The following is a 123,913-nucleotide window of genomic DNA, read 5'->3' as shown; positions in this document are numbered from 1 at the left end:
GAATTTAACTCCACTATTCGATTTCAGACTTACTCTTCTCTGTCATCTCTCTCACGTTTATTCAAGCCTCTGCACATCACCACCAATTCACTGACTCGAGCCCTCGACATGACTTCATCTTTGTCTCCCTCTTTTTGGCGACTTGCGAGTTGCGACCACCATCACCACCATCGTCTCCGTCCTCTTTTGCTTTGGCTTTGCTGGATTTTGGGTCTCCTTGTAGGCAGAGATCGAGCCAGCGTAGATCTAATCCCCAAAGTCAGCATGGTTTTGTACCAGGTGATGCTGGATTGTATTGACGCCAATAACTTGAGGTTGGTGAGCCCAATGCTGCGATTTTGCTACCAATTTTCAAAAAACCCAAATTGGTTTTGAGTTGGGTTTCCTAATGGTTTTATATGGGAATTTAATTTTGGTTTTTCTGGGTTTTTGAGAGGTTTGGGAAAATTTTGTGATATGGGTTTTGATTTGGGGTATTTTTAGGTGGGTTTTGCCATTGTTTGCATGTGTGCTTCAAAGTCAGAAAATTTTGTCGATTTATAGGTTTTGTTACTTAATCAAAAGGAGGAAGTGCCATTGTTGAGTTCTAATTTGCGGCCTATGATTGATCCAATTATGCACATTAGCAATGGTAGTGGTGGCAGGGGGTTTGGACTCCCCTCTCAGTCTAAATTTAGAAGTGGACACTTGCCCTCCAATGCCATACCGATTCGAACAATTCAAGCTGATAGGGATGGTAGTCTGTTTGCTTATGATAATGACAAAACCACTGATTCAGAAGATAGAGTTTATGGAGGCAGGTACTGGCTCAATTCGTCACCGCAAGATGATAGGGTTCCAAGTAGTGCTGCTCATAGGTATGGGAAACCGCCACAAGGGCAGACTAATTATGGTAGTGATTATACTTACTTAGACGTCAATTCCTTGACGGACGCTATTGTGCGAAGACAAAAACCAGGGCAGTATGCCCAAAACTGAAAAAAAAAAAAAAAGAAGTAATTGGACCCGTGGACCCACCCAGTTTGAAATGGGTCAGATTAGGTCTGGTTTCCAAACTCAAAATCATTCTACCTAGCCCGTGCCTAACCCTACACCCATCATTCTTATTTTCCCACACACTTTTTAATGAAATTTTCATGATAAATTTATTCATTTATAAAACGCCAGGAAGACCTAAACAAAAATAAAATAAAATAAAACAAAGGATTAAAAAAAATTATGCGTTTTTGCTCGCCCACACTAACTATAGGGTATGCTCACCACCCCTTCCAATGATTGCCACATAATCCACACGAACCCTAGTTAAGCCTAATTTTTTTTTAAATTTTTTCTGCTAATTAATAGGAAAGAAAATCCTATTTTTACTCATTTGTTCAAAGAGAATAGAAGAATGACTTGTCTTCATTTTGCGTTTTCTTAAAATATTCAAGCAAACATTATGAGTTGCTTTTTTTAAGAACCTCGATGCACTTTCTCATTATCAAATTGTTACAATCATACAGAATCAAATTTAGTTTTTGAGACCCTCCTGAAAAGTATAAGAAGATTTAAGATGGCTGTAGTTTTGCAGAATGCATTTGTTCTATCAATTTTTGCTTGAGAAGGCTCTATTAATCATTATGGCCTCAATAAATGGGAATTTGATGCCAGGATAAGAACATGAATATGTTCAGCAACAAAGTTTGTCACAACAAACTAAATTATGTTTGATTTCAAGCATTGTCTTGCAACCACAACTTGTTTTTTTTTTCTCTCTCTCTTTTTTTTTTTTGGGAGTTCTCTCTCTTTTTTATAATTTTCTTTTTTATAAAAACCTTCATAAGAACAACAAAATTGTTTTTTCTTTTGTACACCTAACCTATCTTTGTTCTCTCTGTTTTCTCACCCTAAATCCAACACTTATACCGTGACAACCCGTCCCTAATTTTACAATTTTATTAATTTTAAATGAGTGAATTGACGAAAATGCCCTAAAAGGCGCGATCGTTGGCTTTCATTGACTATCATTTCATGATGCGTACGAGGTATGATTTTATTGTATTCTTAAAGTACTCAATGTTACGAACACGTGGGTGCAAACATAATCGAATTGGGAGCTACGACGGAGAATTTACGAACTTACGAAGTACTAGGGCATTTTGGTAAATTTATTATTCTAGATAAACTACTCCCTTTGTTATTATAATGTTTTGTATTGGTTTTGAGACATGTGGGGCCCACGCCTCATTCCTTCACCTCTCTCGAGTCCCCCTCATCCTCGGGTCATTCTCCCATTTGTTAATCACTCACACATACTCTTTCTCTCTCATCTCTCCCGCACCCTCATCTCTCTCGTCCTTTTTCCTGGGAACCACCAAGACACCACCCTTACACAAACATCTCGCTACTCTAGCGAGCTCTATCACAGCTGCTAACTGGGTTGCTCTGACAAGATATACAAGTTCTCAGCCAAAAAACTCGGACTTACACTGAGGAAAAAAGAAGGGGCCTTAAGCCCAAAACCTGGCCCATGACTTAAGCCCAAATTTGTAGGCCAGATTCGGCCCAGACCTATTTCTGCGTTGGCGTCAAAATTAGCCAAGGAATATTCCTTATGTTGGCTTTTTCAAATTTTTTTTGGAAACCCTCTTAGGCTAATTTCGACACCCCGAGTCTATTTTTGGCATCCATTTAGTGAAATTTCAAAGTTTTAATGCAGTTGACTGCCAGGGCGGCTCGGTTGACTTTTTGTAAAATTTGCCGAGGCCCTAGATTCCAAATCCGCACTCTGTTTCCCCAAATTTAATTGTCTTAGTGGAGTTTTACTAATGGGTCCTAATATTACGCTTAGGTGCGATTATAATCGGTGACTCCACCTTTCTTAGTTAAAACGGCTTCGACTCGACCACATTATCTGTGAGTGTGTCTTTTCTTTATATATATATATATATTGGTTAGTTTCCATATATACAATTATTAATAAATTCTCTATGTGATTGCCATGATTAAATTAATGTTTATAAGAAATGCCTTATTGTTGGAAACTATGAAATAATCCTACGTGATACTCATGTAAGCTTACTATAAGGATGCCTTAATTATATTTATGTTCATGAATAATGTGATGTTGACTAGAGTTGTTGAGTCACTGTGGCATGACTACATTTATGGTATCTGCTCATTGTTTGCTGCACCAGTGTTAGTACTCGCCCGAACCAAGGCCAGACTTTCACCTGTATGTGCACATCACACTGTACGCTCACTTTGGATCCATTGTAGGTGTCAATCCTGTCGTACAGGTTGCAATAGGCAACTCCGATTCGTATGTGTTATGCACAGCGCCAGTCTTCACGTGATTGTAATACTAGAGCATATATTATTGTTACACCCAGTCCTATTTATGTCAGAATACCTCTGCATGAACTCGTGTATCAGTAATGTGTCGATGAGCATTCATTATGATATGTTTGCTATTATGAGATTATATGACTTACGGACGTCGTGCACTTATTTACGAAATGTTGTGTCGTATTGATTTCTTGAGATTTTGCAGGCTAAGGTAGATTTTGTCTTACTATATGTAGTATGTATATTTTGGAAACTATACTTGTTTTACGACGAGGGGTTATAAAGTTTTCAGAAAGGTTTTTATAAAACTTTATTTTTAGGCCCACTCACCCTTGTTTTTCGCCCCTTCAGGTTTTAGCAACTGTACTTCCATATCGACGAGGATTCTTGGCAAATCTTGGTATAAGCGGTTACCTTCAGTGGTACGATTTTTATCCTACCTTACTGTACTTTACTTATGCTTTGATATCACGTGTGAAATGAGTTCATTCCCGCTCACAAGAGTACTTTTGCATTTAGGCACTTTTAGGTTTAAATTTGTCCATATTTTCCACATCACTACACTTTATGGCTTCGTCACCCTCTGGGTGTCGGCTAGCACAACTCGATTCAGAGTCCAGGTGGATATTCCGGGTTAGGGTGTGTCATCTACCATATGCATCGTAGTAGTATATATATCATCCTCATTATCAAAAGTCATCTCCAACGAAAATATCACGAACATTGCTTGTAAATTCTTCTTTTTCTTCATTTTGACCCAAGACTTCAAAGGTCTCGGAATCTGAATCCTAGTGTATACAATCAACTGGTTCTTTGGCATCACTGGAATATAGAGTATGAAACTCATCATTCTAGTGTTCCAAAGATAAGCATCAAATTAGTTAATATTGAATTAAATTGACACCATATAATAATCGTAAAAAGCATATATATTGACACCCTATAATAATCCTAAAAAGCAAACAAAAGGGAGCTGTATACGTTTTTGTAGTTGGGGAAAAATAGCAAGTCCATCAATTTGTTGGCGTAAGTTTTGATAAGAAGAATGAAAAACTCAAAAGATGCGTGCACAGCTGTAGATAATATCGTTTATTCAAAAAAAAAAAAAAAGATGCATGCTGTGACAGCCCGTCCTGAATTATTTGTACCGTAGGTGTGAAATGACGATTTTGCCCTTGGTTGTTAGTTGTTGTTATGGGGTGTTGTTTTGTTGTTCTTTTGGATTGTTGACTCAACTAGGACCACACACCTACACACACATCAAACGAACCCGTGGACTTCCCTCTCTCTCTCTTCTCTCTCGGATTTTCCTTCCATTTTCGTCAAACCGTACAAATAAATTTCCCTCCAACCATTTCTGGCACGGATCGTGTTTATTGTTGGTGTTTTTGGAGTCCTTTCGAGCTTAAGAGTTGATTGGTGGTGTTGATTGGACTTGAAACCCTTGAAAACTCGAGAACTTGAGATCCTAGTTCGAGGTACTGTTCATGCATACGTAAATATGAAGGTTTCTGAGGATTCTAAGGTTATAGTGAGCTTTAGGACACTCTCATGAAGCTCGGAGAAGCATTTTGAAAGAATTTGGACGTCGGGAAGCCCAAGTTCAGTAAGTTGCAGGTTTGGCCGGAATATCAAGTTTTCTCCAGCGAGATTTCGTGAATTTCAGGCTTGAAAGTGGTTCTACTCGTTGTAAGCTTTATTTTGGTACAAATTTCATGGAATTTGGTTGAGAAATGAAGAAGATATGAAGTTTTGAAGTTTTTCCAGTTTCCGGCAATAATTTGAGTTGCAGACAGCGGCGACCGGTGAGGCTCACTGGAGAAGTAGGTGAATATTCCGTCAGAGTTAACGGAATATTCTAACGGTGTCAGGTAACGGCCATTAACTTCTGTTAGGGTTTTAACAGAATATTCCTTGGAATATTCCCTAACGGCGTTAGGGTTCCACACGTGTGCCATGCACGTGCCTACGCGTGGCCGGCGCGTGGGAGGTCGGAAAAATATTTTAAAAATATGGGGATGTTTGTGAGGTTGAGTAGATCACGTTGGTATATTCAAACACCCTATTTGAGTAATGTATGAGAAGTTATTACCTAGTTTTGGGTTATGTGCGTTAAATTGACGTTTATATAGTTGTTTCGCATATAGTTGAGACCTATCCTGAGGACGAGCGCAATCACTCGAGGCTATGGGGCTACGACCCTTCCATATACCAGTGAGTGGGTCTTTTCCTTTTATCGTATATATATGACTGATAATTCCACAAACGTTTACAAATTGAATTTCATATAATTTTTGTTAATGCTTTGGAGGACTACTGTGAACTACAAATGACTTGATCCCTATTTAGGGTACATAGGCAGTTTAACAAGACGTTAGATGCAACCAGACAGTAAATGAGATTAAATAATTGGGACAATAGCCTTGCTTGTGGAATTGAGCAGTGTAAGGGAGAGTGGTGAAAAATATGAGATTTAACCTTAGGTTTTGGTATAACAAATGTTCGTCATAAATTAGATGTGAAGAATCAAGAAATTGAGGTAAGGAAAGGTAAGTAGTGATAGTTAATTTAATTAGTGCCTATTTGGAATTGAGCAGTGTAAGGGAGAGTGGTGAAAAATATGAGATTTAACCTTAGGTTTTGGTATAACAAATGTTCGTCATAAATTAGATGTGAAGAATAAAGAAATTGAGGTAAGGAAAGGTAAGTAGTGATAGTTAATTTAATTAGTGCCTATTTGGACTTATCATTGATGATTATTCTCGAAAGTAAATCGTTCACCTCCCGCACCACACGTTCACCTTGGATCTAAGGTAGGTGCCAGCCTGTCGTACAGACCACTTTAGGTGGTTCCGACTTATAGGTGACTTGCGATACTTCGCATAGCCTTCAAGTGATCATAGCACTTAAGCGTATTTATTTACACCCAGTCTGTCATACAGACCACTTTAGGTGGTTCCGACTCGTGAGTAGGATTTGGTAGATGAGCTATTGGCTAGCATATTATTGAGTTATTGGCTAGCATAATATTAAGCTATTGGCTAGCATGTTGATGGGTTATTGGCTAGCATGTTATTGAGCTATTGACTAGCATTGATTGATGAGATACGAATAAGTCGTACAGGTCACGATAGGTGACTTCGACTTATGTGTTAGTATTGGTTGATGTGATATGTATACAGCTGTACAGGTCACCATAGGTGATTCTGACTTGCATGCTAGTATGGTTTATTAAGCACGTGATTATTTGTATTGCTACTGAGATGCTGGATAGTTATATATATCCGGGTTTACTATTAGTATACTTTTGATTTCATACTCTTATGTAGTATGATTTGTTGGAAACTATACAGGTCTTACGGCGAGGGGTTACTACCTTTGATAATGGAAAATGATTTTGGAAATCCTTGTTTCGATCATTCACTCACATTTTCTATCTATGCACCTTTCCAGGTACTAGCAGCAGAGTTTCCATATCGACGAGGACTTATAGCACTTCTCAGTACATGTGGCTTCTTTTGATGGTATAATCATTATCTTACCTTACTATACTTTACCTATGCTCTGTATCACGCGTGAAATGGGTCCAGACCCGCTCATCGCGCACTCGTGTGCTTAGGCATTTTAAGATTTTAATGTTTTCATATTTTTTACATTATCATACTTTATGGCTTCGTCACCTTCCTGGTGTCGGCCAGCATGCCTCGATTTGGGGTCCTAATGGATATTCCGGGTCCGAATAAGTCACGTGCACAGTTGTCTATTTGTATTAAAAAATAATAGTTTTAAGTTTAGTAAAATATAAGAAGAAGAAAGAATAAATATGGAAGTAATGAGTAAAAGTTGGATTATCTCTCTTATTAATTAGAGGGGAAAAAAATTAGAAAAATTAGGCTTTAAGCATTGGAAGGGTTGGTGAGCAAAACCTATAGTTAGTGTGGTGAGCAAAAATGTACCCAATATTGAAGGCATGGAGCATTTTTGCTCACCACCATAAACCTTGATGTCTGCTTACCATACACCTGATCATTTACACTTTATGAGATATCATGCTTTACTGAGAATATTTTGGAATACCATACTTTATCAATTTTCATGTTCTTTGCAGTATATATGATGGATGACTATATACTATGAAAATGTTTTAAGATATCATGTTTGAGCTACTGAGCTCCGATAAGATATATGTATTATGTTTGGAAATATTATGTTCAATGATTTTTGTGCTTATCTAGTGGTCACTGTTCTGCTTATGGGCGATAACACTTATATTGGCTTCGGCCATGCCTTGGTAGATGGCTACGGCCGGAAGATATTATTATTGGCTTCGGCCGGGTGTTTGGTATGTGCCTTCGGGCGATCTTGATACCACTATTTAGCACATTATATACGATATATGTTTTATGAGAGGTTTTATGGCATGTTAGGGTTTTCGGAAAACCTATTACATATTATGTTATGAGTTTTCATACACTTTGGGGGTTAGTACGTTGAATAATTGTTTCAATATTATTTAAATGTCAACTTGGTCCACTCATGTTTTGTTTTGCGCCCTCTCAGGACACAGGAATGAGGCATACGATTCGAGCTACGAGACATTCCCCTACCACTGATAACGTGTCATCTTCTCTGCTTTTGACACTACTTGTAATAACACTTTCTGTCACACCTCCAGTTGTATTCTGAACTAGATGTATGCTCTGAACATGTCATGCATTATCACTATCTTTTCATTTGACAGCTAAATATTATTATATTATTTTAGTTAGGCTTATATTTGAATATTACATTGTGTAGTTTGCACGAAATTTATATGCATGTTTCACATGTTCATGGCCAAAGCATTCATTAAACAGTTTGCGTCACCCTCGGGTGTCGGCCAGCACGTGGCCATCCCGCTGTCCCCTGAACATCGGGATCAGGGTGTGTCATAGACCACTCGACAAGTTCGAGAGATGAAGCTCCTATTGGAAGTTCAAAGCAAAATAAATGCCAATAGTTAGATATTGGTGAAATGTTTGTCTGCACAACTTTCCTTTTTTTTTCCTCAACATGTGTTTATCTTTGAATGTGTAGCTGCCTTGTTTGATTTTGTGTAATGCTAGGTAAACCAAATTTTTTAAACCAAATTTGCAAACTAAATGATTTGGTTGAGGAGACCAAATTTTTTAAACCAAATAATGTGTCACAAAAAAAAAAAAAAACAAGCACGTTAATTGACACTTAATTTATAATTCAATCATCTACAACCAAATCATTTAGTTTGCAAATTTAATCTACCTAGCATTACTCTTGCTTTTAAACAACAACTATATTTGACTTTACTTGGATAGCATTTAATGCTATGTTGTGGTATGTTTTGTAAAATCTCTATAAGAGAGAGTGTAGACATCCGTATTCCAGCAATAAGAGTTGTAAACTCTTCTAATATATCAAAGTATTTTGTTTTTCTTTCTCTAAGACTTGCTGCTTCTTTTTTTCTGTTGATTTAGTTTCAAAGTGAGTAAATTGTAGGTGTGATAGTTTGTAAACTCATCATCCATATATTTTAGTGTTGAGTTAAACTTTAAATACCGACAATTGGTATTGGAGCTAGAACTCTATTCTGGCAAGTGCAACAGTTATGGCGTCCAACTTGGTGCAGCTCTAGGTTCCCACATTGAAGAAAGAAAATTATGAAAGATCGTGCATCCAATTCAAAGCATTGTTTCGATCACATGAGCTATGGCAAGTTGTCAGTATTGGGTATGTTGAATCCACTATTGAGCAAGAAGCTGCCTACACTGCATATCAAAAGAACATTTTCAAGGACATACGAATAAAGTACAAGAAAACATTGTATATTCTATGTCAAGGATTAGAAGATTCAACGTTTGAGAAGGTTGTAGAAGCAACAACCAGCAAGCAAGTTTGGGACACTTTGAGCACAATTTACAAAGGAGTATATCGAGTAAAAATAGTCCAGTTTCAATTATTAAGAGCATATTTTGAGGTTGCTTATATGAAATAGGGAGAAAATTTTCGAACTACTACTCTCGACTACTTGCAATCGTGAATTAAATGAAAAGGAATGGCTAAAAGCTTGACAATGTTTGTGTTATGGAGAAAATCCCTCGATCCCTCACATCCAACTTTGAGCATGTGGTGATTGCCATTAAAGAATCCAAGGATTTGGAGACGATGAGTGTAGTGGAACTGCTAAGATCCCTCCTAGCTCACGAATAATGCATTCAGAAGAATGCAAGTACCACAATGTTAGAGCAAGCTTTGGAGTCAAAGTTGAATATTGACAAACCAAATGGAGGTCGTGGACAGTGGAACTCACGTTGTGGGAGTTCATCCAATCGTAGCCAAAGATGAGGTCAAGGAAGAGGTCAAGGCTATGCACAAAACTGAGGTTAGTCTTAGAGTAGAGATCTGCTAAAGGAAAGGCACATATCCAGTGCCACAACTGCAAGGAATATGGACATTATGCCATTAAATGTTCATATAAACATGGTGAACATGTTAACATGGTAGAGTCAAGTGGTATTTGGATTCTAGTGCAAGTAACCACATGTGTCGGAATAAGGAGTTTTTTGCCGAAATCAAAGATGAGGCCTATGCATCTATGAGTCTTAGTGACTCCTCAAAGATGCCAGTTGCAGGTGAGAAAATCAAGATCATCCAGAAGGATGGTAGAGAAGGATACATTTCCGATACCTACTACATACTAGTTATGGAAAGCAACATTCTAAGCATTGGTCAACTGCTCCAGAAATAATACATTATACATATAGAGAATATGCTTCTTACTATCAGGAATACAAGGAGAAAGCTTATTGGATGTATTTGAATGTCAAAGAACCGAATGTTACCGTTGAATTTGAACATAAAGATTAGAAGTTTCAACATCGATGTGATGGAAGATGAGTTATGAAAATGGCATCTTCGGTTTGGCCATCTTCATTTTAAGGGCCTAAAGTTGTTGTCAAGTGGAGGAATGGATCGGGGTCTACCCCAGATTGAAGCCACAAGCCAAGTATGTGAAGGTTATGTGTTTGGCAAGCAAGCACAACTCTCATTTCATATTGGTGAAGAATGGAGAGCAAAGGCACCACTGCAATTGGGGCAGATGAATATATATGGTCTGTTCGATCCCATGTCCTATGGAGGTAATAGATATTTTATTATTTTCATTGATGATTCTAATAGAAAGATGTGTGTTTATTTTCTCGAGGAGAAGTTGGTTGCCTTAAGCGTTTTCAAGGAGTTTAAGGCATTCACATAGGCTGAAAGCAACCACAAGTTTGTGGTTGTGAGATCAGATCGAGGTGGGGAATACACCTCCAATACTTTCCAAGCATACTGCAAGGAGCAAGGAATTAGGCATCAACTGACTACTGCCTATACCCCACAACAAAATGGGACAACCAAGAGAAAGAATCGAACTATCTTTGACATGACAAGGTCCATGCTTAAGGAGAACGGTTTGCCAAAAGAATTGTGGGCATATGTTGTAGCTTGTTCGATTTATTTGTTGAATCTATGTCCAACAAAGAGTGTCAAGAAGATAACACCACAAGAAGCTTGGAGTGGATACAAACTAAATGTTGCACACATAAGAGTTTTTTAGGTGTGTTGCATATGCTCAAGTTCCAGAAGCCAAAAGGAGGAGGCTCGATGATTGAGGTGATAATTGTGTGTTTGTGGGCTATAGTGAAAAGTCCAAGGCATACAAGCTCTACAAATCACTAACTGGCAAACTAGTTAGTAGAGATGTCATCTTTAGTGAGGAAGTGACATGGAAGTGGAGCAACAAAGAAGTCAGTAAGAGAAGATTGTTTCCACTGGTTTTGAAGAACTTGAAGTTGTACCACTTGTTAAGCAACAACTTACTGAATCAATCATAACAACTTCATTGCATAGAACTACAAGGAGTGGTACTCAACTCCAGTAATGTTAAAAAGTCTCACCGAGATATATATCACCATGGCTCCTAACCATGCTGATCTTGCACCACAGCTACCAGCCTTGTCGATCTTGCCCTAAAGCTCCTCATCGTGTCGACCAAGCCTATGACACTTCAAATTTCAAAACATCCAACGATGAAGTAGAACATAAGTCTTTATTAACAGCTTCTGCCAACGAAAGACTTAGCGGTTAAGAAGCTTGCAATTTATTCAGATTCTCAGCTGATCACCAACCAAGCCTCAGAAGGGCACATGATGAAACATCTAATGATGGCACAATACTTGAAGAAAGTCTGAACTTATGTGAGTTCCACAAGCAACTCGAAGTCTCAAGCAGATCGGCAAACAAGACTTCACTGGCTGAGGATTATTTCAGTTGTCCAGCAGCCCAGCTTTTCTTAGCTGAACTCATGACAACGACTTCCAAGCTCTTTAGTGCAAAAGGGTAAACTAATCCCCTGACATCCATCTAGTTAAGCTCTCCAGTACGAGAGGGTAAACTAATGGCTCTCCAGTGCGAGAGGGGGTAAACCAATCCCCCAATACCCATCTAGGTAAGGTTTCTAGTGCGAGAGGGTAAACCAATTTCCCAACACCCATTTGGGTATGCTCTCTAGTGTAAGAGGATAAATTAATTGCACTCTAGTGCGAAAGGGTAAACCAATTCTCCGACACCCGTATGGGTAAGCTCTCTAGTGCGAGTATGCCATATAGCTCAAAAGACCGAATGCTTAAAGACCAACTAGGCATCGAATGGTCAAGGGGTAGCAACAACTTTGCACTTAATAATTCGCTCATCCGATACCTCATCTTCAATAGCTTTGATCTTGGCAGCTCCATCTTTGACTACTCTATCTACGGCAGTTGAGAAATCAAACTTAAGCAGTTTCCTCATTTTTGGCAAACAGCACAGATAAGGCAGCCCAAGCCAATTCCTCGGTCCATGCCGAGCCAATCCTTGGCTTCAGTCAAGCCGAGCAACATAAATGATGGCCCCTGCCACACCACCTCCTTAGTCCATGCCAAACCAACTCCTGGCCTATGTCAGCTGATGTGCCGCACCACCTCGATGGCTGCCTCGCGACAGCCCTACCCAAGAAGAAAACAAGGAGAATTAAGTTTTTCTTACATCGGTGCGGCGTGGAAAAGATAAAAAAAATCAACGGAAGACGGTTCTTTGCATGTGCAAGCAAAGAAGAGTGCTAAGGGAGGGAGAACAAATATCCTCTAGTTTTCTCTCTTTCTTGTAGGGACAAATAATTGCCCACCGAAGTTTATTTAATCTCCTACTTAAGGTAGGCTTAAATAGGCTTTGGAGGCAATTTATTTCCTTTTCCTAGAAGAATCTAATTCCAAGTCCAAATGAGAATCTGCATCAAAGCTAGAGATCTTTACAACTGCTGCCCTTTCCTGCGAGCAGCCCAACAGTTGTGGGTCATTTGTGGAGTAAAAGATAATCAAGAAAATTATGAAGGCGATACGTGTACTTGTGAGGTGAAAAAGGACAATATTACCCTCGAGGCACACTGGAACTTCTACGCGCAAGCAGCAGACAATCATGGCACAATCAAGGTCAAAAGTGATCAAAATAAGTTATTATTCGAAACCTATTTCATCCATCGTCGTCAAATCCTTCCCACTAGGTAACCTTCCATTTTTCATTCAAAATATGATTAATTACCTAAATTAATTGATTAATTTCCTAATTAATTAATTAATTTTCTAATTGATTTCCTAATTGATTGCAAGATATTATGTTGACATAGTATCTTGTAATTACACACAAAAACCACCATTTATTCTCACTCTCTTACCAACTTCAAGTCTTGGCATCTTTAACATTCGAAAATCCCCCATCTCCTGTCCTCAATAATTCTCTCTTTACAATTGTAACTCGTGAGGAAGCCTTAGCATGAAAATTAAAGAATGTGGAACCAAGTGGCTCTAAGTGCATCCAACATTGTTTTGTGTCTAATTCTACCCAGTGGCTCTATGTGCATCCGACATTGTTTTGTGTCTAATTCTTAGTCAGCAAGACCATCTCCCTACTCCTAATGTGAAAAATATGAATGTTGTTGTTGCTCCTGTGAGATGAACTTAATTGGAGATGTAAATTTTGGATTTGATATTTTGCGTGTGTTTATATTTATGATGCTATATTTTTTATAAGTATTTCTTTAGAAATAGCGCTTCTATGAGCCAAAAACACTTCTTTGTTTTTCGGCCAAATGCAAATGAAAGCGTTTTTAGTCATTCCAAAAGCAATTTTAAACCGGCTCTGCATCTCTTTTGCATCTTGAATAGTAGATGCTCTTATGTGCTATTCCGCTATTCTCTTTTAAGTCTACGTGCTTACGTTTTTTGGTCAATGAACATGGTCCTAGGAGAAATTCCTGTTTCTTTATTGATCAATCAACATCTTCACTTGCTTAATTTGAAATGATTGTTTATGTTATTGCTTTACATTTTTGGCACCATATAAAACGTTAACCCCCAAAGACTAAAACAATTATATTTGAAAAATGGTTTCAATACATCTCTCTCTCTCTCTCTCTCTCTCTCCCTCTCTCTCTCTCCATGCCATTCTTTTCTTTAGTCATTAGATTGAACAAATCAAAGCAAAACTAAGAAACAGAATAAAGATAAAACAAAAGAAAACAAAAAATCAAAACTAGAAAAGTCACCAAGTTGATGAAAAATATTATTCACAATAACTTATTTTACTGGCAATGAGTACAAAACTTTTCTTTTGCTTGATTTGAATAGGTTTTCAAGAACCATATTTCTCTTTTTGGACCTTTTAATATGCAACAAAGAGACGTATCCAAATTTTGACAAAAAAAAAGAAAGAAAAGAAGAGACGTATCCAATTTACTTTGGTTCAAAACTAAGAACCTTCCAAATTATCCTACGTGTAAAAATGTGACTTGCCTGCCAAGGAATCAACATCTGCAGTTTCGTGGACCGATTGTGCACTACATCTTCCTCCTCCTATATAATTGGCTTCTACATTTTCACCTAAATATTCAAACACATTTCCGTGCAAAGCTTCAAATTTTGGAGCAGAAAATGGAGAAAGGACAGCTGAAAGCCTACAAAGCTCACTGCTTGATCTTACCCTATCCGAGCCAAGGCCACATTAATCCGATGCTCCAATTTGCCAAGCTTCTAGATCACAAAGAAGTGAGAGTCACACTCGTAACGACTCGCTTTCTCTACAAGACAATGCACAGCTCAGGATCAAGTTGCGCAGCTTGGGAGACCATCTCCGACGGCTTCGATGAAACTGGGAAAGGGGACACAAAAATAGACATCTATTTGGAGAGGTTCCGGCAAGTGGGGTCAAAACATTTGGGCAAGCTTCTTGAGAAGCTTTCGAATTCAGGGTCCCCCGTGGATTGTGTTGTCTATGATGCATTCATGCCTTGGCCTTTGGATGTTGCCAAGAAGCTTGGAATAGCGGGGGCAGTTTTCTTCACTCAGTCTTGTGCCGTTGACAATGTCTACTACCATGTCCACAGAGGGCTGTTGAAGCTTCCTCTTGCTGATGGTCAGTCTCAAATTTCACTTCCTGGGTTGCCAGCGCTTGGTCCTTTGGACTTGCCATCGTTTGTTTCGGATTGTGGATCTTACCCAGCTGCCTACAGAGTGCTTGTGGGTCAGTTCTCGAATGTCGACAAAGCTGATTGGGTCCTGTGCAACACGTTTTATGACTTGGAAGTACAAGTGAGTACATTGTGAAGTTCTCTCACTCATTTTTAGTCACAGTTCCATAGCTTTGATTTGATTAATTTTTAATTAGTTCAAGTATAAATCAATCTAATTGCTATTAATTTTTCTGCTTAGGTGGTGGATTGGATGGCTAAGCTTTGGCGATTGAGGACCGTTGGACCAACTATACCGTCCAACTACTTGAATAAGCGACTCAAAGATGACAAAGAATACAGTGTCAACCTCTTCAAATCAGACAATGATGCATGCATAAAATGGCTAAACGAGAGGCCAAAAGGTTCCGTAGCTTATGTATCGTTTGGCAGCCTAGCAGAACTCGAAGATGAACAAATGGAGGAGCTGGCTTGGGGCTTGAGGAGGAGCAAAAGTAGTTTCTTATGGGTGGTTAGAGAATCAGAAGCAACCAAGGTCCCAAAAGGGTTTATCGAGGAGACATCTGAGAAGGGTTTAGTGGTTTCGTGGTGCCCCCAAATGGAAGTTTTGGCTCACAAGGCGGTTGGATGCTTCGTCACACATTGCGGTTGGAACTCGACTTTGGAGGCATTGAGTTTGGGGGTTCCGATGGTGGCATTGCCACAGTGGAGTGACCAGCGTACAAATGCCAAGTACATTATGGATGTGTGGGAAGTAGGGGTTAGAGCTCCAACTGATGAGAAGGGGGTTGTAAGACAAGTGGTAGTAAAACAATGTATAAGTGAAGTAATGGAGGGGGAGAGAGGGAAGGAAATACAGAAGAACGCTGCGAAATGGAAAGAATTGGCCCGTAAAGCTGTGGATGAAGGCGGAAGCTCTGACAAAAACATTGACGAGTTTATTGCAAAACTGCAGACCCAAAGCTAGTGATGAAACCTAACCCCTGTCCCCATCTTTTCCTTGTATTTTTGTTGTTTTTGTTTCTAGAATAGTAAAGTTTATGCCTTCTCTTCTTTATGCATTTTTTTTTATCATTTTTTCTTGTATTATGAGGAGTTTGGTTTATATCCTCCTGCTTAAGTGTACATATTTTTTCGTTATTAATAAAATTATCCTCGTATTGTCGAAATTATTCTTAAAAAAAAAAGCTAGTAATGAAGTCCGACAAAATCGAATCGAATAATTATCTTGGTTTGTAGCAAAAGAATCGAATATTTGTGTTGGTCCAACTCAACCTTAGGTCTCAACTTCTGTAAGAGTTGCAATTATTTGCTTTTTTCCTTTATTTTAAAAATTTTTATTTTGTAAGAGTTAAATATATGTTTAGTCCAACTGTTAATAAATTGTGCAGATGTCAGATTTTGAGGGAAGTATCACGGATGACGTCGTGATACAGTACTATTGTACAATTTTTCCACATCTTCAAATGATATTCAAGATATGTTTGGAAATTTTACTTTAATATGATACTTTAATTTAATTAACTAATAAAATTAAAAAATAAACTTAAAAAAAAATAAATTTTAGTGAATAATGTCAGATCATATTTATACATCATTTTCAACGAAGGGAACTCCTTCAATAATTTATTATTTTAAGTTTGAAAGTCACAAGCTTAAACTAATTTATTATTTTAGTAAATAATTTATTATTTATACACCATGTCAAATATATGTCTATGTTTGTGACCCCACTTGCCGGAACCTCTCCAAATAAATGTCTATGTTTCTGTCCCCTTTCCCAGTATCATCGAAGCCATCGGAGAAGGTCTCCCAAGCTGCGCAACTCGATCCTGAGCTGTGCATTGTCTTGTAGAGAAAGCGAGTCGTCACGAGTGTGACTCTCACTTCTTTGTGATCTAGAAGCTTGGCAAATTGGAGCATCGGATTAACGTGGATTTGGCTCGAATAGGCTAAGATCAAGCAGTGAGCTTTGTAGGCTCTCAGCTGTCCTTTCTCCATTTTCTGCTCCAAAATTTGAAGCTTTGCACGGAAATGTGTTTGAATATTTAGGTGAAAATGTAGAAGCCAATTATATAGGAGGAGGAAGATGTAGTGCACAATCGGTCCACGAAATTGCAGATGTTGATTCCTTGGCAGGCAAGTCACATTTTTACACATAGGATAATTTGGAAGGTTCTTAGTTTTGAACCAAAGTATTTTGGATACGTCTCTTTTTTTTTTTTTTTTTTTGTCAAAATTTGGATACGTCTCTTTGATGCATATTAAAAGGTCCAAAAACAGAAATATGGTTCTTGAAAACCTATTCAAATCAAGAAAAAGAAAAGTTTTGTACTCGTTGCCGTAATTAAAAAATGAAATAAAATAAAATAAAATAAGTTATTGTGAATACTATTTTTCATCAACTAGGCGACTTTTCTAGTTTTGATTTTTGGTTTTCTTTTGTTTTATCTTAATTCTGTTTCTTAGTTTTGCTTTGATTTGTTCAATCTAATGACTAAAGAAAAGAATGGCATGCACAGAGTGAGAGAGAGAGAGAGAAGTGTATTGAAACCATTTTTCAAATATAATTGTTTTAGTCTTTGGGGGTTAACGTTTTATATAGTGCCAAAAACATAAACCAATAACATAAACAATAATTTCAAATTAAGCAAGCGAAGATGTTGATTGATCAATAAAGAAACAGGAATTTCTCCTAGGACCATGTTCATTGACCAAAAAACGTAAGCACGTAGACTTAAAAGAGAATAGCGGAGTAGCACGTAAGAGCACCTACTATTCAAGATGCAAAAGAGATGCATAGCCAGTTTAAAATTGCTTTTGGAATGACTAAAAACGCTTTCATTTGCATTTGGCTCGTAGAAGCGCTATTTCTAAAGAAGTACTTATAAAAAATATAGCATCATAAATATAAACACACACAAAATATCAAATCCAAAATTTACATCTCCAATTAAGTTCATCTCATAGGAGAAATAACAACATTCATATTTTTCACATCAGGAGTAGGGAGATGGTCATGCTGACTAAGAATTAGACACAAAACAATGTCGGATGCACATAGAGCCACTTGGTAGAATTAGACACAAAACAATGTTGGATGCACTTAAAGCCACTTGGTTCCACGTTCTTTAATTTTCATGCTACGGCTTCCTCACGAGTTACAATTGTAAGGAGAGAATTATTGAGGACAGGAGATGGGGAATTTTTTAATGTTAAAGATGCCAAGACTTGAAGTTGGTAAGAGAGTGAGATTATTCTTTAACAACACCAGACTACAAAAATAAAGATTAATGACAGACTTTGAACATTTGGTTCGATTCAGTCTAACGAGAATATTACCTAGAAGTTTATAACCGATCGAAAAGAATTGAGTCAAACAACCCTGTGTGCATGGTACTAATTGAAACATCGTATACAAAACCATATCATCTTAGCACCAGCAGAAACCTGTAAGAAACTAAAACAATGCAGCAGAACAGTTTATATGCACATGAAGATCAAAATGTCATCAATGTAACAACTATGGATGAAAATTTCCGCCTTATTCTTCTTGGATGAAAGTGCACTTGCAAAACAATTAACACCTTAGGTCAAGGTCAAGAGCCTCACGCGCCCACGATGACTTTTTTTTGGGGGGGGGGGGGGTGGCTTTGGCCGAAGAACCTGCGATGCCAAAGTTAGAATTTGAGGGAAAAGTGTTCAGTGAAATTTGGAGAATTTTGCAAGAGAGTTGGAATTAGGTTTTTGGAGAAATGGGGTGGTATTTATAGGGGTGGCCGGCCCCCTTTGGAGAGATGGGAACTGGCCACATATGGTGGTTTTTGTGTGTAATTGCAAGATATTATGTCAACATAATATCTTGCAATCAATTAGGAAATTAATTAGACAATTAATTAATTAATTAGGAAATTAATCAATTAATTTAGGTAATTAATCCTATTTTGAATGAAAAATTGAAGGTTACCTTGTGGGGAGGATTTGATGAGGATGGATGAAATAGGTTTTGAATAAAAACCTATTTTGATTACTTTTGACCTTAATTGTGCCATGATTGTCTACTGCTTACGTATAGAAGTTTTGGTGTGCCTCGAAGGTAATATTGTCCTTTTCCACCCCAAAAGTACACGTGTCGCCTCCATAATTTTCTTGATTATTTTTTACTCCACAAATGCCTCACAACTGCTGGGTTGCTCGTAGGAAAGGGCAGCAGCTGTAGAGATCTCTAGCTTTGATGCAAATTCTCATTTGGACTTGGAATTAGATTCTTCTAGGAAAAGGAAATAAATCGCCTCCAAAGCCTATTTAAGCTTACCTTAAATAAGGGTTTAAATCAACTTCGGAGGGCAATTATTTGTCCCTATAAGAAAGAGAGAAAACTAGAGGATATTTGTTCTCCCTCCCCTAGCACTCTTCTTTGCTTGCCCATGCAAAAAACTGTCTTTCGTTGAATTTTTTTGTTTTTTCTGCCCCGCACCGATGTAAGAAAAACTTAATTCTCCTTGTCTTCTTCTTGGGTAGTATTGTCGCGGAGCAGCCGTCGGGGTGGTGCAGCACATTGGCTGACAGAGGCCAGGAATTGGCTTAGCATAAGCCAAGGAGGTGGTCTCGCAGGGGCCATTGCATATGTTGCTTGGCTTGACTGAAGCTAAGGACTGGCTTGGCATGGGCTGAGGAATTGGCTTAGGCTGCCTTGTCTGGGTTGCTTGCCAAAAATGAGGAAGCTGCTTGAGTTTGATTTCTCAACTGTCGTAGATGGAGCAGGCAAAGATGGAGCTGCCAAGATCGAAGCTGTTGAAGCTGAGGTATCGAATGAGCGAATTATTGAGTGCAAAGTTGCTACTACCCCTTGACCATTCGCTGCATAGTTGGTCTTCAAGCATTCGATCTTTTGAGCTATGTGGCATTCTCGCACTAGAGAGCTTACCCATATGGGTGTTGGAGAATTGGTTTACCCTCTCGCACTGGAGAGCAATTAGTTTATCCTTTCGCATTGGAGAGCATACCCAAATGGGTGTCGGGGAATTGGTTTACCCTCTCGCACTGGAAAGCTTACCTAGATGGGTGTTGGGGGATTGGTTTACCCCTTTCGCACTGGAGAGCAATTAGTTTACCCTCTCGTACTAGAGAGCTTACCCAGATGGGTGTTGGGGGATTAGTTTACCCTCTTGCACTGGAGAGCATGGAAGTCATTGTGATGAGTGCAGCTGAGGAAAACTGGACTGCTGGACAACTGAAATAATCCTCGACCAGTAAGGTCTTGTTTGACGATCTGCTTGAGACTTCGAGTTGCTTGTGGAACTCACGTAAGTTCAGACTTTCTTCAAGTATTGTGCAGTCGTTAGATGTTTCATCATGTGCCTTTCTGAGGCTTGGTTGGTGATCAGTTGAATCTGAATAAATTGCAAGCTTCTTCACTGCTAAGTCTTTCGCTAGCAAAGGCTGCTAATAAAGCCTTGTGTTCTACTCCGTCGTTGGATGCTTTGAAATTTGAAGTGCCATGGGCTTGGTTGGCGCGAATAGGAGCCTTAGGGCGAGATCAACAAGGCTGGTAGCTGTGGTGCAAGATCAACATGGTTAGGAGCCATGGTGATAGATCAAGGACTGCCGGGAGCCGTGGAAGGTAGGCACAGTTAGGAGCCATGGTGACAGATCTAGGGCTACCGAGAGTCGTGGAGTAGATAGACACGGTTTTGCAAGCAGAGCTGGGGCTGGCTTGGGCTAGGTTGTGCACAACAATTGGACTACTAGGTTCATGATGCTCAGCTACTGATGATGTGTTGCTTCAGTATTGTATCGTTTAGAGTGTTGAGAACAAGGCCTGCCCCCAGTTCTTGGTAGTTGAGTGGTGTGTCTTTCTAGTACTCGTTTGCCCTCGACACGTCATTAGGCTGAGCTGCTACCTTTGTTGGAGTAGAAGCAATCTTTTTATTCGACAATCTATGTGGAATAGTCTCGTCTGCTCGACCTTGTCATTGAAAGGTGACCTGCTTATCTTGGTTATGTCTCATCGGAGTGCCTTGTCAGTAGCTTTGTTGCCCTGGACATCGCGCAATCGTTTGGTCAAGAGCCTCTCTACTTCTTCCTAAATTTGCCTTTGTTAGGGTGGCAAAGCTCTCAGCTGCCCTTGGTCTTGATTTGTTGGTTTAGGCTGCTCTTTTATATGTTCAACTCGTCTATGCCACGACTGCAATGTATATGGTACATTCCTAGCAGGCAAGTGAATTTCTCATAGGCTACCAATTGAACTTGAGTTAGATTGAGTAACTGTTTTTCTTCATCCATTATGCTGCATACTCCGATGTGAAATAGATGATGCTTCTTGCAGGTATAGCCACGAATGAACATTTCACTTGGAAGGTTGCTCATGTTGATTATTGAAGTGTGACCTAAACAGTGAATAGATACTAGTTCGTGGGCCTAACTGAGAGTGCACGCTCATTCGCATGCTAAGACGAAAGTATACGTTATGTTGGGGGCCCAGTCGAGAGTGTACACTACCGAAACGCTGGGTTTGTGGCTGGTCGAGTGGCTGCTTGTCAGGACACTGTTGGAAAGGTTCTTCGCCTGCCCTTACCTTACTTCGGGACACCTCGTTAGGGGCACTTTGCATATCGATGCATTGCAAGAACTGATTCACCAAGGTCGTTTGCTCTGTGAGGGTGCTCGTCAACTCTATAACTTGTCGAGACAAGTGTTGTTCTCTATTTGGGTTGGAAGAACTTGGATGGAATGCATCTCCTTAAGTAGCGAAAATTTAGTGGACTCAATGTGCGAGATTTAAGTGGGAAGATGTCAATTTCGCGAACAAATGAGATGAAGATGGCCCCCGGTTCAATCATCGGCCCAAAAATTGGAGCCAAGATGGTTGAATTGCTCTTGGACCAGCTTGGGTTGCTTGGGACACCATGATAGTGGGGTGCGGTAAGTGTGCATGTTGGTCCTAGGCTCAGCTCATAAACGCGTTGGTCATGGGCCTATGAGTATTGGGCTGCTTCTCATACCGTAGCTGCTTGGGCTTACGCTATTGAGGTAGTGGCTTGGGTCGGCTCGCGCTAGGCCTGACTTGGCTGCTTTGTAGTGTGGGCTACAGATTGGGTCATGTGCCAAGTAGACAAAGCTTAGGGTTGTGTTGCTAGGGCAGCAACTTGTAACCCTTCGCTACAAGCCTTGATTTGTACCAATCTACACTTATATCTGCAGTGTTTTGATCTTATAGACCTACTTGACACCAATAACCTTTTGATTTGGTGGGAGTTTTGTCAACTCCTAAGTGTCATTTTTCTCTATGGCATGGATTTCTTCCTCCACGGATGTTCTCCAACATCTTCTTCCATAGCTTCATTGAATGAGAGAGGCTTGTGGTCTACATACAAGAAGAAAAGGTTGGCCTTTTCTTTTTCTTCTTGTCTATATATCTCGGTGAGACTTTTTAACATCATTGGAGTTGAGTACCACTCCCTGTAGTTTTGTGCAATGAAGTTGTTATGATTGATTGAGCAGGTTGTTGCTTAATAGGTGGTACAACTTCAGGTTTTTCAAAACCAGTGGAAACAAACTTCTCTTACTAACTTCTTTGTTGTTCCACTTCCATGTCACTTCCTCACTAAAGATGGCATCTCTACTAACTACTCGTTTGCCAGTTAGTGAGTTGTAGAGCTTTGATGCGAAAATTATACGCACACAAATTAAACCCTCTTTTTGACAATTGTAGTATAGATATAAGTAGGGATCGTTCTTAACCGGGGATTAGGAGGGATTGCAAATCTCTTGGAAACTGACTTAAAAACGTAAAATAAAGTTTAAAACACTAAACTAAACTCAAAGAATGCGAAACTAAACGCTTAAAACACTAAAACAAACCAAAAGACTCAAACATCACCCAAAACACTCAAAACTGCCTTAAAACACTTTCTGGGCAGTTTTGAGCACTTTGGTGAATTTGGACGAATTTGTATAACAAATTGAATCAAAACACTTATAAACACAAACTAAAACACTTTCTAGCTAATTTAGACATTAAAGTAAGGGGGGATTGAGTTTTGGACGAAATTAAACTAATTGCACAGATTCTAATTAAAACAGATTGTAAGTATGAATGTGATGGATTGCTAGCTAAGGGGTTCATCTCCACACATGTTACACTTGCATATAAAACGAATCCCAATTGTTTTTCAATAAACCATGATGCTCAACACCCCAAGTTAACCGTGATGCACTAATTAACTCTCAAATTTTCCTTATGTTATTGAATTGGATGATGCATGCGACAATTCAAATCATTCTCCGATGGTTCTCAACATGAATGCATAGAAGAGATACAATGAGAGATCATTATGTTCTATGAAAATTATAAGTGTTGACGAGGCAATTGTAACTATGAATGCATGATACTCTTGCCAAGAATTCATTTAACGCGATTGTTTATAAGCAACCTCCACTACTTGTGAATATAAGTTCATAACTATTAGGTGAAACTCACTTATATTCTAGCGTCATATTTATGCATGAAAATTAAGCGTGCACTCTCAATAAACATACATAAATAAGTTATCAATCAAACAGTTAAACAAATTGAATTCACAACTTATGAAACGTAATTAAAAGTAATCAAATCATATTGTAAGCATAAACATATATTTCGAATCCCCCCCTAGCCAAGGGGGGGTTTAGTTCCTCATACGTACAAAACAAAGAGAATTGAAATTAAACATTGGAATCGAGGAAAAGAAACACCTAAACATTCCAACAACTCAAACTTGAATTGTATGAACGTTTAGGCACTCTTCTCATCCTCTTCGTTGTAGCACAAGGTCTAAGGAGAGTTTTGGTGTGTTGAATGGATTGGGGACTTATGGAAATGGATGAGGGAGGCCACGGCAATGGGATGATTTCTGGTGGTGTTTGGATTGGTAGGGAGGGCACGGCAAGGGTGGTTTGATGGTCTACATTCTGAATATGGAAGAGTGAATTGTGTATGAATGGGAATGAATGAATTGTGGCTGCAATGGATGCTTATTTATAGGTGAAAAGGAGGGAATATGACAGCTAGGAACTTGGTGGAAATCTAGAATGGTGATGGGAGATGCATGTGGCTGATTTATGCATGTGATTAAAGGGTAATGACAGCTAGGTTATGATGATGAATGCATGTGCAAAGTTGGTTGAATGATTATGGGTGCATGTGGCTGATTTATATGAAGGGAATGCATGTGAATGACAGCTAGATATGTTGATGAATGCATGTGGAATGAATGTGTGAATGATGGCAGATTGTGTATGTGAATGATTAGGGTGAATGTGCATGTGCTTTGACAGCTAGGTTGAATAAATTAAAGGGAGTGCATGTGGCTTGGCTGGAATGATTGGAATGCAATCTGAAATGGGATGTGTTGGTGTGAATTTCTGGTACAAAGGGCCTCCTTTGGTCTTCAATTTCGTCCATCTACTTGGCTTCAAGTATATGCAATCCATTTAACGCCCCAAACTACTCCAAAATGCACCAAAATGCACCCTTTTGCATACTTTGCCCTTAGAACCTGAAAACACACAAAAGAAGCATAAAGGACTAAAATAACTAAAGAAACATAACGTAAATGCACGAGAACAAGCCATTTAAGTCACATGAATATGCTCCTATCAAGCTTGTGGACTCTTCACTATAGCCCACAAACACACAATTATCACCTCGATCATCGAGCCTCCTCCTTTTGGCTTCTGGAACTTGAGCATATACAACACACCTAAAAAACTCTTAGGTGTGCAACATTCAGTTTGTATCCACTCCAAGCTTCTTGTGGTGTTATCTTCTTGACACTCTTTGTTGGACATAGATTCAACAAATAAATCGAACAAGCTACAACATACGCCCACAATTCTTTTGGCAAACCGTTCTCCTTAAGCATGGACCTTGTCATGTCAAGGATGGTTCGATTCTTTCTCTTGGCTGTCCTATTTTGTTGTAGGGTATAGGCAGTAGTCAGTTGATGCCTAATTCCTTGCTCCTTGCAGTATGCTTGGAAAGCATTGGAGGTGTATTCTCCACCTTGATCTGATCTCACAACCACAAGTTTGTGGTTGCTCTCAGCCTCTGTGAGTACCTTGAACTCCTTGAAAACCCTTAAGGCAGCCGACTTCTCCTTAAGAAAATAAACCCATGTCTTTCTATTAAAATCATCAATGAAAGTAATAAAATATCTATTACCTCCATAGGACACGGGATCTAACAGACTATATGTATTCGTCTGCACCAAATGTAGTGGTGCCTTTACTCTCTATTCTTCACCAATATGAAATGTGAGCCATGCTTGCTTGCCAAACATGTAACCTTCACATACTTGGCTTGTGGCTTCAATCTGGGGTAGACCACGAACCATTCCTCCACTTTACAACAACTTTTGGCCTTTAAAATGAAGATGGCCAAATCGAAGATGCCATTTCCATGACTCATCTTCCAACACACCGATGTTGAAACTTCTAATCTTTATGTTCAAATTCAACAGGAACATTCGGTTCTTTGACATTCAAATACATCCAATAAGCTTTCTCCTTGTATTCCTGAGAGTAAGAAGGATATTCTCTATATGTATAATGTATCATTTCTGGAGCAGTTGACCAATGCTCAGAATGTTGCTCTTCATTCCTAGTATGTAGTAGGTATCGGAAATGTATCCTTCTCTACCATCATTCCGGATGATCTTGATTTTCTCACCTTCAACTGGTATCTTTGAAGAGTCACTAAGACTCATAGATGCATAGGCCTCATCTTTGAGTTCGGCAAAAAACTCCTCATTCCTTCGCATATAGTTACTTGCACCAAAATCCAAATACCAAACATCTTGTTTGCTGTTGGAATTATGATGTGCTAGTAAGACTGTAAATTCCTCACCAGAATTTCCACTTGACTCTACCATGTTAACATGCTCACCATGTTTATATGAACATTTAATGGCATAATGTCCATATTCCTTGCAGTTGTGGCACTGGATATGTGCCTTTCCTTGAGCAGATTTCTACTCTTAAGACTAACCTCAATTTTGTGCATAGCCTTGACCTCTTCCTTGACCTCGTCTTTGGCTACGATTGGATGAACTTCCATGACGTGAGTTCCACTATCCACGACCTCCATTTGGTTTGTCAATATTCAACTTTGACTCCAAAGCTTGCTCTAACATTGTGGTGCTTGCATTCTTTTGAATGCATTGCTCGTGAGCTAGGAGAGATCCTAGCAGTTCCTATGCACTCATCGTCTCCAAATCCTTGGATTCTTCAATGGCAGTCACCACATGCTCAAAGTTGGATGTGAAGGATCGAAGGATTTTCTCCATAATACAAACATCGTCAAGCTTTTCGCCATTCATTTTCATTTGATTCATGATTGCAAGTAGTCGAGAGTAGTAGTCTGAAAAATTTCTCCCTATTTCATATGACAGCCTCAAAATATGCTCTTAATAATTGAAGTTGGACTATTTTTACTCGATCTACTCCTTTGTAAATTGTGCTCAGAGTGTCCCAAACTTGCTTGTTGGTTATTGGTTCTGCAACCTTCTCAAACGTTGAATCTTCTAATCCTTGACATAGAAAATACAATGTTTTCTTGTCTTTTATTCGTATGTCCTTGAAAGTGTTATATTGATATGCAGTGTAGGCGGCTTCTTGCTCAATAGTGGATTCAACATACCCAATACTGACAACTTGCCATAGCTCATGTGATCTAAACAATGCTTTGGTTGTAGATGATTGAATTATTAATTAAGTGTTGATAAACGTGCTTGTTTTTTTTTTTGGCAACACATTATTTGGTTTAAAAAATTTGGTCTCCTCAACCAAATCATTTAGTTTGCAAATTTTGTTTAAAAAATTTGGTCTACCTAGCATTACACAAAATCAAACAAGGCATTTGCACATTCAAAGATAAGCACATGTTGATGAAAAAAAAGGAAAGTTGTGCAGACAACCATTTCACCAATATGTAACTATTGGCATTTATTTTGCTTTGAACTTCCAACAGAAGCTTCATCTCTCGAACTTGTCGAGTGGTCTATGACACGCCCTAATCCCGATGTCCATGGGACAGCGGGATGGCCACGTGCTGGCCAACACCCGAGGGTAACGCAAACTGTTTAATGAATGCATATGCCGTGAACATGTGAAACATGCATATAAATTTCACGCAAACTACACAATGTAATATTCAAATATAAGCCTTACTAAAATAATATAATAATATTTAGCTGTCAAATAAAAAGATAGTGATAATGCATGACATGTTCAAAGCATTCATCTAATTCAGAATACAACTAGAGGTGTGACAGAAAGTGTTATTACAAGTTGTGCCAAAAGCAGAGAAGATGACACGTTATCAGTGGTAAGGGAATGCCTCGTAGCTAGAATCGTATGCCTCGTTCCTATGTCCTGAGGGGGTGCAAAACAAAACATGAGTAGACCAAGTTGACATTTAAATAATATTGAAATAGTTATTCAACGTACTAACCCCCAAAGTGTATGAAAACTCATAGCATAATATGTAATATGTTTTCCGAAAACCCTAACATGCCATAAAACCTCTCATAAAACATATATCGTGTATAATGTGCTAAATAATGGTATCAAGATCGCCCAAAGGCACATACCAAACACCCGGCCGAAGCCAATAATAATATCTTCCGGCTGTAGCCATCTACCAATGCATGGCCTAAGCCAATATAAGTGTCATTGCCAATAGGCAGAACAGTGACCACTAGATAAGCACAAAAATCAATGAACATAATATTTCCAAACATAATACATATATCTTGTTGGAGCTCAGTAGCTTAAACATGATATCTTAAAATATTTTCTTAGTATATAGTCATCCATCATATATACTGCAAAAAACATGAAAATTGATAAAGTATGGTATTCCAAAATATTCTTAGTAAAGCATGATGTCTCATAAAGTGTAAATGTAATTTACTCATAAACATTTCATAAAATGTAACCATTAAATCATGCTTTTCATGAATGCATTTCTAATAATAAAATATGCATTTTAGAAGGGGTTCACTCACAGATACTCCGTCGCCGAAGAGCCGTGCGAAATAGGAAGGACGGAAACACCGCTAATAAGCGCACCTAAGCACATAAATGGTCCAATTAATAAAACTCTACTATAATGATTGAATTTCGGAAAACGAACGTCATAAACGGATTCATGACATCGAAAAACATAAGGGGGAACCTCTGGTACCCCCATGCACCGCCACTCACTAGTAGCCCTTCACGCGTGCCCACGATTTGGCTTGGTCTGGGTTCTAACTGGGTTTGAGCTTGGGCCTGGGGTTCTGGGCCTGGCTTAGGGTCCTGGGCCTGGCCTAGGGTCCTGGGCTTGGGTTCCTTGGGCCGAAGGCCCAAGCTTGGATGGCCCAAAGGCCTGGGGTCCATTTTGGGTTTTGGGTTGAGGGTTTAATGGGTTAGGCTTTTGGGTTAATGGGTTGGGTTGGCCAAAAAGGCCTGTCCCATGGCCTAACAAGTTGGGCCGAACAAGGGTGATGGGTCGGGTGTCTGGGCACCACTTCAAACGCCTATAACTTCTTTGATATTCAACCAAATCAAGTGAAACAAAAACAAAATTGTAGTTCTCAACAAGATGAAGAGATTGATATATTGCACACTGGCCAACTCGTTGTGATTTGGCCGGAAAATGCCTCAAAAGTGGCGGTGCTTGCTAAAAAATTAGGAAAAGCTACTCCGAGCTATTTTATGCGATTAACACGTATGTACAACTTAAAACAAGCTTCGATATACTCTTAAAATACATCCCAAGAGTTTCTAGAAGTTTACCTTCGTTGAAAAATTCACAAAAACCACCGGTGCTCATCGGGGATGTGATCACCGTGACTGCCACATTTGAGGTGCCGTGTTGTTGGCTTGGGTTTCAAGGTTCAACGTCCAAGTCTTGGGGTCATTTTTGTAGTGAGAGTGAGTTCAGAGAGAGGTTAGTGAGATCACTGAGAGGGTGAGAGAGAGTTCAGGGAGAGATAGAGAGAAGAATAGAAAGTGAGAGAGAGAAACATAGATAGTCCTTGCAAAAATCAGAACAAGAAAAAAGAGGGGAGGGGGTCATGGATGGGAAAGAAAGGGGAAGACATGTGGGCCTTAGTGGCTCACAAAACGAGTTCATTAAAGATGAAATATGAAAATATCTGAAAATGTTCGACGTTTCAAATGTAAAATCTTCATTATAAATCCGATTCTGAATCTGTTTATGCCTACATGTTCGTGGTGATAAGTACATTAAAAATCATTTAATAAACTTAAAGCTACGTGTTTCAATGAGATGACCAAACAAGGTCAACTCAAGGGCAAGAAGGTAATTTCATAAATCCGTCAATAGGAAACTACACTACATTTGGGACGAGGTTTCACATTCTACCCACCTTCAAAGAATTTCGTCCCCGAAATTACAATATCAAATAAATAAGTACGGATATTGACTCCTCATCAGTTCCTTCGTTTCCCACGTCGCTTCCTTGATGGCATGGTTCCTCCATAACACATTCACTAATAGAATGACTTTGTTCCTTAGAGTTTTATCATGTCGATCAATGATCGCCACAAGTTTCTCAACATAACTTGCATCCTGACTCACCTCTAACGGTTCCGGCTGAATGACGTGAGAGAAATTCGGTACATACTTCTGAAGCATGGAAACATGAAATACATCGTGAATCTGTGACAGCTCTGGTGGTAGCTCCAATCTATGAGCAATCGCACCAATTTTCTTAGTGATTCGGTAAAGACCAACATATCGAGGACTCAACTTTCCTCGCTTACCAAAATGAACCACACCCTTCCAGGGCGACAACTTCAGGAAGACAAAATCACCCATCTTATACTCACGATCCCTAGAATGTTGATCCGCAATGCTCTTCGGTCAATCTTGTGCTGCCTTCAGGTTCCTCTTTATCAACTGGATATTAGTAGTAGTGGTATCGATAATTTATGGTCCCACTAACACTTGTTCACCGACCTCAGTCCAACACAAGGCTCCATCTTTCTAGATTTTCAAATCTCCCTTGGAACCATTCCGCACCTATTCCATTTCTCACTCTGCACTAAACTTTAGAAGCTTGCTCTCAAATGTGTTAATATTTTGTATATTTAGTAGAAAATGTCAAACCCAGTTTTATTGAAGAATGAGTGCGATTTTCATGTATGCCCGGGTAACCTATACTCTTGTAGTTTTTGGCCTATAAATCGTTGGTCAAAGATCAATAACAACTTAAAAGGTAAGAGGATACGATACATCGGAGCATAACATAATATTTCGAGAATGAAGATGACGCGTACAATCCGTCCACGAAACAGTAGATGTTGGAGGGTTGTTAGGCAAGTCATGATGTGGAGTTTGCCGGTTTAGAACCACGTAATTTCGATACGTCTCATTGTTGCATAAGCTTTGAAAGAAGAAATGGTTCTTGGAAAATTATTCAAATCTAGGAAAATGAATTTCTTACTCTTTTGGTCTTGAGGTCTTCAGGTTACCAAAAACATATAGAACCATATCAAATTAAACGATAAATACAAAAATACCTCTGCTTGAACCTGGACTTGGGTTTGGGTGTGCTGCTAGTCTCCGTTTTTCTTGATCTGAATGGGGTTGCTAGATCTCCTTTTCTTTGTGAAGATTTTTAGTTATCATATGATGGTTTTGGGCGCTAGCACTCATGAAATTTTTGGAGCCACTCGGGAATCACGTCATCTGTATGTCCATGAAACACATTAATCAAGGACCATAATGACATGGTCCTCTTACCGAACACAAAAATTTCTCCTAGCACCTGTTTCGCTTAAAGAATTGTCTTGCTAAAGAAGAATTTGATACCAAACAAGTTGTTAGTTCACGAGAACCGCAAAGTAGACATTAGTAAAGATACTAAACAGAGCGATACATTGAAACAAAAACAAACTTATTAAGGTATGTCACAAAATGTTTGTTAGCTATTTGGGATGGTTGTATTAATCATATTAAAATACTAGAAATTAGATTGTCATTCATAAGAAGAATACACGAATAGAATACAACAGTTTATGCTTCCAACCTGACAATTTACAAATTAAGACCTTCACATGTATATTTTCTAGACTCTCACTTAGATTGTTTCATTATCTCAATTTCACTCTCATAATCAGGCACCTGGAAAGAAAAAGGCATTGAATCAAATTTAACACAATCCTCATGTATATTGCCATTAAACGGTGTGTTGAAATCATTTTCCAATTTTCAAGTCATGTCATCGAAAAATTGTTCTACATATAAGTGTCTAATAAATGGGATCCTCTATATGTAAGTGTCTCTTACACTTAAAAGTAAAATATATTTTAAATGAATAGTGTTAGGCCATACTCATATACCATCTCTAACCGAAGGGGTTAAACATAGCCCTCTCAATAATTTATTAGTTTTAAGTTTATACTTTAAATGAACAGTATTAGACCATACTCATATATCATCTCCAACCGAATGGGCTAAACACAGCCCCCTCAATAATTTATTAGTTTTAAGTTTATACTTTAAATTTAGGTAAATACCCTAAAATGGGATAATTTCTTAATCTTGTGACAGAAATAGGACATTTCGAAGAACCCTAACTCAACCATCTTCTTCATCTAGGAGCTCTCTCTCTAACCTACCCATCTTCTTCATCCAATCTCTCTCTCTCTCTCTCTCTCTCTCTCTCTCTCTCTCTACATTTTGACCCATCTTCTTTGATTTTTACTTTTTCACTTGTAGGTTTTGTGAATTGGGTTTGCATTATTGTGCTTTTTGATTGATGACTTTTTGGTGTTGAAGTGATTGGTTTGGTGTTTCTTGGAGGAGACCTGAATCCTTCATTTTTGATTTTTGATTTTTTATCATTTCTCTGATTTATATGTGATTTTTCATTTCTTCTGTCTTTTTCCTCCCTCTGCTCCATTTCTCGATACAAATTTACAAGCACTAAAATACAGTTTGGCTTTTGCAACAATTAAATGAAAAAAACGTATTAAATGTTAGTTGCCTTTTGGAGAAGAGATAAATTTGAGGGAAAAGAGAAACATCAGAGCGGAAAGAAGGAAGAAGAGAAGGATATGGACAAAATTGCTTCGCATACTCATTCACTCTCTTCGTATTAAGCTCGCTTATACACTGTATGTACACGACATGCACATGTTATGCTCACAGATCTAAACTCAATCCAAAAACCCATAGCTCACAGCTTTCTTTAAATCAGAAAAATGAGGCAATCAGATAAATAACCCTAAACTTTATATAAAGAACTGAAGATTCATTAATTTGAATTTGGAAACAAATTTGATTGGGTTCAAATATTTCAAGGATTTGAAAATTGCAGTTTGAATAGGCACGAAAGACCCCAACTGAATCAAAGGCAATTGTTTCACAAACTTGTTCGTTTTTTTCGTATTTGCAGGGCCTGTATCTAAATCAAAGAAAAAAAATAGTAAACTACGTTAATACGAAGAGTATCAAAGATGTAAATATGCACCATACACATTATATGCACACCACATCCACTTAATATGTACAGTACATGCACTTGATATGTACAGAGCGGGAGAAACTTTAACGGCAACATATTGGTATAGTGGATACAATTAAAACATAATTGTTAAGTATATATGGTTAAAATGACGGTTTGAAAAGTCTTGGTACGTAAATCAACCACCACTTAACCGTGCACATGGAAAACATGATACTCGTTGTCATTATTTCATGGACACGCATGACCCTTAGCGTCCTTTAAGATTTTTCTGAATTTTGTTTTTCGCCGAGGCCAACTAGGTTGGGGTTATACTCGCTAAATTTTGGGACAAAACATGTGTGCATCATAACTTGTGAACATTCTTGCTTCTCATATTAAGATGTAATCATGCACACCACATGCACATTTCAGCAAAATTTTCACAAATTTCTGCAATTGGACACTTCAACCAGAAATTGTTCCATCCCAGTTTTTAGCACGTCAAAACTTGAAACTTATTCCACAACCCATACGCCTCAACATGAAAAACAAACCCTAATTTAACTTCTAAGTATTAATTCATCTTATAAACAACTCATTTATTCCATAAATCATTAATGAAGGAACTTGGAACTAAACACCATACCTTAATATGCCTGCCAAAGCTTTAGTCGCAGGGAAAAATGGAATTTTCGGCTAAAACAGAAAATATGGTACAAAACCCAGCTCACTCTTCTCACCTCTCCCTCACTTCCCCTTGTTCAAAATCAGTGGTATGAGGTCAACCCAAAACCCAGCTCACTCTTCTTGCCTCTCTTTGAAATCAGAAACCCAGAGCTCACAGAGCTCTGTCGACATCCTTCTCTTCCAAATGAGAACAGTGATGCAATGGGCTGATGATTTTTAGTATTTATATGTGGGTATTTTAGTAATTTCGATTTTGTGCATGGTGCACATGGCTTGTGCATGGCTGGTTTGTCCTATTGTTGTCCCAAGATTAAGAAATTGTCCCATTTTGGGCTATTTCCCTAAAATTTGTTGGTTAATTTAATTAAAGTACCGTTGAATGTTTTCAAATCTAGTTGTTGCATTTGAATCAATTATTGCAACTACGGAGCCGAGCTCCAAAAAAAGGTTGGGAGGAGCTACAATTGGCCAGTCTGATGCCCCCTTAGTCGAATAATAGTTTTTTGGGCTCCATAGAAATATAGTTTAGCCATCGGTTGGAGATGAGTTTTTGGGAAAATTAGGCTATATTTTGGCTTTTGGACCTTTAACCTTTTCTATTGGAGACGACCTAAGACGAAGCGTTTTTAGATTCTACATTTGTGGACAGCGACTTCGATATTAAATTAATGTAAATACATCGTTAAATTAAAAAAATATTTTAAACTTTCTTACGATCACGGCGGGCAACTGTACTCTTAACAGTAACTCCCTTCTCTTATTACAAGCTATTTTTGTAAGGTCAAGTTCTACGAACGAGCTCGTATTAATTTGTTATATAATTCTCTTATTAGTGCAACTCTTACATGAGGTGGGACCTATAAGGTCGAGTTAGATCAGCACAGATATTCGATTCTTTTGCTACAAACCAAGACAGTTATTCGATTCGATTTTGTAGGACTTTAGCACTAGCTTTGATTCTGCAGTTTTGCAATGAACTCGTCAATGTTTTTGTCAGAGCTTCCGCCTTCATCCACTGCTTTTCGGGCCAATTCTTTCCATTTTGCGGCGTTCTTCTGTATTTCTTCCCCTATCTCCCCCTCCATTACTTCACTTATACATTGTTCTACTACTTCTTGTCTCACAACCCCTTTCTCATCAGTTGGAGCTCTAACCCCGACTTTCCACACATCCATAATGTACTTGGCATTCGTACGCTGGTCACTCCACTGCGGCAACGCCACCATCGGAACCCCCAAACTCAATGCCTCCAAAGTCGAGTTCCAACCGCAATGTGTGACGAAGCATCCAACCGCCTCATGAGCCAAAACCTCCATTTGGGGGCACCACGAAACCACTAAACCCTTCTCAGATGTCTCCTCGATAAACCCTTTTGGGACCTTGGCCGCTTCTGATTCTCTAACCACCCACAAGAAACCACTTTTGCACCTCCTCAAGCCCCAAGCCAGCTCCTCCATTTGTTCATCTTCGAGTTTCGCTATGCTGCCAAACGATGCATAAGCAATGGAACCTTTTGGCCTCTTGTTTAGCCATTTTATGCAGGCATCATTGTCGGATTCGAAGAAGTTGACATTGTACTCTTTGTCACCTTTGAGTCTCTTATTCAAGTAGTTGGACGGTATAGTTGGTCCAACGGTCCTCAATCGCCAAAGCTTAGCCATCCAATCCACCACCTAAGCAGAAAAAATCAATAGCAATTAGTTTAATTTACCTGAACTAATTAAAAACTAATCAAATCAAAGATAAGGAACTGTGAATAAAAATGATTGAGAGAACTTCACAATGTACTCACTTGTTCTTCCAACTCATAAAATGTGTTGCACAGGACCCAATCAGCTTTGTCGACATTCGAGAACTGACCCACAAGCATTCTGTAGAAAGCTGGGTAAGATCTACAATCGTAGACAAACGATGGCAAGTCCAAAGGACCAAGCGCTGGCAACCCAGGAAGTGAAATTTGAGACTGACCATCAGCAAGAGGAAGCTTCAACAGCCCTCTGTGGACATGGTAGTAGACATTGTCAACAGCACAAGACTGTGTGAAGAAAACTGCCCCCGCTATTCCAAGCTTCTTGGCGACATCCAAGGGCCAAGGCATGAATGCATCATAGACAACACAATCCACGGGGGACCCTGAGTTCGAAAGCTTCTCAAGAAGCTCGGCCAAAGTTTTTGACCCCACTTGCCAGAACCTCCCCAAATAGATGTCTGTGTTTGTGTCCCCTTGTCCAGCATCATCGAAGCCATCGGAGATGGTCTCCCAAGCTGTGCTGCTCAATGCTGAGCTGTGCATTGTCTTGTAGAGAAAGCGAGTCGTCACGAGTGTGACTCTCACTCCTTTGTGATCTAGAAGCTTGGCAAATTGGAGCATCGGATTCATGTGGCCTTGGCTCGGATAGGGTAAGATCAAGCAGTGAGCCTTGTAGGCTCTCAGTTGTCCTTTCTCCATTTTCTGCTCTAAATTAGAAGCCTTGCTAGGAAATGTGTTTGAATATTTAGGAGAAAATGTAGAAGCCAATTATATAGGAGTATGAAGATTAAGTGCACAATCAGTCCACGAAACTGCAGATGTTGATTCCTTGTCAGGCAAGTCACATCTTTACACACAGGACAATTTGGAAGGTTCTTCGTTTTGAACCAAAGTAAGTTGGATACGTCTCTTTGATGCATATTAAAAGGTCCAAAAAGAGAGAGTTAATGCTAGAGAGACGTCTCTTTGATGTATCGTCTCTTTGATGCAATTTTTTTCTCTAAATTTAGTAATATTATCCAAAAGAGAAATATGGCTCTTGAAAACAAAAAGGGATCCTCGGATCCCTTTCCACTACATCCACCAATCGGGGTCCTTGAAATTTGATCCAACGGCTAAAAACAGAGACCCCCTTTAAGAAAGAATTTTCAGTGTGACAGGCACTAGGTAGTACACCACGAGTCGTTATATAAATGGTGGAATATGTATGTTAAAAAGTTAATAACTTAAATGCTTTTTATATTTTTAAAAAGTAAAGTAACCTCATTTTGCGTGAAAAATACAAAAAAGGAAAAAATTATGGTCACACGATTTTTGATCTACAGTCCATGTGCGTTGATCCCTAAGATCCCCAGGGAGGGATCCAATCCCTAGCATTGTACAAATTCTAACACCTAATATGAGTAACGGAATATACACCTTTTCCGTTGAAGATTTCGTTAAATTTAACAGGAATCACCGCCTGTCACTGTTAAAGTTAACAGTGGCACTGTTCGCCGTCGCTGGAGCTCGCCGGAGAATCGTTAACTAACCGGAACTCCACAGAAATTAAAATGAGCTCATTTCCTACATGGATTTACATCCCAAATTCGCTCATAACACCAAATAAGGGTTTAGGAATTACCCAGTCACAGATTAAAGATGAAAGAGGGTAGATTTGTCTCAGATTTCACCGGAGTTGCACTGGTGTGGGTGTGGGTTCGCTGGTTTCTGGAACTGATTGCAGATAACGCACAGAGGTGAAACACCTCGGTTTCACATGGGTTCGCACTAGAATTTCACCAGACATTCAGATAATTTCCTCAGGGCGTCATAACAGATGAAATCGAGTCAAATTCACTTCGATGCGACAAGACTTTCACTGGATTTCCTCTGCTGGTTTTCTGGAAATAATAACACCAATACATGCAGAGGCTTAATCCTTCAAATCTCTCTCATTTGCAGTAATTTTCCCTACTAAAATCTTAGAAGCTTACCCCCAGAACACCAGATTCCAAGTCGATTCGTAACATGCAGGGCTTGACGATGATGTAGGAACAAGTTTGTAAACTACCATCTAGGAAAATGGGTTCATCTAATTGAATCACAATTTGCATAGAACCACGAACCAAGTAAACACAAGAACAAGGAACCTTGAAAACTTACCTGCAGAATTCGGACCTGATGATGAAGCCATTGCAGCTTCTTGTGTTCAAAACCTTCTCCTCTTTTGCAAAACCAATGGCTCTTACAATCAATAGGCCTTGGACTAAATGAACCGTACCTTTGCAAGAGCAGCGGTTTGAACTATATATAGTGTTCCTTCGACTATTCCCTATCAGAATGCGTCTAGGATTCAAACTATATAAACCATAAGGAATCATGAGTCCAAATATAACTCAATACTAAATTCTAATCCCAAAAGAATTAGGCTATATTCTATTCTGTTATCCTGAAACCCACAAGGATAACCAAAACAGCTTTTAACAAGACTTTTCCATATCAATCTCAAACGCTATAACCGGTCCTATTATATGTTTCATACTCATACTTTTACAGATGATACCTGAGTTCCTCCCTGAATTCGGTGAGAACTATGAAGCTCCTTGTTCAGCTCCATTCCGTCCTCAAACTGGACATGCAGCACCACCATTCGATTTCCCAGCCCACGTATAAGCTTAATTTGAGGGTTTTATAGGTACGATTTAAACGGAGGTTTAGGATGGTATCATGGGGGTGGTCTGTGGCCTTCGTTCCAGAGAAGAGAAGGGATACAAGGTTTCAGATAATTGAGGGAGTTGAAGTAATAAGAGTGTTTGAGAGTATTGAGGGGAGGAAGACACGGGGAAGAAGGGGGAATTGGGGTGTGAGCCCCGCGGCCACACAAAAACCCACCATAAATAATAAAATAATATAAATATCTGAAATAATAATTTTGTAAAATTCATTTAGAGACGAAAATCGTAACATTTGGGAACAAATCGTTGCAGAATCGGTTTAAAATTGCTTTTGAAATGGGTAAATACACTTTCCATTTGCAATAGGCAGAAAAAACAAAAAAAGCGCTTTTAACTTATAGAAGTGCTTTCTAAAGAATCGTTTCAAATTAAGCAAGTGAAGATATTGATTGATCAATAAAGAAAAAGGAATGTCTCCTAGGACCATGTACATTGACCAAAAGACGTGACTTAAAAGAGAAATAGTTGAGTAGCATGTAAGAGCAGATGCAAAAGAGATACAGAGTCGGTTTAAAATTGTTTTTGGAATGGGACTAAAAACATTTTTCATTTGTATTTGGCAGAAAAATAAAGAAGTGTTTTTGTTTCATAGAGACGCTATTTCTAAAGAAGTATTTTATAAAAAATATAGCATCATAAATATAAACACTTCAAATCCAAAATTTACATATCCAAGTTCATCTCACTGGAGCAACAACATCATTCATATTTTTCACATCAGGAGTAGGGAGATTGTCTTGCTGAAGAAAAATTAGACACAAAACAATGTTGGATGTCCTTAGAGCCACTTACTTGGCTTTCACATTCTTTTAATTTTCGTGCCAAGGCTTCTTTACGAGTTACGCTTCTAAGGAGAGAATTATTGAGGACATGAGATGGGGAATTTTCAAATGTTAAAGATGCCGAGACTTGAAGTTATGAATTTGGTAAGAGTATGAGATTATTCTTTAACAACAGCAGACTACAAAATTAAAGATTAATGACAGACAGTTCAAACATTGGGTTTGATATAGTCTAACAAGAATATTATTTAGAAGTTTATAACCGATCCAAATGAATTGAATCAAAACCCTATGTGCATAGTACTAATTGAAACATCATATATGAAAACCATATCATCTTAGCACCAGCAGAAACCAGTAAGACTAGGAGAACAATGCAGCAGAACAGCTTGTATGCACATCAAGACCAAAGGGTCATCAACATATGTAACAATGATATCCACAACAACAACAACAAAGCCTTATCCTACTAAATGGGGTCGGCTACATGAATCCTATAACGCCATTGCGCTCGGTTTTGTGCCGTATCTTTTGTTAGATCTAAGTAGTCCAAATCTTTTCTTAGAGGCTCTTTCCAATTCTTCTCGGATGTCTCCTCCGCGACCTTTTGGGACCTTTGCTGCTGCTGATTCTCTAACCACCCACAAGAAATTACTATTGCTCCTATTCAATCCCCAAGCAAGCTTCTCCATTTGCTCAACTTCGAGTGTCGCTACAGTGCCAAACGATACAGAAGGGACATACTCTTTTAGCCTTCCGTTTAGCCATTTTATACCGGCATCATTGTCTTGTAAGAGATTCACACCATATTCTTTGTCATCTTCAAATCGCTTGTGCAAATACTTGGACGGTATAGTTGGTCCTACGGTCCTCAATCGCCGAAACTTAGCCATCCAATCCACCACCTAAGCAGAAAATGTGTTGCAGAGAGAGAGAGAGAGAGAGAGAGAGAGAGAGAGAGACCTTTTCTTCCAACTATAAATGTGTTGAAGAGGACCCAATCAAGTTTGTCAACATTGGAGAACTGTCCCACAGCCAGTTCATGGAAAGCCCGGTAAGAGGAAGCTTCGAAAGCCTTTCGTGGACATTGTAGTAGATGCTGTCAACGGCACAAGACTCAGTGAAGAAACCGCCCCCCGGCTATTCCAAAAGTTCTTGGCGACATCCAAAGGCCAAGGCATGAATGAATCATTAATAACACAATCAGCCGGAGAACCCGAGCTCAAAAGTTCCCAAGAAGCTCACTAAAAGTTATCGACCCAACTTTCCAGAACCTTTCCACATAGACATCTATGGATAGGGTAAAATCAAGCAGTAAGTTTTGTAGGCTCTCTGTCTTTTCTCCATTTCTCTCTCTGCACTAAACTTTAACTTGTTCTCGAATGTTTTAATTGTAAATTTAGGAGAAAATTTCGAAGCCACTTTTATAGAAGAATGAGTGAGATTTTCTTGTATGCCCGGGTAACCTTACTTTGGAGTTTTTGGCCGATAAATCCTTGGTCAAAGATCAATAACAAAATCTAACAGCTAAAAGGCTGGAGTATAAGATACGTTGAAGCATAATAGAATATTTCAAGAATGAAGATGGTGTACAATCCATCCACCAAACAGTAGATGTTGCAGCCTTCTTACGCAAGTCATGATGTGGAGTTTGCCAGTTTAGAACCAAGTAATTTCGATAGAATCCGTTGTAAGGATTTTGAGATCCGTGAATCGTGCCTGTTCATCGTACATCGTGCGGTCAGAAATCTTTTTAAATATTTTTATTTAAAATTAAACACAGACAGTACCTGATAAAAAATAACCATGAACGGACATAATTTACGAATCCCTAAGATTCTTACCAAAAGAATCCGGGGAGGATCCTGTTGGATTTCGATACATCTCATTATTGCATAAGCTTCGGAAAGAGAAATGGTTCTTGGAAAAAAAATAAAATAAACATCTCAAATTAAATGATAAAGAAAAAAAATAAAAATAAAAATAAAACTCTGTTTTAACCTGGACTAGGGTCTCGGTGTGCTGCTAGTCTCCATTTTACTTGATCTGAATTGGGTTGCCAGACGCCCGTTTCCTTGTGAAGATTTTTCGTTATATTGGTTTTGGGCGCTGGCACTCTATGGAATTTTTTAATCCACGCGGAAAACACTTCATCTGTACGCCCATGAAACACAATTACACAAGAACCAGAATGATGCGGTCCTCTTACAGGACACAAAAATTTCTCCTAATAGGCTAGCACCCACTTCGCCGCGCTGAAAGAATTGTCTTGCTGAAGAAGAATTAGATACCAAAGTTGTTAGTTCACGAGAACCCGCAAAGTCGATCATATGAAATTGGGATTGTCCCTGATGATGTGTGTCAAGGAGACCGATACAATTGAGATTTCAATAGGAAGACTCAATCAAACTGAAGATGAGTTGATCTCCATGTAAAGGAGTTGGTTTTTGCATTGCATGAACCACATGGATTGCCTTGTACATTGAATGATGATAAGGGTTGCAAGCAAGAAATAAATAGTTGGAGCTCCTCCTTCCATAAACAGCTGAAGTTGCTCCAATTGCGGTTTGAAGTTAAGAGTGGAGGAGATGAGGAATTTTTGAATCTTAAAAGGGTACCAAGACTCGATCGCTTAAGACTAAAGCAACACTAGGGGAATGTTCAACTTGTCTTTTGAATTTTTGATTTGTGGGTATCGTTACAACGACTATTCACAAATGTGGTTCAGTTCAGTCTAGACAGAATGTTAGCTTGAAAAACAAGAAGTTGCCTGTTGGCATACACGGTACTATCGTCTCAGCACCGGCAGAAATAAGTAAATATTCAGCAGAGCAGCTTATATGCACATCAAAAACAGACAGACCTACACCAAAACTACAGAACTTGACTTTAAATTATATCCAAAATCCAACGGTAATCAACATAAGTAACAACAAACGTATGCATCAACAAGAAGAACAAAAAAAAGCTAAAGTTTACGATAATTTAGTCTTAATACTAGCTGGAGATTAAACAATATGCTTATTATATATACTATGCATATGAAACATGAACCTGCAGCTTCAGTTCCAGCAACCTTCAAACCACCAGATTAGATATTGAACCCTCCCAGACTGCCCAGATTGCAGTTGGGTGAAAAATTACGCCGCATATAAGATATTCGGGGTTGTTGTAGAGGATGTGCTTGTCCAGTAGGATCAACGGCACCTAGGAGTGGAAAGCGGTCATAATCCCCACCAATTATTCCACCAATCCTTGGAGGTACAAGTGGGTTATGGTCCCTCCTGATATGGTTGGAATAAGGCGTCTCAATTGATCTCCACATCACTACTGCTTTCATTTGTTGCTTCCTAGTCTCCCAATTTCCAACAAACCTAAACTTCCAGTTAGTCACTGTTCCCTCACCTCCAGTTCTTTCTCCTTTGCTGCCATTACCGAACTCCTCAGCATACTTCTGCTTCCACAATTCATCATTATTAGCATGATTTTGCAGCTCCTTACAAACACAACCCACCTTGGCAACGTCGACACCAGGCAGTGGCTCCAGAATCTTCATTTTGAGCTCCGGTGGAAGGCGCATAAGGCTCGGTGGGGCGGGCAAACCCGCCATTGCGCAAAGATCAATCAGCAATGGAAATGTGATCCCATCTTTCACAATCTTCCAAAACTCTAAAACTTCTCTCTCTGGGGCTAACCCATCTCTCTCATGCACATTTTGGTTTTCCCAAATGAATTCGATCATTGGGGCAAATCTGTTTTTGTCCAAACATATCTGATGGGGTGAAGAACCGCCAAAGGCCAAAGACCCATAAACATTCACAAAATGCCCCAAATTCTGAAACTTAAACACAACCCCTTCAACCCCATTACGATCACTGCCCCGATTTCGCAAAAGCTCCGGCAAAGTATATGAAAGCGAAATCGTTGAACCCGTCCTTTGATTGGCCAACATACTCGAAAGTGAATCGAACCCAACGAAACCAGACTCTAATAGCACAGCATGTACAGAAATCAACAATAGCTTATGATGATTGCTACGATCCTCTCCCAACTCCTCCCTCAGTACCCGCTTCAAGAAAAAAGGAACCGAGTACCTTTCCAACCCTAGCCCATCAGACGGATCATCAATTTCCATACTTCGGGCACCAGAAACTACCAGGGTTTCCGAATTGGAACCTCCAGACCTCGGATCTTCACCAATCAAATCGTCCATAACACCCCCTTTGTCAATTAGGGTTTCGGAGTTACGGAAATGCGAACATTGGGGCTCAATTCGATTTGGGGATTCTGCGGAGGAGTGCAAATTTGGATGGGAAGGCAAAGCTAGGGTTTGGGAGGAGGGGTCGAGGGTGTAGAAGACAAGATCGCCGGAGGTGATGCCGAGGGAGCGGAGGGAGTCGTGAGGGGATGGCGCTTGGAGCTCGTCGCGGTGGTTGAGGGAGAGGCGGAAGGAGGAAGGAGCGGCGGAGATTAATTGGGAGACGGTTTGTTTTAGGTGGTGGAGAGAGCAGAGATCGGGGACCTCCACTCGAATGGTTTCTTTGGTTTCTATCGATCGCACTCTCAGTTTCATTCTCGTTTGGTTTTTCGTTTCTGATTTTCTGTGCCCCCAAGTCCCATTTTTCTTTTACTCTTAAAGCATAGGTATTATTTTTGGAGATAGATGGTGTGCTCTCTTATTTCCATACTTTCTTCATGTCTTTTTGTTTGTGTGGTGACGGTTAAGTTACGTCAACATTTTCTATTCTTATTACTCCTTGTTTTATTATTTCTATAAAAAAAATTAATATAAATGTTGACGTGGCTTAACCGTGATCACACATTATTTTTTGTCCATATTTTTATTGTTTCTTGAAAATTTTTATTTGAACACATGTAATCTCTTTTTACACCTATATTATTTTTTTAATTAAGGAATTAATATCTTTTTAAATCTAAATTTATTACCTAAATTACCTTCTCAAACCCAATTCAAAATATAAAGTTATCTGTATACTCATTCATTTTATAAAATAACATCTCTAATTGAATGTTTTTTTTTTTTTTTTCAAAGATGAATCATTTGCCCCTCTATAATTGCATAGGCCATCTAGGATTAGCATGTCCATGGCTATTTTTTTTTTTCTTTCTGCTACCAAACTCATCCATATATTTGGAATCCAAGACATCCTTCCATAGATTTGAATTTGCCAAAGAATGCAATGCAAGCTCCAGTCCATCACTTTGCCGGAAACAGTTGACCTTGATGCTTTGGATTTGGATGGAGGCATGTTCGGTGAGGGGTAATATTCTTGTTAAACCCTTTTCATCCATCTTTCTATTCTACTTCTAAATGAATGTATGATGCAAATAACCTTGTTTCCTCAGGGCTTATGATAATCATCACGCAAGTCAAGAGGACAACACACTACTAGGTTGTAGAAGTTAAATGCTGTTTGGAATTCTCATCTTTATTATTTGTTCTTGTTATGTTCATTTGATGAAAGTCTTAAAATATTTTAACTTTGTGTCACATATCAAACTCTTATTGCAACATACCGTTATGTCACTATAACTTTTGACGAGGTTCACATCTTTTCTTTTCCAATGATAGAGTTTACTGTTTCTGCTCATCTTTAATGATAGTGTTTGGGGCGTAGATAGCAGAGAAAAAAAAATACAATTTACTATTTAAAGTATGAAATTTAATCCAAAGAAGAAGCAAACGAACAAAACATCCATAAATCGAGTTATACCTTACTTGGAGCATTCGAAACTTCAAAAATCACCATCTATCAATAAAAAAGCTTGTTTTTCTCTATCAGAGTCAGTAAAATTTTAGCTGGAATGAAAGTAGGATAAACAAAGGATGATGCTAGGGTTAAATTATAGTGTGTGGGTTTATTGATAAGTTTGAGTTTTATTATTAATTTCCTTTTGTACTTAATATTAATTATGCAATAGGGTAAATGACACACCCCAACCCGGAATGTCCGCTAGGACTCCGAATCAAGCTGTGTTGGCCGACACCTGGAAGGTGACGAAGCCATAAAGTGTGATAATGTGTAAACTACGAATAAATTTAAACCTAGAAGTGCCTAAATACACGAGTGTGCAGTGAGTGGGTGTGGACCCATACTCACATGATATGGAGCATAAGCAGAGTACAGTAAGGTAAGATAACGATTATGCCATCATAAGAAGCCACTTGTACTGGGAAGTGCCACAAATCCTCGTCGATACGGAAACTTTACTACTAGGACCTGGAGGGGTGCAAAAATAGAAAATGTGAGTGGGCAAAAACAAAGCTTTTCAAAAACCATTCACTTATCAAAAGTAATAACCCCTCGCTATAACACCTGTATAATGTCCTAGAAAATCATACTATGTATAAGGATGAAATCAATTGTATACTATCAGTAAATCCAGAAGTATACCACGATACAACATCTCATCAGCAATATAAATAATCAGATGCCTAATGCTAGCACGTAAGTCAGAGTCACCTATAATGACCTGTACGACTCACCCATATCTCATCAATCAATGCTAGCATGTAAGTCGGAGTCACCTATAGTGACATGTACGACTCACCCATATCATTAATCAATGCTGGCACGTAAGTCGGAGTCACTTATAGTGACATGTATAACTGAACCTATAGCTTATCAAATATCCCTGCACACGAGTCGGAACCACCTCTAGTGGTCTGTACGATAGGACTGGGTGTAAATAAGTACACTCAAGTGCTACAATTCCGTGAAGATTGTGCGAATAATCGCCAGTCACCTACGAGTCGGAACCACCTAATGTGGTCTATACGACAGGCCTGCGCACCTACCTTGGATTCAAGGTGAGCGTAAGGTGCGGGAGATAAACATCACGTGAAGGACTATGCCCTAGCCACGGGCGGGAGCACTAACACTGCAGTGCACGTTTATGAGCTCTAAATGCATCTAATATGGCATGTACGACTCACAAGCAAGTTGTACAACAATGTCGGAGTTGCCTATCATTGCAACCTGTACGACAAGGTCGGAGTTACTTAAAACATAAATATAGTCATGCCATAACTCAATCATTTCAAATAAAATATAATCATAACCATGAACTTACTTGTGCGTCCTACATGAAGGAAGATTTGTGAAAAACAAGTTCATTTGAGCAACATCAACAACATGCAATTAACAATTAAAAGGCGGAATCATGTTTATATGCACTCAAAAACAAAACTTAACCCATGAACTTCAAAGCCTAGTAGATAGGTGAACCAAGACTCAACTCAAAACAAAGTGAGTTGAGAAATCAATACCTTTGTAGATTCCTCCTTGCATAAGCAAAGGCTAATCACCCAAAGAGAGGGCCTTCATTCCTTGCATCTTAGATCCATGGATTTGGATGGATGAAAAGGTTTCTCCAAGTTCCCAAAATTGAGAACCTCTAAGTCTCCACACCAAGGTAAGATTGGAAAAGAAATGAGTGACCTTGAGGAAGTAAGATTGCTAGATGTTTTCCTCAAGGGTGGCCGGCCATTTCTAGAGAGAAAGGAGAGTTTGTGTTTCTCCAATTTCCCCAAAAAAAAACCCTTAATGAATTTTGGCTATTAAGTCACACTTATACCTTAATTCATTTGAGTGGCAAACTTGTAAATAAGTCCAAAACCCACTCTTTCTCTAAATGGCCGGCCTTAGGGTATTCATTGGGCTATTTGGGCCTTTGTGAATCATTATTCATTAAGTTGTCACACAACTTAAGTCAATGGACTTGACGTTCGAACCCCATTGGGCCTTAAGGTCCAAAACTATCCCGAAGTCTTCAACGAACTTATTCGTTTGATTAATAATCATATTAATTAATCCTTGCCATAAATAATTAAACCATTTAATTATTCTTACTCATCTCCGTTGAATCTTCAATCTCTACCTTACACGGTGTACGATCCATTAGGTTCCTTTTAGCGAGGCAGTGGGCGATTCAAACTCTTTCAAATCGATTGTGAATTGAAATTTACTTTCAATTCTCCCGTTAGTGATAATACACTTTTAGGGCTTCCACAAACCATGGTTGACGCCTAGCAGCATGTCATGGTTACCCAAGCTAATCAGAAGAGGTGGAGAACCTATTCAGTTTTAGGATTACAAATGCAATACGGTCTTTCTCTAATACAATACTCTTGACCACATTGTTTGGTTTGATAGTTTATTCATGTCTACTATCCAATGTGAGTCTTGTGCTTATATGATTACCTTGAATGTGATTTGGAACACATTCCTAAATCTCATTCATACTTTGGCCAAAGATTCTTAATCATATCATAGAGTATTCTCCCTCAAACAGTTTGAAGGTTAGAGATCCCTTGTTGCGCATTCACTTGCCTCCATGGCTAAGTGGCTTAACCCCAACGATGTCGTGGACACCCTCCTGATCGAGTGACTTTGACATAATCAAAGATTAAGGACCTAACCACAAGACAACTGTGATGCCTCAGGTCAAAAGACTAATTTGCATTATCCCAACCATGAGTTCTCATATGACATGAATATGAGAACTCTTCGTTGATTGTGTTCAATGAACTCATTCTCTATTGAGCACCTACGTACTTGTCTTGATGCCACACACACCAATGACTCGAGACTAGTCACTCTCCCTGAGAGAAGACATAGCACGTACTGATCTTAACGGACTGTCAATGCCCAATTGACAATCCTATGATTAGGAACGTTTAGGATGTGTCAACGAAAGAATGGTCTCATGAATCTAACTTCTTTAGATCGCATTCTTCCAATCACATATTCCTTGGACTTATCGTTTAAGCATATAACATTTATATGAGACGGTTCAAACAATAATCTTTGCCCTTTACATTTAAACTACATTAGTTTGAAATGTCCGTAAAGTATCATCATATGATTGGTTTTAGGGCACATTTCCAACAATCTCCCACTTGCACTAGAGCCAATCAGCTTAGTCATCATTGATGATACCTCTTCTGTAATTCATTTCATAAATGGCTGAGTAGTAGGCCTAAACAATGGATATCTATATGTTATCCATAGAAGCAACCTTGAGAATAACAACGTCACCATTATACATGATTCTCAATCATGTGGTTCAGTCTCTCATTTGAGTTCGGACCTTGATGAGACCTTGATTCCCTGGCTTGAGCTATCGCCCCATTAGTGTCATACACTTTCTGGTTGGAACCGAATGGAGAGTTCATGAATGAACTTTCCCATCCAAACAACAATGTTGTAAGCTTCTATATGGCAATATATTTTGCATACATGATGGAACACATTAAAGTCATTTACTTTTAACGTTTCCACCCAAATATCTCTTTAGTCATAATAAAGAGATATCTCATTATCACTTCATTCATAATGAAGAGATATTCTATGATGGATTAGATTCATAATCTAATACATTTACGCTTCCATTACGTTACTCTAATTCTTCCTCATTCTTGAGGAATCCATCCTTAGTATTTCTTTAAATACCTAAGGATTCACTTGACAGTTGCCATGGTTCTGATCCTGGGCTTGCACTGATATCATCTTGTACCGTTCTAGGTACAACTTATATCAATATTTTCATACAATACATAAATCACCTTTCTGCGTATGCATAAAGGATTCTATTTACGCATTATTTCTTTGGGAGTCAAAGGGTACATTCCCTTTGAGAAGAACAACTTCCTAGTCTCACTAGAATTGTCATTCTAATTGAAGTTTATCATCATATGAGAAACTTCCTAGCATCTCTTGTCTATTTTAGGGATTGATATAATCCAATTATATCTTGAAATCTATCATTATAGATTTCCATCCCATGTATATAGACTATGTCTCCCATATACATTCTATCATTATAGAATGTTTAAAGTCATAACTTTAACGATGAAGAATCCCTTTCATTTTCAAAATTAATATATATCATGTATATATATTCAAATTTAGGAATATGATCAACTCCCACTAATCTTTTGTAAACCTAGTAAACAAAAGATTCATTTACATCTTTATGAGAAATCAAACAATTGATCTTTTCTCATAAGACGCTTATAGCTCCCACTAGCTTGCTAAGATCCATGATGGATGGATCTCTACAACTAACATGTCTTAGAAGTATATATCATATATATATGGGTAATTGATAATGTCCAACGAACTAAATCTTATTTATGTTCATTCTTCTCCTAATGGAGAAATTCATTATCTTACGATGCTACTTTCCTTGATATTTTTCAAGGAAATTAATCTAAAGTGTTACTTTTTCCTTGGATCAAATCTAAGGAGGTAAATACTTTAGACGTCTTACTATCTACTTACATTTCTTGAATTCTTTGAAACCTTTTGCAAAGTATTCGGACTTGTGTTTATTCAAAATAAACTATAGTCCAACCGAAAGTGATCTTCGGTGAATGTCATACTACATGAGTAGTATTATGTTGTGGACAAGTGCCACTAACATCTAAGTGAATTAACCTCAACAACTTTGTGATTCTTTCTTCTTTCCAAAAGAATAAAGATTCGAACATTTCGCCTCTATACAATTTTAACAAGAAGGTATTGGATCCGGATCTAACGATCCAAAGCATCCATCTATGACCAACTCGTAACTTATGTTTTAGAGGTATCACAACTCAGTTGGGATTAGTCACTACCTTGCAACCTTTTGGGTTTTAAGCATCGTTATATTCTTAAACAGTTAACACTACCACATCATCTCTACTACAAAGACAATTAATTAGATTACCATAATCTAATCATTCATTAATAAAGAACAATGTTTTGTCAAACAAAACATTCATCCATCTCTACAACTGTGACGGAATTATGTTCCTTTAAAATTGGGACGTAAAGACAATCTTTGGTTTTTCCAATTTCTTTGGTAGTTCATATGAGGAAGTAAGTACAATCCGCTTTCACAGAGATCTATATTCGATTCACGTTTGGAATGTGAAGTACTTTCTCTTCTCTCATTAATCTTCTACTTCTTATTAGCACACTTTTACAACAATTGTAAAATATAGTTACTAATACAGAATCATGCATTCAAGTAGAAGAACCAACTGTTATGAACTTTTCAAGAACATTTTACAACACCTTCAAAAGGTGTGTTCTTGACACTTGCAAGACATTTCTTGCAAATACCCCTTCCAATGTCCATCCTTTCATAAAGAAAGTTTGTTCCCTTGGAGTTATTTTACCTTCTTCATTTGACTTCCCTTTTGATTACAATAGTCATGGTCCCTAAACTCCCACTATCTCTCTTGAAACTTATTTCAAATGTGTTATACACATCAAACGATTTGGAGAGCGTGCGGTTATTGTTCACTATATAGTTTACAATAAACTTAGTGAACCATTAGGATAGGGACACAAAGGTGAAGTCCTTGCCTAGTTTCCGTCTCGTTAAGTGGTTTAACACTTCAACACTCAATGATTCAAAATCATCATAAGTCCATATAAATGGACTATTTTTGTCAACCAACCATTATGTTCTAAACATAATAACAAACTTTCAAGAGTTGTTCAAGGCAACTATCATTTCTTCATACAACAATTTGTAAGTGAAGAATCATGGCACTTAAAGTGTCCATGCCCTTGTGCTTACTTCTCAAGTTCCTTGTTTATGTAACAAAGAAACAAGCACTAAAGTTTGTGTTGATTAAGGGTTGTTCAAAGCAACTCTTATTTCTTCATACAATAATTTGTATTTGAAGAATTATGACATTAAAAGTGTTGTCCTTCTCATGTTAGACTTATCTAACATATTCTTCCAATGATACATTATCAATAGGAAGATTGTGAGGATGAGACTACTTAGTTACATCTACAAGCCATTAAAGACAATCTATGGGATTGTAGAACTAAGTCCGGAAATTAAAGCATTCGGCTTTTCTTTGTCAAGTTTTGGATAGCGTTTGCAAATATATTGGTAAACAAATACATAACGAATATAAATTGATTGATTTTAAGCCATTTGATTCGGGTCTTTAAATCAAATAGCACCACCCACTATTTTTGGCAAATTCCATGTCCCTCATCGGAATTCGAGAGTTTTGTTGAACTCTTAGCAGGGTATGGGAGACTCACCATTACCAAGCCCACCTTAGAATTATATCATTTTGGTTAGCAAAAATAATGATGAGAGAATAACACTTTAGTCATTTACAACTCTTGTAATTACCCATCTAGTTTGGTCTCTAGAGAATGAATGCCTCAGAATTATATCATGTTGGCACCATTGCACTTAGTTAAGTTATTCCCACCATGCTTAGTTTATGTAGAGGTTCAAGCACAACCTCAGAATTATATCATGTTGGTCATACTCGTTGTCTACACTCACCTCATCATATGTTTATGGACTCCTCCTGGATGTAAGCACATACTTTGTACTTCCCCATTATAGGGTGAAGCTTGTGCATGAGTCACAAACGATTGGAGCCCAACACGGTGGAAGGCCTACGAAGAGATATTCAAAGCATCTCTCGCTTATCAACTTAATAATGGTTTGTTGAGGGTTTTAGGTCTCATCACATATAAACATACATTTTAATCCAATTAAAACATTTTGGTCCTATTTACAACTATTGGTCCATTTGATTGATTTAGTTGTATATAATACTCCCACTAAGCTTTTAAAACGGTTTTTAAAGTAAGAGTATATGATACTACTAACATAAGGTTTGCATTCATTGATGGACTATATAGTTGCCTTAGGGCCTTAGGATGACTATGAACCTTTGATTCGATTCAACATGAGCCTAGTGTTGAATCTCGGTCTAGGGATGGTGATTGATTTTAGTTACGCGTTTAATCACATTAAGGCGTGTTGTCTTATTGGGCGTTGGACCTAGGCCTGGCAATTTCTGACACGACCCGATAACCCGACACGACACGACACGAAATTAACAGGTGTTTGGGTCGACACGATAACGAATCGGGTCTTATCGGGTAACCCGATAAGCACCTGTTAAGATAACGGGTCGGGTCGGGTATACACGTGGATAAACACGATACACGATAAGCAAAATATTATTTTTATAATTTTATAACCCTAAAAAAAATATTGTAATAATTATATACATTAATTTTACAATTTTATACCCCTAAAAATTATAATAAATATATATATATATATATATATATATTAAATTAACTATAAAATTTATAATAATTATAATAATTATATATACTATAATAATTATACCCCCAAAATATTAAGTCTATCTATACTAATTATATTATATATATATATATATATATATTAAATTTTATAAAAATTATAATGCATATGAATTAATAATTTAATATGCATGATCATGCATTTGCCAACTTGCCGTCCTTTTTGGAAAAAAAAATGGAGGGAAAATGAAAATGTTAAGAAAAGTTGAAAATAAAACAAAAAAGTGAGGGAATTAGGGAAAGATGTTGGAGGGAAAAGTGAAAATGATAAGAAAAAGTTGAAAAAGAAACAAAAATGAGAGGGAAAAATGAAAATTAATAGAAGTGGTGAGAAATTTTTTTTTTTTTTAAGTTATTAACTTTTTATCACACACATGACTGTCATGACATATCTCACTATTTTTATAATGAACACGTGACACGTGATGTATGTACTATTCCGTGTACCAGTCAATTATAATTTATACGTACAAAATAAATAGATTTAAATCTACTTAATAAATATATACACACACACACACACACACACACACGGAACTTGATTGATGGCATACGAATTCTCCAAAACTAATTTCAACGATCCAAACCGTCAAAATTGTTTGTATATGCTTGGAGATCATATCAGCAAAAAATCACAAAAAAAAAAACATTCAGAGATCAAGTAACGGGACAAAGCTTTTCAACGGTTATAAACGAAAAATCACGATTTAACGGTTATTTTAACTCCGATTTTGATAATTTTTTATAACTATACTTCTTGACCCTATATGAATACAATGAATGAATTCGATCTTCAATTTAAAATATTTACACAAGTGGATACCACAAAATCTTATGTTATACTTAATAAAAGTATAAATAAACTCTAAGTGTTAGTCAATCTATCGTTTTACGAATTCTCCAAAACTAATTTCAACGATCCAAACCGTCAAAATTGTTTGTATATGCTTGGAGATCACATCAGCAAAAAATCACAAAAAAAAAAACATTCAAAGATCAAGTAACGGGACAAAGCTTTTCAACGGTTATAAACGAAAAATCAAGATTTAACGGTTATTTTAACTCCGATTTTGATGATTTTTTATAACTACACTCATTGACCCTATATGAATACAATGAATGAATTCGATCTTCAATTTAAAATATTTACACAAGTGGATACCACAAAATCTTATGTTATACTTAATAAAAGTATAAATAAACTCTAAGTGTTAGTCAATCTATCATTTTACGAATTCTCCAAAACTAATTTCAACGATCAAAACCGTCAAAATTGTTTGTATATGCTTGGAGATCACATCAGCAAAAAATCACAAAAAAAAAACATTCAGAGATCAAGTAACGGGACAAAGCTTTTCGACGGTTATAAACGAAAAATCAAGATTTAATGGTTATTTTAACTCCGATTTTGATGATTTTTTATAACTACACTCCTTGACCCTATATGAATACAATGAATGAATTCGATCTTCAATTTAAAATATTTACACAAGTGGATACCACAAATCTTATGTTATACTTAATAAAAGTATAAATAAACTCTAAGTGTTAGTCAATCTATCGTTTTACGAATTCTCCAAAACTAATTTCAACGATCCAAACCGTCAAAATTGTTTGTATATGCTTGGAGATCACATCAGCAAAAAAGCACAAAAAAAAAACATTCAAAGATCAAGTAACGGGACAAAGCTTTTCAACGGTTATAAACGAAAAATCAAGATTTAACGGTTATTTTAACTCCGATTTTGATGATTTTTTATAACTACACTCCTTGACCCTATATGAATACAATGAATGAATTCGATCTTCAATTTAAAATATTTACACAAGTGGATACCACAAATCTTATGTTATACTTAATAAAAGTATAAATAAACTCTAAGTGTTAGTCAATCTATCGTTTTACGAATTCTCCAAAACTAATTTCAACGATCCAAACCGTCAAAATTGTTTGTATATGCTTGGAGATCACATCAGCAAAAAATCACAAAAAAAAAAACATTCAAAGATCAAGTAATGGGACAAAGCTTTTCAACGGTTATAAACGAAAAATCACGATTTAACGGTTATTTGAACTCCGATTTTGATGATTTTTTATAACTACACTCCTTGACCCTATATGAATACAATGAATGAATTCGATCTTCAATTTAAAATATTTACACAAGTGGATACCACAAATCTTATGTTATACTTAATAAAAGTATAAATAAACTCTAAGTGTTAGTCAATCTATCGTTTTACGAATTCTCCAAAACTAATTTCAACGATCGAAACCGTCAAAATTGTTTGTATATGCTTGGAGATCACATCAGCAAAAAATCACAAAAAAAAAAACATTCAAAGATCAAGTAACGGGACAAAGCTTTTCAACGGTTATAAACGAAAAATCACGATTTAACGGTTATTTGAACTCCGATTTTGATGATTTTTTATAACTACACTCCTTGACCCTATATGAATATAATGAATGAATTCGATCTTCAATTTAAAATATTTACACAAGTGGATACCACAAAATCTTATGTTATACTTAATAAAAGTATAAATAAACTCTAAGTGTTAGTCAATCAATCATTTTACGAATTCTCCAAAACTAATTTCCACGATCAAAACCGTCAAAATTGTTTGTATATGCTTGGAGATCACATCAGTAAAAAATCACAAAAAAAAAACATTCAGAGATCAAGTAACAGGACAAAGCTTTTCGACGGTTATAAACGAAAAATCAAGATTTAATGGTTATTTTAACTCCGATTTTGATGATTTTTTTTAACTACACTCCTTGACCCTATATGAATACAATGAATGAATTCGATCTTCAATTTAAAATATTTATACTAGTGGAATTTATATACTTAATAAAAGTATGAATCAACTATCATATTAATAATTATATACATTAATTTAATAATTTTATGCGGAAGAGAGTTCTGACGTGGAAAATCTTACTGAAAACATCTTCAACATAACTCTTGAAGGCAATAGATCAAGCCAAAGTTCCAATATAATTTCATGATGTTCGATGTAAATTGAAGATTTTGTAAATGGAGGTGTAAACTTTTAAGAAAGACTTACAATCTTAAAAACAAAAACTCTTTATCCTTGCACATTTAATATTTGTAATAGATTAGTAGTGTATGTATTAATTTTTTTATTAGGCTTTCATTTTCAAGTGTAGATATAGTACTTGAACGAGAAATGTTTTAATGTTTTCAAGTAATATTTATGTCGCAATGTGTGGTATGTGCAAATTGTAAAAAAATATATATTTTTCTTAACGGGTCATAACGGGTCATAACGGGTGGGTAAAGTGACACGACCTGTTAAGGACCCGTTAAGATAACGGGTGTGACACGACACGACCCATTAAGATAACAGGTGTTACACGAAAACGACACGAACACGACAGACACGACCCGTTTGCCAGGCCTAGTTGGACCCAACTACTCCAATTTCATGCATATCGAATAAAACAAGAAAGGAGTACTTCAAAGTAAATAAGAGCTTATGCTCTTTTACAACAATTGATCAAATCAAATTACTTTAAAGTAAAGAAGAGCTTATGCTCTTTTACAACAATTGATCATATCAAATTACAACCAAAATTTAATCTACACATTCCCATGGTTCAAACAAATTTGAAACAGCCATTCACATAGCTCAATTATCGTAGGCTAAGGTTCATAATCACCCTTTCTTTAATTAATTAACGCTTTAACTAATTAAACTTGAATGCAACATTTTCATTTGGTTTTTGTATCCATAGAATTGATTTAAATGGAGCTAAATGAAATGAAAATCCAATTCTCATTTAAAGAGACAAAACAATTTTGTTCTCTACCTAATTTGGGCCAAAATGCTATGACCTCAACTTGTTTGGGCCATAGTGCAATTAACCTCAACTTTTGGGCTATTTTGCAAAACTTAAACTTTTGGGGTCACTTTGTAAAAACACAAAAGTCCACTACTTCATGTAATTACAACTAGAACCCAAAAATTTCCACAAAACCTAAAACTTCATTAAAGGAGCAAAACAATTTGTCCTTTTAGTGATTTTGGACCTTTACGTAAAAACGTAAACTTTTGAGTCAAAGTACAAATACACAAAAGTATCAAAACTTTATGTAATTGCATAAAAGCCCCGCAAGGACCCTAATTGAGTAGGGTGGCCGGCGATTTGAAACAAAGTATAAAAAAAATTTCAAAGTTTTGTAAGTGGGGTGTGTGAAATGGAATAAATCATTACACACCTACCCACTAAAATTTCTTTAATTTTTCAAAACAAATATCTAAGATATTTAAACATAAGAAATATTTCAAAACAAAAACTTTATGAAATAAATCAAAACTTTGAATCAAAACACCAAACCTTTTGTTCTTGGCAAGAACATATCAAGAACAATGAAGAACATCCATGAAAACCCATAAGAGCTCCATGAACATTCTTCACCCAAAAACATACCAAAACCACTCAAACTTAAGGGAAATAACATACAACCATACTAGGGTACATAGGGTTTCCAAAAGTCACTTTAAAACACTTTTAACAAGTCAAACAAGAACCCAAAAATCCACCCTTTGGATTTGGCCGAATTTCCCCAAAAACATGGCACCAAATTTTAGCTCCAAAATTCATGCTCATATGAACTACATCTACAACATTTGAGATGGCAAATTTTCTAACAAAATTTACATTCAAAGAAGCAAGAATAAAGCTTGTAACAATTACAACATTCAAATCACAAACTATGAACTACAAAACCCAAAAGGATTCACCAACTACTAGACTTAGGCTCTTGATACCACTTGAAGGAAGATTTGTGAAAAACAAGTTCATTTGAGCAACATCAACAACATGCAATTAACAATTAAAAGGCGGAATCATGTTTATATGCACTCAAAAACAAAACTTAACCCATGAACTTCAAAGCCTAGTAGATAGGTGAACCAAGACTCAACTCAAAACAAAGTGAGTTGAGAAATCAATACCTTTGTAGATTCCTCTTTGCATAAGCAAAGGCTAATCACCCAAAGAGAGCGCCTTCATTCCTTGCATCTTAGATCCATGGATTTGGATGGATGAAAAGGTTTCTCCAAGTTCCCAAAATTGAGAACCTCTAAGTCTCCACACCAAGGTAAGATTGGAGAAGAAATGAGTGACCTTGAGGAAGTAAGATTGCTAGATGTTTTCCTCAAGGGTGGCCGGCCATTTCTAGAGAGAAAGGAGAGTTTGTGTTTCTCCAATTTTCCCAAAAAAAAACCCTTAATGAATTTTGGCTATTAAGTCACACTTATACCTTAATTCATTTGAGTGGCAAACTTGTAAATAAGTCCAAAACCCACTCTTTCTCTAAATGGCCGGCCTTAGGGTATTCATTGGGCTATTTGGGCCTTTGTGAATCATTATTCATTAAGTTGTCACACAACTTAAGTCAATGGACTTGACGTTCGAACCCCATTGGGCCTTAAGGTCCAAAACTATCCCGAGGTCTTCAACGAACTTATTCGTTTGATTAATAATCATATTAATTAATCCTTGCCATAAATAATTAAACCATTTAATTATTCTTACTCATCTCCGTTGAATCTTCAATCTCTACCTTACACGGTGTACGATCCATTAGGTTCCTTTTAGCGAGGCAGTGGGCGATTCAAACTCTTTCAAATCGATTGTGAATTGAAACTTACTTTCAATTCTCCCGTTAGTGATAATACACTTTTAGGGCTTCCACAAACCATGGTTGACGCCTAGCAGCATGTCATGGTTACCCAAGCTAATCAGAAGAGGTGGAGAACCTATTCAGTTTTAGGATTACAAATGCAATACGGTCTTTCTCTAATACAATACTCTTGACCACATTGTTTGGTTTGATAGTTTATTCATGTCTACTATCCAATGTGAGTCTTGTGCTTATATGATTACCTTGAATGTGATTTGGAACACATTCCTAAATCTCATTCATACTTTGGCCAAAGATTCTTAATCATATCATAGAGTATTCTCCCTCAAACAGTTTGAAGGTTAGAGATCCCTTGTTGCGCATTCACTTGCCTCCATGACTAAGTGGCTTAACCCCAACGATGCCGTGGACACCCTCCTGATCGAGTGACTTTGACATAATCAAAGATTAAGGACCTAACCATAAGACAAATGTGATGCCTCATGTCAAAAGACTAATTTGCATTATCCCAACCATGAGTTCTCATGTGACATGAATATGAGAACTCTTCGTTGATCGTGTTCAGTGAACTCATTCTCTATTGAGCACCTACGTACTTGTCTTGATGTCACACACACCAATGACTCGAGACTAGTCACTCTCCCTGAGAGAAGACATAGCACGTACTGATCTTAACGGACTGTCAATGCCCAATTGACAATCCTATGATCAGGAACGTTTAGGATGTGTCAACGAAAGAATGGTCTCATGAATCTAACTTCTTTAGATCGCATTCTTCTAATCACATATTCCTTGGACTTATCGTTTAAGCATATAACATTTATATGAGACGGCTCAAACAATAATCTTTGCCCTTTACATTTAAACTACATTAGTTTGAAATGTCCGTAAAGTATCATCATATGATTGGTTTTAGGGCACATTTCCAACACTACATTCACCTTCGTACTTCAAAGCATTCAGAATAATTATGCACAATAATATACCTATGGATATGCCATGATGCAATCCAAAACTTAACCATATCGTAGTGCTTTCAAATATATAAATACGTACATATAATAATGTGGCATAAAATGCACAATCTATAACGCCCTACTCCCGAACTATTTATTTTCGGGAATAATTATCGATGACATGCCCAACTAAACACTAGCTTAACTAACTATCAATACTTACGATTCCTTACTTCAATTTCTCTATTCCTCACACACTGTTTTATGACCACATTTAACCAACAAATCATAAAGTTAAAACTCACATTTTCACCAATTCCTTCGCATTGCTTAATTTCCCAAACAAGACTTTTGTTCAAATATTGTATGGATGCATCTAACATCTCATTAGATTGCCTACGTACCCTAAACAGGGATCAAGCCATTCGTAGTTCACATATCCAACATTCAAACCAAATCCGAATATATTCATTTAAGCCAACATATACTACAATCGTATTAATATTCAAACCACATCAATTAGGTCTCAAAAGCATAATTAGAATAACAAGTTTGCATAAAAATACAATGTTGGCTTCCTAGCCATGCGCCGCCGCACCAGTCGCTGTGGGTGGCAGTCGGCCGTCCCAAGCTTGTCGAAAAACTCAACTATTTCTAACAATTCTCAAAAAATACAGAAATGAAGATCTCAAAGAGTAGAGCAAACTTTTTACCTGTGGCTAAGTCCAATTTGGCCTGGAAGGGCTCCAATTTGCCTCGAACTCACCGAAAACCCTAGAAATAGATGTTCTTGATTCGTCCTCAATTCGACTTCGACGCTCCAACCAATGTTTGGGACTTGTTCCTAGGTCCAAGAGGGTTGTTTGATAGTGTGGATCGAGGGTAAACATTTCAGAAAATGGTGGATTTCCAACTAAGGGTCTTCGGCCTCGTGGGTTGTTCTTCATGGAAACTGTGATGAAACTTCGTTGGTTAAGGCTATAATTAGATGTTGGGATACTATGATGATGTTTAGGAGTGATGGGAGGTCTCAATTCGCTGGAAAAATGGTAAAAAGGCGACGAGAAACCACCAGCATACGGGTCGGGTCACAATCCTGCGTAAGGGATCCATGATCCCATACCCCCCTCTTTTTCTCTCTCCCTTCCCGTTTTTTCTCCCTTCTATGATTGGGCTCCCATTTCGTTTTTAGACACACTCACCAATGGCATATAAATCTACTCACCAATGGCATATAAATCCTTTAGTAATAATAAAAATATAGTGTAAGATAATTAAAATAGTGATTCATTCCAAATACTTTCGGGTTCGTAACTCAATAAAACTTTAACCGTAACTCCAAATTCACATTCTACTTGTGCCTACGCGTCCGTAAGATCGAGCTCTATCCGAATATGTTAAGAACATGAAAAAATATCCGAATATATAATATTTTCGCGCTTCTAATGGATGTTTACCAGTTGGGGTTGGGATGAAATGAAAGGGAAGCACTTTGCATTTAAAAGGATTCTAGTGTTTACTCATCATTTTGGCAATAAAAGAGTGGTGAGATCCAGTAAAAAATTCATATTCACAGAATTTGGAGGAATTGGATTACTGAGATGGAGGTGATAATCCCACAGTTTTTTAGCCAAAATAGTCCTTGAGATTTGCATAACTCCTCATTTTGGTCCCTAAGATTTGAAATGAATAGAAGTAGTCCTTGAAATTGTCCATCATCAATCATTTTGGTCATTCCATGAAAAATCTTAATTAAATAAGAATAAAATGACAAAAGTACCCTTATATTTTGTCAAATCATTTTGGCCTATTGTTTTAAATTGAGGGTATTTTTGTCATTTTGATCCTTAGTTAACATAATTTTTCACGAAATGACTACAATGATTAATGGTGAACAATCTCAGGGACCGCTTTTATTAATTTCAAATCTCAGGGACCAAAGTGAGGAGTTATGCAAACCTCAAGGACCATTTTAGCTAAAAAGCCTAATCCCACTATGGGTGAAAGCCTTAATCTAGAATCATTCTTTTCTACCCAAAGTACCTTTAAAGGTCTTTATCACTTAGCCCCACCATATGTTTCTGTTTTTTGCCGACTCTCACTTCAGCACCCAGCTTCTCCATCTGCACATGCACCCTATCGAGTAAAGCACTTGCACCATTGTATGACTCAGAGGTTCTAACAAACCATCCAAATTAGCTAGCTACATAGCCGCACTTACGTGAATTTCCAAATTTATCGATCCATTGCCCTGAAATCTAACTTGCATCGACAAATGAGTAAGTAAAAGAGAGAGGAATGAGGAGAGGAAGTAAGGGGAAAAAACAAAGGAAGGAGGAGAGAAATGGTTTTTCTGTCCAATTTTATGGAATGATCTTCTGATTGAGCAATAGGTGACAAAGAGAGGTAGAAAGAAAGGAAAAAGGGAAAAACAACAAAGGAGATATGGTTAATGATGGAAGACGATGCAACGTTGAGCCTAATTTTATGGAATGATCATCCTTACCATCTCATCTTCTCCATTGGTCTCTCCCCCTTCTATCTCTTACTCCCTTTCACGCTCTTCAATTTTAAACGCTCACTGCAATTCATAGAAGAATTCTCCATCAACCCTTGTTTGCAGATAGCTCACGATGGAAGACAATGCAACGTTCAATCTAAATTTGTTTTAGTAATTTAATCACAATGCTCTTCCCAATGCTCCTGCAGGTAGCCTAGTTTTGCGCTAAGATCATCAATCTCCATCATGCCTTCTTTGAATTTCCTTCTACTCCAGTTCAACAGTCTACTCTGCACACATCAAGTTTCCTCTGCCAATTCCTAAGGTCACCAGCCACGTAGTGGATTCGCCAAAATTTTTCAATTATCTCATAACAACCTTCCTCCTCCAGCCAAAAGGATTCAAATCGACAGATCTTCTTTCCTCATAGAGGTTCTAGATTAAAAGTAATAACTATCGAGCAATGATCAGATACCCAAACTGTTTCAAGAATCACAGTGGTGTTTGGCCACATCTCTTGCCAACTCTCATTCACAAGTCCCCTATCTTAGCGTTCCTGAACAAGGTTATTATTTTTTGTCCTACGCCAGGTAAACTTCCGTCAGCTGAATATGAGATAAAAGAGCTTCATTTACGACAGTGAACTCCTGAAGATATCGAGGGTGAGAATGAGGAATTTCACGTCCTCCAGACTTCTCGTGATCCCACAACAAATCATTAAAGATCCTCTTTTCCTGCAGAATCATGGGTTATTCGAAGGCCCCAAGACATGCGAAAGACAATCCTAGAACCCTCTTTTCTTCGCTTTGTAGAGGTTGCCATAAACCCAAGTGGCATGGCTCCATGAGTTATTGCACCCATCCCTAATTCTTATATGAATAATATATTTTGAAGAGAACAATACTTGGACTTCTATTGGGTTATTCCACCTTAAACATAAACCACCTGTTGCCCCAATAGAAGGGACCTCACATCCAAGATTAAACCTCATTCTTCTTCTAACACCAATTAATTTGTGGTTTTTCATTTTTTTATTCTAATAAAAAAACCACAGAGGTTTTTTACTTCCTAAAGAGCCCATGGAAACCTTGAACCATTGTGTACGGCCCTAGACCTCGACAGTTCCAATGGAGGTAGCTAATGGTGATTTTGGGGCTATTTCAGGCCAACCACCACCACCCTGGGACTTCTCCCCCGCTATTCGCACGATCAACGCCTTAGTTTCCACTTTTGAGATAATCTCAAGGTAATCCCAAATATTTTCCTCTTCAGTTACAGGACTTCATGGAGATCTTCCTCAGCCAAATTAGCCTTTTCCTCACGAACCAGAGTTATTTCAACAACATCTCAGTAAACCTTCTTTTTTCCCTCCTCTATTTCCAGAACTACTTTCTCCTTCTTTACTTTCTTAGATAGTGATTAAGAGCCAGAAGCCTCCTGGTCCCCAAATCTCTTCTTTAAATCTAGGTCTTTAAAGGGGTTCATTTATGGTTGGTTTGAGGTGGAGTCTCTGCCATGTGGGTTGATCGTTGTGACTGTAAGGGTTAAAAGTTTATGGCCCGACCCTTTTAACCCATGGGCATCTCGTCTATCACGGTTAGGCCGCAAGGTTCTCCAGGTCAGCCCAGGCTAGTATTTTCCTCAATTTCCTGGATAATTACTCCACTCCTATGAGGCCTGGGAAGTGGCCCAAGAAACTCTAGGTGGCCTTAAGCTGGGTTAACATCAATAAAGCTTGGCCCATAGATCCAGGCCCACCAATACTGACATGGAACACACCATTTTGCTCCAAGGAACCCTCTAGCGTGCACCAGACTTTCTAACTCCAAAAACTCTCCTACCTCCGTAGCTAGCCTTCTAGAACTTGTCTCCGTGTTTAGGTTCAGAGGGATACCTCTCATTTGAAGACAAAATGGAACAAGGTGTAGCTTTATTTCCTTTAGTGAAAGATCTGACGACCACCTCTTGACCAAAAATTACTTGTTTATAACCGCCCATGGGACTTGATCTACAATCCGGTCAGCCATACCTTCACCCTTCACAAGGATGATGAACCTGTTATCTTGGACCCAATTGATGTTGATGTCCTCATACTTCTTCCAGCCCCCTCTTCGAAATGTTCCTTATTCCCCACTATTTTAGTGTTTTAAATTCAAAGCCTGCCCTACTAGTTTAACACCTTTCTCCATGTTGGACAGTTCCAAAGATTCTTCTAGTTGGACCACCAGATCTTCGACCTCCACCTAGGCCATTACATAAATCTCTGGTTTGCTTGAGATGTAAAGAATGGTCCCACTGGCACTTCCAAATTCCTCATCCCCTTTCATTCTCCAGATGGCTAAGGCATTTGAACTCGTATATCACTCAAATCCAAAAAAAAAAAACCGCTAAGTTTCCAGATACAGCATGTGCACAATGTATTTGGGTATATATATATCCCTTTTTTGATCCCTAGAAACCTCCACAAATGTATAGCTGCTAGTAGGTATATATTCCTCCTGGTGAGCCTTCATTTCAGGTGGGTGAGGGTTGCACTTCGCCTGAACTCCCAATAAATGCAATAGGATCCCCATAAATCCAACAGGATTCAAGCGATCAGTGTGGGTGGTTTTTGGAAGGAGTATTAATCAATTAAAGTAAGGCAGATTGGATGTGTGGAAAGCGAAGTAGGTGGGAGAGAGAGGAGGGAATTAATGAAAACGCGTTAACTCACACAAACGGAGAGGAATATCTCACAGCAGAGAGAAAAGGTGTTAAGTTACATCCTACTTTTTCCTAGGCCATTTTTAATCTCTTGGTAAGCCCCCTTTTAGGCTTACATTATTGTAGTCGTACTAACATTTTTACTTCATAGTGCCAACAGGATCCTCTCCATTTCCTCTTTGTGAGGATCTTGAAGATCCGTCAATTGTGTCCGTTCATCATACATTGTGCAGGTTAATTTTAGTCAGGTGTTGTTTGTGTTCAATTTTAAATATAAAAAAAATTAAAATGATTTTTGACCGCTAAATGTATGATAAACAGACACGATTCACAGATCATCGATATCCTTACAAAGAGGATCCGGTTCTTCATTGTGGATATATTTGTATGTGTGGATGTATATTTGTACTATGAATGTATATGTACATTTGAATTGTGTTTCTTTTTTTGTTTGCTTGGTGTCAAGGACATTCACATTTTGTTTTGGCATTGAAAAAAATATGTTTTGTTTGTAACTTTATATAACCATTTTAGAAGTCATATTCGAATGCAAGCATGCAAATAAAAAATTAAAAATAAATAAAAATTAAAAAACGAAACAAGTAAACTTTAAATACCATTTTGATTTGGTATTTAGATGATTTAGTATTCAAAACCGTAAACCGGCATCAACCAAACTGGAACCAGTGTGTACCGAACCTTATAATTTTAGTAATAAATTTAAGTGGAACCTCATTGAATCGGACCATTGATATTTCCTAGTTCTGGTTCCAATCTAAGGGTGAAACTACACTGAACTACACCGTACACACCCCTACAAGTAAATCACACATTAAGAAAATCTAACCTTCAAAATATGCATTATAAGTCGTAAGTAATTGGAAAAACTAAGTAGAATTGTTAAGGTGACGATGGAACCCTAGTGCTTTTACAATTTCATTTCAAAAACTGTTCTATTATTTTATTTTACATTTATTGAACCTTTAATTGTTTTTAATTTTAAATTCGCTTTTATTATTTTAGGTCATAAAATTAACCTTTTACAAAACTTTGTTTTAAATAGTTAATTAAGAATTACTTTTAAATATTCTATCCCTTAGGAGAACGATCTTGAATGAGCATTTTTACTACAGCTACCTTGTTCTCTAGTATAGGGGTGGGCACGATGCAGTTCGGTGCGGTTCCACGCCTAAACCGGAACCGGAATCGGAAAATATCAACAATTCTGTTCGGTTCAGTTCCTCTTAAATTTATTACTAGAACCATATAGTTCGGTCTACCATGGTTCCAGTTCTATTTTTACAGGTTTACGACTCCGAATACTAAGCGTAAATGGAAACAATATAACATTTGATAGGAACCTTACTCAATTATTGAAATTGAGTTGGAAAACAGATACCAAAGAACAAATATAACAGTAAAACTGATTAAGTGGGAACAGAGAAGCACCAAAACCAAAATATGTAAAAAATCTCAAGTATAAAAGTAAGGAACATGCCAATAAAACATAAAAACCTAAGGCATACACATGGAAGAAGCATTGCACCTCATTTCAGCAATTATATGCATCAATAAGCCCAAATGATATAAGCTAAGGAGCATGCCAACTACAAATATTAAAAAACCACATAAGCTATTAAATAATTGCCAATTGTTTGAAATGCTAGAGAACTCCCAAACTCCTGCTTTAACAGGTTATTCCCTGAAGTTTGTTGTTAAGGGGGAACTCTAGCAGAACTAACTTGGTGAAACTAATTTTTCAACCTATTATACCATGTCATGTGTGTGTATATATAATTTATTTATTTATTATTAATAAAACGGTTCAGTTCGGTTCCGGCTGGTTCTTGTTCATTCGAAATCAGAATCGAAACCAATTTGAACGGTCCAGTTCGGTTTTTGACTCAAAGTTAACTTTTCCGGTCAACACGGTTCTTTTCAATTTTTTTTTCTTACGGTTTGACGGTTTTTATGCCCACCCCTACTCTAGTAAATGTTTTTAAGTGTTTTTGTGACGTCCCGTCCCGGGAATATCGAACCGCACATGTGAAATTACGACTTTACCCCTAGTTCGTTTTTTTTGTCATGTTGTGGATTGTTTGAGTGGTGTGGCATGTGCTGGGCCACACACACACACACACACACATACACTCTGAGACACTGTCACACTCTCTCCTCTGTCTCCTCACTGTCTCTCTCTCCCCCGAGTTCCATTCCTCCTCCTTCCCTTTGAAAATGTACGGACAAACCCACAACCCACCAAACCCTCACAGATCGTGGAAACCAGCTGCACCATTGAACTCGTGAGGTCGAGGCGAGCACAGCCATACCCTTTGCAGGTGAGAAGTCCTTGGTTTTCACGTGGTTTTGAAATTGGCCGAATTGAGTACTATTCATGCAAAGGTTATTCATTAAGTTTTTGGGATTTCTAAGCTCGTAGGCAGCTTGGTGGTGTCACGAGGAACCTCGGAGTACTTCGTTGGACGGTTTTGGACGCCGGAATCACGAACGGTAAGATTGGCCGGATTTTCGTATTTTAGAAAGTTTGAATTTCTTTGTTTTTAGGCCCTAAAACTAGTCCATCGTGGTAGATGAGGTTTAGGGCTTCATTTTGGTGTAAAATGCGTGAAAAATGGTTGAGAAATGACGGAGAATAGTAAGTTTTAATTTTTCCCAGTTTTCCGGTGGCCGGAGTCCGGCGAGGGTTGATCGGAGAAGATAGGGGAATATTCCGTTAGGGTTTAACGGAATATTCCTAACAGAAGCTAACGGCGTCAGTCAAGGTTAACGGAATATTCCAGGGAATATTCCTGACGGCGTCACCTGACGCCGTCAGTGTGCAGGTCACGTGGCCGCGCGTGGGGGCGCGTGGACCCGTGCCTGTGCTGGCGCGTGGGGGCGCGTGAAGTGTCCAAAAATTATTTTAAAAATATGGTTGTGATCCTGAGGTTGTGTAGAGCACGTTGGTATATTCATTTGTCCATTTTGAGCAATGTATGAGAAGTTATTACGAGAAACGGATTATGTGCTTTAAAGTTAACGTTTTTATAGTTGTTTCGCATCTAGGTGACACGTACCCAGAGGACGAGCGTGCACATGCGAGACAGGGGGGCTACGACCCTTCTACATACCAGTGAGTGGGCTTTTGTTTTCCGTATATACCTATATACATTTATATTCCCAGAAATTGATTTAAAAAGGGTTATTTGCCTTATGCCATGTACTTTATTATTTATCGTTTATGCATCGTTCCATGCATTATTTGTGGCATACATATACATATGCATATGTCATATATATTTATGTGTGGGTGCTGTGGAAGCATAGGTAAGTGCCAGGTAAGCGTTAATTAACGATTGCATTACATAGTGTTTAGAGATGCTTAGAGAGCTCATAACCTGCACCCCCGGTGTTAGTGCTCCCGCCCAGAGTAGGGCACAGTCCTTCACGTGTTGTTCACCTCCCGCACCATACGCTCAGCTTGGATCCAAGTTAGGTGCATAGGCCTGTCGTACAGACCACAGTAGGTGGTTCCGACTCGTAGGTGACCCGCGATTATTCGCACAGCCTTCACGTGATCGTAGCACTAGAGCGTATATACATGTTACACCCAGGCCTGCCGTACAGACCCCTTTAGGTGGTTCCGGCTCGTGGGTAGGTTTATTTGTGAGATTGATATTTGAGCTCTATATACAGCCGTACAGGTCACGTTAGGTGACTCCGGCTGCCAGAGGATTGGGTGATTGATACGACTCACACCTGAGCACTTGTATATCATTAGGAGATTTTGACATAGCATATATTGAGCATGATTGGCATACCCTTGAGCATGTTTGGGCATATCTATACATACGTACATATGTTATTTTTCTGGGAAGTATACAGGTTTTACGGCGAGGGGTTAGTTTGTGTTTTGCTAAATGGTTTTCAAAGAGCTTTGTTTTTGCCCACTCACGCTTTGTTTGCGCCCTCCAGGTTCTAGTTGCTTTAGCCGTTGCGGTGGTTTCCTTCGAGCTTCGCGTTCGACAGACACTTTGTAGGGTCTTCGGGCGTACTACGTGTTGTTTTATTGACTGCTATAGACCTGCCTGATTTGTATCGCATACTCACTATTCTTGTATAGAATGTAGTTTTTATTCGTACTTATTTACTACTCTATTAGCTCCGCACTTGCAATGTAGTCGTTTTGTGACGGCCAGCACGCTCCTATCTCGGTCGGGGTGTGTCAGTTTTCATCTCTACTTTTGCTAGTGGTAAAATCCTATGTCTCGTTCTATTAAAGAGACAATACAAATAGATAGTAAGAATAACATTTTATTTACCAAATTGTTCAAAATATCCTCCAACGTCCAAATACACCACAAGATCTCTAAAAATTTCACTTTTGGTCATACTTTAGCCATGCAGACAACATCACCAATGGCGTAGCCACCCACAAGGCTAAGGTGGGCTGTAGCCCAGGGAGGTTTTCTGTAAGAGGAGTGCTATCTATGCACTCATTTTTACTTCTCACACACCCTCTCAATATTTGGTTGTTCAAATCGAATGAGTTGGAGATGATCACTGACAGAAAATTAATAAGGCCGTGTTGGAAGTAAAAATGAGTTTGTGAATAGAACTATTCTTTTGTAAAATCATGTTTATAGCTTACTCAATTTCAATGGAGATTATTATTTAATGTATATTTTATAGAGGATAGGTAATAAATAATACGTTTTATGCTAAAAATTATAAATTAGTTCTATCTCGAGTCCCTCTTTATCATATTCTTTAAAGAAAAAAACCATTTACCCTATGTAATTTAGCCTCTGTGCTTCTTATTCAAGAAAAAAATAATAATTTCTTTAAATCCACAATTAAATCATTATCTCTGCAATTCCTTAATTTCCATTGCGATTTTCCAATAAATGACACCTTTGGTACTTTCTTAATCTCTATATTTACTTATTCTTGATTTAATTAGTAGGTTAATTATTTATATGGTCCATGAATTTATCGGTTAGGGTTATGATTTTGAGAATAGTTTATATTATATTGTTGTTCTTTTATATTGATTATATATAACCAAAAAATAAACATATGATTTTATAGTACTATTTTCAATTAGCCAACCCAAGAAAAAAATCCTGGCTCCGCCCTTGGACATCACAACCATCATTCTCACTGCTCTTCAACGCGGTGTCACCGACCTAGTCCTCTTCATTGCTCCTTACCCAATTGATGAGCCATTTTTTCCCACTGCCCATAAAGGTATTCACAAACCCAAACCTCGAGTCTCTCAAGTTAAAACAAAGATGTAGTGAATTTCCCGCCCTTCCCTTCCATTCCAGCCTTGAAAATTAAAGGTTGCAAGTGGATATTTCTTTCCTATGGATCCCATCCCACACCCATTTTAACAACTGTTGCCCCAAACTTGAGGAATTAGTATTAAAAGGAAGATCGATGACATGCACACATTAGGTAATGATGAATGCGTCTTCAAAATCAATTCTGCAACGATGAAGACTCTTCTAATAATTTGTATACCTATCTTGACTTCGACGAGTTAAATGATTCCCTTTACATATTTGATATCGAGGCTCTAAACTTGAAGAACCTCATCACTGAAGATGACATCTTGGCTACCTAACCAAGAATCTGAACTCAATCATCGATGCCAAGCTTCAAGTTGAGTTTCCAGAATTGGAATACTCCAAGTGAACTATGTGAAGCCTAAAATTATCCCAAAAATCGTAGAGGTAATACATGGACTTTTGATCAAGAAAGACAAGATTGTCTTCATTAAATGGGCAGACTTCTCAGATACTCCCATGAGCAGCTCAGTACCTTTGAAGGTCCAAGTAGCTAAATACAATTGCTCACAGCTCACTTGCCCATGGCAAGGAAAAGTCAAAGTATTAAAGATAAGGATTAATTACTCAAATCTCATATTTAATACATTCTCAATTGAAGACCGACTCCATTCAAGTAAGTAATCCCTATTTAAATCAATTAAAGATATTTACCCCATTATCTCAAGATATTATTTCCTATTTAATATCTTGAGAATATTCTCTCCCTAAACCTTGGTCAATAGGATGCCGTTATGTGTAGAGTAAAACCCGAACACCATGGAGCCGCACCACCACCGTTGCCACGTCCCAATAGCTATGGCAAGGCCACCAGGCCACGACCTAAGTAGCAGTGCCCCATCCCTTACAGCAACCCAATCCACAAAACCATGGACATGAGGCCCAGGTCTACTCCATGGCCCATGGGAAGACGGCTCAAGCCCTCCAAGCTGCAAGCCGAGCCTAGAAGGCCCAAGTCACAGCAGCTTAAGCCGTCAACCAAGCAGCCTAAGCCATAACAGCCCAAGCGGTCACAACCCAAGCCCAAGACCAGAAGACCCTAACACCATGGTCGGCCACTCCCTTATATATACCTCAATCTCTGCCAAATTTTGGTAAGCTTTAGCTACTCCTAAAAATCCCTAAACACTTAACCTTTTTAGAGAAACTAACTTAGGCATCAGAGATCCATTGGCCTAACTCCTCCCCCCCCCCCTCACACCTCGAGGGCACATGAGTCTTAGGTCTTTGATCAAAGGTGTTGATTATTTTGCAGGTGCAGTTTCATCAAAGTTAGAGACAGCAGAAGTTTGCATCGACAAAGTAAAATTGTGAAGGCCTTACATTTGTTTAGCAATGACCCTCTATGATCATAGTGTTGGGGCAAGCGTCCTTTTGATAGCTATTTCTCTGTTTTCTCATTTGTTAGTACTTAGTAGTGAGTTATTTGCTTAGTTTTTTGCTAACTTGTATGTGTTGTATATGTTGCTTTATTTGTAAGACTTTTATTGGACTTGCATCTATTTAGGAGTCCTAATTGATTTAGAATACAAGATAGGAAGGAATATTTGATTATCCCGGATTACTTGGTGGTGAAGTAAATCTATAATTATTGGGAATATCTTTCCTATTAGTCATGGATTTTGGAAGTGCTAAAGATATGTATTAGGGTTTTCTTTATGGGCAAGGAAAACCTAATAGTCTCACCCATTAGTATAAAGATTAGGTCCCTACTCTTATACACAAGATTCTAGCACAAAACCTACCCCATATAGGAGTGAATAAGGCGTGTAGAGAGAGCAAAAGATCTTTGCTTGGTGCTGCTGTTCATGATTCATCATTGTGCTTCGATTCAATGGCTTCTCAAGGTTAGTACTTTTAGTGTGCATATTATAGTCGACTTACACTATCTTCTATAACGAGGGTTTTGAGGTTAGGGTTTTAGTGGAGAAGATAAGGCAGCATATACCGTCCGTACAAGTTGGGTATGCATACTTTCAGTTTGAGGAGACTATAGTATGCATCAGATAGTTGAATTCATCATTAGAATTCATCAAACATTGATGTGTGACATTGCTTTGACTCTGTATCGTTTTGCTTGCTGCATATGCAGGGCATACATATATGGTTCTCGGGATTCACAAAAAGGGTTGAGGAGAAAAACAGAGAACAACTTGCATAAAACGGATTCATTGTCACGTAACTTCTGAATCCACTAATACATTGCCACCCAACAAAACCATTTTTACTCACATTTTTCATTTCCCTTATTAGACTAAAATTATAGTTCCATTTAAGTATCAAGAGGTGTCAGAAAACTAGTTTGGTGACGAGAAGAAAATTTTGGAGACAGCAGACCCGCGACCTGTTTTTTTGGGTCAATTTTGCTACGTTCTATTTGCTGCCGTTATTTTCATGATGGGATAAAATAAAACGTCACAATTCGTGTTCTAATGCTTCCTTCTCACAAGAAAATATGGGCTTCTACTTTCTAGTTTGTGTTCAATTCTCAAAACAAACATACAAACAAACAAAAAAAACAAAGCTGAAAAAAGAAGTTCGAAACTAAACCCCAGCTTTACGCAACTCACCCGTCATTATCCTACATGTGATGTAATCTACAGTTGCACGGTTGGGACGACTGAATTAGATCAATATACGCACAAGCCAAACCCCATAACAGGCGTCGTCTTACGTTTTAACCTTAACAATTGATATTCCATCATTTTTAGTTTTCACATCAAAACCCTATAAACTTGAAATCCAGAACAAGAACCCTAATGATATTGAAATACGGTCATCAGCCTAATGATACAGTACGTTCGACCTATTTACATATCACCCCTGAAAAATGGTGCACTTAAAAATGAGCTGGAGAACGTCCCTCCGCTGTTAGGGAAAAGCGTGAGGAAGCAGATAAGGCCGAGGACACAACCCCAAGCAAACCTATCATCTCCCAAGGGGCTGATTTCATCTTTCGCGGGCATTTCTTCTCCACCCCGGAAGAAGGTGGCAAATAATCCCCATGCCAAGCAAAGGACACTTCCACTTAGGCCACCAATCCCAAGTAAAAGCGATGTGGCAAACGATAGCAGAGCAGCCGTACCTCTCCCAAACATAGCTTGTGCAATCCGGCCTCCTTCGAGTCTCCCACATGGCAACAAGTTAAGAGAAGTCACCACCATCCCTGTCGAAAAATGCAGTCAATACCTTGTAGTTGTATCCAGATTAGATTTATACATTTGACAAATGTTTAAGCCTATGCTGGATTTTGGCATTAAGTAATCATGTCAACCTTTATTTCTTCCGATTCTTCCCAAAATGCCAACACAATTATTTCACACATTTGAGTGGCGTTTTATTTTGTCACACAAGCACACTAACAGAGTATGTAGTCTTATACAACTCAATATAATTTCTTTCAATTTAGGTCACCTTAAGGACTGCTTAGATATAACACAGGAGCCAAGCTATTTGCAGAGGTTGAGTTTCCAGATAGAAACTGTCATTTCGTGAAAACTTTCTGCCAACTAGCACAGTAACTCTGCACTCAAAATTTTGGAGCCGCAAAAGAGGAGGGGGCTGGGGGCTGTGAGGGGGAGGATGAGGTAAAACTGTAATATGAATTAAGAAGGTTAAAGAACTGACCTAGAAGTCCAGCAAAAGCAAGGGGATCCACAGGAACTCCAACTCCTTCCACTGCATAGGGCAGCACATTTCCAAGGTCATCCGCGTAAGGACCAATAACAAATTGGACAAAAGAAAGCAAGGGATTATTATAGAAGAATTGCGGCCTTATATACCTGCCAAGAAAAGAAAAAGGAATGCTTGTTAAAACGAAATAATTAGTATGCTAGAGCTTTGGGCAGGACGTTTAAAAAAGCAATCTGTTATATTTCTGAGTAAGGGTCTGTGAAGAACTTACAATGCATTGTCACCCCCATTAAAGCTTCCATCAGCCACAAAAGCAGCAATTGCAAGCACCAGTGATGTGAGATATGCACTAGCCGTGCGTGCCACTGGAATGTCAAAAAGCGCTTTCTTGTTTGGAAGCAGTGATTCATAGTTATTCATCACTCCTAAACAGCCTGTCCAATTGGATGGCACGAGAAAAGATGGACTGAGTTTTACACCGTGACGAGCAGCTGTCACTCTAGTCGCTATCTGTGTAAAACAAACTTGTTAGAATGGAAGAGAGATACACAATTACGTCACATACAGACCAGGTTAGAACCGGAGTACAAAAACTCATAACCATCACATCAGAACAAAGGGATGCAAAATGTCCTCATATACGTATTCTCTAAATTAAAATTCATTTTTAAGCCTAATAATCTTGGTATGCTCCTCATGTTGGATTAACATTCTCCATTTCTCGAAAAGTCACGCTAACACATCATTAAAAAAACAGGATTTGCCAGTTAAAACCTGATTATTCTAGACCAGACAATGATATGAATTGTCGAGATTAATGACAGACAAATCAAATGAAGGATAAAATACCTCGGAAACTCCCAAAATAGATAGGAAGCCACCAAAGAGGGGCACAACATTGGCAAGGTAGTCATCCCATGTAGCATCAGGTTTCAGGAAGAAGCCACTCATCAGAGCTACGGTACCAAAAGTGGCAACACATAAGGTTACTGCACTCACATAACCCAAAGGAGTGCTCAGCTTGGTTGACTCAAACTGCAGATCAATTTCTGATTTGGGTTGCACCATACAGACCTTAAAGAAGAACAAACCATGTCAATATATAACTAGAAACAACATTAAGTTTTAATCAAAGTAAGAATTTTATCATCCACATTTGAGAGACTAGGATCAATTTAGATCAATTTCATACTAATATCAGTACCTGTTTTCTGATGTCATTAGTTTTTTCTTCCATGAACCATAACACAACTTCTCTTCCTGCCGCTTCAGATAGCTTTTGCTCTAATTTGGGCATGACCTCTTCAATTGGTTTCCTCAAATTTCCAACAAAAATGCCTCCATCTCCAAATCTCCGAACATCAGTCGGAAAAAATGTATCAAACCCAAAACAACTCCTTAACTGCCACATCAAAATAGACACAACATAAGATACAAAAGTTTGGTACTTCTTGACATAAACTAACGACACAAAAAGCTCCCAACAGGTCATCTTCTGATAAATTGATAACCAGTAAGCTATACTTTAAAGGAAATTGACTAAAATTATCACAAATCAAATCCCAACTGCTGCACTAGAATTATAGATCAACGACACAACAATCAAATATCAACAACATACTGAAAAACTGATTATTTCAGCAAATGATCATTTTGGTCAATTTCCCTAATTATACCCAGTCATGTTTTGGCATCAACAAGTATGTTTAATCACATCCAAATCCAAAACTGCATCCTTTTCACTTACACCATAAAAAAAAATTGATTTCCAGACTATAACACTTTCATGAGCAAACACTTGCAAAGGGGGAAAAAGTAGAAGAAAATTACCTTGTTAAGATCAATTGCCTTGAAAGTCTCTTCAGCTTTCTCCAGCCTCTCCTTCTCTCTGGTCAAACTGTCACGCAAAACTTTGTTCAGGATCCCTGCAACTGGGTTCCCACTACTTTCCCTATCAAGATCCTTGAGCTTCCTATCTGCCCTTTTCTTCTCCAACTTTATTGCAGCTTCAATGGAAGGATTTCCCATGAACTTCTTGAACTCCTCGTCCGTCTTCCAATCCGTCTCCTGCTGCTTCTCTTTCTCCTCATCAGACTCAGAGTCACCTCCTTCTGCTGGCAATTCACTCTTCTGGGTCTCACTGCCGTCGCTCGGCTTCTCGGAAACTGCAACAGCCGACGACGGCGACGAAGAAGAAGAAGTGGGTTCGTTTTCCTGGTCATTTTTCATGGAAAATGTGAGAAAATGATGGCGTTTTTTTGATAAGGTGAGATTTTGGGTGTTTTTACGAAATGGGGTTTTGTTGAAAGATGAGAGGGTGGTACTGGTGTTGCTATTCTTGGGAGGCCATGAGGAAATGGAGTAATGTGAAGCGATGGAGAGAGACGCCATTGGAGAGCTTGGAGAGTTGAGTGAGAGATGAGAGAGGCCATGGCGTGGTGGCTGTAGAAAAAGGAGTCGGATGCAGACAGAGAGAGAGAGAGAGAGAGAGAGAGAGAGAGAGGAATGTGGAGGAAGGTCTAGAAAGCTGGAGAAGAAAGACAGGTGGATTGGGTGTTGAAGGATGTGACAAGAAGATGAGACCCCGTGAAAGCCCAGTCGAGTTCTCCTCGGCTCCAATTGGCGTGTGGTATTCGATTTGATTTGAATTTTATGGATGAATGGTGATAAACTGATTATCGAAAGATAATGTTAGGAAAATCAAAATTTTAAATTAAATGATGTAGATGTAGATGTTTAGATTATTAATTAAGTGTCGATTAATGTACTTATTTTTTATTCGTGACATATCATTTGATTTTTAAATTTAGTTTATCTAGTATTATCCTAAGGAACTGGATCCCCTCTAGATCCATTAAAATTGAGCCACCTAATCAATTAATTCGGGCTGTTGAAATTTGATATAACGGCTACAATTATGATAGCTTTTAGAGGGCCTCCTGTTTATAACTGTTAAATTAAATTTCAACGGATAAGATTAATTGATTAGATGGCTCAATTTTGATGGATTTGGTTCCTTATCCTAAGTGTTACGTAGTTAGCTTTGTTTAGCGAAATGTGAAAGAGAAATTTACTCACAATTATAATATTATTGTGATTCATTTGTGAATGACAATTTGTAAGGACGTTCCATTGGATATGAATATAGAAATTCAATGAAATTTAAAGAAATTCAAAACTCCCTCAAATGGCCTTTTTTTGTTCTTATTTTCGTCTTGGTTAGGAGAAATCTGTAATGATTTTGTGAGGAAAATATTTGGAAACTCCAGAGCAAGATAAGAGGGAATACGTAATACATAAAAAAAATACAACAAAATAAGAAGAAAGGTGAATGTATAATTGCAACATATATGACAAAGTGCAGTTAGTTTCTTACTTTGTAAGCAGCCGAGTATTTTCGATTTCTTTTCATAAACCAGGAATGTCTGTAGCCGAACACAACTTGGCTGCTGAACCAAGTATTTTCGATTTCTTTTCATCAACCAGGAATGTATTTGGCTGCTGTAAATTCAGCAGCCGGTCCTGCTTATAATCAATCCGGAATGGACACGTGTTCAAATTTTGATTTTTTTAATCAAAACTTGGACATGCGTCATCCCGCATTGGTTGTAAGCAGGACCGATTGCTGAATTCTTCAGCAGCCAAGTTCTTTTCCTTTGAATTAGACAGATATTTGAACAAATAATCTCTACTTCAAGTATCTCATACCGCTTGATCTAAGATTTATGATCTTAGTTAAGAAATCTCCGAGTTACGCTTTAACCTTTCTAATTCCCATTTTTTTTTTTTTTTTTTTTTTTTTTTTTTTTTTTTGCCTTTTGAAGTTTAAATTACTCAAATCTACATAAAAGAAAATTCATACTTGAGTATAAGAGGGCAAAAACACACATTGTTCCAAAGTTCAAAGCGAGGAGGCTGGGTGATGCTACACACAATAACTAACTTAATTCATGTTTGCCACAATTAAACAGTCTAATTAAAATCTTACTATAGTATATTCACCAAAATAAAATTTACCACAATAAGAGGTGCAGCCTAGCGATAACAATTATAACATCCTACATCGACCAACGGAGAGGGGGTGATGTGCCTTATATGTACATGTCCACCTCTATATAGCACGAGGTCTTTTGGAAACTCACTAACTTCGGATTTCATTGGAACTCTGTAGTTAAGCGAGTTCGAGCAAGAGCAATCCTAGAATGGGTGACCCACTGGGAAGTTCTCGAATGAGTTTTCAGAAACAAAATTGTGAGGGCGTGGCCTGGGCCCAAAGCGAACAATATTGTGCTACGGCCTCTATGATGTAACAGAATGATATCAGAGCCACTCTCTCGTTTGGTGCGAGTGTGCCGACGAGGACGTCGGGCCCCTAAGGGGGGTGGATTGTAACATCCCACATTGACCAACGGAGAGAGGGTGATGTGCCTTATATGTACATGCCTACCTCCATATAACACGAGGCCTTTTGGGAACTCACTGCTTTAGATTCCATCGGAACTTCGAAGTTAAGCGAGTTTAGGCGAGAGCAATCCTAGGATGGGTGATCCATTGGGAAGTTCTCGTGTGAGTTCTCAGAGACAAAATCGTGACGGCATGGCCCAAAACAGACAATATTGTGCTACGACGGAGTAGATCTAGGATACGACAACAATCATTTTATTTGGAACATAAATGTTATATCCATTCTTATAACTACGAAAATTAATCATATCTACAACCGCAAATTATCCATTGAGGATTATCCATAGCTTTACCTGCCGGGTAATGGATTCCTCATTGGTTAATTGTTATATCCATTTTCATTAATGCAATAAAATTATTCATTCAACTGATGCATTATAATTTAATAGATATAAATTATGTCATTAAATATCCACATTAAACCATCAAAAACATAACAATACTTTTTAGAGGTGTTTATAAGGCAAATTGGTCCCATGAAAAAAATGGATGACATAAGTAAATATAATAGCCACTACGGGAGAAAGACGAAACAAATCATCAAATAATTTCAATAATTGTAAATATTCATATATTTAATCCTTTATGTTATATTATGTATGTAATATATATTATCAGGGCGGATTCAGGGACGGTTGTGGATAGGGGACCTGTATAATATCTGAAACTGTAACTGAATAATATTCACGTTTTTTCCCATCTCTGAAAAGTACTCGAATTTTCATCCCTAAATTCACCTCATTCGACGGTTATCCATGATTATCTGGTTTATTGTCATCCTTATGGCAGCCATGTTATAAAAATAAATCGTCGGAATGAGGTGGATTTGGGTAACGCAAAATAACCATGGATAACTAAGGACTAGGTTGAAATTTCCCATTTTATTTAAACACTGCAAAATTCAGACCAATAAATAAAAACTAGTATATGTCCACACACCCGCACGCAAAGTGTGTATGAAATTTTTTATTTTTGTTTTTAAAATTGAAGGAGAGAAGAAAAGAGTGAGAGAAAATGTGGGAGTAGAGAGATAGCGTGACACACCCCAATCGGAGTCAAGGCGTGTTGGCCGTCACATGAGAGTGACATAGCCAAGAGTGCAAAAGGAGTAATTACAAATGTGAACAAATTAAAACCAAAGCTAAAACTTATTCAAACTAAAAATAAGTGAGTATGCGGAAGTGGTCAAACCCAAGTTACAAACATTCAGAGCATAGGTAAATTAAAGGTGCAATCGAAATAATTAAGTACTAAAAACACAACCAGAGAGAAGATCCCTACATTAATCAGTGGAATGTCAGAATCTGCGAGGTAATCCTCATGTGCCATAAAGAAGAACATCTATCTAATACCTAGAGGGGCGAAAAACAGAAGGTTGAGTGGGCAAAAACAAAGTTTTAGAAAACACATTTATCTTTTCTGAAAGTACTAACCCCTCATTGTAAAACCGGTATAGTTTCCAGAAAATAATACTACATATATGTATGAGAAACCAATGCACAAAAACAGTGACAACAAAAGCATGTCATGCCACGATTTCTCAACGATAATAAGTGTAAGTCAGGTATGACTCAATCTAAACTATCAATTTAAAACATTTCTCAAAACCAATAAGTTTATACACACACACACACACACACACACACACACACACACACACACACACACACACACACATATATATATATATATATATATATATATACACACACACTCGAAAACAAATGCCCACTCATTGATATGTAGAAGGATCGTAGCCCTCTAGCCTTGCTTGTCCGTGTTCGTCCTCAGGGTATGTCTCCCATATATGCAAAACAACTATTTTTAGTTAATTAAATAACACATAAACCAAAATCTAGGATAAACTTCTCATGGTTTGCTCAAATGGAAGGTTTGAATATACGAGAATGATCTACTTAAAATCACCAATCCGCACATGAAAACCACTCACTGCCTGGAGGCCGAACGCGCTATCTAACCCACGGCCTTACGTGCAGCCATGCGTAGGCACGTGCACGGTATGTGCAAATGGAACCTTCACGGACATTAGGAATAGGCGGAATATTCCGTTAAATAGTAATGGCATCACATGACGCCATCAAAATATTCTGTCAACTTTGACAGAATAGTCACCTTCTTCTCCAGTTAGCTTTGCTATCTGCCGCCATCTGGTTCGCTAGTTTCTAGGAAATCTTACGCGAATTATGGGAAAATTTTCAAACCTTTATATCTTTGTCATTTCTCAACCAAAATCCATGAAATTTATACGGATTTGAAGCTTATGACAAGGAAAACAACATTGTGCCTTTGGGGATCCATAAATGACCTGAAATTGGCTTGAAAATCCCTCGAAAGATTTGGCCAAAACTGAAACTTCTCGAACTCGCGTGATCTGGCGTCAACTCCTTCCCAAAATTAGTCTAGGGTCCCTATGGAGTTGAATAGAAGCTTCCCCATGTCCTAAAACCTTGTAATCTTGCTATGATAGTGTCGGAGCAAAGTGCATCAAGTCGGAGCTTCTGAGTTGGCGAGTCAAAACTCGTCGTTCGACAATCAGGTGGTACGACTGGGTTCGTGAGGTCAAGATGAACATGATGATGGTCTTTGCAGGTTCGATCTGTGATGATTTGATGTATGTGTGTGGTGATGGTGGCTCGGGTGACAGAAGAAAGAAAAAGAAGGTCCGAGAAGGAGAGAGAGTACCTGATTGGGCAGAAGAGAGAAAGATATTTTCTGATTGGATTAGGGGAAATATAAGCTAAAATAATTGGTGGATAAAGATAGACATAGGTCAAAGTTTCAAAGAAAAAAAAACAATAGAATTTTGTAAAAACATACTCTAACGTGCGCAATCCAAAACAGTGTTTCCGACACTGATTAATTAATGCACCCGTGAAATAATTCTACCCATTTGCGCACTTTAATTATTCGTAACTTTCTTGTTACGACTCCAATTCGAGTCTAACTCGCGCTAACGCACTTGTGACTTCGAGACCAATTTAATTACGACAGTGAGTGAATAATTTAAAACTAAGTAAATACATCCACGTCACTTAGCCAACCAGGGCATAATTGTCACTTTACACACTTGAGGAGAAAATTATATAGAAAATAGGGACGGGTTGTCACAGAGGGAGCGGTTTATTTTTTATTTTTTAAAATTAGAGATGTTAAAATCACATGTTGGTGATACTTAAACAAATAACAGTAAAAATTTGTTCTGTGAAATTACGTTACTGCGCTTAACTTTTTTGTTGTGATAGAAAACTAAGTAGTCTTTTGCCCTTCTTTTGGTTGATAAAGAAAGTTCTATTAATATTTATAATATGTGGTTTAGATAAAATAAAATAGTGTAAATTACATAAAACTACCTTACTTATGGGTCAAACCACAATCTCATATCTCAATTTATGAATTTGTTGCAATGTCATACATTTGTTAAATATTCTATCAATTTGGGATGTGACAGGAGCAGGGTCTCTCTCCTTCATCATGTCATCATTTAACAAACAAATTATTAATTTTTTATTAATATATTTTTAGTAAAATTATTAATTTTATTAATAAATAAATAAATAAATAAATTTTTATTCCAGTTGGTGAATGAGTGGTTTCCACTCTTGCTATATGACATTTCAACGAATTTATAGGTTGATGCATAATATTGTAATATTTAAAACATGAGGTATGAAATTTTGGTTGAACCATAGTTGAGATAATTTTTTGTAATTTACTCGATAAAAGTTGTGAAATTAGTAACGCGCGGAGGCTTTAAGTTTTCACGTGCTTCTGGGCTTTCTATTAACAGAAATGCAGAAAAACACAGCAATGCAGAAAGAGCATGTATCGAAGAAGAAAAGAGAGAAGGGAATAAGAGAGAGAGAGAGAGAGAGAGAGAGAGAGAGAGAAAGAGAGAGAAAGAAATTGATTACATTGATATTGAATTAATGTTTACAACTATGAGAATACGGTTTATAGCCATCATGACTAGCTTGCAGCCTAAGCTATTTAACTAACTAATTCGATAACAACTCTAACATACCTTTCGACAGGTGAATATTGCCAACATCCCCCCTCAATCTCAACTGGGTCTTCCCAGTTTAAGATTGAAGCAGACCAATCAATGAAGCCAAGTAAAAGTAACCCAATTTCCCATGTTTAGGTACACCAAATGAGTATCTTCTCTGCTTCAAATGTTATCAACCCTGAATTACTAATCAATATTTCAACAAGAACTACACTTCGGCAATCGACCTTAATGGAGTTGCACATAATAACAACAAACAAGCTTTTTCAAGAACGTTACTTCGGCTATCAGCCTTTAAGGAGTAACACACAATATCTGAGACAAAACTTTTCACTCCAACTATCGGCCTTGTGGAGGAAACAAACAACTTACATAGAGATAATGGCTTTGGCCTTATATCCCAAATCAAGATTGCAAAAAGATGGCATCGACCTTATGTTCTTTCGCACAAAAAATCAACAAACCCAGAGCAAATAATCTTGAAGCATTTTCACAAACACATAGAGTGCAGAAAACACAAAAAACTCGAGAAAACTGAGATGAACGCATAACGCCGACTAAACTTCAAGACCTCGAACACCACAGCTTGGATGAATCTTCAGCACCAAGAAGAACCTCCATGAACAACCACCATGAGTGGAAGACGATGGCCACCAAGGATCGCACACGACAATCTTTGTCATAGCAAGAACTCTACACACACTTCTGGCTGTCGTAGATTCGCAACAACTAAAGAACAAGATCAAGAACCAAAACTTCTTTGGCAGTCGGCCTTCAAAGAAGATTTCATACTCCGACAATCGATCTTTAATGAGTAATAAGCAAGTAGAAATCAACAAGTAATGACTATCAACCTTGTAAATCGTCATAGTTTCAAACAAAGAATGGCAATCGGCCTTTGAAATAAGCAATTCATCTAATCAGAAAGAAATACTCACTGAGACAACCCATCAAATAGCTGGAGTGCATAGATCGTTTCCCTGTTGAAATACCCAGATTCGAGCACCAAGAACCTTAACCAACAACAACAAATCGTCCCACACAAACAGAGCAACAACACACTACGCGGCGGAAGAACGAAGATGGAAAAATCACCAAGGACCTCCGGCGATGATACCATATTAACAGAAATGCAGAAAAAAACACAGAAATGTAGAAAGAGCATGTATCGAAGAAGAAAAGAGAGAAGGGAATAAAAGAGAGAGAGAGAGAGAGAGAAAGAGAGAGGGAGAGAGGGGGGGGGAGAGAGAGAGAGAGAGAGAGTAATTGATTACATTGATACTGAATTAATGTTTACAACTATGAGAATACAGTTTATATAGCCATTATGACTAGCTTGCAGCTTAAACTATTTAACTAACTAATTCGATAACAACTCTATCAACCTTTTGGCACGTGGATATTGCCAACACTTTCATCCATTTTATCTTAATTTACTATTTGTAATTATGACGCTTAACTTCCAATATTATCCGATGAATCAAAATTTCTATGCATTTTCCAATATATGTATGTATATACTGCATGTATCTCCAGCTTCAGTTGTCCTAGCTGGGAAATCCAATTAATTAGGTCAGCTTTTGTCAATTGGATTCTTAAATTTGAAACTTTAGGGATTTTAATTTGATTGGATTGACATTCTGGGTTGGTTTTGGATTGGGCGGTGGCATGTCACAGCCTACATTTTGCTTTATGGAAATATCTGTGTATTTTTTACTTTTCTAAGAATTTAATCCTGCTATTTTAGTGAGTTTTCAAAATCTGTTCTTATAAAGCAGTAGAAAATTGTATTTTTGAGTTAGCAGTAAAACTAAATTTTATTGTTATATAGTTTATGAACTGCAAGATGAAAATGGTTACATAATTTCGACTAGTTAGGATTAGTTTCATAACATTTTGGGTTACCCTATTTTTGTTTTTGGTTGCACATTTGATCCCTTGAACTTGAATTGGATCACTCCTTGATCCAGTGCTCATTAAGTCTTTGTTGCACATATGAACCGTCGTAGAGAACTTCCTGCCATCAAATTATAATTTGGTGCTGCCTCAACCTTTAACCTTCCTTTTCTTGTCTCATATTTGCCTCAAAAATCTAGATTAGTCTTAATATCTCTTCTTAGCTATGATCATCTTAAGAACATGTTTCTAAACTTGCAATCCTTGATGCCACAAGTTTTAGGTTTCCATTTTCTTTGCGGATACTACTGTGTGTTTGGTGGAATCTATTTTTCCATTAGGTGGATAGTTGATGTTACAGGACTTGAAAATTTGAACCTTCCATCCTAACATGCTCTCGTGATTCTGTAAGATTCTAATGATGTTTGTTATCTTTGCAGTTGTTTTCAGATGCTTGTATCTTAGTGAAATGGTCAATAACCCTCAATTTTCAGGTCTACAGGTAATTTATAAACCATCTAGATTTTAACACAAAATTATTTATGGTCACTGCGAGTTTTTCTTTATCTTAATTCCTTCCCACTTAGGTAAGAAGGATTATCCTTTCGGCTTCTTTTGAGGTGGTTACTTTTTATCTGCATTCCAAATAGATTAAATCACTCATGGCATCTTAGCTTCATGCATCAAACATCTGATTGTGCTGAGCCCTTGGCCGGCCTAATGATGTTTCATGCATCTTAGCTCCAGGCCAATAATTTGGCAGTTCCATCGGGGAACCTTTAGGCCGGCACCCAGCCAAATTATTGGCCTGGCACCCAGCCAAATTATTGGCCTGGCACCCAGCCAATCCACTCCAGCCCAGCAGATAAGCTGGCACCCAGTCCAAGCTGGTCTCTAGGCCGGCTCAGAATGTGCTGAGCCCTTGCCCGGCCTACATGACGCGTCACACCTCCCTCGACCTGAATTCGACTCCCTGGGTGAAAACACTTTTCCCCTGCGATAAATACCATAACCCACCACCTCCATTTTCATCAGCTTAAATTTCCTTACCTTCTTTTCATCGACTCAAAACCTTCCTAATTTCCTAAACTCCAATTAAAAAATATATATATATATATATAAATTTAAACATAAATATGAGAACCGTAATTGCTTTCTCTACTGCAACTCTGGGGGCAAAATCCCCACTAGAATCATCACTGCCGCCAACTGCAACAACCACGGGGCAGCAGCAGCAGCAGCGCTCGCCGTGGCACTCTCCGGTGCCCTACCTATTCGGAGGCCTGGCGGGGATGTTGGGTCTGATTGCTTTTGCTCTGTTGATCCTTGCCTGCTCTTACTGGAAGCTTTCGAGCCGGTTGGAGGACAGAGAAGGAGGCGAGCGAGACTTAGAGAGCGGCGGCGGCGACGAGAAAACCAGCGAGCTTAACTCCCACAAACTTACCTTCGTAACTCAACTTTGGAGCTTCAATCGAAATGGAGAGGTGTTTCAGCTGTGGGTTGCGTCGTTTCGCAGTGTGGGTTGGGTTCCAGAGAGAAGAAGAAGCAGGGAGTCCAGAGTGAAGAAGAAAAATTAAATTATTATTTTATAATAAAAAATAATAATATTTTAATAAAATGGACTAGGCTATTTTTTTTAGGGATGGAGATGCTTTGGCCTAGTACTGTTGACTGTGGTCTATTACTGTTCACTTGAGTGGATAAATGCGCTGGGTGCTAGCGCAAAATTGACTCAGTTCAATTTCCGTTATGTTTAATATTTTGGTTTACCGTCTTGGTTATTACACTTTCTGAGAATTTAGGGCTGTTAATTTTTTATCAAATGTCTATTTTCCAGCATCATGTAAGATTGTTTGCATTTGAAAAGGTGATGATGCAGTATTTTCCATTCTTATGGATTTATACCACCCATTTACCTTTCACAACAATTTTTTACTCGTTATTGTTTTTCATTTACTGGAATTTTCTTTTTAGAAATACATGTTACCTTTCAAAAGGATGAAAGCATTTGATTCCATATATGTGTGTGTGTGTGTGTGTATTGTGAAATTAGATGTGTCCAATTAGTTTCTTATGCTTTCTTAACTAACTTCTCTTTTATCTTTTCCTTGGATAGCCTCTTCGGTCTATCGTAGTTGGTGCTGTTGATTCTCCTCGAAGTCTGCTGCCCATGTCTTTTCAAGTAACACATTTCTTCTTGACAAATTTTTGTGCCACACGTACACTTATTATTGATTTCATTAAAATAATCACTATCAATTTAATTTTATGCTGCAGTTCCGCCCAGTAGTTCCAGCACCACATTCGCAGGAGTTCATCCTGTGGCTTCTCAAAATTTTCAGCATGCTGGCAGGGGTGCTCCATTGATGAATGTTAGACTGCCTCCTCCAACTCACCAACCCCAGTTTTCACAACCAATGCAGCAGTTACCTCCAAGATCTGGTCAGCCAGGTCATGGTATGATGCAATCACAGGCAATTCCATTGCCAGTTTCTCAGCCTAACAGGAACGGTACCTTGCATCTGAGTTGCCTCCACCTCATCCTAATTCACAAGCTCCAAATAACGTCATGCCTTACTTAGGTGGCCCACAAGCAGCTCTCTCTTCGTCATATACTGTGAGTTTCAGGATTGTTCTTGGTTGACCTTTTGGTTTACTTGAAATTTCTTTAGGCCTTGAATTTGTATCTCACACTTGTGCAGTTTGCAACTTCTTCTTATGGTCAAATACCAAGAAACTTCAATGACTCCTCCCAGTATCAGTCTGTATCTCAATCGCATGCTACCAATGTTTCATGCAAGGGACAAATTATGCCTCTGCGGCAAGCCGGTGCACGGCCTGCTGTAACCACCTCCATTGCTCTAGTAAGAAGCCTCTTTCTACAACTTAAAGCCTAGTTGTAATGCTTCTCAGTCGTCTATGCTTATTTCTTGCTAAAGTTCATTATCCTTTAAAAATTCAGGAAGCAAGTGTTCGACCTCCCCCTGCGGGAGTGACTGCAGCAGAGTGGAGAGAGCATACATCTGCTGATGGAAGAAGGTAATTATTCTTATTTTCCAGATATTTGTTTCTTACTCTTTGATTTGTTAGAATGTTGTTCTTTAGTGATTTCCTGGCTGATAATATGTACCTTGGAAGGGTCACTCTTGCTAATTGAATATATTCTTTGCTGTATTAACTATTCAGATTTTATTACTGGAGGACAGCATTATCTACTTGGGAGAAGCCTTTTGGATTGATGACACCAATGGAGGTGGGTCATGCAACTAGCTTTTCCTGGTGTCCCTTTGTTAGTGATATAATTCAACAGTTTTGATATCCGTGGAATTGTGAGCTTGTCTGTTTTTCTTATTGGTGCTATTCTTACTTGGTTTGATTAATCAAGTTAATTCTTAGTGAAATGTCCCTCATTTTTTATGCCATGTTACGCTGAATGCTAATTTTTATGAAGTCTGGTGAAACTTTAGCTCATGACTGGAGTTTCGCTCAAGCAGGCACCCACGATTTTGTAATTTCATTGCAAGGGTACCATTATCGAGTGCCTGGTTGGACCATTAGTTATTAGCTTTTATGCTTAAATTGACTCGTTGAGATAATTCATTTTTTGCGACTTAATTTTTTAATTGGATCAACTATGGTGCTAAGTTCCCAAAATTCTGCTGGTCGCCACTACTCCCATAAGTTTATTCTGTTAGGGTGTTTTTCTTTTATATTGACCAAACACTGCCGCACCCCCCACCCCGACACCACCCCCCCCCCCCCTCCCCTTCTCTCTCCCCACTTCCTCTTTCCTCTTTCCCTCCCTCCCTCCCTCCCTCTCTTACCAGGGAGGTGATCTCATGCTTTCGTATCAACCACTATTCCCTAAAGTTTAAGCTCATAGGATGCAGGCCAATGTCTTATATCCCAAGAGTTAAAAAAAAAAAAAGCAAGTGTTACTTTGGTATTGGAACCATTGTTCTTTTCGTTTATTTTTGGTTGATAGCTGGAAAATCCTACATCTTTTGCACAAAAATATTTAGTATGTACAGAATGCTTTTTGGTTTGGAATTACTTGACAAGATTAAGAATTTTAGGCCACTAACAGTTAGTGAATTCAAAAGAGAAGACAAAATGAATCTCTCCATAATCATTATCTCATAACTTTCGTTAAGTTCATGGTAATTGTCTTACCTAATCTTTTATGTTCGGTATACATGTTATGGTAAATGACTCACATGTTTACTTCTTGTCATATTGCTAATATTATTCTTAATCATTTAGTGTTTGATGTACTTTGAAGGTATTTTCATTTGGTAAGGACATCCAAGGTATTATGAGTTTTGTTTTCTGTTGTTTTCCATTTGCATTAGTCCTAGAAACAGTGTTAATGGTGATTTCAATTCCTTTTAAAGAGATTTTTTTTTTTTTTTTTTCAATTTACTCTTCATCCATTTATGCATTGGGCGATTTCCATAGCTTTGAAGATGCTTACAGGTACATGCCGTGCCAATCTATTGAGAGGTAGGATATGCTTTGGGTCTTTGCTGCTTGCTCTACCTACTATATATCTTGAATGTTAGTAAATTCTGCCATTTGTATTACTTGATTTTACAATAATATTTGTGTGATCTGTCATATGTTTTATTTTTAATGTATACTTATCATTTTTCACATTTACACTGAGGAACTCGGAAAAATGACCCCATAACTTGCATCAGCATAATCTTTCTTTTATACATACATATGTCGTGTTTTCAGATTCAAAGTTCTCGCTTAGACTCATCCCTTCAAATAGTATAAAAAATATCTTATTTGAATTTAAAAAAATTTATCTTCCGTGTAGTTTGAAGGGTTTGGCCTCATATCGTTTGGGGTTTGTCCTTCAAGTCGTAAGTGTAATCTTTATTACCATAGAGGATAAGAAGGTTGTTATGGCTGATTATTTCAATAGCTTTGGCGACTTTTATCATTGGGATCCAGTATTAGAAGGGCTTTTGCATAAGTTGATGTTGCAAGTTGGTAATGGTTATATACCTTTTTGGTCACTGTGTTGTCAATTTGTCCATTCTGTTTGTTTACATTTAAAACTTATTTAAATATCCATTAATTGATATAAAGTTAATAGATTTATTTTATTATTTAAAAGCTTAAAATTTCATTTTGATAATATTAGTAAAATGAATATCAACCCGTAGCCAAGGAGTAATTTTTCGGTGTACCCGGCACACCAAATTTTTTTAGTGTACCCTCACTCATAATGGTGAGGGTACACCAAAAAAATTTGGTGCACCCTCACTTTTTGTACACCAAAAAAATTTCTAATGAGTGAGGGTACACCAAAAAAATTTGATGTACCCGGTACACCTAAAAATTTTCCGTAGCCAAGCCCATCAGTCAAATTCCCCCGCACTATTTTTAAAATTTGTATTAGCTGATAGTTCTATGTCAGTGGAGGGAATGATGGGTATATTAGACAGTTTCAGGTGAAATTCATCTATTGTTGACCTTAAAGTAACTTTTTCTTCGTGCCTTTATACTAGGATGGACTAGAACTATTTAAGACTTGACAATCATAAGATTTTCGAACTGACATGTGCTTATTAATGTCTTCTTCAATATGGATATGTGTGTGTGTGTGTGTGAGAGAGAGAGAGAGAGAGAGAGAGAGAGAGAGAGAGAGAGAGAGAGAGAGAGAGAGAGAGAGAGAGAGAGAGAGAGAGAGAGAGAGAGAGAGAGAGAGAGAGAGAGAGAGAGGAGTCACACAACACGTCAAATCTCTAATTCTTATCCCCTAACTCATTTGAGCCTTTGTTTACACTGAACTTGCACTCCATATATCGTCTTTGACCGACTTAGGCGAAGATCTTTAGATTCCAAAACTTCTCTCCAAAGGTTAAGCTTCACATTAACTCATTCTTGAGTTTCATCTATCAACATTATATCGTCTGCGAAAAGCATGCACCAAAGAATATCATCTTGAATATGTCCCGTTAACTCATCCATTACCAATGCAAAAATGTAAGGCCTTAAAGATGAGCCTTGATGTAACCCTACAGTTATGAGGAAGCTTTCGGTTTGTCCTTCATGAGTTCTTACGGCAGTCATTGACGGAAGAAAGTGAGTGAATTGATTTTTTTTTTCTTTGAGAAAATTTCATCAATGCGGGTTCACAGTTGCACTTGCTTACTTCATCCTACATCCAAATGTTGCAGGTATTACTACAAGAAGGTCACGAAAGAATCAAGATGGACTATGCCTTAGGAACTTAAGGCTTTTGTTTCAACCCATTTACTTACGCCACCCATCATTGCCTCAAGCTTTTATATTTTTCCTAATTTTTGAATTTTCTCCCACTATTCCTCTTTAATATATTCTTATTTATTTATTAAAGTTAGCTCGAGAGTTGGCTAATCAACGTTGTTTGTTGGCGATGGATGTACATATCCAAAGAGAGAGAAAAAAGAACAAGACTTGAAGTGCGCAAGGACTAGATGGTGGAATCTAAAAGGAGAAAGACAAGCCATTTTCAAAGAGAAAGTAATCACCGAATGCGTTTGGGATAGAGAGGGGGAAGCTAGCCAAATGTGGGATTTCATGGCTAGTAGTATTCGAAAAGTAGCAAAAGGGGCATTAGGATAGTCCAAGGGCTTTGCTCCACACCAAAAGGAATCTTGGTGGTGGAAGGAGGAGGTACAGACAAAGGTTAAGGCTAAGAAGAAATGCTGTAAAGCCTTATACAAGGATAGGACCGAAGAAAATGGTGAAAGGTATAGAATAGCGAAGAAGGAGGCGAAGAAAGTTGTGAGAGAAGCTAAGCTAGCGGCTTTTGACAATATGTATAAGCGACTAGATACCAAACAAGGAGAGTTGGATATCTATAAACTAGCTAGAGCAAGGGAAAAGAAGACAAGGGACCTAAACCAAGTGAGGTGAATCAAGGATGAGAATGTAAAGGTTCTTGCTACAGAGAACACGGTCAAAGACAGATGGAGAGGTTACTTTCATAATCTTTTCAATGAAGGACATGAAAAGAGTACTTCTTTTGGGGAGTTGAGTAACTCAGAAGAGTGTAGAAACTACTCATTTTACCGCTAAATTAAGAAGGAAGAAGTGGTTGTAGCTTTAAAAAAGATGAAGCATAAAAAAACAGTGGGCCCAGATGATATACCGATCGAAGTGTGGAAAGTCTTGGGAGAGACGAGTATAGCATGGCTCACAGACATTTTCAATAGGATTTTGAAAATGAAGAAGATGCCAAATGAGTGGTGAAAGAGCACTTTGGTGCCTATCTACAAGAATAAGGGCGACGTACAAAATTGCATGAACTATAGGGGTATTAAGTTAATGAGTCATACAAAAAAGCTCAGGGAGAGAGTAATTGAGCATAGACTGAGGTAAGAGACATGGGTCTCAGACAACTAATTCGGGTTCATGCTAGGGCACTCAACCATGGAGGCAATCTACCTTTTACGAAGATTGATGAAAATATATAGAGATATGAAAAAGGATTTGCACATGATCTTTATAGATTTGGAAAAAGCGTATGATAGGGTCCCAAGAGACATTCTTTGGAAGATTTTAGAGAAGAAAGGAGTACAAGTAGCATATATCCAAGCTATAAAGGATATGTATGGAGTAAGGACTGCTGTAAGAACTCATGAAAAACAAACCGAAAGCTTCCCCATAACTGTAAGGTTACATCAAGGCTTTTCTTTAAGTCCTTACATTTTTGCATTGGTAATGAATGAGTTAACGGGACATATTCAAGATGATATTCCTTGGTGTATGCTTTTCGCAGACGATGTAGTGTTGATAGATGAAACTCAGGAAGGAGTAAATGCAAAACTTAACATTTGGAGAGAAGTGTTGGAATGTAAAGGTCTTTGCCTAAGTCGGTCAAAGACAGAGTATACGAAGTGCAAGTTCAGTGCAAACAGAGGCTCAAATGAGTTAGGGATGAGGATTGGAGATTAGAAAATACCAAAGAGCGACGACTTTCGCTACCTATGATCTATCTTGCAAAAGAACAGAGAGTTGGATGGAGGCCTCAACCATAGAATACAAGCTGGATGGATGAAGTGGAAGAGTGCATCCGAGGTGTTATGTGACCGTCGTATGCCACTGAAGCTCAAAGGAAAATTTTATAGGATGGCAATAAGGCCGACAATGCTTTATGGCACAGAATGTTTGGTGGTGAAGCATCAACACATACATAAAATGGGCGTAGCGGAGATGAGAATGCTTTGTTGGATGTGTGGGCACACGAGAAAGGATAAGATTAGGAATGAGGATGTCTGAGGTAAAGTAGGAGTAGCTGAAATTGAAGGACAGATGAGAGAAAATTGGTTACAGTGGTTTGGACATGTGAAACAAAGGCTTACTGACACTCTGGTTAGAAGATGCCATCACGGAAAGACTTTCAAGGCCGAAGGGGTAGAGGAAGACCTAGAAGGACTTTGGAAGAGACGCTAAGAAAAAACTTAGAGTACTTGGATCTAACGGAAGACGTGACATAGAACTGAGCGCAATGGCATTCTAGGATTCATATAGCCAACCCCACTTAATGAGAAAAGGTTTTGTTGTTATTGTTTGTAGCTTGAGAGCTGGTAGAAAAGCGTCTGTGAAGGAAATACAACAGGAAACGCTTGGTAATCGTCGTGCCACAGTCCCTGTTTTTAGGAAAAATTTTGTCCTAGCTAAGAACATGTAAGAACATTTGAATACATATGCAAACTAATAACTCTTTAAAGTAGGCATGCATTCAAAAACAATTCATAAAACCCATGACTTTCAAAGCCTAGTATATGGTGAACCATAAGACTCTTTAACAAAATTAAAGAGAATAAGAATTTAGAGATTCTTTACCCTTGAAGCTCATCCTTGATTACACAAGGGATTCACCCAAGTGGAGGGCCTTCAAGTCACCTCCTTGCTCCTTGAATCTTCCTTGTGATTTCCTCCCTTTTAGTGCTCCTTTTCTTCTTTGAGGATTTGAGGATTTGTTCTCCAAAACACCAAAAGTTTAGTGTCTCTAAGTCTCCACACCAAAGATGTTGTGTGAAGATGAAATGGATGACTTAGGTAAGAAAGATTGCTAGATGTTCCTCACCTAAGGTAATGAGAGAATAGGTTTCACCCAAATTCAATTAGAAACCCCTTAGGGTGAAATGGCTATAAAGATGTATTTATACCACCTCACAATGGAGTGGCAAACTTGCAATTAAGCCAAGTTCACTACCCTTAAGGTTATGGCCGGCCATTTAATGTTTTTGGGCTTAATTGCCCATTTTGTTTTAGTTGTCATACAACTTAAACATAATGGGCCTTGTGGGCCAAAACGTTTTTTGTGCCCCGAAGCCCAAAACTAACTTAAACGCCCAATACGAACGTTTCGTATAATTAATTAACTATTTAATTAATCTTGACCATTCTTCAATTAAACCATTTAATTGCTTATCCATTTCATATAATTTCTTCACTTATATCTTTACTCGGTGTACGATCCATTAGGTTCCAATTAGCGAGGTAGTGGGCGATGTTACTCTTAACGATCGATTGTGAATTGAAACCACATTTCAATTCTCCCTTAAATTAGTGTTTGCTAATCTTTAGGGCTTCCACAAACCATGGGTGACGCCTAGCAGCATGTCATGGTTACCCAAGCTAAGTAGAAGTGGTTGGAGAACCTATCCAGTTACAACTACAATGCAATACGGTCCTTCTCTAATACAATACTCTTAATCACATTGTTTGAGTGATAGTTTGTTTCATGTCTACTATCCAATGTGATACTTCTTTATATGATTCAATCGAATAAGATTTGGAACATCTTCCTTAGTCATATTCATATGCTTTGGCCAAAGACTCTCGAATCATATCTTAGAGTATTCTCCTTCCATCATGGAAGGTTAGAGATCCCTTGTTGTACATTCATATGCCTACATGACTAGATAGCTTGACCCCAACAATGCCGTGGACACTCCAATGGAATGCCGTTGACATAATCAAAGATCAAGGACCTAACCATTAGACATCAATGATGCCTCAGGTCAAAGGACTACTTTGCATATTGCAACTATTGAGTTCTTACATGACATGTATGTTCGAACTCTTATTTGATCGTAGTTCAGTGTACTCGATTACTCTTTCGAGCACCTATGTGTTTGCCTTAGTGTCCAACACCAAATGACTTGAGACTAGTTCATACTCACGCTTGAGTCGACATAACACATACTAACCTTAGCGGATTGTCAATGCCCAATTGGCAATCCTATGGCTAGGAACGTTTTAGGAATGAACATAAGAGAAAGGTCTCGTTAATTTAACTAACTTAAATCACTTGTCTCTTAGATCAAATACATTCCTTGGATTCCCTTATTGCTTAAACACAAGATACTATATATAGTGATTAACAATAAGCTTTGCCCTTCTATTAAACATATAAAAGTTTAACACAATAAGTATTCCAAAAAGCCATTACATCAAATGAGTGGCTTTGTGGGCATACTTCCAACACCTGTTTCTACCTCTGTAGCTGAAGCTGATACCTCAATCAGTACTGCTCATGTAAAATCAAACCCTGTTTCAGTGGCAGCAGTTGTTGCCACTGGTGATGTTCAAATTGCTGTACCATCAAGATCATCTCCCTCACCTTTCTCCTTTGGAAGAAAATCCCAATGGAGATCAGACACCTGTTGTTGCATCATCTTCCACTGTTATGGAAGGTACTGAAGTAGTTGTCACGATCAATGGTACTGGTGCAGAACCAAAGTACTTCATTTAACTGGTTTTATGAAATTTTCATTTGCGTTTCGAGGTGGAATTATTGGCATCTGACATTTCTTGCGCCCGTTGTGCAGGGAAGATTTGAACAACTAATCAGCTCAGGATTTTGATAGTTCTGCTGATGGAGTTCCTATTCAGGAGAATGAGGTATTTCATAGCTTTCTTCTGTAGCTGTGGTTGAATTCCTGACATACTTTTCTAGCAACTTATATGGTGAGGCCTTGCAGGAAGCTACGGATGGCGTAACAGGAAAGAAGATTACTGATATTGCCTTGGAAGAAAAATCAGTTGATCGGGAACCCATAAATCATGAAAATAATCTGGTACAAAATAAAATTCAAACTTCGAGGCATTGCGTTCTTTTTCATTTGCTTTCTCAAATTTGAACACATTTCAGTCTCTGTCAAGGTTACTTTCCTGGCAATTCCCTTATTATTTACCTTCTAATTTCTTTTTCAGGAGGCCAAAGATGCATTTAAAGCACTCCTTCAGTCTACATATTGGTTCTGATTGGACTTGGGATCGGGTAATTCAATTATTGCCATGAATGCTCTCTGGCTTTTCCCTACTAAATGTTAAAAGTTCATTGTATAATTCGGAAAAATTACCAGGCCATGAGAGTGATCATTAATGACAAGAGATATGGTTCTCTGAAAACACTTGGAGAGCGGAAGCAAGCTTTTAATGAGATAGTCTTTCACATTGCTGTGTGCACCGCACTCATATCAAATTAAAACATATACCTAGTAGTGGTTTCATGAAAGTGGGTTCCTGGGAGGGGGATGTGGTATTGTCTCAATCTTTTGGAATTTGGTAGAACTGGTCAACTCTCAAGTACTGGATCCATGGATTTGTTCTTTGACACTGAGGTTACCATTAAATCCTGACTGTCCTTTGTGATATTCTTATTATGTTATAGATGTGTATTGTTTCAATCACTCTTAGATTATATGATTGGTGCCGCTAATGATTCTATTTATATCTATATGCCTATAAATAGTCACTAATATTGTTATTATGCTCCAGTTCTTAGTACAAAGGAAAAAGCAGGAGGCTGAAGAGACGCGTATACAAAACAGAAAAAAGGCACTGGATGAATTCAAAACAATGCTGGAAGTATGTTGTTATCTGCTCCCCTAAAATTCTTCTTCTATACATAAAATTACATACTTTGTCTCATTTCTTATTCATGGCTTGAATTCCTTGCAGGAATGCTCAAAGTTAACACCATCCACAAGATGGGGGTCTGTCTTTCCTCGTACTAATATTATTCTGTTTCCGATGTGTGGCTAATAGACAGTTTTGATACCTATATGTATGGATAAAACTGATGGTTAAATTCTCATACAGAAAAGTAGAGTGCATATTTGAAAATGATGAACGTTTCAAAGCTGTTGAACAAGATAGAGATCGCAGGGAGATGTTTGAAGACTAAGTTGAGGAACTGCAAAAGAAAGTAATTATCTGCCATCTTAGTTTTTCTCCTCTATGTGTAACATTTATACGCATGTTGTGGATGTTTACACCCCTTAGTTGCAAAACGTACATTGGCATTGAACAACTTAAGGCTGGGATGCTGCTGAGGAATCCTTGCCTGTCTAACTATTATACCTGAGTTTGACCTCATTAAGACATCATGTACACCTGTGTGTGTTTCCAGTGTGTGTATTCGTATGCATGTATTTATGTACATATAAAGGCATGGATATATTGAGATTTGCTCATTTTAAAGCTTGATTTTTGAATGACTATTCTAGCTGACAAACAGAGCTTTACATATGACTGACCTCATAAGTTACGTGCTACAAATTTAGCCTTGCAATTTTTCCCATTCGTCCTCATTGTGAAAGTATCTATTAACTAAGTGTAAACGTATTTTAAATTGACATTTGATGCCCATTATCATTTGGTGCTTTGATGAATGTAGATTTTTAAGTAAATATGCTCTTATTGCTGTTAAACTGGATTTGGAACAGGAACGAGGAAAAATCACAGGAGGAACGTAAGCGCAATGTATTCGAATACAGGAGATTCTTGGAATCTTGTGACTTCATCAAGGTTCTCTTTTAGCATGGTTCTTTTGTATTCATGGGTTTCTTTTGCCATTAAAACTTATGCATCCTGGCATTCACCTTCTCACTTAGGCAAACAGCCAGTGGAGAAAAGTTCAAGATTGTTTAGAGGCTGATGAAAGATGTTTGCATCTTGAAAAAATTGATCGTTTGGACATTTTCCAGGTAATGTTTCTTATTTATCTAGGTATACTTCCAACTGGACGTTGAAGCTTATTTTAAAATGTCGTTCACAGGCGTATCTGTTGGATCTACAAAAGGAAGAGGAGCAGTAGAAGAAGAATGATCTATATGTTTATGTTTAATAGGACAAGTTTTTATCTGGGGTTTTCTTGGAGAACAGGAAGAATTGAGAAAGACAGAACGTAAAAACCGCGATGAGTTCCGCATCTTGATGGAAGAACATCTCACTGAAGGCACTCTTACGTCCAAAACTTAGTGGTGGCGTGATTACTGCTTGAAGGTTAGTAAACCTTTTCCCAGTATATTTAATGTTATTTCCTTTGAAACTTCAAAATTGTGATGAAAACATAATTTTTTTCCAGCTACACTTAATTTAGCAGCTATCATGTTGTTATCTCATGTTTTGAACTCCCTTTTTGCCTTTTTTCTTCTGTCCTTTTTAGGTTAAAGACCTACCTAAATATGTGGCGGTTGCATCAAACACCTCCGGAGCAACTCCAAAAGATTTGTTCGATGATGTTGTTGAGGAACTAACGAAACAAGTAATTAAACCATACCTTGCTTTTTTATAATTCTTATTGATATGAAATGGGATCTATAAATCTGTTGTCCAAGAATGACAATTCGTCACTTTTCCATATAAATCTGTTGTGTTCAAGTTTCCATGTTTGGGTCCCTTTAATTTGATTCCGTAATTACATTTCAACAAAAATTTATTCTTTCTTTTCTTGTAACAATATTTAAAAAGCTTTAAGCAATTTCTTTTTCATTAAGGCGTCTTACTGTTTTTTCTTGAATCTTTAGTTAAGTGTTTAGTTGCTTACAAACTAGAAATCTTGCCTATTTCTTTTACAGTATCCGGAGGACAAAACTCGAATAAAAAATGAAGTGAAGTTGCGGAAGGTTTGATTGGTCAGATTTTTCTTGTTTCTATTTCATACTATCAGTAGATATCTCATGTGTGAATGCTTTTAGGTCATACTTACATCAACTTGGAAGTTTGAAGACTTCAAAACTATTTTATCAAATGATATTGGCTCTCCACCCACATCAGATGCCAACTTAAAGGTACTTTTAGACTTAAAAACAAAAATTATGATATTTAAACTTGCAAAGTCTTTAATGGGAGAGATTCTTCTGTTCGGCTGCCAGATATGGCAGCACACACAGTTGTAGGATCACACAGGGTTTTTGGAACTTAAATACATGGGTTGGGTGGTTGGACGGGAATGTAGTCTGGTTATCTGGACCTTAGAATCTCTTATGGATATTAGCTTTCATCTTGTGGTCACTGCTCTTAAGAATCATCTAAATAACTTAAGTTATGATTTGTGGAAACCACCATGCACATTCACCGGTCAACACATCATTTATAGGTAACAGTGTATTTGCTTGTTAATTTCTATCGTGCCTACGCTTCAGTAACCAATGTACCAATTTCTCAAAAGAAGCATCCAAGAAGATATTACAAAGTAGGTTTTTATGCATTCCTAAACTAAATCGATGCCATTGTTCCAAATTTCCAGTCTTTGCCAGTCAAGTTGTTGCGATAAATTTTAGATGATGACTTTTCATTGCTTTGGGATGGAGGATATAACTTGTAAGAATTCAATAAGTTTCAAGGAATATAACACAAAAAAACATCATTGTACAACGTTATTCTTTCATATTGGTTGGCACTAATAGAATACTTTTCTATATTACCTCCTTGCTTTAATCTTTCTGATTCATTATTTGTTGCAGGAGATAACTCCATCTTCTAAGTGGGAGGACTACAAACCACTTCTTGAAATTAGTCAAGAGTACAGGTATAGCATATTAGATATAATAACCCGAATCACCTTCACTATTTTCCATGCTATAATACTGCTTTATAGTATTTTAAGTTTATGTAGTGATTAACTATGGTTAATTTGAAGCATGATTTTGTGACTCCTAATGTATCTGCTCTAACATTCACTTTTGGACCTAAAGTTCAACTTCTGAGAGATATCTATTGTCTGAACTGATGTTTGGGGACGTATAGAAGAAATTTTTTGAAATTGAACAAAATTTTGAAGAAACTAAAATTAAATTTGAAGTGGAAAGTGAAGTTCTGAATACTTCTTATCGTACTGGATGTGTTTGTTTTAGGTTTGTTAGGCTTCAACAAATACAAGGAGGAAAAGGTACTAATTAGTTGGATCGCATTATTTATAAATCAGTTTCTGTTTTATATATGAGCTTTGATTCACTTTTCAATGTGGAACTGGACATGGAACCTTGAATTTGAAGCTATGAATTCCTCTTATTTTACACCCTTTAGGCAAGGAGGGAAAAGGAGAGAGAAGAAAGAGAGAAAAGAAGGGCAAAGCCAAGAAGAGAGAAAGAGGTAGAATATGAAAGAGAGAAAGAAGAACATAATAAGACAGATGGAGCGGACAGTGAAATTGCTTATGTAACGGATATTCATGATTCCAAAGAGAAAAAGAGGTCAGGAAGACGATAGTAGGAGACATAGGAAGTGGCATCATAGTGATGAAGATCATGTGAATGGAAATGAGAATGATTGGTCTCGAAAGTCTCACAGAACTAGCAGCGACCACAAGAAATCAAGGCAGGTATATATTAGAAATAATTGTGACCCTTCATTTGATTTATTATCTAAACAGTGATGTAAAGATTTATTATCTAAACAGTGATATAAAGTTTAGCTCGTTTCCAATTTTAATGGCACAGCAGGAACCTGGTCCTGAATCAGATTCCGAAAGCAGACATAGAAGACATAAAAGAGATCACCAGAATGGTTATCGTAGAAATGGTGATCGTGAGGAGCTAGAAGATGGGGATTTGGAGATGTTGGGGAAAGTAGGTAGCTGTTTCATCCCCCAAATTGCCTATACCTGTGTTTTAAACTTTTCTTAATATTGCGAAAATATGTTTTCCTTACAATCTTTTGACCTTCTAGTGCTATATTTAGTTTGAAAATACATGTTTCCGTTTTCTCTTACTAGGAATTAGCTGCACCATGCTGTACTATTTCCATCTAGTTATGTCACCATTAGGAGGCTTTTTTGTATACTATTTTACTCAGTCCGTGGTGGTTTCATTGTTTACACAATACAGAAGTTGCTTCCTTTCCTTATAGAGCCTTTTGTTTCACAGAGGGGACCGAAAATAATCACTTCCATATGGTTTTTCTGCGGGTAACTGCATCTTCTGTGGCTTTCAGAACAAACGGGAAGTTGAAGCTGGTTTTGGACTTCTTTCTTTACGTCCCTTGAAGTAACATACTTCAATGCAAATTGAGTAGCTGAAAAACAAGTTTGATACACTTGCAACAAGGTGAATCAAAGTCGTAGGTCCAAAATCACAGACGAGGGCCATCTTGTGTTCGGTAACTCCTCTATTAGACCCTGAAATGGTGGTTAACTTGATGAACCTTTGCCTTCATTCAAGTTTCCTATCTTGGGTAGCATATTACCCTTTTTCAACTTGATATTGAATAATTTGGATTTCATTTCATGCTGTTGATTCAATTTTTGTAGAATTCCAATTCCATTTCTGGGCCTTTTGACGAAGATCAAGTGAATTCCCACTTCTTGGTAAAAACTCGGCATATATTATAGGAAAATAGACAAAAATAACCCATTTTTTTAATCTTGGGATAGAAATAGGATATTTCGAATATGCACATGCCATGCACAACAATAGGACATAAATATGAATTTTTCTACACCTTGAAATGATCAAATTGCTCTCGTGTATCAATGAGTTATTTCCACCCATTTTCTGATTTTTCTCTATACTCTCTCTCCCGTTCTCTCTAAAATTGATATTTATTGGTTGTTCTTAGGGCAGTTCCAGTGTGTGAAACCTCCTCCTAGGCAATACACTATGCTATCCATCCAGTGAACAGTAACTGCCCTTAATGAATAGTAACTGTCTTTTGCATCTCTACCGTTGCACTTCAATAGCCCTGGCAATAAGCAATAAAATATTAGTATTTTTTTATTTATAAAATAATACAAAATAATTTTAATTGTAATTTCGGATAAGATTTTTAATCGTTTTCGTTCCGCCACGTGTCATTATCCAAAAAATTATTAATAATACAAAATAATTTTATTTGTAATTTCAGATAAGATTTTTAATTGTTCTTGTTATGCAACTTGTCATAAAATCCGAAAAGACAATTATTGGGGATGGATTTCTGATAAGATTTTTATTCAACTAATTATTCTCTGCAATTGGATATAAAAAAAAATTTCGTGTCACGTGTCACAATGATAACTTTTCTTAATTTTAAAACTATTTTTTCTTTTATTTATTTATTTATAAAGCCTATGAATATCAATCGTTGATCTCAATCTCTCAGGCGACTCGCGACGGCGCGACCCTTTTCACTCTCAATCTCTCACACCTCGCCCTCGTCGTCAGTCACTCTCTCTCATCTCGCCGTCAGATTTTTCTTGCCGTTTTCAAGTCTCGACAGTCGACAGCAAAATGTTAGCCTCCTCTCTCTCTCTCTCGGTCTTCAAGACTTCAACTTCAATCACTCTCTGTATCTCTCAAACTCTCTGTCTCTCTCAGTCTTGAATCCCAGGCGACATCGAGTTCGCGACCGGCGGACCTTTCTCACTCTCAAATTGTCTCAATCTCTCACATGGTCACACCTTGCCCTCGCCGCCAGCGCCAGTCATTGATCTCGCCGTGAGCTTGTTCTTGCCGTGTCGACTTCGAGTCTTGAGACTGCAAAAGGTTGGTCTCGTACTCTCATATCTGGGCTTCTGCTTCTGCTTATCGAATATCGATATTAGATTCTGGGCTTCTGCTTGACTGCTTCTGCTTAGAGCTTACCGATTCTGGCCTTCTGGGCTTCTGCTTCTGCTTAGTGCTCACCAAATTACCAATCATTAAAATTGCATGTAGATTCAGAATTCATAAATTGTAAATTTGTAATATTTGATTAATTATTCTTTGTCGTGAATCGTGATTGAAGATTTTGATGGTTTTCTGGGATTTTGAGAACCTGTTGGTTATACTGTAATATTCGATTTCGATATGTTCATGTGACCATATCCTGATAGATTAATGAATAATCTTGAATGTCCACTGTAGTAGCCCTTGTGAGCAAAAAAGGGTTACATAAACTATTCAGGATCTTTTAACAAATTGGTTAAGCTATTTATGAATTCTTAAACTCTTGAAGCTCTAATGTTTTGTTTAAAAGGCCTGTAGATGTTCATGAAGGTGCCATCTTCTGAATGCAACTTCCATTAAGCTTACAAAAGGAAGCTATGCTTCAGATTACATTGGCAAATTTGAAATAAGATCAGAGGGATTTGTCCAACAAACTTTTAATTTGTCTGACTTCATGGTATTCTTGCTTGTCAATCATAATTTCTCAAACTTAACCATTGACGCTTCTTAGAGGAATTCGTTAAGTTTTTTAGATATTTATTGCTGCGTTGCTGTCCAGTCTCTTATTACCGCCAAAGTTGGGAGTATGGCTCATGAACTCTCAGAATTCTTGAATTTTCATCTGTGCTTTCTTTTTCTATGTTTTATAGATATATTATTTCTCAAACAGTTGTTTTACCATATATTTGGTTTACTTCAACTTGGATAGTTTTTTCCTTATGCAAGATTCTTTGCTTAATTAATAAATATATATACTCTAAACATCCCTCCCTACTTACAAGTTAAAAGCTTGTGGTGGCACCAACTATTTCATTTGACCGATTAATTTATAAGAATAAACATAAAAGAATGAATGTCCCCAATAGTTTACACTTTTTGCAATTTTTTAAGGGATATGCTTCTGACAACATAAATTGCTTAATATTTACTTTACGAATTCCACTCAATTATTATGTAAATGCATATTTAAGTTTTGCATCCTTGTATATCTTGTATTATTTTAAATTGAGAGGATCAAATAATACTTTTGTAACATGTTCTCAGTTAGTTTGTAAGCGTAATTGGATTATTAGTTCTCGTGTTGATATGGTAGTGTGGACTATACACCTCATAAGTTTGTAGTACTAACTACTATCCTCATATTATTTTGTGTGAATTAGATGAAGTCAAAGGCGTCAAAGGTCTCAAGCTCAAGTTCAAACTCAATGAGATCAAAATCAAATAGCCCTCAGGATCAAACAAACTCATCTTCGAGTATACCATCGGAAGTAAGTAGTCATATCTTTCTATTACTTTTGCCCTTGTGTTTAATAATTAATTCATTAATTGTGATGAATCTCTTATTTGAAAAATTAATTGTATGATTCTCTTATTTTAGATGGACATTGTTGGTGAATCAACTCTGCCTCAAAACACCATGGTGGCACCTTGACAAACTCCTAGTTCTCTTGGTGGATCCGGAAATCCCGCCGATGCAACTCCAAAAGAAGGTGACCAACATGACCAAGTAAGTAAAGAAGAAGCTCTTTTGGAATCATTAAAAAGTCATGAAAGGTCTACAATTTGGGAGCATTTTGAAAGAAAAATTGAGGGTGGTAGAGTTAAGGGATTGTGCAAGTATTGTGCTCAATCATATATGGCCGACCCTGATAAAAATGTACAACTAATTTAAGAAACCATATAGCAAGATGTAGAAGCTACGGTCCTAATAAGGAAATATTTGCCGCAAATAGGCAAAAGATCTTAACCTTTGCCGGCACGAAAGATAAGTTGGAAGCTATAGGATTTTCTCAAGAGGAAGTAACTAAGGCTTGTGTTGAGATGATAATTATAGATGAGTTGCCTTTTACTTTTGTTGAAGGAGAAGGTTTTCACCGTTTTTGCATGCAAGCATGTCCTATGTGGAGAGTGCCTAGTCGTAAGACAATTGCTAAGGATATACTTAGCTTGTTTTATTCCGAAAAGGATAAATTGAAGAGTCAATTGAAGACATTTAGGGTGTGTCTAACAACGGACACATGGACTTCTATTCAACAAACCAATTATATGGTTCTCACCGCCCATTTTATTGATGATGATTGGATGTTACATAAAAAGATTTTGAATTTTTGTGTCATTCCAAATCATAAAGGAGAATCCATCGCTCAACTTTTGGAGGAATGTTTAGTGGAGTGGGGTATAGAGAAGGTGTTAACCATTACGGTTGACAATGCTTCCGCAAATGATTCCGGTTTAAGGGGCTTGGTGCACCGAATAAGTGGGTGGGGGATTCCTAATGCACTCTTGCATGATGGAAAATATTTGCATATGAGATGTGTTGCTCATATTCTCAATTTGGTTGTGAATGATGGGATAAAATTGTTGAATACGACTATACAAAGCATTCGAAATGCGGTTAGGTACGTAAGATCTTCCCCCCAAAGGTTGGAAAGCTTTAAAAGGTGTGTTGAGAAAGTGAGAATAGAGAGCAAAGGGCTTGTGATTTTGGATGTCCCTACTAGGTGGAATTCCACATTTTTAATGTTGGAATTGGCTTTAAAGTTCAAGATGGCTTTTGATAGATTAAAAGTAGATGATGGTCATTACCTTCCGTACTTTGTTAAAGACAATCATGATAATATGAGGGAGGGGCCACCTTCGATGGATGATTGGAGTGAGGCGGAGATATTTGCAATCTTTTTGAGACCTTTTTATGAAGTCACTTTAAAAGTATGTTATTTTAATACTCCAACCGTTCATACTACTTTTGGTGATTTGTTTAAGATCAAAAGTCTCTTGCATGAAAACAAAGATGATGAACTTTTGTCTATGATCTCCAAGTTGATGCAAGAAAAATATGACAAGTATTGGGGTTCACTTGAGGACATGAATCAATATCTTTTTATAGCACTTGTGTTTGATCCTCGCCCCAAATTAGAGAAAGTCATTGATTATTTTGAGATACAATTTGGTGAGGATGAAGAAAAGGTTGAAAGTGCCACAAATGGGGTGAAGGACTTGTTGATTGATCTTTACAAGATTCATGAAGATATGTCTTTGAGTACACAACAAAGTATAAGTGGTGGTGGTGGTAGTTCTCAAACGACAAGAGGAGACTCTTCATCAAGCATGACCGAAATAGAAAGAAAGTTGAAAGAAAAAAGTGACATGAGAAAACCAAAGAGAGCCCGGGTTGTGCATAATGATGTAGACAAGTATCTTTCCGATCCTAATGAAGGAGAAGAAGAGGAGAACTTTGATGTATTGAATTGGTGGAGAGTGAATGGGGTTTCTAAGTACCCAATTTTGGAACGTGTTGCAAGAGAGATCTTAGCTATTCCCGTATCAACCATTGCTTTGGAATCCTCGTTTAGTACAAGTGGACGGATAATTGATCCATATCGTAGTTCTTTAAGTCCAAAAATGGTGGAGGCTTTGATATGTACTTAAAATTGGCTTAGGTCCATTCATGTTGCATTACATCATGAGCCAACCATTGAGGAGATGGAGTTTTGTGAAGAAGTTGAGAAAGGTAATTTTATTTATTGCATTTGATTTTGTTAGATTATTTTAAATAACATTTTAATTAGTATCTTTTCTTTTATTATTTCTATGTAGAAATGGAAAGTGGAAGTTCAAAAAAAGGTGATATGTTGCCCCCTAGGCCACCCAAGCGTTAGCAAGCAAATTGTCGTTGAAAAAGTACGTGGATCACTCTCATTGTGGGGCACTTGAAAGTTGAAATTTGGAATTTGAAATTTGGAATGTTTATTTTAGTCTTTTAGATGTGGAATACTTGAACTTTGATGTTTATTTTAAGTTTGGACTTTTGGAAGATTTAAACTTTGATGTTTATTTAACTTTGGACTTTGGAACACTTGATTATAATTAAACTTTGAATTGAATGTTTATTTTCATTGTCTTTGAGTTGAGACTATGATTATATTAGAAATGTGGAATGCTTATTTTGAGTCTTGACGATTATGTTGAAATAGGACTTATTACAAAATGGATGCAAGTTGTTTTCATATACTTTTTTTAAGCTACTTGAGGAAAAAAGCAAAAAAAAAGTAAAAAAAAAAAAAAAAAAAAAAAAAAAACCGAACCGGGCCGAAACCGAACCAAATACAAACCGAACTGAACACAAATCGATAGAAAACCGAACCGAACTGAACTGAACAGTAATTTCAGTTCGATTTTCGATTTTCGCAAAAAACCGAACCGAACGGAACTGAACCCACCCCTAATAAAACATGCACATGATATGCTCACAAATCTGAGCCAACAAAAAAACCCAGAGCTCACAGTTCTCTATTCGAAATTAGAAAAATGACGTCATCCCCTGTGATGTCACCACCATATACACTATATGCACACTACATGCACATGATATGTATAGAACTAGAGATTGAGCAACAAGCTGTTTTTTGCATTAATAAGAAACTTTAATAGCAACCTATTGGCATAGTAGATACAATTAAAACATAATTGTTATGTATATAAAGGTTACAGTGGCAATTTGAAAAGTCTTGTTATGTATATCAACCACCGCTTAACCATGCACGTGGAAAATATAATACTCGTTGTCATTATTTCATAGACACGCATGACCCTTAACTTCCTCTAAGCTTTTTCTTAATTTTGTTTTTTGCCTAGGCCAACTAGGTTGTGGTCATACTTGCTAAATTTTGAAGCACAACATATGTGCATCATAACTAGTGAACGTTCCCACTTCTCATATTAAGATGTAGTCATGCATACCATATGCACACCACATGCAAATTTCGAAAAAAATTTCACAAATATTTGTAATTGGACACTCGAACCAGAAATTGTTTCATCCTAGTTTTGTAGCACATGAAAAAGTAAAGTTTATTCCACAACCCATAGGCCCCAACATGAAACACATACCCTAATTTAATTACTTAGTATTAATTCATCTTACAAACAACTTTATTCCATAAATCATTGATGTAGAAACTTGGAATTAAACATCCTACCTTACTATGCTTGCCGAAGCTTTAGTCGCTAGAAAAAATGGAACTTTTCATCCAGAACAGAAAATATGGTACAAATATCCTATCTTTAAGGATGGAAGAATTTGTTGTGTTGGTATTGGAAGAATAACATACATAGCTCACAAATTTGAGCTCAAACCTGAAAACCCCAACCTCACTCTTCTCATCTCTATCTCACATCCCTTTGTTCAAAATCAGAGATATGAGGTCAACGCAAAACCCAGCTCACTCTCCTCATCTCTCTTTGGACTTCCCTCTCTTCAAAATCTAAGCTTAACCCAGAAACCCAGAGCTCTCTCGACATCCCTATCTTCTAAATGAGAAAAGTACTGATGCAATGAGCTTTTTTAGTATTTATATGTGGATATCTTAGTAATTTCAGTTTTTGTGCATGGCTTGTGCATGACCAGTTTTCTTATTTATATCCCAAGACTAAGAAAATGGGTCATTTTGGTCTATTTCCCTATATTGTAAGACCAACACCCAACCCTACCAATAATTCATTTAAAATATGAAATTGAAAACAAAAGAAATTTTTTAAAAATATCCTCACAGTATGTCATGTGGTTATAGCTATAAACGAGTTCAAATAAACCTTTCTATCTATCTATCTTTGTACGTGACTAGGGATGGCAACATGGCAAATTGGGTTCGGATGTGCCATCCTCGTACTCGAACCCATTTATTTTCCTCAAACCCGAAACCGTAGAATCCCCAAACAAGTTTTCCTCGAGTATCGGAGTTCTCCTTGGGTAACAGATTTCACATCGGGGAACGGTTTTCCCCATTATGGTATTTATATTATTAATTAAATAAAGACTTTTAAATAAAAAAATATTAAATAAATTTTGTTGTTACTAATACAATTGATACAATGCATCTAATAAGTAATGTTAAATATTTATATTACCAAGAAAACATTTACACTCCTAAAAATTATAAGCATATAATTTATAGTATTAATGTTCTAAAAGTAAATAATTAATTTTCATATATAATAATGCATGATTGATAGATTATTAACAACTTATTTCTATATAATAAATATTTTTATTTTTTTTATTAATAACCGAAACAGTTTGGTTTTGGGGTGAATACCCCAATAACCATATCCGAACTCAAAATCGAAAAATTTACCTGCAATTACCATAACCATAAAATACCCAAAATTTAATGCCTGATACCGAATCATTCGGATTGGTTACTTATAGGGATCGGATTTGACGGGTTAAATTGCCATTCCTATATTTGACAAGTAGATAAAACTCGAAACTTTAGAATGAGGTGGGCTGAGCGTTCAAACTAAACAAGGTTCGATATGAGTTGTAAATATCCACGTTAAGAAAGTCATAGATTATAGATGGAGGAGCATCTAACTGAGTACAATCATCACCACAATGGAGGGCAAAATGAGTTAATCGATGAGCAACCGAGTTGGCTTGGCGATGGATGTGGGCAACACAAGCTTTAGCGACCGTAGATAGCAAGTGCTTTACATATTCTATAATAGTTCCCATGTGCAAACATATTAGTAGAAGAGTCTTACAATGCCAAGACGATATGAAGTGAATCACTCTCAAAGTCGATCATATTTAAGCCCCATTTAGCCGCAGTCTCAAACCCAACTCTAATTGTCAGCGCCTCCGCTTGGATATGAGAGAAAACATCTTCAAATACTCTAGAGATAGCACCCAAAGACTTCCCTTTTCAAGTCCATAAAAACCACCCCTACACCACCTACCTTGTTTTCCTTATCCCATGCTCCCTCCACATTAATCTTGATCATGCCAAAAGGAGGGCACGACCACCTAGGTGTGGCAGACTGATTGTTAGATCATGATGCACAGGTTGTAACTTTTTGAAAATCATGCCACCAATCCATCGCACAACCAACAACACTAGAAGGGTTTGGGTTGAGATCTTCTCCCCAACACTTCACATTTCTAGTTGTCCAAATAGCCCAACATAGCATAAGAACACATTCAAAGTCAAATGGCTTAAGTTCCAGAGCCATTTGCAATGCCCATTCCTTCAGCGAATATTCTTTCCAGTGAGTTGGTCGCAACCTCAAAAGATAAGCCATCCAAACATCATGCAAATAGATATTAGAGCATAATATGCCTTGAAGATTCAACATTATTACCACATAAAATGCACAATGGGTCAACTAAGATTTTACTCCTAAGAAGGTTAACCCCCCGTAGGGATTATATTAGAAAATACTCTCCAAGCAATCATTCTTACTTTGGGTGACATTTTTGCCTTCCACAACTTACCCCATAATGCAGTGAAGGGGCTACAATCGGAAGATGATGAGGAAGTGAGAGGAGGAGGAGTAACCCACATACGAGCCACATGATAAGCACTTTTGACAGTGAAATTCCTTTTTTATCATAGTGCCATATCAGTCGATCCCTAGCATTTTGTTTGCTTAAAGGAAGGGTGCGAACAAGTTCAACCTCCTTGGTCGATAAAAAAGAATTTAAAATCACCAAATCCCATTAGCTTCACTAGTAATGAGATTACTGACCATGGAAACATTACAATCTACAGGTTTAGGGGAAAAGACCTGGAACGTAGATGGTTGAGGGATCCAACGGTCACCCCACACCCTGACAGAACTTCCATTCCATATCTGCCATTTTGACCCACGCTTGATCACTTCCCTTGCTGCACAAATACTCCTCCACACATAAGAAGCATTCGACAAGACCACAGCTTCCATAAACGAAGATTAAGGAAAGTATTTTGCTTTTAAAGTCATTGCTATCAGAGATAACGGATCATGTATAATCCTTCACCCTTGCTTGGCAATGAGAGCGAGATTAAAAGTGAAGAGATTATGAAACCCAAGGCCACCCTCAAGTTTAGGTAGACAAATCTTGTTCCAGGCCATCCAATGAATTCTCCTTGTATTCTTGGATTCATTCCACCAGTATGATGCCACTGACTGATTCATTTCATCATAGAAATATTTTGGGATTAAAAAGCTATTCATGGTGTACAACAGGATGGTTTGAGCTAAAACATTTACTAACAACTCTTTACCAACAACACTCAAAATTTTCCTTTTCCAGCCTTGAAGTTTCTTCCAAAGTCTCTCTTTGATATGATTAAAACATACCCCACGATTTCTTCCCACAAATGTTGGAAGCCCCAAGTACTTCTCATGTCTGTCAACTCTTTCCACTCCAATTAAAGCTGCCAGTAGGTTTTGGTCATTCCTCATGATATTACAACTAAAACATATTGCACTTTTTTGTAGGTTAACCTGTTGGCCTGAAGTCCTCTCATAGCAAGCTAGAATTTTTTAAACCGTCTCACAATCCTTATTTCGAGCTCTACCAAAGATGAAGCTATCATTGGCGAAGAGTAAAAGGTTTACATAAAGGGCATTTTGGCACATTGAAATTCCTTAAATAACCCCAACCCGCTTCATATTTGCAATAAGGGCAAAGAAACCCTTCGCACAAAGCAAGAACAAGTAAGGGGAAATAGGATCTCCCTGTTGTAAACCTCTAGACTAGATTACATAGCCTATTGGTGAACCTTTGATCAGAAACGAGTATGATGTAGATGAGACACACATCATTATCAAATTTACCCATCTTGAATTGAAACCTAATTTAACCATAACCTTCTCCAAATAGTTCCTTTCACTCATATCGAGTTTGAGCGTTAAGAAGCCCTTCTTCCCCATTCTTCTTTTATACATGAAAGTGGCAATTTCTAAAGCTAAAATTGTGTTATCGGAAATGGCACGACCTGGGACAAAAGCACTTTGTTGTTGAGAAATAATCTGGGGCAAGATTTTCTTTAACCGATTTGCTAACACCTTTGAGGTGATCTTATAAACAACGTTGCATAGGCAAATGGGTCTTAACTGACTCATGTCTCAAGGATGTTTTTGCTTTAGAATAAGGGCCACGTTAGTGAAATTTATCCTTTTCAGCATACAACCATAAGATAAAATGGAAATCACTACATTAGACACATCAATACCAACAATTAACTAGTACTTATGAGAAAAACAGAGAGGATATACCATCTGGGCCAGAAGATTTGATGGGTGCATTTGAAAAGAGTAGTCTGGACTTCATCAACAGTGAAATCACGATTGAGCTCAACATTCATTTTTTATGTTACCTTGCTTTTGATGGCATTGATTACTTCATTGTCCAGATTCTAGCCATGAGACTGGGATTAAAAAAATTGAGTTGAAGCAATCAATCACCACTTTTTCAACACCATGATCACTAGTTTGCCGAATCCCCTTTTGATTCTCAATACCCGTAATTCTATTCTTTTGACGTCTGAAATTAGCTCTTTGATGGAAGAAGCTGATGGTACGATCCCCTAATTTCAACCATTGAACCTTTGATCTTTGTCTCCAGTAGGATTCCTCAGCAAGAAAAAAGAATCCAGCTGGTGCATCAATCCTTATTGCTCAGCAATAGAAACATCCGTATAAGGTTGAGAATCAGTCATTGTTAACTAGTCTCTAACTTTCTCAATCTCCGCCAGTCTTGCTTTGAATGTCTTATGTTGCCAAGCATTAAGAGCCATATGTGTAGCTTTAATCTTCTCACACACTTGGTACATTGGATAACCAACTAAATTTGTCTTCCACACCGACTAGCTAACCTCTTCACCCTCCTCATGCTACATCCACAACTCCTCATATTGAAAATGACAATGATTTCGTTCGAGGGAAGTATGATTGAGCTCAAGAAGTAAAGAAATATGATTTGACTTGCACGATTTAAGGTGAGTAACCTTAGAGACAGGAAACATATTTCTCCAAGAGGTAGTCGTGCATGCCCTATCAAGATGCTCCTTGATCCCCCTACCTCTGGTTGTCTTCCATGTGAGCGGATTACCAATGAACCCCAAGTCAAGGAGATAACAATATGCTAACGCCTCTCAGAAGGCTAGAATTTGTCCCATTGGTTGTGCAGGGCCTCCCTATTTCTTTGTTGGCTTTAGGATCTCATTGAAGTATCCATCACACACCCATGGAAGTGTATTAACACCAGCAAGGTTTTGAAGAAGAGACCAGGATTGTGCACGATCCAAAGTGTTTGGATATTCGTAAAAGCCAGTGTAACGCCAATGTTCCTTATCACCCATACCATTAATTTCGGCATCAATGTGGTAAAGAAAAAATGATAATACATGCACCTTGAGTTCTTCATTCCAAAGAAAACCAACATCTCCAGATTTACCTCTGGAACTTAACCCCCCCCCCCCCCCCCCAAACAATGCGAGAAACCCTAACGCAATTGAATTTTTTAAATACTTTCGACACTACATTTGGTTTCACATAGGAAAACCAAATTGGGAGCTTTCTGCTTAATGAAACTAAGCAAATCTTGAACTTTCTGAGGGTTCCTAAGCCCTCAATAGTTCCAAACTATGATCTTCATTGTTTGCAGTAGGGCTGGAACTTGCCAACCTCTACCGATTGTGCTTAAGTTTTGACCTGCATTGTTTTTACCCAACCATCCCAATCTCTCAGCTTCTTGCATCTCCTTGGAAGGGCTAACAGGCACCTCCTTGAGATTTCATTCTTGCCCAGCCTTAGTATACTTCCTGAGTCCTAACATTTTTCCCCTATGTCTTCCACGACCACGCTTACCACCACCACTACGGTTGATTATGGCAGAGTGTGAGAATTTACCAATAAAATTCACTGCTTTTAATCTTTTCTCAGGTCAGTGGAGTTCATCCCGATTTTTCCTTTTAGAGGTGGCATCGTTAACACAAACAGCTCTTTCATCAGTAGTAAGGTTATCAACTTCCACGTGGGAGTGTTGAGAGTCATCCACCGTTTGAGAGGGATAAGGTAGGCTTTCCCCATTTTCTAATTCCATTATTCTTAGCAGCCCACTAGGCTTAGCCACCTTGCCTTTCTTAATATCTTTATTTTCAAATGGGCTTGCCAGCAGATCAGTAGCATTTGTAAAGGCCTAAGATGGGACTTTTCTTGGATCAAACCAATTGATAGCAAGGGTAAGGGTTCCATTGTGATAATGTGTCCCAAAACTGTCTAGATGATCTATATTGCCCTAATTCAGTAAAGATACCTTTGGTGGCATACCTCTCGACTCCTTAGAACTTCTCGTACCGTCTTGTGAGGCTAAACCCACAGAGTTGGTCACGTTGCACCCAGAAGCAACAGAATGAGGTACAGCCTGAATACCAGAATTCCTGCTGCTCCACTGACTTTTCCAGGCACACAAACATATACCTCCTTATCCACATTAGCATCATCGTGTGGTGACTCCAATTCCCACCTCCTCCACCATTGAATGTCATTGGCACTACCAGACATAGGATGAGGTATATGGTCAGGGAAAAGGCTTGTCATAGCTTTCAGGATCCCTACTGCTCGTAATTCCAAGTTGTATCGGTTCTCCCTATCTTTACTGATAGGGGCCTTCCACCAGCAGTTGCGAACATGGCCGAGCCACCCACAGTTATAACAAAATCCTTCATCTCCTCATATTTCAGGCGGAAGGTACGACTACCGTTAGTAGAACTTGGCATAGTGAAATTCATAAGAGAGGCCTAGTAGTATTGAGATCCACTATGATGCGAAGGAACCCACGAAACCCAGTTACTGTTAGGTCCTCAACCTCCAGCACCGAACCGATTTTAGCCCCCAAAATATGAGCATTCTTAACAATACAATAATTCCTCAGGATTCCATGAACTTGAACCCAAAAAATGGCACGATTCCCACTAATTTCATATGGCGATTGATAAAGAGGCCAAAATTTAACAGTAAAGGGTGCACCTTTGATAAACCAGCGATTACCTTCCAGATTCTTCTAGCACTTTCTCATCCTCCACCTGAATAGAGTAGACATTCAGTTTGGCTCTGGAAACCTTGATGTTACCCATTTTCCTCCATAGACTTCTATGCACATCCTTCACTATCAGTTGGGACGGCTCCACATCAATGATGAGTAGACCCATCAGATGAACTGATTCTGTAATTCTCTCTTCAAGATCTAGACTATCATCAAAGGTTATTAAGAGATAGTCCATAGACTCCTCATCGATGAGGAGATCTGAAGAATCCATTCTCCCAAGCCTAGAACTCAAACCTTAACCATGGAAAAATTGAAATTAAACCGTACAGAAACCACAAAGGGTCACAAATCTCGCAAAAAAAAAAAATTGCACTCAAGGAACCATCTAAGGTCACCAGCAACCAACACCTGATACAAAGCAATCTTGGGTTTCAGATTAAGATTCACCAAGAGAGATGATGGGAAGCAGTGATGGGAAGGTAGGGATAGGGTGGAGAGCCTTCTTCTTCATCACTTAGAAAAAGAATAACTGATGAGTCTTTCTTTGGGAAGGTTTTTCTTCACATTTGTGTACCCTGTTTTGATAGACATTCTCGTGACTGATCGTATTTTTTAAATAGTTTGTTTCCGACTTTTGTGTGTTTTTTAAATGGTCAATTAAACAGTATATTCTTAATTACATCCTGCAACGCAAACTTTGTGATGGTTTTGGACTAATCCATTTTTTAATATCATTAAATTACTCTAATTTTAGACAAAACCATGGTTCTTGGAACAGACATGCATATTTGCTTACGTTCTTTTGTTTTGCCAACGTACGCGTATGTGAAATCTGTCGGTCAACGGACACCCGCAGAGTATAATTTATTTGTACACAACTTCACGTGGAGGTGTTTATTTGGAATTTTGGGACTCTACTAACAGAATATAAAAATTTTACCAATAAACTAATATGCTCAAAAGTATTAATTATTTTGACTAAAAATAATATTAATTAAGCATTCGCATAGTTTCGACTTTAGAAATGGGGACGAAAGAAATAGTATGAATAAATAACTAGTCGCTTAAAATTGATGGATCACATTGCCGACTGTGATCTATCGGACTCGATATGGGATTGCACTTCAATATTAATAAAATAATTATAGTTTATGAGATTTAAACTCAAAATTATTTTTAACAAATTGAAGATTTAAATCAGACTAAATAATCATCAACAATCAAACGTGAATATATTAGCTTAATGCGACTCAGTATATCAAACTTGTATGAGCGAATGACATATGTGTAGAACACTTAAATTTACAATGTGGCAAATAAACGTGATACGTAAAAATATCTTTGCTCTCTAGTTTTTTGGTTGTTTGAATGAATACCTTATCGTTAAATGATAAGTCTTACTCACTTGCAAATAATTTATAACTCAAGCAGTGGTGGGTCTAAGAAATATTATTCAGGGGGGATCAATATGAATAGCACGTACAAGGCACAAATTTTTTATAACGGTGTAGTATGAAAATTAGCATTTCATCAAGCCTTGGTAGGCATGAGGTCATTTTCCAAGTTATATTGCACACCTATCGACATATGTCAATAAATTTTGAGCTAGCATGCCAACAAATGTTAACATATGTCGAGTGAGCATATCGAAAGATGCCCGTAACAAAACATACAAAGGCATGAGGTTAGTAGTTATCCTGCCAAGTACCCCTAGAGGCAATTCGCCGATTGGGAAGCTAGCTTTCAAGGGCATCTTAGATTTTCAAAGGGCAGCACTCAGTCATTCTATGGAGAATTTCTCGAGTTTGGGGGAGTGTCAACTGACCCAAGGTGAGTCCGCCTCTGAACTCAAGTGGTTGAGAGTATTTACTCTTGTATTTGAAACTGTAGATTTGATCTCCTTCTTCACACTATCTGTAATATAAAAAATAAAAAATAAAAAAATATAAAAAACCGATTTGGTTCATCTACTGTTATTTATATTTTAAAGAAAATCAAAAAGAGAAATCTGCTCAAATAAAAAATGTCATGACATCCCTATTCAAAATGCCATAGCAAAAGCTTTTACCTAACACGTATCAATTTCGATAAACCACTCTCTCCTTTTGTGAGAGTATTTCTCACCACCTCATGTGAGTAGTCCTCAATTCCATCGTTCTGCGTTTCCGCTGTCCCTAGGTGTTGCTAGGGTCGGTGGCAGTCCCATGTCTCTCTTGTCTTTTCTTCCTTTCTTTGCTTTTCTAGTAGCTTGCAATTTTTCCCGTCCCTGCCTTCCAAGATCTTCTCCTCCCCTTTCTCTTTTGGCCTTTAATCTTACCATTTTGAGCTCTAATTCCCAATCCTCCTTTTCCTCCATCCTCCCCAACCCATTCCCCTTCAACATCTCCATCATCCCCTTTCATCTTTTCTCGTTCAATCCTCAATTCCGTTCCGGTACCGTCTCTATTTTCCGTGATTTGTCACGGATCTACGGGAGGGTGTGTAGAGTTTTGGCTAGGGTGTTCGTACCACCACCCTTGTTGGCCCTTGTTGGTCCTACCCAATGTTCAACTTTATTGGCGTTGTTGCTCGTGGGTTATGTCTTCCTACGTGCTTCTTTGGTTTCATGGTGGCGGTACTTGAGATGGTCCTTGGAGGATGTGGTGACTTTGTTCTTCACCACTTTTGGAGTTCTTGATGGCGTGATCCAAGGTGCTTGTGGGAGGTATCAGTTTGTGAAGTTCGTTTTGCAGTTTCTGGTGATGGCGACGGCGGTTGCAACTGCAGGAATGGTAGTTTTTTTAGGTTCTCCTGTATTGTTGTTTTTTGTGGGTTGGGCTCTAAGGCTTGCCTTGTGGCTTTGTCTTTTGTGTGTTTGTGACTTTTTCTTTTGTTGTAGTTAACCAATGTATGGGACTTTATTGTACTTGTTTTCTTGGTAATGAATTTTACCATTTGACCAAAAAAAAAAAAAAAAACAAAGCTTATACCTAACGTTACTTAAATACAACTGCGGCTATATAATCTTCTAGAAATGGTCAACGACTAGCAGTGGGTAGAAACGAGTCATTGGACTAATATTCAAAATTCCACATTTGCCCTTCTGCTGTTCTTCAACGTCTATATATAGTCGTCCACAGTTTCACCTCACCATACAATACTGCTAGCTAGCTCCCAGGTCATCGTTTTAATCAATCATGCCGTCCAAGCTCACCAGCCTCTGTGTGGTTGCCCTCCTCCTCTTCCTCTCATTATTCAGCACGACAGCGCGGCCGTTGCCTTCTTCTTCTTGTGATGTCAGTGCAGTGAAAGTTCAACATGAGGTAATTAGTTATTACTAATTATAATTCCTCTTCCAAAACCATATTATAAACTAGCTAACTTTGTGGTACATTTTTTGTGGGTTTTTGCTAATTTTTGTTTTTTGTGATCTTGTTTTTTTTATATAGTTGAAGGATGTTGAGGTAGAAAAAGCCATGGTGGAGGAAAGTTGTGAAGGAGTTGGGGAAGATGAGTGCCTAATGAGAAGAACTCTTGCGGCTCATATTGATTACATCTATACGCAGAAGCGCAAGCCATAATTAATTTTTCATTTCATATGTAATTATGTATCATCTTTCTTGATTAGTCTTGTTGATTCTTCTATACCTTACTAATTTATTTTAGGAATTTTTCTTTGTACTAGCCGGTGTAATATTACAGATAGTTGTGGTGGTTCTTCAATTTTCGGTTCTTTCTTTTTTTTTCTTTTTCCGCGTTCTTTACAGTTCTCCCATATGAGTTATCATCCAAATTCTTACATGATAATAACTAATTCAGGATTAAAATGGTTCGAAGATAAAATATCTACAATAGAAATATACAAAATACCATATACTTTATATGTGAGAGGTTTACTTCTAATTGGATTGTTCTATTTTTTTTTTTTTTTTTGAAAAACTTATTATGTGCTTTAAGAATAATCAGCTGTAAAATAAAGCATATAAATGTGCGATAAATTGCATTTTTCAAAATACCGTAAATATGAAAAGCAGTGTAGAGTGTTTGGTATATCTTAATGTAAAAGTGATAAAATTATATATAATGACAAAAAATGGACATGGTAGTGGGGATGGTGGCGACAACAATGGTGGTGGTGGTGGGGCAATGGTATGGTTATGGTGGTAATTTTAGTAGTGATTTGTGTTGGTTTGGGTGCAGGGGTAACAATGGTGGTAGGGGTTAAGGTTGTGGTGGTGATTGTGATGGTGGAGGAGGAGGTGGTGGTGGTGGTGGTGGTGGTGGTGGTGGCAACAATGAAGGTGTAATTAAGGACGGTGGTGGTGTAATGTTAGTGTTTGTAGTGGTAGGTGGCAGTCATCATTTTGTTTTATAGGAGATAAAATGTGTGTGGAAATACAAATAATGTCATTTAACAAAAAAAAAAAAAACTAATGAGACTATTATAGAAATTGAAAATATTCATTAAAGGCTCCACTTAGCCTTTTACAAAAAATGCTTTTAAAAACTATTGTCAAGAGGCCATTACTTTCAAAATAAACATAATATTTAATTTTACCAAACACTTTTTTTACTGCTTAATTTTAAAGTGAAGCAACTTTTGATGAAAAGAACAATACTAAACGAAGCTTTAATAATATGTAGTTAAATTGAGACTATATTAGTGATGTTAGCGATGAACCATAATGAGCCTACAGAGTTTATCAAAAACTAAGAATGAAACCATTTGAACTACATTGACTCAGAGTCATCACAAACTAAGATTTTACCTTGATGAGAAGTAATAACAATATTTTGAGTTGTCAATGGGCTACATGTAACATTATTATAAAAGTAATGATTCTTGGTTATACATTTAAAGTCAGTTAGTACTACAGTTAAATGTTATTTATCTTCACTTATAAATGAGAGTTTTTAATTTCAAATCACGTGGTTATAGATATTAAAAAAAATATAAAAAAATAAAAAAATAAAAATAAAAAGCATTTAGAGATGAAGATAATAAATTTTCTGTAATTTTGTTGTTACTTGATTAAACAAAACTTGGTAATATGTACTGGATATATATATATATATATAAGTATGGATTGAGTGTACTTTAATCCTAATAATTTGGGGACAGGAATCGTACTGTCGACATTTAATGGATCTAAGATCATGAGATTGTAGCATCCGATGCTCGAATGACTAAGCAAATTTCGTACTTTAATTTGTATCTTGGTCATATGACATGGACAAGATTAATCATGATGAGAACTGCTATTATATATTCATTTAGGGAGAAAAGTTTACTTAGTGGATTCCATACTAATAGATACTATTTGGGGGAGAAACATTTGTGCAATGGTCATACTGTTACGTTAGTGTTGTTAATTTACGTATTATGATTTAGTCGATAATATGGTTAATATTTTGTGAATTTGGCGTAGTTAGATACACGTGTTATAATCTAAATGGATTAGCTAATTAGTAATTAATGAGTCAATTTTATATTATATATTTTAACCCTGATCTTAGTATATTTGGTAATTATTTTGATATTTCAATTTATGTTTCCATTGTAGGACATGAGGCTTCTTTTTGAGCAAAAAGTGCCCTATGGATGAATTTTGGAATGATTCCAATTGGAGAATGTTTGCGAGTCTTTCAACTTGTTCGTGTCAAAGTTTCAAAATTTTCTACTAAGCAGTTAATTTATGGCGATGAATTAAAGAATTAGTGCTTGAAGCTGTCAAAGTGATGTTTTGTGCTTATTTGGGCTTTTTGGCATCTAAGGTGGTGTCTAAGGCCCTAAACGTGTCTATTTTGTAACTGGCTAGTTTCTCCATGTTTGACTGGGAGATTGTTACCTAGTTTTTCTTAATTTATTTTGTATCCTAGTTTTTAGAAGACCTTTTTAGGAAGGATTTTAATTTGTAATAGTGTAAATAAGGCTTATTTGGCTATTAGAGGTTCTATACGGATCAATTTGGAGAACTTGGCTAGGCTTTAGCAATTTATATTCTTCTTTCAATGTGTTTTCTATCCTTTTTCTTAATAATATTTCTTTTGATTTTAATTATGATCATGTGTAACTAACTTTCTTTTGCTAGGCAAGGCCACTAGCCTTAACATGAATATATAGTCTTTATTTAACTACGTATGATACTATGCATGCATATTTTGAATTATTAATTACTGTGTTTAAACTATCTATTTGTGTTAATGATTGCGACCATTAGGATGTTTAGACAGGTAATTGGATGCACTTCAGTCGGAATATCACCAGAGAATTGAGCATGATTTCTTGTGATTAAAAATTATAATTTCACTTAGGATGAATATGTCTTAAGGGTTGCATGGTTTTTCAAAGGGTTTTCGTAAAGCTTAATGAGTTTTACATGTTCATATTTGGTTTGAATATCACAGATGGATTGCATGTTAGATATACGTTCTTGCTTGAATATGACGAGGATAATTTGCATTAGGAAAGCTTAACCTTCAAAGTTGCATATGTAATTCATAAGTAATTAGTAAAACTACATAGGATTGTTAAGATGTACAGCGGAACCCTAGTGTTCTTTTATAATTGTTTTTCAAATTTGCAATTTGGTTTCCTTAAATTTGCATTCTTGCCAATTTATTATATTGTTTTTATGAAAATCATTTTTAATATTAAATTACAAAATCAACTTTTTCTAAACTTTGTTTTAAGTAATTAATTAAGAATTGGTTTTTACATAAATTGTTTTAAATAATTCCGTGGAGAACGACCTTACTTGAGTTGTTTATACTACAATTACATTGTTCTCCTACAAGTATTTTTAAGTGTTTTTATCTCTATTTATGCATGTAGTAAAAATCCTATCAGTAACACACTAACACCACGTGCAATGAGACGACTACTTTAGGAAGTTGTGTACCTAGTAGATGAGCAATTTGTCAATATATCCAAAACACGAACAAGTGATGTTTCTGTTTAACATGTAAATTTTTATTTTCTGTTAATATAACCTACTACATAATTTGTGTTCTTGGTACCCATAAAAGTTTCTGATGGTACATTAACCGCGTAGAGAAATAACTTGGTATTGTATGGAAAGGTTGAGTTTGTGATCTCTCTCCTTTAACACAAAGGAAAAGACCGACTCAGTTACCAGGACATTAGTTGATGCAAAAACACACGATAAGGCTATTTCTTTAGCGGAATCCCTTCTTTTCTGAGTCAACTTTGTAAAATTTCTCTCCATCATTATTGCATATACGCTATCTAGTATTGGTTTCGGAAAAGCATATTTGAATACACTACAATCATCCAAATTCGATTTCTAAAGAATGAAATGGTTGATATTTTATGAACTTCAGTTTCTTAGAGCGTATTTTGTATCCACAACTTCAATTCTTCTCTCCATTTTTTATGGTCATAATCATTTTCGTGTTTCTCAGAATTCCTATTTTATACGTTAATTAACCTAACCATTTTATAACATTTGCTTCTTTTCTCTCTGGTAAGTAAATTCTTGAAGCAAACGCTAGTTCCGTATTTTAGACTTACCTTATTCTTATTCATCACTCTAATTGCTCTTATCTTAACACCAAAATTTGGACCACATACAATATGTTTGGTTTAGAATTTTACTATCTTCCATATATCAAATACATGGTCGTCTCATTTGACCTTAGGCTACGATATAAATGCCCTCGGTATGAGCTAGGACGTGATCGAATGCCCACCATAACTCCATTGATCACTATCAAGAGTCATATGCCTACCCCAATAATCTGGTTGAAAAGTAACGGTGTTATTGCGTTGAGTGTTACGTATATACATATATGCATGGATGTGAAATATGTCATAAGAATTGGATTACATAGTTTTGTGGTATACATGGCAGCGGCAACGTGAGCCATTTCATTTCTTGCAACAAATCAAAGCATGAGAGGATAAGTACGGGTGATCTGTTGTCACCAATATCGATTAATGGTCAACCATATATATAATATGCATGGCTCTGCTTGCTTCTTTGAAGGTTTATTTGTCACCCACTTATTGGAGAAGGACATGCATGGCAAGGGATCCTCTCTGGATTCCTTTCACCAAATCCTAATAATCAACAAATTCGGATCTTTAAAATTTGATTCAACGGTTAAAGTTAATATAACTTTTAAAGAGCCTCCTGTTTTTAGCCGTTAGATCAAATTTTAAAGGTCCGGATTTGTTGATTGGTAGGATTTGGCGGAAGGGATCCAGAGAGGATCCCTTTCCTATACTACTATGGTGGCATTCCACTCTAATAAAATAAAGATATGTGTAAGCATTTGTTCATATGTTTTTATGTCATTGGTATGGAACGTCAATTAATATTGTACCCAGTTTCATATAAATTGTTCTCTACTTATTAGAAGTCTGATGTGTCCTACTAACTTGACGAATTAAGACGTGTCTAATTTAACCTCAACATAAGATGATATAATTTAAATCTCTCACTCATTTAACTTATTGTTCTATATTTTCATATTCTATTTAGTACAGATCTAGAAGCCTACTCGCGATATTCCATTTATTTATATATGAAATTTGGGTCAAAGAAATTAAATAGGATATACATGGAGTGGTCATCCTTCAGAGAGAAGCTTAGCTTTTAATGGTCAACGTTCAACTGCCAACTGCAACCGGCACACACTTGCATAGTTATGCTTATAAGATCAGTTGTTGATTTGGCAGTACTCAACGATGTGCTAGTGCTAGCTTGCCGGACAATTAAACTAATTTGACTTCAAACAAATATTTTGTCACATCCTAATCGAGCAAAAAAGCAGTTTCAAATTTATGTTATAAATATCTAAAAGTTAGAGGGATAACCTTTTTAATGATAGGTGCGAGGTAGATATAAAATGTCACACTGAAACTATAGCACAAGAGAATAACAAATAAATACGGAGGAATACATGATGTTATTGATCTTTCTTTCTTTCTGTCTGTATGTTTTTCTATCTATTGAAAGCATACGGAGTGCTCTATTTATAGAGCAACTCCAAACTGATGCATTAACTGCACATTAAAGTTTACAGCACTTCCTTTGACAATACAACCTCCATGCATTTACAAATTCAATTTCACTTTGCATGGGCATTGAAAATTTCTACTAAAGTACTGTGGGCATTCACTACCCATCAGCATTTTCAACACTCCCCCTTGGATGCCCACATATCAACATGAGTTGCCTCGTTAAAACCTTGCTTGGAAAAGCCCAGTGGGAAAAAATCATAGCGAAAGAAAAAGAGTACAACTTTTCCTGGATTGTTGATATAGTGTCAAGTATGCTTATGTTGCCTCGTTAAAAAACTTGATAGGAAACCAATGGGAAAAATCCTAGTCGAAGGAAAAAGAGTACAACAAGCATGTATCATAAACGCTCCCCCTGATATGTATCTCCTCCTGATTCCGCATTCTCCAAAGTTAGCTATTTGGTAAGTCAACGTAATCCGATACTTTGCACTAACTTCTAAAACATGCATTTTGGTAGAGATTTGGTGAACAAATTTGCCAGATTTTCATTAGAACAAATTTGTCTAACTTCAATAACTTTAGTCTTTTGAAACTCATGTACACTGAAAAACTTTGGAAATATGTGTTTAGTCTTATCGCCCTTGATGAATCCTTCCTTCATTTAGGCAACACAAACTGCATTATCTTCATGAATGACAGTTGGATTGTCTGTCTTCGAAGTTAGACCACATGAATTCCAGACATGATGGATCATTGATCTTAACCAAGAACATTCACGACTTGCTTTATGTAAAGTAAGTATTTCTGAATGATTTAAAGATGTAGCAACTAATGTTTGCTTGGTTGAGCGCCATGAGATTGTTGTATCTCTATTCTTAAACACATATCAGTTTGTGAGTAGGTTTTATGTGGATCAGAAAGGAAACCAGCATCTGCATATCCAATAAGAACCTGGTCATTTGTGGAGTTCTTTGAGTAGAAGAGACCCATGGATGTTGTCCCACGAAGGTATCGCAATACATCTTTGACACCTTTCCAATGACGAATTGTTGGAGCAGAGTTATACCTTGCTAACAAGTTGACTGAAAAAGTTATATCTGGTTTAGTACATTGTGCTAAATATAACAAAGCACCTATTGCACTCGGATATGGTACTTCTGGACCAAGAACCAGCTCATCATCTTCTTTTGGACGAAATGGATTTTTTTTAACGTCCAAAGAACGAAGGATCATTGGCGTGCTGAGTGGATAAGCCTTGTCCATACCAAATCACTTCAGAATTTTTTCAATGTAAACTGATTGGTGGACCAAAATTCCACTAGCATAATACTCCATCTGCAGGCCGAGACAAAATTTTGTTTTTCCAAAGTCTTTCATTTCAAATTCACTTTTCAGATATTCAGCAATTTTATTGAGCTCTTCAGGAGTTCCAACTAGGTTCATATCATCAACATATACTGCCACTATAGCAAATCCAAAATTGGATTTCTTAATGATTACACAAGGGCAAATGACATTGTTGATATACCCTTCTTTGATCAAATACTCATTGAGACGATTATACCACATTCGTCCAGATTGTTTCAACCCATACAATGATCGTCTTAATTTGATCGAGAGCATACCTCGTGGTTTGTTTCTTGTTTCAGGCAACTTAAATCCTTCTGGGACTTTCATATATATGTCAGTATCTAATTCTCCATATAGATACGCAATGATGACATCCATAGTCACATGTCAAGTCTTTCTGAAAGCACTAAACTTATTAAGTAACGGAACGTAATTGCGTCCATTACAGATGAGTATGTCTCCTCATAATCAATTCTAGGTCTTTGAGAAAAGCCTTGTGCAACGAGTCGTGCTTTATATCTTGCAATCTCGTTTTTCTCATTGCGTTTCCTTGTGAATACCCATTTGTAACCCACGAGGTTTACATCAAGCGAGGTTTGGACTACTAGTAAAAAAACATTTCGCCTCTCCAAGGAATTTAATTCTACTTGGATTGCATCTTTCCACTTAGGCCAATCCTATCTCCGTTTGCATTCATCAACAAAGTGGGACTCAATATCATCACTTAAGATGTTTTCAATGGCTATTGCAAATGCGAACATATCATTAATGATTATTTCATTCCAATCCCACAATTCATTTGTACATGCATAATTTATGAAGATTTCTTTGCTTTCATGTATTTCTGTCTCTTCAGGGATATGTGTCTCATTAAGGACATTTTCTTTTTCTGAAGTCCAAAATCATGAATTATGGATTTGTCATTCATTTTCTCTTCTTGAATGATTTCATTTGGATTCAGTTGTGCCCTTGACTTTCTCTTTCGAGGGGTTGAATCTTTTGAACCTAGGGGTCTACCACGCTTCAGGCGTACACCAGATGAATCATTTGCTGCCACTTTATTTTGTCCAACAGGGACATCAATTCTTGCAGTGCATTTGCAGCTGGTATATGTAATTTTGTCACTTTCATAGCATCATTAAATGCATC

At 37.5% G+C, this 123,913-nt stretch overlaps 8 protein-coding genes and 2 pseudogenes across 13 annotated transcripts; 5 read left to right on the top strand and 5 right to left on the bottom strand.

The window, feature by feature from the left end:
• The first annotated feature begins 14,296 nt into the window (after window positions 1-14,296).
• On the top strand, window positions 14,297-16,009 carry LOC103928065 (mogroside IE synthase-like). Its single transcript, XM_009337073.3, has 2 exons — window positions 14,297-15,005; window positions 15,126-16,009. Exons 1-2 carry the CDS (start codon window positions 14,349-14,351, stop codon window positions 15,849-15,851), a joined length of 1,383 nt encoding a protein of 460 aa, XP_009335348.2. The 5' UTR covers window positions 14,297-14,348; the 3' UTR covers window positions 15,852-16,009.
• Window positions 16,010-29,333: 13,324 nt separating this feature from the next.
• On the bottom strand, window positions 29,334-29,753 carry LOC125472932. Its single transcript, XM_048575030.1, has one exon. It carries the CDS (start codon window positions 29,751-29,753, stop codon window positions 29,334-29,336), a length of 420 nt encoding a protein of 139 aa, XP_048430987.1.
• A 4,153-nt stretch (window positions 29,754-33,906) lies between these two features.
• On the bottom strand, window positions 33,907-37,674 carry LOC103928063 (mogroside IE synthase-like). 4 transcript variants are annotated; one of them, XM_048574997.1, is made up of 3 exons: window positions 36,802-37,674; window positions 34,868-36,708; window positions 33,907-34,748 (listed from the first exon to the last, which is right to left on the bottom strand). In XM_048574997.1, the coding sequence occupies exons 2-3, from the start codon at window positions 35,522-35,524 to the stop codon at window positions 34,023-34,025; spliced, it is 1,383 nt and encodes a 460-aa protein (XP_048430954.1). In that variant the 5' UTR covers window positions 35,525-36,708; window positions 36,802-37,674; the 3' UTR covers window positions 33,907-34,022. The 4 variants fall into 4 exon arrangements, with proteins under 4 accessions (XP_048430954.1, XP_048430955.1, XP_048430956.1 ...); XM_048574998.1 differs by having other exon boundaries at window positions 34,868-37,165; window positions 37,371-37,674; XM_048574999.1 differs by having other exon boundaries at window positions 34,868-37,139; window positions 37,371-37,674.
• A 947-nt stretch (window positions 37,675-38,621) lies between these two features.
• On the bottom strand, window positions 38,622-40,208 carry LOC125472931 (annotated as a pseudogene).
• Window positions 40,209-41,199: 991 nt separating this feature from the next.
• On the bottom strand, window positions 41,200-42,945 carry LOC103928061 (F-box protein SKIP22). The gene has a single exon (XM_009337072.3). The coding sequence runs from the start codon at window positions 42,895-42,897 to the stop codon at window positions 41,416-41,418; it is 1,482 nt and encodes a 493-aa protein (XP_009335347.2). The 5' UTR covers window positions 42,898-42,945; the 3' UTR covers window positions 41,200-41,415.
• A 28,412-nt stretch (window positions 42,946-71,357) lies between these two features.
• LOC103928060 (probable zinc metallopeptidase EGY3, chloroplastic) lies at window positions 71,358-74,930 on the bottom strand. 3 transcript variants are annotated; one of them, XM_048574983.1, is made up of 7 exons: window positions 74,151-74,930; window positions 73,525-73,722; window positions 73,170-73,394; window positions 72,592-72,830; window positions 72,315-72,469; window positions 72,102-72,196; window positions 71,712-71,853 (listed from the first exon to the last, which is right to left on the bottom strand). In XM_048574983.1, the coding sequence occupies exons 1-6, from the start codon at window positions 74,709-74,711 to the stop codon at window positions 72,114-72,116; spliced, it is 1,461 nt and encodes a 486-aa protein (XP_048430940.1). In that variant the 5' UTR covers window positions 74,712-74,930; the 3' UTR covers window positions 71,712-71,853; window positions 72,102-72,113. The 3 variants fall into 3 exon arrangements, with proteins under 3 accessions (XP_009335346.3, XP_048430940.1, XP_048430941.1); XM_009337071.3 differs by lacking the exon at window positions 72,102-72,196 and having other exon boundaries at window positions 71,358-71,853; window positions 74,151-74,926; XM_048574984.1 differs by lacking the exon at window positions 71,712-71,853 and having other exon boundaries at window positions 72,102-72,210; window positions 74,151-74,928.
• An 8,067-nt stretch (window positions 74,931-82,997) lies between these two features.
• LOC108865382 lies at window positions 82,998-98,805 on the top strand (annotated as a pseudogene).
• Window positions 83,602-84,426, top strand: LOC125472923 (protein GLUTAMINE DUMPER 2-like). The gene has a single exon (XM_048575014.1). The coding sequence runs from the start codon at window positions 83,844-83,846 to the stop codon at window positions 84,282-84,284; it is 441 nt and encodes a 146-aa protein (XP_048430971.1). The 5' UTR covers window positions 83,602-83,843; the 3' UTR covers window positions 84,285-84,426.
• A 4,373-nt stretch (window positions 98,806-103,178) lies between the features above and the next one.
• Window positions 103,179-104,060, top strand: LOC125472930 (zinc finger BED domain-containing protein DAYSLEEPER-like). Its single transcript, XM_048575028.1, has one exon. The coding sequence runs from the start codon at window positions 103,179-103,181 to the stop codon at window positions 104,058-104,060; it is 882 nt and encodes a 293-aa protein (XP_048430985.1).
• Window positions 104,061-115,569: 11,509 nt separating this feature from the next.
• Window positions 115,570-116,148, top strand: LOC103928059 (phytosulfokines). The gene is made up of 2 exons (XM_009337070.3): window positions 115,570-115,748; window positions 115,875-116,148. Exons 1-2 carry the CDS (start codon window positions 115,623-115,625, stop codon window positions 116,004-116,006), a joined length of 258 nt encoding a protein of 85 aa, XP_009335345.1. The 5' UTR covers window positions 115,570-115,622; the 3' UTR covers window positions 116,007-116,148.
• Window positions 116,149-123,913: the final 7,765 nt, after the last annotated feature.

This window comes from the organism of the source record quoted next, unplaced genomic scaffold, assembly GCF_019419815.1.
Source record: "Pyrus x bretschneideri cultivar Hongxiangsu unplaced genomic scaffold, Pyrus_bretschneideri_v1 Contig77, whole genome shotgun sequence".
In the NCBI taxonomy this organism is placed as follows: Eukaryota; Viridiplantae; Streptophyta; class Magnoliopsida; order Rosales; family Rosaceae; genus Pyrus; species Pyrus x bretschneideri.
Note: the sequence above shows the minus strand (reverse complement) of the source record. Positions and strands in the feature narration are given on the sequence as shown.

Bases quoted from the DNA above. Each gene is read 5' to 3' on its own strand.
- LOC103928061 (XM_009337072.3), bottom strand. From the start codon at position 42,897: ATGAAACTGAGAGTGCGATCGATAGAAACCAAAGAAACCATTCGAGTG.
- LOC103928060 (XM_009337071.3), bottom strand. From the start codon at position 74,711: ATGGCGTCTCTCTCCATCGCTTCACATTACTCCATTTCCTCATGGCCT. The intron at 73,723-74,150 runs GTAATTTTCTTC...TTGATGTGGCAG, and splicing joins AGGCAATTGATCTTAACAAG to TTAAGGAGTTGTTTTGGGTT. The intron at 73,395-73,524 runs GTACTGATATTA...TTCTTCTTTAAG, and splicing joins CTAATGACATCAGAAAACAG to GTCTGTATGGTGCAACCCAA.
- LOC103928063 (XM_048574996.1), bottom strand. From the start codon at position 35,524: ATGGAGAAAGGACAACTGAGAGCCTACAAGGCTCACTGCTTGATCTTA. The intron at 34,749-34,867 runs GTGAGTACATTG...TTTTCTGCTTAG, and splicing joins TTTATGAGTTGGAAGAACAA to GTGGTGGATTGGATGGCTAA.
- LOC103928059 (XM_009337070.3), top strand. From the start codon at position 115,623: ATGCCGTCCAAGCTCACCAGCCTCTGTGTGGTTGCCCTCCTCCTCTTC. The intron at 115,749-115,874 runs GTAATTAGTTAT...TTTTTTATATAG, and splicing joins CAGTGAAAGTTCAACATGAG to TTGAAGGATGTTGAGGTAGA.
- LOC125472932 (XM_048575030.1), bottom strand. From the start codon at position 29,753: ATGGGTGATTTTGTCTTCCTGAAGTTGTCGCCCTGGAAGGGTGTGGTT.
- LOC103928065 (XM_009337073.3), top strand. From the start codon at position 14,349: ATGGAGAAAGGACAGCTGAAAGCCTACAAAGCTCACTGCTTGATCTTA. The intron at 15,006-15,125 runs GTGAGTACATTG...TTTTCTGCTTAG, and splicing joins TTTATGACTTGGAAGTACAA to GTGGTGGATTGGATGGCTAA.
- LOC125472923 (XM_048575014.1), top strand. From the start codon at position 83,844: ATGAGAACCGTAATTGCTTTCTCTACTGCAACTCTGGGGGCAAAATCC.
- LOC125472930 (XM_048575028.1), top strand. From the start codon at position 103,179: ATGGCTTTTGATAGATTAAAAGTAGATGATGGTCATTACCTTCCGTAC.